Genomic DNA, 144,179 nt, shown 5'->3' with positions numbered 1-144,179 from the left:
GCTAGTAAAGAGGGGGAGGGGGATTATGTTACTTATAATGTCCAAATATGGTTGTCAGATTATGTAACTTATACCTTACAAATCTTATTGGACTCAACGTAGTGCATGATCAAGCCATCTCACAGATCGATCCACTAAGGTCCTGTTTCTATTGTCACTTTGTCAGAAACCCAATGCAGGCACTTTGCTAGTTGGAGTGGCCAATATTTTGGCCTCATGTAAAATATTATTTGCATGTATTCTACTAGTTTAATCTAAAAGTAAAGAAATAATTTCAAAATATTTACAAAGTTAATCAAAGTGTATGTTTGGATTGCACCGAAAACAGGGCACGTGTACGTTTGCTTTTTTTGTGTGGGTCCCATGCATTGTTCACAAGAATCGCAAGTACGGAATTAAGCAAATCTATATCGATATATTATTAAAAGCTGAAGCATAGCGTTTAATACTGCTGTGCTCACGTTGAGCCACATTAGCGTTCATGTCATTATCTTTTTTCTTTCCATTTTCTTATAATTATTTTTAATATTTTTTTTATTTCATATTTACACTTCTCCGACCTTTCTCCCTCCCTTACCTTTTCATCTCTCCACTACTTCTCCAACTTTTCTCCTTCCCTCACCTTCTCATCTCCTCACTACCCACTATATTAATATCGTTCTTCATCTTTCCCTTCATCTTCCTCTATTTTTGCTTCATTTTATTTACACCCTCTTACTATAAATTTGTCACTATATCTTTCATTTTATGCATAGTTTTCCCTTACAAAAAAAAAAGGTTCTCTCTATCTCTCTCTCTCTCTCTCTCTCTCTCAATTTTTGGTTGGATTTTTATTTTTTATTTTTCTTGCATCTTCGCTTTAGGTTGATAATTTTTTTATATTCTTTAACCTACTTTAGGTTAATGCGATTTAGTTTTTTTTTTAATTGTTATGCTTTTTTTTCTCTCTCTCTTTGATTGTTAAATGTTATCCTATTGCGTTATAAATAATTAAATATAGCATATAAAAATATAATATTATTCTACTACATAGCATGATTTGGATAATTTAATTTGGTAGTTATTGTAATTTGATAGCATGATTTTTATATAGCTCAATTTAGATGTTAAAATATGAGACTTTAATCATTTGTGGTGGCAAAGTACTCTTAATAATTGTATTAGAAGTACTCTATAATAACCTTAGTAGGTTATAAACAACAAATTGTTTTCCTAATTGGTCTAATTAATCATAGTTAAGTTTTATTAATTTTTTTAGTAACTTTTTTTTGGATTGTAGGCAGAAAAAATAAGTTTGAGAAAATTTGTTTAAAACTAAAAGAATAATTTTCAAATTTTATATTCTTTTTAATGATTCACAAAATGTTATAAATAAATTTTATTAAAAAATAAATATTTTCGTTAACTTGCCTTTTGAATTTATGAGAAAAATTGTATTTTTTTTTTCATTTTAGTACAACAAAAATTATTAAATTTATGATTTATGATTGTTCCAATTTACATTTATGATTATTCTTATAATAAATAAAAATATAATTACAAAATACATTACTCTTTATTAAATTAGTTTAAATTGTATAAAAAAAATTAATAAAACCACCATAAAAATAATTATCATGCGCAACGTGCAGGTTCGTAGCTAGTTTTACTTAAAAACTAGGTCTTACGGTACTATTCACACATTTAAAAATTATTTTACTACAGTGTTTTTAGTTTTCAGCTTTTAGTAATAAATGGTATTCAAACAGATTCTAAGATCACTAAAATATTATCAATTGATTTTAACTGACCAAGACGTTATACGAGCTAATTACCGAAAGATAACCACAAGCATTGAATAGAATCGCTTGCTATAGGCATGCGGTCCTCTAATATTTATATTGTTTTTGGTGAAAGGCCTTCCAAGCTACCGAATTTAATTATGTCGCACGGCTATCTCAATGAATAATCAAATTTTGCACTATACAACTGTCATTCTCTCTTGGAATTGTTTCTATTGCTATTACTCCCAAAAAAAAAAAAAAAAAGGAAGAAGAAGAAGACATATCAGGCTACTGTCTCAACAGGGTTACAATCTTCCACTCAAGAAAACTCTTTTTCAACTTTATAAACCATTTTTAAGCTAAATAAGTACCACATGACTACAAAGGTAATGACCCTATCACTCAAAATATGAAAGCATACACAACATAACAAAAGCCTCCATAACACACGCTAAAACAATCCCCATTCACAAGACCTAAAAGCAGTTCCTTTAGGTATATAATGTCCAAGAAACAAAGCAGTCACTCAATATCACTAAAAACAACACCATTCAAATACCCAAAAAAAAAAAAATAGAGAAGGGTTTGGAGTTGTAATACTTACAAGTGAAGGGTGCTAAATTGAAATTGGAGAGATGGAGTTATCCTCATATTCTTCGACAGTGGACACATTGAAATCAGAGTCATCATTTACAAAGTCAGGGGCCATAGAAGACAAACCCAAATGCAACACAGGCACCACTAACAGTTGAGCCTAATGCCAAATCTGGCTGGCCCAAGTGATAATCAGATCCATTAGTTGTATCAGGGACCAGAGGAGGCTGACGTTCTACTGCATTATGAATCATTTGGTGATAAACTCAAATCATTATGAAGTTCCTTCAAAAGCCTCAAAACCTGCAACCAAAAGCTGAGCCACTAGAAGTGGGAGAATGGTGTAGTAAAAGTGGGAGCTCAGAGCCATCAGGGACCAAAGAAGACCCACCAGCATTCACTAAAATACACCCCGGAGACTTATATATGGTTTTTTGACACCAGCAGGGGTCATCATATTGTATTTGTGGGGAGAAAATCGCTTTTGGTGGTAAAGTCAATTTAAACTCATCAGGATCAAAATCCCTCCTCCAAGCAGTATCAAACGCAATATTTGTTGTTTCTATTGAAATCCCCAAATCTCCTTCATTGTTGAAATTCCTCCTATCCATATCTGAGGCAGAAGAAGAGGGGAAAAGAGCTAGTAAAGGCAGGGGCTTGGAGTCATCATGGACCGAGGAAGACTCTGCACTTTGAAATGGTAAGTAAGAAATACCAGATTTGTGAGAACAACAAATGCATTCTACATGAACTCCCCACCTTTTTATGACCGTAGGATTTTGTGGTCTTGGCTTATAAGAAGGACAATGTCTACGATGATACCTTTTGGGTTTGATTTCATATACAAACTCAACATGATTCTGTTCGGATGGATATGAGTCGTCCAAATGCCTTTGTAAAAACGAATGACACGAAAGAACTAACCATAGATGATTAGAATTTTCCTCAGAAGTTCTACTCAAATAGACATAATTTCCACAACCATTGATTTTAAAGTAAACTGTAACACGCTGATGTCGCTCATTCTGTCCAAGAGCAATACAGAGAGCGATTTTTGGAAATTTGCGACCAACCCAGAATGATATGTAATTTCCAACACTTTGATGATTACACCACTTGGGAATCTCAGCTCCTGGTGCTATAATAAAACAAGTAGTGCCCTCATCTTCTAATTCAGTTTTAGATGCAAAGTCGTCAGATAACTGTGTATTTATTGATAGGTTGGTTCCTGCACCTTCACATGATGTATTTGGTAAAATCCCCATAATTACTTCAACCTGCTTGCAATTAGAAAATTTAAGAAAATTCAGTTTAGAAAGTATATTATATTTTTTTAGGGAAGTAACAAAATTGCTTATAAGTTGAGAGACAGACCTGACTCAATAATGATTGTAGATCCAATTTGAAGCAATCTGTTGCATGTACACCTTTTATCGATTTTGGAAGGCCTAGAATTTCACGAAGTTCCTTGCAATTTTGAATAGAAAGTGACTCTAATCTAGGAAATCTACATATGCTTTCAGGGATGGTAATAATATTGGTTCTAGATAGAGATATACTTTTCAATGCAGGGAAGTAATCAGGCTGCATCAAAAAGTCTAATTTATTTAGATTGAGACAGTGTCTGAGATCTAGATGTTCCATCATCAAAAACCCATATCCAGAAATGCTATCAAAAGAATTGCATGTCAATCTCAGACGGGTAGTAGGAATTGATAAATCCTGAAGTTGTTGCAATTTATAAATGGTGTCCGGAAGATCCCTAAGATTTGGGCAATCACGTAGGCATAATTTTGTAAGCCCACATAGATATCCAATTGAAGAAGGCAACTCTCTAATACCACTCCCTTGCAAATCTAAATCTCTTAAACATTTCATTTCAGGATGAATATTAGGGAACTTCTTAAGTCTTGAACATCTAACAAGATCAAAAGAAATAAGAGATTTCAACATGAGGTTGCTTGGAAGAATTTTAAGCCTTTGGCAATAAGAGAGTCTCCATGTTTTAAGCTTATCAAGAAATCCAACTGATTCATGAATCTCAACTAAATTTACACAACCAAAAAGGTCCAATATCTCCAAGTTTGGGCTGCATAATTCTGGTAATTTCTTAATAAATTCACATGATTCAAGATTGATACGTTTCAAATTTTCAAACTGGAAATCCTGGAAAAAAAATCAAAATTTATTTTAAATAAAAGTTAAAAATATAAATTTAATGAATTATAAATATCATAATAATCATACCTGCTTGAATAGCTTTTCCAATTTGATGTGACTAACTGGCATCTCGAGAGCAACAAGTTTTTGAGGACAATATTTGGATGGCAAGCGAAAAGGATAATTACCCCAATGAAGAAACCTTAACCCATTTGGAAGATATTTAAGTGGTTCACAAATATTTATATTATAAACTATAAGAAATTTGAGATTTTCCATCCTTTGGAAAGCTTCATTGTGTAATCGTACTGTTACTGGTTTAGGCGAATACAACATTATGCCTCGAATTTTGTTTGACCCCTAATTTGATAAAGAATAGAGTGAAATAAGTATACAATGATTTTGAAATTTTATTCAAAAGAATGATACTAATAAACATGAGTTTTATGCAATATTAAAAAAAATGGTGACAAAAAAAGAGGCAAATTTGAAGAAAAAATAATTTATACCTTATTTTCAGTTACTATTTCATGAGCATCCTTGTAGTGCCATAACCTGCTACGTTTTCCGAGGATTTGTGGTGATTCGCGTCGAACAATTTCCTTACCCATTTGTTATATCAAGTCATGCATCGAAAATGTGTCATGTTGATCAATAGTTATAAGAGACTTATTAACAAGTCTTGAAATACCAGAATTAGGATATGATTCACAGGCATCTAATATATTTACAACAAGATCCTTGTGCCATCCTTTGAAGAAACATGCAATGTCGAGAAAAATATCTTGTTCGGTTCCTTCCAATCCATCATAACTAATTTTGAGTATTTCTTGAATATCTTCATTGGGAATTTTTTCATACTTATCTAATGCACTTTTCCATTCAAGTTTGGATCTTCCACACAAATCAGAACCTATTATGACAAGAGCTAGGGGAAGGCCTTTGGCATAATTTATAACTTGGTTTGCAAGTTCATAATAATCTTTCTCGAGGTTGTTTCCCAGGAAAGCATGCTTTTCAAAAAGTTGAAGAGCTTCATATTTGTCTAATTCCTTGACCTTATAAGTTGTACAAACTTTTCCAAGAATGGTTAACAAGTGTTCATCTCTTGTTGTTATAATGACTCTACTTCCTGAAGCAAACCAATTACATTTTCCAAGCAAGTTTTCTATTTGTTTCAATTTATCCACATCATCAAGAATTAAAAGAATCCTTTTACTACAAAGTCTTTCCTTTATCACATTGATCCCTTTGGAAATGTTGTCCACCTTCAAATCTTTATCTTCCAAGATCTCATAAAGAAGTGTCTTCTGTAGTTGTATTATGCCATCGATTGTCCTAGATTTTTCTTTAACATTCTCTAAAAAGCTACTTCTTTCAAAACGATCGACAATCCTGTTATAAACAGCCTTTGCAATTGTAGTCTTACCTATTCCCCCAAGGCCATGAATCCCTACTATTTGAAAATCAATTGACTCAATATCTACCAACATTTCTATGGCCTTTGCGTGAGTATCTACTCCAATAGGGTATTTAGCAACAAATAACCTGTTGCATTTTAACTTAGTACTCGATATCTTTTCCATAATTCCTTGGATAAATTTCGATTCAAGGTTCCTGAGAATCACAAAGCATAAGAAGCATGTAATGAGTTAGACTAGTTGTTTTTTGTTTTGATATAATGTGCAACTTAAATTTTTTTTTAATAAAATAACATCTTTGATAGTCAAATTGGGTTTTTTATTTGAAATTTTTGAGGATATACTTATAGATAATTCATTGAAAAAGCTTAGTGGAGACCCATTTCCTATACTTAGTGGATATACAACTATTATAGGAGAATATGTGTATAGAGTGGTATTTTTTGTAGAGATTTTTTTTTGGACAAAGAATTGTGTTTTTTTGGAGGAGCTTTTGCTCTATGGTGTATAGCAAACTAAAGTATCTTACAGCGAATGTGGATAGGTTGTTGTATCTGAGGGTTTTGGGGTAGTGAACGGTTCTAGCGGTTGAGATGTATATTCAAGAGGGCAAGACTTAGGTAGGTACAATACTTAGGTGATGTTTCTTAGATTTCTCGGTGTTTCTTAGGTTCATCCCTTAAGATTTTGCCATATGGATTTTTTCTTATAGAATTGAAGTGTATTTTTTTAGTTAAGTAGTTACTTGACTGAGTTTTAAAAGATAAACTTAAGAAACAATACTTAAAGTACTGTACCTAAATTTTGTCATATTCAGGATCTCTTGTAGTGGCACAAAATGTCTTAAAGATAGCCAAGCCACTATACCAGTGATATATATATATATATATATATATATATATATATATATATATATATCTTATTATTATAATTTTTTTTTATGTTAGTTCTTTTGAGTGATTAAAATGATAAAGTGAAAATTATATGATTTTTTGTGAGCTAGCTAAATTTTTGTAAATTGTTCAAAGATTTTATTATTATTTTTTAACTGCGGGACCAACAATTTTCTTTGGCATTTGTGTAACTCTCTTATTTATGTTACAAAATGTCTTGATTGAGATATTTGAAAACATTAACTATGATAAATGAGCTTTAAGAATAATTTACGCTTCATAATCTTTTAATTTGGCTATATAATTAGTTCATAAAATTTAATATTTATATTTAAAAAATATTTGATTCTCAAAAAAAAAAAAGTTTCAAAAATATTTACGTTTTAAGATATAAGTAAATTATGTGGAAACCATCCACCACTAGAATAAAACTTAAGAGAAAAAAGTTTTCAATAATAATTACCCCTAGAATGACTCAAAGATATAAAAATAAGAAAATAGATATTGCCTCCTTCTAACACAATACTAGCTAGCTCAATTATGGAATGGAAAATAAAGTTTTTGAGAGAGATTGAGTTATTGCCAACAACATTATAGTTCAACTAGTATGTAACTTGTGTTTATGTACGGAGATGATAAACTTTATGGTTCTATTAATGTTAGTTTGAGTTATTAAACATATAGAATATTAGTTTGACTAGGACATTTGGAGATGTTAAAATAGTTTTTCCTTGAAATTTTTATGATATTAGTTATCCAAAGTTTCTCGTAAATTATTATTATGTATGTAATTTCGAAAATTACTATTAAATACTACATATACAATATTAATTCACAATCATTGTACTTGAAATTATACTAAATACAACACAAAATATAAAGAATGGATTGGTCCAATAGTATCTCATAAATTGAATGAGAATAGGTGCATGAGACCATTCAGCTCAATTACAGTTTTTTAGGTTCAAGATCTTCGCATACAAAATATTTGAATAGAAACAATATAAAAAATATATGCTCATTAGTTTAGAGAAAAAATAATAACAAAAATCTAAACAATTTAATTTTTATGAAAAGTTAGCACAAGCAAAATCTAATTTTGATTCTATTTGAATTTTCTCTAAGTTTTGGTTTAATATATTACTTAGTTAATAATGGACTGTACATAGTCATAGTTATTACATAAATAACTTATAGATTTGAATTAATTTTAGTTATACAAAAAAATGGCACATAAATATAAAATCATTCAAACTCTCTTTTTTTTCTAATTTTATATATAAAGTTATATATATGATTATGATTTTTTTATGGTTTACATATATTGGATTCCTCATTTTTATACTGAATTAATTCATTTGATACGAAAATTAAAAATTTAGATTCGATGAGACATGTGGTGCAAAATTAAACTCTAATTGAAATTTAATTTTTACACTGAATTAACTCACTTGGCACAAAAATTTAAAATTTTAGATTAGATGGGACATGGACATAAAATTAGACTTTAATTGAAATCCAACTTGAAATCTAATTGAATTTTCTCTCAGTTTTGGCTATATATATATATATATATATATATAGTTCAATTGACATCTCCTAATGGTTTTAACGGAGATACCCAAGGTTTGAAACTTCTCCCTTCAACTATCAAAGTATAAAAACCAAAAAAATACAAAAGAGAAATTGAATGGAAATTTTATACAAAATCAATTATATATAATTTTAGTACTACCAAGGAATCATGTTAAAATTATTTCTTTCTCACAACAAGTGGGAAAGGAAGATTCACACACAAACACATGCATCACAATGTGCACACACACTAATATATATGTACCTATGCAAAATAAAATACTTTCATTATTTGCATGTAGTGGTTATGAATAATGAGAAGCCATTTACAGTATTAAACTCATGAAGCTTGAGAGGACTCATGAGATACATACCCATCTCTGTAATGCAATCCAGACAAAGAACCAGCTTCATTCAGCGCTACCCTCCACCTTTGCACCTTACCCATGTTACTGTTGAATTTTTCTTCATGTTTAGCTAACGCTATCCCAAACTTTCCCTCTTGTTTGCGTACTTCTGATGGATCTACTTTGTAAAAAATTGGTAAGACCAACTTGCAGTTATTTTTACACTCAAGAATCTTGACTAATTCATCCAAACACCAAGTAGATGATGCATAGTTTTCAGAGAATACGATAATCAAAATCATTGACGATTCAATAGTTTTGAGAAGTTCTGCTGAAATTTCTTCACCCTTTTGAGGATTATCATTGATGAAGGTATTAAAGCCCTTATCACACAAAACTTGATATAAATGGCTCATAAATCCATAGCGGGTATCTTCACCTCTAAAGCTTAAGAAGACATCATAATTCCATTGGTGAGTGGAAGAAATCAAGGAGGATCCTTCGTGGATCAACAAAGCCATCGTGAGCTATGAAGAGAAGGTAACGTTCGAAGATTTAAAATAGACGAGGACCGATGGGTTCTGATATAAGGCAGAGAAGAATTGCAAGTGATGATAGGAAATCGACTGGGAAAGAAAAAATTAGGGGCGAGAGTGAACGTGTATGGAATATTGATGCCTTTAAAGTAAGATATATTGATTGACTCATTGTCCAAAGTAGAAATCCCACCACAACTTTTGGATAATGATTTTTAACAAATAGTCCACAATCTTTCTCTTTTACCTTTCAATATTCCAAGGTAAAAAGACAACGAGGGTCTGATAAAAAAAAAAAAAAAAAAAAAGACAGAGGGAAAATGCGAAATGTAGGACCTATGTCGTTATTGAAGAAGTCCGGTCACACCGAAAGTGCCAATAATTATTTCACTCAATTAGATTCTTTCTGGGAATAATTCTTGTAATACTTTCCTATACTTTTTGTCATTGCGGTAAGTCTTGGTTTTGTATTTATTGTGACTTCGTGAGCAAATAACTCATTTACTAATGACCACTTTGAAAATTAGTTTCCTTGCCAACTCAATGGAAAAGACACTCTCTCACCCTCCCTCTGTTTGTGGATGATGGGGCCAAATGAGGAAAAAGACCATAGAAAAATGAAGCTACTTTGACATTTGTTTCCTATCAATTTTTGAAAATCCGTTACATCTGATAAATTAGTGATTTGACATTTGTTTCCTATAAATTTTGAAAAATCATTGCATTTTTTTTTTGATAAAAAAATCATTGCATTTGATAACTAGTGATATGTGTGGTTCGAGTGAAAAAATAGCTCTCAGCCTCCCTCCATTTGTAGGATGATGGGGCCAACGGATAGGAAAAACCGAAAAAGCCCATAGAAAAATGTTGCTGCCTTGACATTTGTTTCCTATCAATTTTTGAAAATCGTAGTTTCTAATAAACTAACGATATGTTTGGTTTGGGTGAAAAGTGAGAGTAATGGTAAAGGTAAAAAATTCCCATCCCGCTCAAGCCATCCTATCCCATTTTATCTCGTGTGAATTTTCTCCACCACAAAGAGGTGATGGGCCAAAAATAAGTTTTGCCCACCCTATTCCCATTTCACCCTTTAGTGTGTATGTCTATGTTTTTATCTAATATAAATATAAATTATATATATGTAATACTAAAGGGGTTAAGTGTTACGTTATAATCAAAACTTCACGGTTTTTTGCACTATAAAGTATAAAGGGTTTAGTATATATTTTTTTCCTTTGTTTTATTAAAATAAACTTGGAGAGAAAAATATTGAGAGTATGCATAAAGAAATTTTATCTTGTATAAAAAAAAAAAAATTATTGGTTAGACGGTGCTACACAACCTAAGAAGTGTGTGTGTGTGTATATATATATATATATCTCATGGGTTATGCGTGATTGGATTCAGCGGTTCTCGTTGGCATGGACGTCATTTTAAGTTCTCTAATTTTTGTTTAGTTGGCATGGACGTCATTTTAAGTTCTCTAATTTTTGTTTAGTTTCAGTAAGTTTCGAGTTGGCACGGGTTCCGACAAATTCGTGTTGCATCTTTTGTTTTATTAACCATTATTGAAATTTGGAAAAGAGTGATGATGAAGGAATTATTCGTGAGGATAATGATGAAAGTAATTTGAGCAATATTGAACAGGTAATTGTATTTCTTTTGGGTTCTGTCACGACTTGATTCTAATTTTTTTTACTGATATATTTATAAGTGATATTAATTGTTAATTGTTAATATTATGAAAATTTACAGGGTTTTATTAACCAGTGTGATTTATGAATATTGAATACCATATCCAACCTCATTTCAAATTGATTAGAGTGAAATATTTCAATAATAGTTACTCACTAATATATATATATATATATATATATATATATATATATATATTTTGTAAGAATCTTGGCCAATAATATATTGGCCAATTAAAAAAAAAAATGTGGCCCTTATCAATCAGCGTATCCAACACTTACAAGTAAAATTAACGTGGACGTGAAGGGAGGGAGAAGGAAATTGAAAGATCTTACAATGATACATTTACATACCAATCAACTATTTGACATAGAACACAGAGGAGAAAAAGTGAATTTCATGTGCGAGGAAAGTGGGACGGTGAAGGGGAAAACGTGATTGACGGAGTAAAGAAAATGAAAAACAAAGGAAAAGAACAGAAAATAGAAGGGTTGATTTTTGTGCTAGTCCTAACACGCGGAAATTACGGGGACAATTAGCTGAATGGCTGCAATTATATCTGACGTGTTACAGGGGAATTAATCGTACCAGTCTCATGACTAGCATGAAAATTTGCGTATCCATGTAGGTAAGAAATTAACAATTTTTATAATGATTGTATGTTTAATGTTTATTAGCGGATCTCAATTAGGTTAATATGTAAAGTTTTTGGTCATTAAATAAAGGGATTTGAATTTGAAATTTGGCTATATGTCAAAAACCAATTAGGATCTAGGATTCGAATCCTAGCTACATGCCAAAAACCAATTAATATTTTAACTTGTTAATAAAGAAGAATCATAATGGCGAGGATATCAAAGGTTAAAATTTTATACTACAGCGCACTCTTGGCGTGATGTTCACTCTACGAGTACAAAGTTCTTGTAGGGTGTAGAAGGTAAGGGCCGGGATTTAAGTTTTTAGGAAGAAGTTTCACACATATATATACTTAAATTAGGCTAAAATAGAATTTCTATATTGTATTAAAAAAAAAGTTAAAATTTGACAGTATTTATAATTTTTTTTAAATAATTCCCTAAATATTTATTTTAACATGTATAAAATGTCTATTATTAATTTTTTGGGGCCTAATCTATCATATAATAATAGATTTTAAATTTAATCTGTGTTTCTTTATATATACTAGTATGTAACCCATGCTTACCTAAAGAAATGATGAATTGTAGTGGTGCTATTGGTGTTAGTTTGGGTTAAAATATAAAGGACATTAGATCGATTGGGACATTTGAAGGTACTAAAATGATTTTTTCTTGAAATTTTAATGATATTGGTTGTCAAGTTTTGCATTATACTACTGTTATGTATATAATTTTGAAAATCATCATTGGACACTACATATACGATATCAATTCACTATCACTATTTGTAAAATTCTACTAAATACAACACAAAATAAAATATTAAATTGGCTCAATAGTATCTCTTAAATTGAATGGAGATAGATGCATGGAATTATTTAGCTTAATTATAGTTCGTTACGTTCAAGATCTTCACATACAATTATACAAACTATCGAAATAGAAACAGGATAAAAAAAAATACTCATTAGCATATATATATATATATATATATATATATATATATATGTAATGGTGTCAAAACTTTCCTAAAATGGATTGTTAACCATTATCCTAAGGGCACCCGTTAGCATGACCTTAACAAAAATTTAAACAATTTAATTTGTATAAAAAGCTAACAAAGGCAAAATCTAAATTTGATTATAATCAAATTTTCTCTAAGTTTTGGTTATTTTATACACACACACACACACACACACACACACACATATAACTTATGTTTATTTATTGGACTTCCTTCATTTCTATACTGAATTAACTCACTTAGCACAAAAATTAAAAAAAAGTTAGATTAGATGGGATACGTGACGCAAAATTAAACTCTAATTGAAATCTAATTTTTACACTAAATTAACTTATTTGGCACAAAAATTTAGAAACTTAAATTAGATGAGACACATAATGCAAAATTAGACTCTAATTAAATTCCAATTTGAAATCTAATTGAATTTTCACTTAGTTTTGGCTATATATATATAGATTAGTAATTTCAAAACAATACCTTGGAATCGAATTTTGTTAGCCAATCAAATAATAACATTCATTGGAATAATTGAAATGATTGGAACTTTGATATTGAAGTATGAGTTTGATTTACCTCTAATACTTGAATTGGATATCTCATTTTGTTTTAAATATACAACAGTAAATGATGGTGGATTTTAATCTCCATCTTTTATTTAATTAATGAGTGATGTGACAATTTTTCATTAAAACAAAATAAGATTCCAGTTAAAAGTACTGAAGTTAAGGGAGGACCCTTGAAATATTGTAGGGGCATCAATCATACCAATTTAATGACTTATTTAAATGAAAATTTGTGTATTGATTGAGGTAGGAAATTAATAATTTTGATAATGATTGTGTGTGTGTGTGATAATAATATATATTTTTATTATGAGAATCTTGGCCAATAATTTGTTGGCCAACAAATGTGGCCCTAATCAATCAGCGTATCTAACACTAGTTAAAAAGTTCATTAAAAAAAAAAAACACTTGTTAAAAGAAAAATTCACGTGGACATGAAGGGAGGGAGGAGAAAATTGAAAGATCGTACAATGATACATTTACATACCAACCTGGATGATAGAACACAATGGAGAAAAAGTGAAGTTCATGTGCGTGGACAGTGAGACGAAGAAGACGAAGGGGAAATGTGATTGATGGAGAAAAGAAAAAGAAAAAGAAACGAAAAGAACAGAAATAGAAGAGTTGATTTTGTGCTAGTCCAAAGACGCGGAAATGACTCATGACTAGTACAATGATACAGGTATAAACTTCATTCAACGAAAAACAAACTTACAAAGCATCATGGACAACTAGGGGAGCTATATCTTCAGGAGCGGTATCAAACCAAACCTGCAGCTCACAGCCGGACTTAGAACGTCTAGCTAAATGGTGGGCAACTTGATTGCCTGATCTTTTAACATGGGTGAAAGAAATAAAATGAAAGTCCCTAGCTAATACAATAATATCCTCAATGACATGACCATACTCAGGATTACTAACATCTTCATTACAAATGGCTTTAATAAGGACCTCAGCATCACCTTCGAAAATACAGTAAAAAACAGTAACTTCTTTTGCAAACTCCATAGCCCTTCGACAAGCCAACGCTTCAGCCGTGGCTGCAGAGAGAGGGAGAGGGACTCGTTGAGATAAAGCCCCACTGACTACACCAGAAGAGTTACGGACCACAATTCCAAAACCTGCAGAACCCAAATCTTTGAAGAGAGCGGCATCAAAATTGATTTTGGCATGATGCATAACAGGAGGAGACCAACGCATTGGTCTAATATTGGGCATAGCAGCCCGGGTTTGATAGATTTTGGCATCTAGGAAGTCTGACAGCAGGTCCTTTGCTTTTTCCCTGATTCGATGCAGCCCAACTCTTTGCTCTTTAAGCCTACCAGTGTTTCTATCACACCAAATCAACCAGAAAATCAGTGCTAATAGCTTAATATTAATTCGGTCCCTCATGGTGAACACCATACCCATCAAACCATTAAAGCCACAAAATTTATACCAGAACAACTTCATCAACATGGTATCTTCCTTCCAAATACCCAACAAAGAAGTACAGTACCACAGGGCATGAATTGTTTCCTCACTTGCACATTGACAACTAGAGCAGGTAGGAAAAGAAACCACCTTGCGTCTCAACAGATTACACATGGTAGGTAAAGCATTAAGGGATGCATGCTAGAGAATTTAACCTGGTGAGGGACTTGAAGCTTCCAAATACCAGTCCACAAAACATGATTATTAGTTTGTGAGGAGCTGTTGGGTTGCAAGCTTCTAGTCACCCCAACAACAAGTCTGTAAGCACTTCAAGTAGTATAAGAGCCATTTGTGGACGGTCACTTAGAGGAGTTCCCAAAATCAGATTTGCCTTGTGAGGAAGAAATTCATGCCTTATTAAATCTGCTTTCCAGGAATTGGAGCCAGAATCAATGAGATCGCTCATCGTTGATGTAGGAGGAGCAGAATAGGAGGAGAAATAGACCTTGCTGCAGGCAGAGAGGGGAACAATTTATCCTTTCTAATCTGGACAGATTGTCCATCGCCAATTCTCCAAACTGCTCCCACGTCGACAACATGTCGAGATTGAAGGATGCTTTTCCAAGCGTATGAGCCCTTATTTGAGGAGGCACAGTCCATGATGGAACAGCTCGGGAAGAACTTAGCTTTGAACACTTTATAAAATAGGGAATTTTCACAAGTTTGGAGCTGCCAAATCTGCTTCGCTAAGAGAGAATCATTGAAGATGGATAGATCACAAAAACCCAATTCTCCTTTGTTCTTGGGACAACACATCTTCTCCCAGCACACCTAATGGATTTTCCGCTGCTCCCCTCTATAACCCCACCAGAATTTTCTAACTAAAGTCTCAATTTCTTTGATCAATCCTTTAGGGAGCTTGAAGCAAGACATGGCATAGGTGGGAATTGCTTGAATCACCGCCTTAATAAGGATCTCCCGGTCAGCTTGGGAGAGGAGTTTCTCCTCCCAACCCTTTAGCTTTTTCCAAATTCTCTTTTTGATGAGACTAAAAGCTCTTTTTTCCCCCTTCAACTAGTACAATTAGCTGAATAGCTCTAATTTTATCTGACATGTTGCAGGGGCATTAATCGTACCAGTCTGTGGACTTATATGAAAATTTACGTATATATCCATGAAGGCAAGAAATTAACAATTTTGATAATAATAGTATGATTAATGTTTCCTAGAGGATTTCAATTAGCTTAATGCATAAAGTTTTTTGTCGTTGAATAAAGAGATCTAGAATTCGAATATGGGCTACATGCCAAAATTCAATTGGGATCTAGAGTTCGAATCTTGGCTACATGCCAAAAACTAATTAATATCTTGATTTGATAATAAAAAAGAATCATAATGGAGTGGATGCCAAAAATTAAAATTCTATACCACCGCATACCCTTGGCACAATGGTCACTTCATAAGTACAAAGTTCTTGTAGGGTGTAGGGGCAAGGGACAGTGAATCAAGTCTCTAGGAGGGAGTTTTGCACACATATACACTTAAATTAGGGTAAAGTAGAATTTCTATCTTGTATAAAAAAAAAAAAAGGAGTTAAAATTTTATTGTATTTAAAAGGGTTCCCTAAGTATTTATTTTAACATGTTTAAAATTTCTATTATTAATTTGTGGAACCTAATCTATTTTATAATAATAGATTTTAAATTTATTCTATGTTTCTTTATATATATTGGTAATTTCAAAAGATACCTTGGAATCGAAATTGAATTTTGTTAGCCAATCAAATACAAATATTCATTGGAATAACTAAGTGAGTGTAATTTTGATTGATATTGTAGAGGCATAATCATACCAATTTAATGACTTATATAAATGAAAATTTGTGTATCAATTGAGGTAGAAAATAAACAATTTTGATAATGATTGTGTTGTTTTTTTATTTATTTATTTTATGGATTTCAATTAATTCAACTGATAAAGTTTTTTATTATTGAATAAGAGATATATGATCCGAACTCTAATTACATTGAAAACCTATTAGTTTCTTGGCTTGATGATAAAAAAACAAGCATAATGGATCAGACGCCAAAGATTAAAATCCTTTCACATCTATAAATATAAAAAATATTTCCCTAAATATTGATTTTAACATTTGAAAAAAACAGATCTATTATTAGATTTTGGGACCTAATCTATCATACAATTAAAGATTATATAAATTTATTCTTCTTTAAATTATCGAAAATTTTCAAAATAATACCTTCAAATTGAATTTTGTTAGCCAATCAAATTAGATCATTCATTGGAATAAAAAAGAAAGAAAGATAAATTTGCAATCCCGCATATTGACTAATTAGTTTAATTGATATATGAGTAAATTACTAAATTTAGAAACATTTAAGATATACTATTAATAATTATATTAAATAAAATATTTTTGTATGGGACTTGGATTTTATTGTCAAACAGTATAAAATAGAAAATCTTTTTATTTTTTTGAGAAAAATAAAATAAAAAATATTAACTCAAAGAGAAGTTTCTATCAATTTTATTATAAAAATATTGGCAATAAAAATGTCTTAAATATAAGCTTAAAATCAACAAAGATGAGGTATGAATCTAGATGTTTTCTCCCATCAATAATGTCCTGCCACATCAAATTTTTTGACAGAAAATAATAGACAATAACAAATATTGTCACAATCCTTTTTAATAAATATATCCAAATATTAAAAAAAAACATAAAAAAAAAAAATCCAAAATTGTTAAGAAAAAGACTTAACGTGTGGCTGAATTGAAAAAGGGTAAAGCAGAGATGAAGGATAGATGCAAGTTTGGATTGAAGAAGAGTATTGCACAAACAAAGCAGGGTAATCAAAGTATGAACCAAAGGAAGCTTAACGTGTGGCTGAACAAGTTACTTGCTGCCCTATTGAGAGTTGAATAGAAGCATGTGTGTTGCACATGAGAATAAGTGATCAGTCAGCTAGAAGTAGAGGGACACGTGTCATAATCTTATCGTAGGAGGAAAATTAGGAAATTCTGTTAGAGTTTTGTTGGAGTTTTTCCACTTTTTTTTTTTTTTTTGGTAGAAAAGGAATTAAAACAAAGAAACTACACAGCAAAAGAAGGGGCAGGCAAAGTCTAGTACAGGACAGACCACGTGCATCTGCCTCCCACAAGGCTAAAAGGTCCACAGGCAGACTTGAAAAAACATTAAAATCAACATCAAGTGAGGCACCTAATTTAGCAAGAAAGTCTACACACTTATTTGCTTCTCTATAGACATGGTTGAACCTAACTTGAGGGATTTGAGTAACCAGCTGCTTGTAATCTGCCATGATAGTAGAAACAGTAGTGCTAGCTTCAGCATGGATAGAGAGCATATCAATAATAACTTTGGAATCCATCTCGACTATGACTGCTTGGGCATGGCTTTGAAGGCATAGAAGGAGTCCATCTTGAAGAGCCCATTACTCAGCCATAAAGCTGCTAGCAGTCCTAATTTTCCTAGCAAAACCAGCAACTTAATCACCATTTTCTTCTCTAATCAGGCCCCCTCCACCAGCTAAGCCTAGATTTCCTAGAGATGAACCATCCATATTTAGTTTCAACCATCCACTACACGGTTTCTCCCAACGAATGCTCATTATAATCCTTCTATTTTTTGCCAGAGTGGTACAAGCACAGTGAGTGAATTCAAAGGCACGATCTAAAATCTCTTTGGCAATATTAGGATTTGGGTTTTTATTATTGAAAAAACATTGATTTCTACTTTTCCAAATCAACCAGATTGCAAAAAGGAAAACTTGATACCACAGACACTGACCTGGGCCTTGGTGGTGCACAGCTTGAGATTTGGCATTTTGCTATGAGCCAATCTTGAAGGTTAGCAGAAAAGAAAGACGAGTCTGTACTCTGCTTCCCCAGCTGGATCCAGGCACTCTTACTTATCGGGCAATCTCACTTATCGGGCAATCTTGGAGAGCATGTAAAATAGTCTCAGGTTCACCATGGTAGCAGGGGCACTTAGGATTAATTGAAATTCCTCTTGCCAAAAGGCACTGTTTGACCCCAATACTTTGATGCATACATCTCCACACAAAAGCTTGGATTCTAGGCAATGTTTTCAAATTCCAAACCCACTTCTCCTTGAAGGGCACCTCCACCGTGGGCTCTAAGGTAAGAAGATATGCACTTTTAAGATCAAATTCTCCTTGGCTAGAGAATTTTCAGGCCAGTCTATCCTCTATCCTGGCAGTAATGGGAATTGGAGTGACTTAAAGCTCCCTTATGATTTCAATAGGAAGGTCCATTTGGATGATTGGCCAATTCCAGCTTCCTGAGTCTCTCACATCCTTAACTCTCAACTTGGATGAACTACTGGTTAGGGGGCCTTGAATGACATTCCTCAATGGACCAAAATTGGACCAAATATCATTCCAGAAATCAAGGTTGCTTTGATAACCTAGGGTCCATTTAGCCCCCTTCTTAAAGATGACTTCTCCCTTTTTTAGACTTTTCCAAGTTCTAGTGCTAGGCAGCTTGTTCTCATTCCTCGCATTTTGATGTTGTCGGTTGCAATATTTCAGTTTCAAGACTTTTGCCCAAGGAGCATTGCTTTTCGTGTGGAATCTCTAGTTTAATTTAGCAAGAAGAGTTGTGCTCCTCCCTTTTGCTGTTTGGAGCCCCAATCCACCATCCTCTTTTGGTCTGGTTACCTTCTTCCATCCTACCCAGTGCATCTTTTTGCTATTCTCTGTAGATCCCCATAAAAAGTTTCTGCTAACTTTGTCAATTCCTTCCAGAACCTTCTCAGGCAGTAAATTGCTTTGCATGACGTAAGCGGGTATGGATGAGGATGATGCTTGAATAAGGACTGCTCTACCAGCCATGGATAACAAATTTACCTTCCAACTCGCAAGCTTCCTCTTCAGCCTATCCAAGATAAAATTGAAATCCTGATTCTCCCTTCCTTGGCGTTTAATGGGAAACCCCAAGTACCTCCCTAAACAAGATGTCTGTTGGAATTCGAGCATGTTGCTCAAGACCTCTCTGTTTTCTTGGCTAAAATTTGGGGAGAAGAACACTCTAGATTTAGTTACACTCAAAGATTGTCCTGAAAGGTTGCAGAACGTATCTAGGACCTCCCTGATGGCTAAACAGTTGTCGGAGTTTGCCTTGGCAAAAAGAACAAGGTCGTCGGCGAAGAAGAGGTGAGAGAAAGAAGGACCACTCCTTGAAGCTTTCACTGGACACCATTTCTTAGCCTCACATTTCTCTTGGATAAGCTATCCAAGGAAGTCCATACAGAGGATAAAGATATAAGGGGAAATAGGATCGCCTTGTCTTATACCTCTAGAAGGGCAGAAGGAGTCTAAATTACCCCCATTAAATAGAAGAGAAGTTGAGACTGTTGAAATACAACTCATAATTAGCTCAATAAGATTATCTAGCAGATTGTATCTTCTCAACATTTCCCTTATAAAACTCCATTCGAGCCTATTGTAGGCCTTTTCCAAATCAATCTTCACAGCCATGTAACCCACTCGCCCTTTTGTTTTGCCAATAGTGTGAATAATCTCCTGAACGATAATTGCATTGTCCACTCCCCTTCTACCTGGGACAAAAGCACATTGGCATGGAGAGATAAGCTTATCCAAGAAAGGTCTAATTCTATTGACAATGGCTTTAGTAATGATCTTGTAGATTGAATTGCAAAGGCTTATGGGGCATTAGTTATTAATGGACTCTGGCCCCTGTACCTTCGGAATAAGCATGATGTTAGTTCTATTGAGATACTCCAGGATTTTCCTACTCTCAAAAATTTGCTTTATCTCTTCCTTAACTGAATCCCCTACAATGAGCCAAAACCTGTGGAAAAAGCTGCATGAAGGCCATCTGGTCCAGTGGCTTTATATGCCTTCATGGACCAAAGAACTGCAGAAATTTCCTTATCTGTCACCATATGATTAATGCTATCCCTCTCTTTGTCCATGAGCTTTGGTTGCCATTGTGAATGATAATCAATTTCCCAAACAGCCGCCTCTTGAGAAGTGCAGTACAAACTCATAAACCCCTCCCTAAAATGATTCATGACCTCTCTTTCCTCTAGCAGCTAATCTCCTACCTCATTTTTAACTGCCGAAATGAGATTTCTCTTCCTTCTGGCAAGTGCAGAGACATGGTAGAAGGAGGTATTTCTATCCCCCAACCCATCTAGTTAAATCTTGGATTTAAGTGCCCATAATTCAGCTTCTTAATCAAGAACAACATCCAACTCTCTCAATAAGTGATTTTCAAGATCAAAAAGGGAGGAGGAGGGATCATAAGCCATTGCTGATTGGACACCCCTTAATCGAGCCATAATTCTTCTCTTTTTGCCAAAAATATTTCCAAAGTGATTTTTGTTCCATGAGCTAGCTTCTTTAGAGAATTTTTCCATAGCCTCAGGGAGCTTTCTCGGCTGTCTCCATGCCTGACTTACCACACTTGGGAAAGAAAGGTCAGAGAGCCAGAAACTTTGGAGCCTAAAGGGTCTGCTCAAGTGAACGGCTTTCCTGGGGCTGGTTTCCAAGAGCACGGGACAATGGTCTGAATGAAATCTAGTTAGGTGAGACACTTTGGCATTAGGATACAACAAACACCAGCTAGGGTTCGTAAAGAACCTATCTATTCTTTCTTGAATCAGATTATTGACATCTCTTCTGTTAGACCAGGTAAATCTCGGCCCATTGAACCCCATATCCACCATGTTACATTTGTCCAGGCACTCTTTAAATAGAAGGGGTTGAGAAAAATTCACTGGCCTGCCCCCAAATTTATCACCCTCTAAGAGAGGCTCATTAAAGTCCCTTACTATCACCCAAGGTTTATTGTGCAACTCTGCAACCTTAGCTAAATTTTTCCAAAGGATACATCTCCTTGCACTCCTAAGGCTAGCATATATAGCAGAGAAAATCCAAGATAAACTAGAGGACAGTACCTTTACTTCCACATGAATTTCTTGCTTTATGCTAGCAAGATGCACCACCTCAACCATATTTAAGTTCCATAGTAACCAGATACCTCCGGAGTGGCCAATCGTCTTAGAGTGGATGGCTCCCTCAAACGGAAGACGATTAGTTATCTTTTTAGCTCTGTCACCCCCTAGTCGGGTTTTCGTAATCACAAGCAAAGCAGGATTGTGGATTTGAGTAACCTCCCTGACATGAGTTTGAAAATTGGGTTTCAGAACACCCCTACTATTCCAAATAAAAATATTCATGATAAAAGGTAAATAGAGGGTAAGAAGACTCATCATGCAGAGGTGGTGGGGCTGCTTTCTTCTTCCACATCCATTCGTTCTTCCCCATTACTTCCTTTTCCTGCACTCTCCCCGACCATAGGGCCGGGTTTGCTCCATTTCTCTGGCAATCATCCCCCTCGCCATGGAGAATATGTTGATCTCGCTCAAAATCAAGTTCAATAAGAGTTGAAGTACCTTCTTCCAAAAAACCCCCATCTCGATTGACGCAATCATCCTTCTTTTCCTTCCAAAGCAACCCATGACGGCTGTAGTCTCTGCATCAATTACCTCGCACCTCTCCATTTGGTACACCTTGAGTATTTCTTTGAACTTGGTGTCCCACAGCAGGCTGATTGAGGCAGTAAATTGGAAAGACCCATCGAAGCCAACTCTAGTACTATTATTACTCAACAGGAACCCAGTTGAAGAGGATTGTGGGTGTTGTTTTCCAGCTCTCCTTGTGCCTGTATTAATGATTATCTTGGAAGCCCTGTTCCTGGCAATTTCCTTTTTGCCCTTGGCTGATGGGCTTGATCGAATAAGGGGGTCCACTTGGGTTTTCTCATCAGAGTTGATGTTGAGCGCAAGCCCCAATTCCATTGGCCCATTATATAAGAAATTTTCTTTTGGATCAGTGCCCAACTCCTTACTTCGGCCCAACTTAGTTAAGTTATTGGTAAGACAGTGTCTATTATTTTTGGACTCCATGCTCGACACCTGTCTTGTGGGAGCCTCAGAACTAACGAAATTCTTGTACCTCCTTTGTCCTGGCCTTCTCCGAGTCACAGTCATCCAAGGACCATACCTATCATCCTCCAGATCTGCTCTATTGTCCTTATTTGTACCATTGTCAGGCATGGTACTGGCTGTGTCATGCGACCTGCGTGGGCTTGTAGTCTGCTTCCTACTAGCGCCTTCCTCTTCACCTGCCTAAGGGTTTACCAATGGTGGTTCGGGATTCTTAACGGTGTACAGACATGAGACTCTTTTATGGCCTATTCTACCACAGGAAAAAGAATAGCTCATGTATTCCTTCATACGTAACGGATTGCTCAAACTTACCGATGAGAATAGTGTTGATAAGTGGTTCATTGATATCAACTTGAATACATAATCTAGCATATCTTCCTCTGGCTTCCATGGCAGTGTGAGAGTCAATCCAGAGAACCTTTCCTATGGATGCACCAATTTGTTTGAGGATCTTAGCTTCATACAACTCCATGGGAAGTTCATGGAGTCTGACCCAAACCGCTATCAAAGACACATTTGCTGTGGAAGGTTTAAAGAATGGCTCCCATGGCCTAATGGACAGAAAATGCCCACCAATGAACCATGACCCCTTCTCTAAAACTGCATCCATATCTTCTTTAAGAGCAAAACGGACTGAGTAGAGCCCATTCCCCCAAATCCATGCAATCTATACTCCTAGAAGGCTTCCAAAGAAAGTTTAGCTTGCTATGAAGGTATTGAAGACCCATGGATTTCCCGTGAAGCTTAATAATTAGCGCTTTAGACTAGGGACCCCTAATACGACGTTTGGTTTCCCTGGTCAGCGTCACGGCAGCAAGGCCTTCGCGAAGGTCCTCCACCTCTTCATCTGAATCCGCTTCATCCTCTGCTTCCATAAAGTCAGTAAAGTCAAAAGCTTTGGCGTAAACACCTGGTATTACTCCCACCAGCTTGTCTCTGAATGATCTCCTTGGGGCATCCCACAGTCTGTTGGTCCTGAGAGTGGCCACTCTCGCTGGATCCATTGTTAAAGCCAGCGTGATGACCATCCTTAACCTTCTTGCTTCTGGCGAGTTCTTCTTCCTCTTCCCTAGATAGTCCATGAGGCTTAAAGTGAGAGGCCATTCTTCCTTGAGAGAGACTTTTCTAATTAGTTCTGTATTCACATATCAATCTAGATGTTTTTCCACGTTTTGATTTGTGACTTCTAGTATAAATAGAGATTGATATGTGTAACTTAATTAATTCTGTATTTTTTCTTACATAAGAGCAATAAGAATTTTCTTTCTTCACTTAGAATTTTCTCTCTCTGTTTCTCAAACTTTCTTGAACTTTCTTGAATGTTCTATACCTGTTTCTTCCTTGATCTGTGATTGCTTGTTGTAGCTTGAGTTTTAACAAAAACAAAGTGCCTGAAGGAGAACTACTTGAACTACCGAAGACGATGCTAGAGCTAGAAGCCGCCACCTTCAATGAAGTCATTTCATCATTGTTCAGCCTTGGGCTCATAATTTTTTCATCTCCAACTTCTTCTTTGATAACACGTATATGACAAGGACTGGTCTTGCCTATTCGTCTTCCACGACATATCTGTAAACAATGGTTGTTAATGATGGCTCCACTAATTCCTGACAATACTTTGCTCCGATTTTTTTTTTAATACTTTGATACATTTAAGGACATTATATGATAATGTAAAATAATGTCAATTCTTTTTTGTGAAATATTTTGATTTAGCAAGACATTATTGGCTGGTGCAAATATATGTGATTACAACAAATCTCTATTGAATTTAAATTTAAACTCTATGAGTTCAAATTTGATAAGGGCGTGGTATAAAACCCTTATTTTCCCCCCTCCAATACTAGTTTGCCACATTGGACCTTTAAAAATAAAAATCTAAATACAACCACACACGATCAAATTTCCAAACACTCTGATTTAATTAAATAACCAATAAATAAAAAACTAAAACCCAATATATATCCTTCTCGTAGCCAAAAGCTGTTGGTGTCACCATGACAATGCTGAGCCCAAAAGCATCCGGCGACGTCGCTAGAAGCTGGAATTTTCGCCGGATCCACCACGGATGTGGTGGTTGAGACTTTCAAATTAGGAGATAGTGAGTGGTGATTACCAAATCTACTAAGTAAATCAATAGAAATACTGCACGCCCACTAATTCACCATAAAGAAAAGAAGTCCATGAAATTTACGTTCTTATTTGACAAAATTGAAGAATGAGATATAGTCCCAGATTCTAGATGTGTCACCGACTCCAAGACTTTCCTTTAGAAGTGATAGTGTAAGCTGCTTAGATTCAAATTCTGGAGAAGAAGCAGTCACTACTCCAACGGTTAATTCTCAGTCCAAAACGATGTCGTATGCTAAATCACTGAAGTATAAAACACGCCTAAAATGCAACGGTGTCGTTTCTCATTAAAACCCAACAGTGTCGTTTTGTCTTGAATTAGTTTTTGAAGAATCAATTATCCCACGCACGTGTAAGAGTTTGTTATGTATCGTGTCAGGCAGTTACCAGTTTGTTAGACCTCTTTGGGCTTTTCTTTTCTTCCTTTCTAGTGTATAAATATCTATTCACTTGTATTGTATATTGTATTGTATTACATTCTTCAATAGCAATAATAACAGAGTTCTTGCAGTTCATCTTTTTCTTTTTCTCTGTTTTCATTTCTGAATCGATTGCAGTGAGATTGAGAGAGTTTTGTTTGAGAGATTAAGAGTGATTTTACATGGTATCAGAGCTTTGATCCATATCAATGGCTTCTGTTCAATCTAATTCATCTTCTTCAAGTGCTGTGCCTGTTATGGCTGCTTCAAGTTTTCTAGTGAATTCCTCATTGCTGTTGCTATCAAACATGTCATCTATGATGACTATGAAGCTTGACTATGGAAATTATGTTGTTTAGAAACACCAAATTGAGGCAATTCTTGATAACTATTCAATGATTGATGTTCTTGATGATTCAATCACTACTCCAGATAGATTTCTTAAAGATTCCTCTAGTAGTTTTACTAATGAAATCAATCCAGCATTTATAGCTTGGAAGAATTGTGAACAAGCCATGTTTACTTTCTTGAATTCAACTCTTTCTCCTGCGATTCTTGCTCTCACAATTGGGCAAAAATTTGCTAGAAGAGTTTGGAGAGTGTTAGAGAAGAGATTTGCATCAGTTTCAAGGTCTCATGTCATGAGCCTTCGTAATAAATTGAATGCAATCAAGAAAGGGGTTGATTCTATTGATAGTTATTTTCAGAAGATTAAGCAAGCTTGTGATAGGTTAGCTACTGTGTCTGTGTTTGTGGATGATGAGGAGATTCTCCACATTATTCTTGATGGTTTGCCATCTGATTATGATTCTTTTAGCTCAGCTATTAGAACTAGGAGTGATGTATTTTCAGTGGAGGAATTGAATGCTTTACTTAATGATGAAGAGAGAGTGATTAAGAAGAGATCCAATAGTGTTCATCAAGCTTCTATGGCTATGGCTGCAAATTTTCATTCACAAGGTTTTCCTCGAGGAAGAGGAGGCAGAAACTATAACCAGAGTTGGAGAGGTGCCCGTGGACATGGTTTTAACTCTGGTGGAATGAATTCTCACTTTGGTGGAGGAAACTATTCCAACTTTGGTGGTTCTCAATTTCAGAATTTGAACTCTGGTAGACACAATTTTCAATCACAAGTTTAGCCTTTTAATCATCCTAAATCTTCCAATAATCAAGGTCAATATCAAGGTCAATCCAGTAGGCCTATTTGTCAAATTTGTGGAAAGAGTGGTCATTCAGCTCTTGACTGTTATCGTTGCATGGATTTTGCATATCAAGGAAGGCATGCACCTACCAAATTGGCTTCTATGGTTGCCAATGCTACTCAAGTTCAAGCTTCCAACTCTTGGCTTACTAACACAGGCTGCTCAGATCATGTAACTCCCAACTTATCACAACTATCTCTTCATCAACAACATGTCCAAGGCAATGAAACTGTCACTGTGGGAAATGGTCAAGAATTGCCAGTCACTCACATTGGTAATGGTAAGCTTCAAACCCTCACTCATAATTTTAGGCTTGATAATATTCTAAGGGTGCCTGACCTTGCTTCTAATCTTCTGTCAGTTCATAAACTTTGTCTCCAACATAATGTTTTTTTTTTTTTTTTACTTGGATGCCAACAAGTTCTTAATTCAGGATTTGCCCACGGGGAAGATCCTTTATGCAGGGTTGAGTAGAGATGGAGTCTATCCTATTCCATCCACCTCTTACCTATCTTCATCATTGAATCATTTCAAGTCTTCTACTTTTGTGTCTGTCAAACCACACCAAATTCTGCTTTGGCATCACAGGCTTGATCACCCTAATTCTAGGATTTTGTATTCTACTCTCAAGAATGTATTTTCATCTCTTTCTTTGTCCATGATTGATGAGGTGTGTTCATTTTGTGAATACTGTATAAGTGCTAAGATGCACAGACTTCATTTGAATAAATCTCCAATTGCTTCCACCTCTTTTCTTAAAATTGTGCATAGTGATGTTTGGGGTCCCTTTCCCATTACCTCTTTACTTGGCTTTAATTACTATGTACTCTTTGTTGATGATTACACTCGTTTTTCTTGGCTATTTCTTCTTAAATCTAAGAGTGAAGTTCTATCTATCTTTAAGCATTTCAAGTCTTTGGTTGAAACTCAACATAATTCCAAACTTAGAATTTTAAGGACTGACAGTGGTTCTGAATATACTAATACTGAGTTTCAATCTTATTGTTCTGCTCATGGGATTCTTCATCAAACTTCCTGTCCTCATACCCCTGAGCAGAATGGTGTCTCAGAAAGGAAGCACAGACATGTTGTTGAAACTGGTCTTGCTCTCCTTTATCAAGCCTACCTTCCTCTTAATTTCTAGTCATATGCTTTCATAGTTGCAATTTACCTTATAAACAGGCTTCCTTCTTCTGTGTTAGGTTTTCAATCTCCTTGGGAGAAATTGTTTTCTAAAACTCCCTCTGTTCAAGCTCTCAAGTCTTTTAGGTGTGCTTGCTATCCTTTCCTAAGGCCCTATAATAAATACAAATTACAACCTAGGTCTATCCTATGTGCCTTTCTTGGGTATCCTATTCTATCTAAAGGTTGTATTTGCCTTGATCCTACCACTAACAGAATCTACATTACTTGTCATGTTGTGATTAATGAGACTCTTTTTCCTTTTGCCACTGATCCTCATCTTACTAATCCTCATGGTCCTTTTTCTTCATCCTTGGTTGATTGGTTGTCTCATTCTGTGTCCTGTCATGCTCCTTCTGTTCCTTCTCCATCTGTTGATACTTCTACCTCTTCTTCCTTTGCCTCAAATTCTGATTTGGTTTCTTCCTTACTACCCTCCTGTCTTTCTTCTTCTAGTCCCAATCCTGTTGTTCCTGATCCTATTGACACTCCTTCTTCAGTGTCTACTACACCTATTTCTCCCTTATCTTCTGTCTTATTTCCCAATCCTATTTCTACTAATCCTATTCCTTCCTCCACTAATGCCCATCCTATGATTACAAGGTCTAAGCACGGAATATATAAGCCTAGAGTTATGCAGGATCTTGGGTTGCTGCACTATTTTCTTGGTCTCCAAATGGATTATACCTCTACTAGTCTATTTGTGCATTAGTCCAAATATGCTTCTGATCTTCTTCAGAAATTTGGCATGAAAAATTGCAAGCCTTGTAAGACACCATGCTCCCCTAATCAACATCTCCTTCCTAATGACAGTCCTCTCTTATCTAACCCTAAGTCCTATAGGAGTCTTGTTAGGGCTTTACAATACTTCACCTTCACTAGGCCTAACCTTTCTTTTGCTGTCCAATAGGCTTGTCAATGTATGAGCACTCCTACTCAAAATCATCTTCAAGCTGCCAAACAGATTTTGAGATATCTTCAAGGTTCTCTTCATTTTGGGATTGCTTTTACTCCAGGCCCTAGTTCCTTATTTGCTTATAGTGATGCAGATTATGCTGGGGATCCTGTGGACAGATGTTCTATCATTGGGATGGTTGTTTTTCTTGGTAATTCCCCTATTACATGGTCTGCTAAGAAACAATGCACTGTCTCTCGCTCTTCCACAAAGGCTGAGTATCAAGCTTTAGCCTCCACTACTGAGTTGTATTGGCTTCAAATGCTTCTTAGGGATTTTGGTATTTTTCTTCCTCAGCCTCCTCTTCTTTGGTGTGACAATGCTAGTGCTTTGGCCATTGCCTCCAATCCAATTTTTCATGCTCGGTCTAAGGACATAGAGGTTAACTACCATTTTGTTCATGAAAAGGTCTTCAGGCGTGATTTGATGATTAAATTCATTTCCACCCATGATCAACTTGTTGATCTGTTTACCAAGGGTCTTCCTTCCCCCAGGTTTAATTAGCTCACTTCCAAACTCATGTGGAAGTTCCCCATTCATTTGAGGGGAGATGATAGTGTAAGCAGATCAGATTCAAATCTTGGAGAAGATGCAGTCACTACTCCAACGGTTAATTCTCAGTCCAAAACGATGTCATATGCTAAATCACTTAAGTATAAAACATGCCTAAAATGCAACGGTGTCGTTTCTCATTAAAATCCAACGGCGTCGTTTTGTCTTGAATCAATTATTGAAGAATCAGTTATCCCACGCACGTGTAAGAGTTGTTATATATTGTGTGAGGCAGTTACCAGTCTGTTAGACCTCTTTGGGCTTTTCTCTTCTTCCTTTCTGGTGTATAAATATCTATTCACTTGTATTGTATACTGTATCGTATTACATTCTTCTACAACAATAATAACAAAGTTCTTGCAGTTCTTTTTTCTTTGTCTCTGTTTTCATTTTTGAATCGATTGCAGTGAAATTAAGAGAGTTTTGTTTGAGAGATTAAGAGTGATTTTACAAGAAGCTCATATTCTTAAATACCCAAGTTGGGTATTGACATTTTTGATGCCGGAGTTCAACTGTGTAAATTCCATTTCTTTATGTGTATGTGTGAGAATTTATTTATGTTTTTTTTTTTTTGGTTTTGAGATTTGATTCAACTTTGCTACCATCAACAATGATGACCCCACTTGTCTTTTAGTCTTGCACAACCGATTGCTGATTTATGCACGGAGTTATTTTTTATAGTTTGTTTGTTTGTTTTGATTTGTTTTGTATGTTTTTTTTTCCCATTTTTGATTTATTAATATTTGAATACATTCAAGGGGATTGTGATCATGTGTGTTAGTCAATACTCTTTTATGTGAAATCATTTTTAAAAAATGTGACGTGGCATCATTTTATTGGAGGGTGTAAACACCTATGTTTATACCACGTCCTTATTGAATTCATTCTCTTAGTTTATTTATGTATGTTTCAATAGAAAATATATGTATTAAAAAAAAACCTATCTCAAAAACCAAAAAAAAAAAAAAAATCCCTTGTTTTCTTGTGTTTGGATGGCAAATCTTAAAATAAGCTAGAAAATATTTTTGTTGTTGTTTAGTTTGCACGGAAAATCATTTACTTTTCTTGTAATTCGAAACTTGTTCACCTAAGTATGACTTTATTAGAAGGTAGATTAAATAGTGTAATGTATCCAATAGTTTAGAATTTTTTTAAAAAAAATGAATTTTTTTAATGAAAAAATTTAGGGGCAAAAAACGAATTTCTTACAAACTTTTGGAATGGAAAACAATATTTGTTTTAAAAGTAAAAAATAAAATGGGATGGAGTAAATCATTCAAAACGTTGGCTGATTCAAATATAAATGTGCATTATGGGAATGGAGTTGCAAAACCCACTATAAAGACCCCAACCTAATCCTAGTTATACCCAAAAAATCCATGGAAACTAAAATCAACCAAGAAAAGGTCATGACTTTAAGAAACCAAGAACTGGGTTTGGCTTTTTGATCCAAGAAAAGCAGACTTTAAGAAACCAAGAACTGGGTATGGTTTTTCGATAAGAAAAACTAAAGACTTTTAAGAAACCAAGAACTTGGTCTGGGTTAGACTTTTTGAGCCATGAAAAGCTTAAAATTGTAAGAAACGAAGAACTAGGTTTGGCTTTCAAAGACCTTGCTTTTCTTTGGGTTTGAATTTTTTTAAGCTCAAGTGAGAGACATGTGACCCTTCCATTAGTTTTTTAACAGTAGACTAACTTTTTATTTTTGATTTTGAGAATAACAGTAGACTAACTGAGATACTTATTTGATAGGTATATAAAGTTTATGGAGTAAATTGACCAATAAAAAAGTTCAGGAGGTATTTTGGTCATTACTTCAAAGTTCAGGGGTGTGTGGGCATTTTTCCCAAACATTTTTATTCTTTCAATCATTTGTGCTCCCAAATGAAAAAAAATATATATCCAAATTTGAAATTTATGAAAAAAAAAAAAACTATAAGGCAAACAAAAAAAGTCATTTGAAAAATGGTATTAATTAGTCGATCAATATCAACAAAAATCTTAAAATTTTCTCCAGTGCCTACCCACTAGAGTAGAATGCCCCGACATCCTCGAACCAAGACCACCTCTACCTTCATTACCAAAAGCAACAACACAGTTTCTTTTTTGGTTAAGTTAAATAAGAACAAGAACATTGTTTACATTCTCTACTTTAGGGCAAAGAAAAATGAAAATACATTTTTTTATCTTCTTCCTTAAAAACCTTTAATGATATATAAACAAATGTTTTATCTTGCACAGTACAACACATAAGTTTCATAACTACAGTTAGTATAGTAGTCATCTATGTAATTGAATAAAAAAATAGACATTGTTTAAGTGATGCGACATCATGCTGCATCAGGAGTTTAAAGCCACGAGCAAAGCTTCAAGAGATTAAAGCCACACGCACAAAACGACATCGTTTTCTCACAAATAGTTCTCATGCTAGGTTCAAAAGTCTATTATGGTCGTTAATCACTACAAAAAACGAGGGCTATAGCCGCATTTTTAAAACATGGCTATAGACCCTAAAAACGTGGCTATAGCCTCATTTGGTCTATAGTCGTGTTTGTATGCATGGCCTATACACTGTGACCATAGACCATGTTTTGGCTGTGTTTTTAAAACGCAGCTATAGGAGACTTTGGCCGGGTTTCTAAAATGCAGCTGTAGACCATGTTTTGGCCGCGTTTTTAAAACACAGCTAAAGCCTCGTGGGTTTTTTCTATCTATAACTGCATTTATGAAACACAACTATAGTTTTTTTTTTCTTTTTTTCCCTAGCTAAATCACAAATTCTTGCCCAAATACAAAATGCTCCAAATACTGGTTTCAACAAGAAGACAAGAAGACATTTCAACAAAATGTTCCAAATACTAATAACCAAGATTTTAAATTCAAAGAAAGTGAAAAATTCAACAAAATGTTCCTTCCCATAGATTTAGGGAGCATAAGAGTACCAATTACCAATTCCAATCCCATAGAAGAAAGAGTTTTGACATTTACATTACACATATTGAAACATGATAAGTTGTGAAAGTTCACTTGGTGTGTAAACACTAATGAATTTTTAGACTCCTAATTTCAAATTAACCAACACAAGCTTATATTCAAATAATGTATGTCTAGAATATGAAATATAAGCAATACCTAATTTAGCAAACTACTTTAACACATAATTAATCACAAATGCAACAGCAATCAATGATTAAAGAGTAAGGGAAGAGAGATGCATACATAAGGATAACAATGGCACATGTTATCGAAGAGGAAACCGAAGAACTTGGCAAAAACCCTCTCCTTTGCCCTCCAAGTGGTAAAATGATCCACTAGAAAATTAATTGGGATACATGAATAGCAATAGACCCTCCAAGCCTAATCTACCAGATGCACCTAAGCCCTCCAAGCTTCTTGCTTTAACAGGGTAATGCCTAACCTTGTCTTCTCTAGCTTTCCGCATCCTGCAATAAGCTCCATATTGCATCCACCATCCTTGACATCTTCCAAAGCTTCCCAAGCTCCAAAAACACTCTCAACACTCTAAATGGGTGTGGGTTATGTTTGGGTACAAATCTCCTCTCAATGGGTAGAACAATGAGAAAGGCAAGGAGAATAGACTACAAAGATTTCTTTCTAATAATGAGTAGCTCTCTCTCTAATAAGGTGGGTGTGATGTAGAAAATTTTCTTAAGGTTTTTCTCTCAATAGGCTCCTCACCATTTCTGTGGATAATGAGGGTGTTTATAGCAGGGTACGTGAGGAATGTGAAAAGTCATTTTTCTGCAACACAGTGCATTCTGGCAACTCACTCTCGCGACTGGAACGAGTTGCGAGTTTGAGTTGCAAGTTAACTGCCAGGCCAGATTGTACTTTTTGTCCTGTAGTGCTTCAGCTGTCATGACCCTTCAGCTTCCTGTATGCTTCACATGTATAGCATTTTGGCAAGTCGCCAGTTTCGAGTCACTCACGAAATCTAGTCGCGAGAAACCTCCAAATGCACACATTATAGAGTTTCTTCACATTCTTTCACACACAACCCTTACATAATTCCCACCTAAATACAAGGTATCTAATTGCTAAATTACAAGAAAATTTGGCACGGAATAAAGTCAACACATGATTGAATGAATTCAATCTTGTAATCTCCCCCTTTGGCTATTCCGTGTCAAAACCTTAAAACAAACTCTAAACTTAAAATGTGTGTTGGGAACAGTTGCCAAAACTCACTCACACTTAACTCTAGATTCTGTGATGCTCTTGAACTATACAGACAAGTTTTTCTGAAAACAATAACACAAGACGATCATTGTAAGCAGAAATCTTGAAAAGCATATAGAGCAAGCACAATGCGATCAAGCAATAAAGAATATAACAATAAAGCATGGCTTGACCAAACATGAACAATCACTATAAATAGTGATCACAATGTTCATTCACATAAGGAATGAACATCTGGACATGCAAGATAATAAGCTTAATGCAAAGTATCATTTGCATGTCCAACACTCAATCGATACAAAAACACTAAGGTAGTTGTATCAAGGATACAAGATCCAACAAGGGTACAAGTGTAGAGTACTAAAGATAACGCATACATAATCTAAAAGTACTAATAAGATACAAAGCAAAGGTACATATTAAGGCATAGTTTAAATAGCTAAAACATTCAAGCATTCATAACACACCATGTCCAAATATTTTAAAAACCAAGTACTAAAGTTATAAAGTACTTAAAAACCAAACCAAAGTACTAATATAAGTGCTATGAAAACCCATAATAGAAACTAAGACCTAACTTAAACCATAAAAGCTATAAAAACTTATAAAAGTTCTCCCCCTCAAGGTAAGGCTCCCCCTCAAGAGCCACTTCATCTTCTCCCCCTTTTTGACCGGAATGGCCAAAGGGCTAAGGCTAGTCGGTGAAGTTATCAAACTTGGTTGCAATCAAGTTGATTTGTTCTAGAATGGTAGTCAGCCTGTCAGAGTGCTCATTTTGAACTTCTCTCAAGCCGTTAATCCTCTCAAGAATGATATGAAATACATCTGGAGGCACTACTGGAGATGATGAGGCTCTGCTCCTTCCTCTAGCACCACTTCTTCGTGGAGATGATGGTTGTCCTTCTGCTTCAATCTCGGTGTCCATAGGCTGTTCTTGTGCAGGATCAACCTTTCCTCATCACTCGGAAGATGAACCTTGCTCCTTATGATTGTTAGAGCATTGATAGCAGGAGGTGTAGGCATGAGGCTGATGTCTTGGGGAGTCTCCTGTCTTGGGGAGTCTCCACACCTTTATTATAAAGGATCCTCATGATTAGACTAAGGAGGATAAGCTTAGGCCTTGAAGTTGCCATAGGCCTTGAAGTTGCCATTGTTTCATCGGCAATGATGAAGAATGCATGAGCACTGATGTCAATGTAGATATTCTTCCGAAGCTCCATGAGGAAGATGGCTCTTGCATTGTTGATGGTGGTCATCTTCCTTACTGGATATAGGTTGAAGACCATGATATAGGTAACTCAACCAATATGGGATTGAATAGTTTCTATGGAGAGCATTTTGTCCTTGAAGTGAGTGAAGTCATGTTCTACATCTCCAAATCCAAAAACCTCATCAATGTCCTCCACTTCAATGGCGAATTCATGGCCTCTAACCCAACAATCTATGACATCCTCTCGTAGGATGGCATTGGCGTATAATTCCTAAATTAGTGGTTCACAAACCCCAACAAGATCACTAAGTAGCCTTTCCCAACCTCTTTCCGCAAAACAGCTTGGGATGAAGTAGTCCTTGAGATCAACAAGATTCACAAACCACTCTTGAATGATTGGAGCTTTCACAAAGTGTTGGTTGTATCGCTCAAAGTGTTGGGTGGAGCGAAACAGAGTTGCATCCATGCGTTTCCTCTTTTCAGCACACTGAGCAAAGGTTTTCCTTGGAGCCATCTGTAAAATAGAGCAACAAGGACCACAAAATAGAGCACAAAATATGGTAACAAACTTAATTAGTAACAAGTTAGTACCAACATAATAGACTTTGAATTAAAACCCTAAAAATGAATTTAAAGCATAATTCAAAAAAAAAATTTACATGTGACGACATATAGCATCAAAAACATGATAGAATCATGGCATTAGGCACTCAAATATGTCAAAGTGTGTGTGTGTGTGTGTGTGTGCATCAAATGCAAAAGTGTGCAAACTAGGGGCCAAAGTGTAAAAGCACATAACCATATAATGTTTCAAAATCAAAGAAACATGATTATCCCTACAAACTTTGTATTCCATAGAATCCAAAGAGACACACAAAAACATCTAAGAGACAGTTTATCATGAACATGATATGCACAACACAACACAAAACATAATACAATGCATAAAAATGAAGCATAAACATGTAAAACATGTAGAATAGGCATTATACTAACAAAAGTAACAAAACCCATTAATCAAACTCAACAAAACATCAACAAAACCATATTCAACCATCATATTTTCATATTATCATAAACATAAAATCCAAGAAAACTAGGGCTAGAAACTTGAAATGCTTTGAGAATAAGAGAAAAACCCATACCTTTTCTTGAAGATTGATGAAGAAAATGGACGTTTTGTGAATGACAATGGAGGTTTTGGAAGAGGGAGAGGTGGACAAGACGAAGTATGTGCACGTGATGCAAGGGAAACTGAAATTTTTTTGAAAACTATCTTAGATTTAACCCTATTTGTGCAAAATACGTGATTTTCGCAACTTGAATGAGTCTTGAGCAAGTTGCCAAAATTCCTTGACAAAATTTTTTAGAAATTTGTTTAAGTGTTTTTCGCAACTGGGAAGTCCACTTGCAAGCAAGTCACGAATCATTCTAAGTAAGCTCGCGACTAAAGCTTCCACTCGCTAACAAGTCGCCAAGTTGAGTCGCGAAAACGCCAAAAACTAAAAAAATTTGGAATTTTTCTAAGTATTTTTTGCAACTGGGGGATTGACTCGCCAAGGAGTTGCAAGAGCTTCTAAGTAAGCTCCCAACTGGGGTCTCACAACTGGCTTGACTCGCAAGAGTGAGTCGCCAAAATTGAGTTGCACAGATTTTGGATTTCTAAAAATTTTCAAAACAAAAGAACTTTAAAAAACAACTAAAAATACTCAAAAATCTTTTTGTTTTTAATCAACATATGATTAAGTATGTACAATACATTTAATCAAGTACAATCACACAAATGAATAAGGCATTCATTGAACATAGACATGTGTGATGTGTGTGGGTACCAAAAGTGAGACAGTCTTTAGTCTAATGTGAAGCTTCAATGATCAATTCAACCAAGACAAACACAATTAGCATTAGGAAGAGTGACCAATCTCAATTATAGAAGTATGCATATATGACCTCCCACAAAACTTGATTACAAACTTTGAAGCTTTTTATTTGGCTTCTTACATTTCATAATATTTAACCATTATAGAATAATACATCTCATTTTGAGATCGATGCCTGAAATTTTTGATATTTTAATTTGATTATTAAGCCTTTGGCTTTTGGGTACCATAAATTTTCAATACAAATCGTTTTCTTTTTTTCCTAGTCAAATACTAGTATGTGTGACGGCTTTTGCAGCTCATAATCTCTTTTCGAGATTTAACATTGGTTGAGCTCTTTAAGCAAAAACATAAAAGAGTGGGAAGATACATAGACATAAGTCTATGCATGTCTCAAGATCAACAAAACCATTGGCTAATTATTCATGACAAGTTTGAAGATCTATTTACAACAATTGTATAGATGTCAAGATTTTTCCCACAATGATATGAGTGCATAGAGAACAAGCTACGCTCGTAAATGCACAAAGCTATTTGTACGAAGGTACAAGGCAAAACATGTGTGTGACAAAACACAATAATGCCAATCAAACTTTTTTAATTTTCTACTTTTTATGTGTTTTTGGATTTTTGACACAAAAACAAGTAAAGATTGATAAAAAAGAAAAACATTCAAAGCTATTAAAAACAAACAAAAGCAGTAAAAACATGCTAGAATGAAAAATAAGCAAAAAACCAAATAAAGTTATAACATATAGAAAGAATTGATGCATGGACATGTTCTAATGCTTATACATGTGTATCCTTCTTCACCCACACGGCACGTGCGTTTGGGGTGATATTCTTAGAGGATTGAGTACTTGAGTTACGATTCTCAAACCTTAGGGTGAAGTTTTCTAAACAAGAAGTGATGGTGTCTATCATCTTCATCACATCACCAATATCAGAATAACTTCTCACCCTTTTGATTGCTTAAGTTTCCCCTTGCCATTTCTTTGTCCTCTTGGCCTTTGAAAGTTGGTATTCGTCAATGCTTAAAGCTTGTGGCAATTAGGTCTAATGTGTCCTCGAATTCCACAATGGTGGCAAAAATTTTGAGTTTGTGGTCCTCTTTGTGACTTCAGAAGAGATTTTCCTTTAGCTTTAGGTTTAGCCACTAATGGGTTTGGATGCTTTTTCAAAACCCTTTGAGCAATCACATTTGGCTTCTTCTCAACCTTCACTTTCTCAATAGTTGGAGTTGCTACCACTGGTTCCTTTGCTTTAACAAACTTCATCTCTTTGGACACATTGGCATTTGAGCTACTTTCTCCGATGTATCCTAAGCCACTTTTGTCAGAAAAGGGCTTTTGATGTGCAAACACTTCGTCAAGTTTCTTGGAGGCAACATGCTCCACTTTGGCATTTGCTTGAATCACTTCAAGCTTAAGAAACTTGATCTTAGAATAGGCATCGATTAGTTGTTCATTCAGCTTTTCAACTTCACATTTTGTTTCTTTGTACCATACTAGAATACTTTTATAATCCTCTTCAGCTCTCTTCATTTTTCTTATGGCTGCCTTTGTCACTCTTGCATACTCTCTGGTCTTCTTAAGAAGAGAATTATAGGTTTCTTGCAATCCCTTTGTTCCTTCATAGACACATTCTTCATCTTCATCATCGGATTCCTCCCTAACTCCCATTGACTCCACTTCGGTGTGCTCACTGAGCTCTTCCACTAAAGCATTCAAATCTTCTGAAGAGTCCACGGGTGCAATGGTCATAAATGTGGAGTAGTTTCCTTCTCCGTCACAAATTTCTTCCGAGTCTGAATTGGAGCTGTCCGAATCATTAAGGGTAGTGGCAAAGACTTTATCCTTTGCCTTTAAATAAGTGGGGGCATTCCCTCTTCACATGCACATGGCCTTTGCACACATAACACGTGACTGCTTGAGATAGAGAAGAATCTTTAGAATCCTTCTTCTTGAAGTCCTTTTTATACTTCTTAAAATTTGAGAATTTTCCCTTCTCAAAAGACTTTCCATCCTTCTTGAATTTTAAGAATTTACGAAAATTCTTAGCAAGGTACACCACTTCCTTTTCAACCTCATTCTCATCCGAGGAGCCTTGAGCTTCCACTCTCTCATTAATTGTCTGTAGAGCAAATGATTTGCTTTTCCTTTGTGATGGTAGAGGTAACTCATAGGTTTAAAGAGAACCAACGAGTTCTTGAATTTTAATATAATCAAGGTCTTTGCTCTTTTCAATGGTAGTAACCTTAGCACTGAAACTCTCCGGCAATGATTGTAGGATCTTCCTCACAATCTTGGAGTCCTCTATCTTTTCACCCAAGTTGAATTTGCCAATCACCACTTCATTTAGCTTCCCACAGAAAGATTTGAACGACTCATATTTAGTTCCTCAAAGCGAGTGGTGAGCATTTGTAACTTGGTGTCCTTCACCTTTTTTGTGCCTTCATATGTGGTGTCCAAGATTTGCCACGCCTCCGTGGCAATTGAAACATGAGAGATCCTGTGAAATTCATCGGGTGAGACACCACAAAAAATAGCATTTAAAGCCTTGCTATTAGCATTGGCCGCCACAAGGTCTGCCTTATCCCAAGTGGATTTAGTGGCCTCCGGCGTAGTCCATTCAACCTTAATTGCATCCCATACACTATCATCAATAGATCATAAAATTGCACGCATACGCACTTTCCAAAAGACGTAATTGCTCCCACCAAAGAAGGGAGGTGTATCGAGGGATTGAGACCTATCCATTGAAGGGTCAAGGATCACACTTAGCATGTAGAAATCCGACAAAGTGCACCCGCTTTGATACCAATTGAAAGTTTAATTGGTGTGTAAACACTAATGAATATTTAGACCCCAATTTCAAATTAACCAACATAAGCATATGTTCAAACAATATATGTGTGGAATATTAAATATAAGCAATACCCAATTTGGCAAACTACTTTAACCCATAATTAATCACAAACGCCGTAGCAATTAATGGTTAAAGAGTAAGGGAAGAGAGATGCAAACACAATGATAACACTGGCACGTGTTATTAAAGATGAAACTGAAGAACTCGGCGAAAAACCTCTCCATCACCCTCCAAGCGATGAAATGATCCACTAGAAAATTAGTTGGGATATATGAATAGCAATAGACCCTCCAAGCCTAATCTACCCATTGCACCTATGCCCTCCAAGCTTCTTGCTGTGACAATGTTACGTCTAACCTTGTCTTCTCTAGCTTTCTATATCCCGCAATAAGCTCCATATTGCATCCGTCATCATTGGCATCTTCCAATGCTTCCTAAGCTCTAAAAACACTCTTAACACTCTAAATGGGTGTGGGTTGTGTTTGGGTAAAAATCTCCTCTCAATGGGTATAACAATGGGAAAGGGAAAGAGAAGAGACTATAAAGATTTCTCTCTAAGAATGAGTAGCTCTCTCTCTAATAAGGTGGGTGTGTTGTAGAAACCTTTCTTAGGGTTTTTCTCTCATTAGGCTCCTCACCATTTTTGTGGATAATGAGGGTATTTATAGTAGGGTACGTGAGGAATGTGAAAAGTTATTTTTCTACAACACAGGGCATTTTAGCGACTTACTCTTGCAATTGGAACAAGTCGTGAGTTTGAGTCGCGAATTAACTGTCAGGCCAGATTGTACTTTTTTTCATGTAGTGCTCCAACTATCATGACCCTTCAACTTTCTGCATTCTTCACACATGTGGCATTTGGTGAGTCGCAAGTCTCGAGTCACTCATGAAATATAGTTGCGAGAAACCTCCAAATGCACACATTCTTGAATTTCTTCACACTTTCTCTCACACAACCCTTACATAATTCTCACCTAAATAGAAGGTATTTAATTGCTAAATTACAAGCAAATTTGGCACGGAATAAAGCTAACATATGATTGAATAAATTCAACCTTACAAGTTGATTAAGCATCTAACCACATACAGACACAATAACTTGTACATTAATTGTTAGGACATATGTGATTCATGTTAGGAATATATGTCGTTATGTATTGGCTAAATCATTTGACAAAACACTTTACTTGTAATTGGGTAGATCTAAGATGTGTTTAATGCTTCAATGAACAAGGTTTCAAATTCAAGTGTTAAAGTCATACAAGTATATCCAAGAATTAAGTAATGAAGTGCTGGATTATAAATCTCAACAGCTAGCTCGACAGCTAGTATCTATGGAGGTTTAAAAAGCTGTTCTAGTCCGAATCTCAATAGCTGCTCGACAGATAGGGTATCTATCAAGAATTATGAAAATCAAATTTTCAGCTCTGATTCCATTCCAATCCATTAGTATTTGTTTGGGCTTTCTTTTCTCACAGGCCTAAACATGTATAAGGATTATTTTAAGGGTCGTCATAGGTTGCACAGTTGCATAAGTGTGAAGTAAAGAGTTGTTCATGCAAATTGTGACCGAAAACTTAGTTTGCCCTAGTTCTTCTTTCTCTTAAAGAAGCTACTGAGTTTGTACACTATAGGGTTTTGTGACCAAGCAACTTCATGATCTTCATCGTGTGATGAACTGAAGAACTTTGCAACCAACATGCTACTCAAGTTGGTGATTAAGTCACGTATTGAGATTCGCGCATCTATTGGTTAGTCGTACACTGGGGTAAGGGTTCTTCAATTGTGTATTGGAATAAGGGTTCTTCAATGATGTATTGTAATAAGGGTTCAACTGTAGGTTGGTATAAGTTTGAGATTCTTTTATTTGTAACTGCTTGTTGTGATAATAGTGAATTCTCTGGAATGATGACCTTAAAATCACTCAGTAGGGTTTTTGCCTTGGAAGTTTTTCCCATTCGAAAACAAATCACCTTGTCAATTTTATTTTCCGCTGCATTTTATTTTAGTTAGTGATTTGTTTGTGCTGCTACGTATATTGCATGTTAATTTAATTAATTAATAAACTTAGCTAATTAATCAATTAATTCACTACAAGAGGTCAATACATTCTTGGCCTATCATTAATTTCTTATGCTGACCATTGGGAAGATGGTGATGGAGACAATGATGTAGGAGACGGCCAAAGTTGTGCATTTTTCACTTTGGAAACACTTGCAAGTACACCTAAAGGTGTCACGTCCCCAATGACTATCACTTTCTTGTTTCTAAATCAATACTAAATGATGTCACTCCTACAGAGAATTAGCCAAAAACATTACCTTAAAAAATGGGGAACTGCAATTTGATAATTGATGAACGACACAAAACTAGGGTGTAAACTCTATAAAGAAGTATAAATTAAAGGTGCTTAGGTTGAATATATGTTTTGCTTACAAGTAGTACTATCATATATTCAATTTTGGTTGTGAATATTTAAAAATTTTAAAGAACAAACAATCTAGTATGTCTACTACAAACTAACCTTCCAATTTTGAAATATGTTTTCTCTCTTTTCCTTCACAGCCCTTGCAATGCAGTGACACTCTCAAAACCATGACCTACATATTGAATATCAATAATAAAAGTGACAACAACAACAAAGTACAAACACTCTAACTACATATTTTTCTCCATAAATTTTCTAGGAATATGTTTTCAAAGACTACTAAAGTTTTGGCACTAATAAAGCTTGTTGCTATATGTTTTTCACAAAATATATTACGAAGTTCATAATTTTTTTTTTTTTTTTTTTTTTTTTAAGTACAAAGACACAGAAAGGTACCTAATCAAGGGAGCGAGCTGAGGAAGACAAGGCAGGAGAGTGATTTGAGCTGAGGCGCTTAAGCTTTGGCAATTCAACAAGAACCAATGCAGTGATAGGCTCAAACTCTTACAACCAATTGATAAAGTGTGTCACTGTCACTTAAAGAGAAATCTAGAGGAACCAGGAGGATTATTATTACTTGGATAATTTGTAAAACAAATTCATAATAATGTTCAAGTTTCTAAAAAGCGAGAAGCACATTAAGATTTACTAACAGCTGAAAAAGTGGTCAACAAACCTTGGTGGACTTCTCAATAGCTAGTCCCATTGTAGAGGCAACACTACCAATAGTCGTTAAGGTCGCCATGACTAAATTTTTGTTGCTGTCCAATAGACGCCCTTTAATGGCCCCAAATCACTCAACTGGCAGTCAAATAGCAAAAAAGATTGAAGCAGATTAACCATCTTTGCAAAGAAAAAAGTAAATACGCAAGCTTATTGTAAAAGGACAGAGCAACATCAACAGCCACTAACCCATGAGACACTCTAACTGAGAGGCGGAATAATAGAGACAGAGACACAGATAGAGCAGTGGCTTTGATTATTTTGAAAGAATTTGAACAAATGACAGTAGTATCCATCCTATTCCAGTTGGTTGAATTCGTTTAATTGCCTCTTCCAAAATCTTATTCACAGCTTCAATTGACTCCAAAGGAACCTGGAATATGGAAAAATGGGCAGTCACATCTTCCCTGGAACGCAGTGGTTTTACTCAACTTCTAAAGCTAGTTGTCTTCAATATGAATGGTAATATGAATGTGTAGACCCTCGAATGCACAATTGCAGTACAAATTTGATAAGATCAACACTATAAATGCTACTTACAAAGGATCAGTTTGCCTCGTCTACCTGATCAAATCCACTCAGAGCCTCCACATTATCTAAATTACAACTCGGACAAATACAACTCCTCTCTGAGTGAAGCAAACTTATATTCCAATTCATCACTTTGCGTGTTTACAGTCAAAGAAACATTCTTGGCTAGTTGGGCTCATTAACTATGTTAGTTAAAGCACAAGCAAAATAGCTCAGATGAAAGAAAACAAGCATATTTTCCCAATTCTATACTATAGTAAACATTATTGCTCTTCTGGTTGCTGGGTGACCCAGAAAATAAAAATAAAAATAAAAATAAAAACGGGATGAGAGTAAGGAAAATGAAAAAAAAAAAATGGTGTCAAGATTTTTTAATGAAGCCCTTTTACTGTCAGTTAGTTGAAAGCTAAATATCTCTTTCCTACCAGTTCTAATGTTGTTTGTACATATGAGCTTGACTGTTTTCTTTATGATACAATTTTATCTTTGGTTCCCATAAATTATTAAACAGTTCCTATAAAAAATATATATATTGAACAGTTAGTGACCTTTCAAAAGGTAGTACCCAATGTATAGTTTTGATAAGGAATGAAAGTTCAAATTAGTGTGAAAACACTCAAGCTTGAAACAAAAAGTGTGCGCGTATGAGCAAATTGATCAACATATGAGCAACTTGATCAAATACACGATAGTCATATGGAAATGACCACAATGATCACATAGCAAAGCAAATGAATATCCGAACATGCAACCAATAAAGCACAATAGCATAAGGATGTATGCATGTCCAATACATAAACACGATGAGAACAACTAAGCATAGATACTAAACATAGCTCAAAGCACTATAAAGCAAACAAGAAAACAAACATAAAGTAAAACAAACAAAACAAGGTTATCTCATAAAAAATGTCCTCTCTCCCTTGGTATATGCATCTCCCCTTTGGTATATGCATCTCCCCTATGGCTTTCTCCTCCTACGAATGTGCACAAGATAGAATTTCTCCCCTTGAGAATGTACACATGAGTCATATAGAAATGATGATACACTTCGGTATACTCTCCTCTTTTTTGTCATGAATAGACAAATGAATCAAGAGGAAGGAATGAAAGAAAAGAAGATATGAACAAGGGTATTAATGCATAAGGGGTGCAAGATGAATGAGAAAATGAAGCTCAAACAAAAGACAAAATACCTTAAAAACACAATACTACAAAGCATAAATAAAAAAAATCATGACATGGTAGGATGAGGAAATAAAAGATAGACCAAGGCATGACAAGGGTAGCAAAGGTGTGTGCATGAGGTGACTATGTGCAATGCATAAACCAAGCATGAGAGATGCACATGTGGGGCAAGGTGTGTAAAATACACAACCAATGATCAAGACATGATAAACATGAGTAATCATGATGATCCTCAAAATTTGGTACTCATTGGAATCCAAAAGAATGAAAAAAATATCATATAGGCATTTTATCAAACACTTAGAGCGCACACACTACACATATATGTCAAACAATGCATGAACACATGAAAATATACTCTTAATACAAGTTATTTTTGCCACAAGGAGCCAACATTCAAAGCAAATCATCATTTAAAACAAAACCCAATAAGAAAAGATTGACAAAAATTAAGTTTTCCACCCCCATTTAAGAAAATCCCAACTATGAACATAAAACCCCCCAAAAACATAATCTAAGGATTAAAATCAATTAAAAGTGTTAAAGATTGCTTTAGAGATGTTTATGGAATGTAAAACACTTGAACTTAGTTGAGTTTTGATGTAGAAGCTTTGAAAAAGAGGGTTTGGAGAAGATGGAGTCATAAGAGAGTCATATGTTGAGTTTTGGACCAAAAACTCACGAAATACCCATAAAATAGCTAATCTGTGAATTTTATGAGTAGCGAACTAGCGAGTTACTCACAAAAGTCTTTGTCTGATGACCAAAACTGCTAATAATGCATTTTTCAGCTTTGTGACTATGGGGCAGATGAGCTGGCGAAGCAGTCATCGTTAGAAGCAAGGCCAATAGACACAAATTTGAAGATTGAAGTCTAGAAGCACCCCAGCATTGAAGAAGTGTCTATTTTCGCAATCTAGAGCACAACCAGCTGGATGACCCCGATCATATCCTTCCTTCAAGATGGACACCTTCTGCAGGACGTCAAGGAGGCAAGTAAGGTCAGGAAGAGAGTAGTCAAATTCACGATCCTGAACGACACCCTGTACAAGAGAGGCTTCTCTATGTCGTACTTGAAGTGTGTCGACGAAGAAGAGGCCAAATACATCCTGAAGAAATTCCATGAAGGGCTTTGTGGAGACCATGTAGGCCCTAGATCCTTAGTACACAAAGTTATTAGAATAGGTTACTTCTAACCTACTTTGCAGGTGGACATGAGGGAGTTCATCAAGAAATGTGACAAATGCCAGAGGTTTGGGAATGTCCAACACCTTCCAGCAAAGAAGCTAATGACGATAGCCTCCCCATGGCCATTTGCACAATGGGGAATTGACATTATCAGCCCACGGCCCTGAGGTAAGAGGCAGGTAAAGTTTCTACTAGTTGCTATTGACTACTTCACAAAATGGGTTGAAGTAGAGGCATTATCAACCATCACTGAAGCAAAAATCTAAAGCTTCATATGGAAGAACATAATTTGCAGATTCGGGGTTCCACGGACGATCGTATCAGACAACAGATGATCGTATCAATCAAGGCTTTAGGGATTTTTGTTCAAGCCTAAGGATCAAGAATTAGTACTCATCCTAGGACACCCACAAGCAAATGGACAGACAGAGGTGACTAATCAAACACTACTTAAGATCATCAAAGTCAGGCTGGACGACACTAAGAGAGACTGGTTGGAGGAATTGCCCAATGTCTTATGGGCTTATAGGATTACAGCAAGAACCCCGAGAGGAGAAACCCTCTTTAGACTCATTTATGGCACTGAGGCAGTAATCTCAGTAGAGGTGGGAATAACCAGTATCAAACGAGAAACGTTCCATGAAGAAAGCAACAATGATCAACTAAAGGTCGACCTGGATTGCTTGGACGTGATTAGAGACGGAGACTCCAACAGAATGACGAAGTATCAGCAGAAGATGGCCAAGTACTACAACAAGAGAGTGAAGCTCAGACGACTTGACATAGGGGACCTTGTCCTACGCAAAGTCACCCCGGCAACCAAAGACCCAGCACAAGGGAAACTTAGCCCAACCTGGAAGGGACCCTACCGGGTCGTCCATTACTCTAGACAAGGCAGTTATTACTTCGAGACCTTAGACGGACAGACTGCCTCGACCATGGAACATTGAGCACTTGAAGAAATACCATCAATAGATGTAACAGATAATTGTATTCATTTTTTAAAGCAATAAAAGAACTATTCAGCCAGTGTGATGCATGCAAAAAAAACATGGCTAAGTAACAAGATTCCACACAGACGGATGTAAGTTACAAACAAAGCCAAGGAATGACAAAATCCCTTCACTAGGTGTAAGTCAAAGAAAATTGGCTAAGTAACAAGATTTCGCATAGACGAATATAAGGAATGACAAAATTCTTCTAATGGATATGGGTCACAAAAATTAGTAACAAGATTCCTCATAGACGGATGTAAGTTATTGTCGGATCGAGACCCCCTCAACGAGTATGAGTCAACAAAAATTTTAATTAAGTAACAGCAATGTAAGTTACTGACGCATAAGGAAGAGGTAGACAGAGACCACATGCATTCACTAAGTACTATGCAAGGAAGAAGCAAAAACAAGTAAGTACTAAATTATGATTGAAGGCCCAAAAACAATGGGCAACCAACATTGTTTCAATATTATAATTAAAAGACCACAAACACTGGGCAAAAACCTCGTGCTTAAATTAAAATGAAAATATTGTTCTGAAAGTAGAATAAAAAATCCCAAAACGTACTAGGCACCCAAAAAAAAAAGTCACAGAGAAAAAATATAAAAAGCAGGTTCAAGCATCAGTAGTAGCAGGAGGCGAAAGAGTACTCTCAGGAGCATCATCCTCAGGAGCCGTGGACCAAGAGGCTTCGTTAGCTACCATTTCCTTGTCCACCTTTTCTAGATCCAGATTCTCTAGATCCACTCCGGTAGGGTGCTTGATGAGGAATCGCCTCAGGAGCTCGAAACCCTTATAATACCAACTAAAGAGCACTGTGTTGTACTCCTCAGTCTGCTGGAAAGCCTCAATAGCCTTAGCAACAATGGTTTTAAGTTTCTCCTTTGCGACCAAAATTTGCTCGTCTTTTTCTAGAGTTAGTTGCCACTCAGCTCTAAGGTCGTCCCACAAGGTTTTGGCCTTTTCCTTGATAATGTTGGCCTCATCCATGGCAATGATCAGGTCCTTCTTCAGTTTGGAGTTCTCTGCATCCAAAGCCTCTATCCTGGACATTGCAGACGTGACCTTAGCCTCCTAAGTAAAGTACTTCGAGGTGATATGAAGACTCTCATCCAACACCTGGAAAGAAGATTGAAGTCTTCTGGATGATGCAAAAAAGTTGAAATTACGCGAGCATATTACCTAGACAAGTTTGTGGATATGACAACCCACAAACTCGTTGGAAGGCATACTAGAGAAGACCTTCAATTCCTCAGCAGTGACAACCTTATGTGCCCTCTCCATCGCAAGTCCAGCATCGTCCTAAACACTGGATGAGCAGGAGTCAACCTTCTCCTTCCCTTTGTCGGCCACGCGTGGTTTCTTTGGAATAGGAGTGACCTCTTCGATCGAGGTGGCTAGAGAAGTTGTTCTCGGGGTCTCAGTGCCTAGGGCAGCTGGAATGACGGAGACTCCCTTCTCTACCAAGCGCACTACCTTCTTCTTGAGATTGGACAGTGGCTCGTTTTTCTTCGACCTCATCTTTGAATACATATCCTTGTTAAATTTAGCTGTCATTCTTGTAAAGAGGAAACACTTGTTAAAAAAAAGGGAAAGACAGAATTAATGATGAACTAAATAACGTGCTTACTCTTCCTCTCTTCTCTTTCAATAGTGCGTAGGACAAAAGCGGAAGGTTCCGGGCCAAGGCAGTACAAAGCCAAAGTGCAAGGATCGACTAAGTCGTCTAAATCATCAATTGACTTCGCGTACTTGATGGCAACCTCAACACGCTTATACCTATTCTTGAGTTTGAGCCGTCTCTTAACTTCACGAGACAATGAACAGAAGAATTAGTGACAATAGAATGTACAAAAAACAATGAAGGACAAAATACCAGTAGAAATAATGACACACCTAGACTCGAGGTTCACCAACGGAGGAACCTAGGGAGATCACCCCACACCTCGCTAAAGGGAGTCTCCCATTCATCCCCGGACACAAAAAAGAAGCGAGACTTCCAGTATCTGAATGACGAGGGCAAGTCCCTAACGATCCTAGTCCTCCTCTCCCAAGGCACCAATTCGTAGTACCCATGCTCCTTGGACTCCGTTAGATGATACAAATAAACAAGCTCGTCTACTTTAATTATATCCCCTTCGGTAGCCAACCATATCTCCATACAACTGACCACTATCCTCCACGAATTGGGCATAAGTTGCCCAGGAGTAATGCTAAAATAGCCTAGGAGCTCCATGATAAAAGGGTGGACGGGGAATCTGAGCCTACTCAAGAAAGCAGCCTTGTAGAAGCATACTTCCCCGAGCGAGAAATGGCAAGCTCGTTCCTCCCCGTAAGGACAACGAATCCTAACCCTCTTAGGGAATTGAAATCTCTCTCTTAACCTAGACAATGTCTCATCGTCCAGATTGCACACCTCCCCAAGGGCGTGGAAAGCCCTAACTTCCCAAGGGATGGAGACCGCTGTATCTTCCTCCACCGCCACAAGATCGTCGCTAGACGACAATCCAGTCTCAAGCTCGCTCGATCTTACCTCAAACATTGCCCCTCGATCACTCACTAAAGCCTCGAACCAATCAATTAACTGATAAAGCAAGGGGACCAAGTCAGCCAAAGCGACACTTAAGCTACTACCCTCAAAGACAACATTTTCAACTAAAGGGAGAAAGGTGCGTGAAATGCCTAAAGTTGCCCCTAAATGCGTAAAAGGGAAAGAAATTGAGGGGCAAGCTATCCTAACTTCAATGCTACTAACCATGAAAAACTGAAAAACAGAGGGGGAGCGATGATAATCCTAAAAGCCCTATAACAAAAACAAAAAAAAAGGTATATCAAATCAAAAACCCAGCACAATCTTTCTATGCCATAGAAAAATGAATAAAAAGAGAAAAGAAAGGCGTACCTCAAAGGGAGCAACCATAAAATGCAAAAGCTCAAACCACAAAACGCGAGAAGCTTGAGGAAAATCACAAGAACAGAATGGAGAAGAAGAAGCACAGAGCAATGATTGGGAGTTGGAAAAAGTGAAGGGGAAAGAAGAAAGGGAGAAAAGTTAAAATCTAGGCACAAAAAACTAAAATTTAATGGGAAACCCAAGAGTCACACAATTGGGGCATTAACTCTACTAGTCAGAACACGCCACGTGGCCACAATGTGTGTGGTGCCGCCACTACGCATTAAATGCGGAATGAAACCCCAAAAGCCATGACTGGTCAAAAAATCTTTCATCTTCCAATGATCGTCCTAACACACCACGACGACCACGGAAGCTAGGGGGCAGCTGATGGGACTAACAAGACTTGGATGACCTCACGAAATACTTTCACCCACCGCGACACGGCATGGACGAAGGCAGGCATCATTAATAAGAAGATTCAATACCTTGGACAGTTACCAGCTAGTTGTCAGACCGTTGGAGCTTCATCAAGACCTGCACTAATAAGCCCTAAGGCGTTACAAGAAGAGCATTAAAACCACAACTAAAGCCCCAATGGTTAGAAACCACAAAGCTATATATACACACTCGTCAAAGGCAAAGCAAGACAGAATTTGCACCCCAAAAAAATACTCTTACACAGGTATCTCTGATATTTAGAGCTTTCTTATTTTTCTCAACAAGCTTCAATACACTATACACTGACTTTGGCATCAGAGATGTTGTGGCAGACACCATACCAGTGACCACCTTAGGAGAGCCTTTGTTCAACGTTTGCAGGAATAGTAACGAGGATTCAGCACCATCTGGACAAACCAACTTGACTGGCGATTTATACATCATCAGTACTGAACAGAAAGTAATTTATGAATAGAATTAGCATATATAGAAAAAGAAAAAGAAAAAAAGAAAAAAATATATACATACATACATATATATATATAAACTAAGATATAAGGTTAGCACGTTGGTTGCCTACATCGAAGAATTGTTGTAAGGTAAAGTTTGATGCAGCTTTATTTGATCGTTTGGGTTGTGTAAGCATCGGGGTGGTAGTCCACGATCGCAAAGGAGATATTATGGTAGTGCTGAGCCAAAAAAGTGCTCTCCTTCAGCCAGTGGCTTTGGCAGAGGCACGGGCTACCCATAGAGCAGTCACTTTCGCTTAGGAGATGTGCTTTTTCTGGACACAGGTAGAAGGGGATTGTCTTATGATTATTCAAGCTTTGCAATCTCAGGCACAGTGTAACAACTTGTACAAGCATGTGGTTGATGATACTTGGAGATTAGGGTCTGCATTACAATCATGCCAGTTCCACCATATTCGAAGAGAAGGAAATAAGTTAGCTCATGAACTAGCTAGAAGAGTAGTTTTATCTGTAGATATTGATGTATGGGTAGAAGATCTACCTAATGATTTGGATGTTGTATTCCGATCATATTTTCATTAATGACATTTTTTCTTACCGTTTTCTAAAATTAAAAAAAAAAAAAAGATATAAAAAAGGTCATTTACAAGGTCACTCGTGTGGGATATATAGTTTACATTTTTACCCATTTGCACCAAATATATATAGTTTATCAATTCAAAGTAATAAACAGAGGATCTCAAAGCATACAAAGATAAATCATAGGGACAAAAAAACAAAAGCTTTAGGGATAAAGGAATTTCATCAGTTGCTATAGTTGTTATCTGGATTTTTTTTGCCATTTAACACCATTTTACTAACAATTTTGATAGTTAACACATTTTGCAAAGTAGCATCTCGAATTTTAGAGCCTCGAGTTTCATGAGGAACTCGAGTTTTCAAGACTTGAGTTCTAAGTGGTGGCAAAGCTGAGGTGGATATAAAATCCACATGGAACTCAATTTTCTAAGACTCGAGTTCCTGCTTTCTTCTTTCCTCTTTCTTGCTCATTCTCCTATTCTTCCTTCTTTCTTCTTCTTTCTCTAGACCTAAATCAATCTTCCTTCTTTCTCCAGACCCAAATCAAAACACAACCCCATGGATTCATAAATTTTCATATCCAAAAATCTCATTTCTCAAACACCCAAACCCAAGAATCAGAAAATACTCCTACTTAGATCAGATTCAGGGAATCCTAGATCTTCTTCTTTCTCCAGCATCTTCTTCTTTTTGAGAACAGAGGTCTTCTTCTTCTCTGAGACAGAGGTTTGGTTCGCTTTCTAGGTTTTGCTCTATGGAAGTTGAGTCTGAGAGACTCTAGTTCTACGTGGATTATTTTTCCACATCATCTGTGAATTTGAGTCTCTAAGACTCGAGTTTTATCACTGAACTCGAGCCACTAAGGCTCGAGATACTAGTTTGCTAATAAGTTTTGAAAATGTGCTTATTTATGAATATGTTTCACAAATCATGTTACATAGCAAATTTTCCCATTGTTATCCTAACAAAGATGAAGTTGTGGCCCTGCAATCCTCGTTAATTCAAGTACCAATTAACAGAGAAACAAACAAACAAACAACTAAAAACTTGTGCTTTTATATCATTTAAGAAAAAAATCTAGCAATCAATCGAAAATGTATTATATTCTTCTAGAGATCCCAATCAAAGGTATTTTAGGAAGCCAATCAACTCAATTTTTGGTGAACGTGTTCTAACTGACTAGCTAACCTAGTAAAATATCACACACCAAAACATCCCAAAATCACTGCAATAGCAACATTGGATTGATAGACATTTCCCAATTGAACATTTCAAACACTAGTATTGCTTGTGCCATGTACATCAATATGATATCCATCCCCAAAACAATTACCCAACTACTAAATAGGTAGAAATCGGGTAAGTGCAATGAAGGTTGTACACATCTTCATTTTGTTTTTTTTTGTTTTTAAATTATTATTATTATTATTATTATTATTATTATTATTATTATTATTATTATTATTATTATTATTATTATCTCAAATTACTTTGTTTTCTCTATTTACACAAATATTAAGGGACTCTGTTTATCTCTCCCCTTTTTGGTGTATTGTACATGTTGTTAGCACCAAAATTGCATATGGCAGTTAGTGTCACAGAGCAAGTGATAAACCCCTTGTCAATATCTCACCTTACCGATGTGGGATGACTTGACAACACTGAGTATTTTTATTTTTTATTTTGATAAACACACACACACACACATATATATATAGGGGAAGGTGATGAGATAAGGGAATACACTCACACACCAACACCAAAACTGCATGCAGCAGTTAGTGTCGTAAAGTAAGTGATGAACCCTTTCTCAATATCATACCTTATTGATGTAAATGACTCGACAACACTGAGTATCTTTTTTTATTTGATAAACACACACACACACACATAGGAGAAAGGGATGAGATAAGAGAATATACTTACAAACCAGCATCAAAATTGCATACGGCAGTTAGTGTCGCAGAGCTGTTATTAGCTTCTAAGTTGGAAGATATGATCAATAAAAATAAATAAATAAACTGTGGGCTAACCTTGCCTGTATAAACATATAAAATAATTAAATAGAAAACAAACAGATGATAACAGTTGACATACACAATAAATTAAACATGACTTAGTTTATCAAAAAAAAAAAAAAAAACACGACTTACAACAAAACGAAACTACCCTAAGGAGTTCCCTAATGCTGCAGCAAAAGAATGATTGACCAGGCCATTCTTGAATTGGGACCTCAACTCAACAAACTGATTAATCATCAAAAAGGGAAAATCTTTTGGCAAATTCTTGCTGTAATATGTATTGGTTAGGCATAGCATGTCTGATGAATATATGCATAATCAAATTCTTCACTTCTTAATATCGTAGAACTATTTAAGGCATAGGATCCAGCGTAGCCTTTTTAGGTTTCAATACTTATTAGCTGAGTTATTTTGTTTCTTATGCGCTTTATAAAATAAAAAAATAATAAAAAACCTTCCACGAAATTCTATGAACTTTAATAAACAAAATTATTGACTCCACTTCCAAAGACACCAAACATAATCCAATTTAATCATTACCTAATGAGTAGCAATAAAATACTCCACTGCTAGAGAGGCTGAAGCTTAACTCAAAGTATTACAATAAACCCAAGTTAGTTGAAGGATTTCAAATGGCAACTCAACTTGGTTCCACTCATTTAATTTTTATTATTTTCTTTTTGATAGGTAAGTTTCAAACACCATTTTAATCCAACAATAAATAACAAATAAACATTCTATTACCTATTAAAATTAGCATTCCCAAGTTATACATTATTGCGCCTTCCATGAAGTTCTTTCATTTGGATATATCGTCTCCTTCAATTCCATCAATAGTGGAGAGGAGATCATCCATAACAATAAGATCCTACGTATAACTGAAATCCACATATAATTCCATCCATTTTTATAGATTATGAAACTCAAGTATACTACCAGCAACTATTGGAAATACCAAATTCTTTCAGACCTCCACCTTTACTAAAGTAGGGATGGCATCAGCAAAAGGCCAGGCATGGTGAACCTCACATTTACTTTCACTACATATTTTTGTGTATTTCTGTGATTGATTCCTCCCAGTGAGCAGCCTAAATATCAGGTAAAATTTAAGTTTCACAATTGCACCTAAAAGTTCCATGTTCTATCTCCTTTTTTTTTTTAAGAGATTTGTTTAAATTGTTGAGCCTCGTTCACCAAAAAATATAATCGACATCCACAACAAACACTTATCATAAAGTTTTTTCAAATAATAATTCCAGGAGCCATTTGTTGCTAATGATGATAATTCCGCATCCTCATTGCCAGAGTAGATTTTCGAAACCTGAAACACCTAATTCTATTAAGTATCCTTAACATGTGAACCTAGTATCTAACCGTATTCAAACATAACTACTCTCGAAAAAAGTAGCGATATTGTGGCCAAGAAATGTGTAGACACGTGAAACGGTTTTTTTTTTCGTTCGCATTCAATAAATAGAGTATTTAAAACCTTCTACATAAACTGACTTAAAAAAAATAAAAATAAAAAGAAGAAGAAGAAGATGGGGAGGGGGAGGGGGATTATGTTACTTATAATGTCCAAATATGGTTGTCAGATTATGTAACTTATACCTTACAACTCTTACTGGACTCAACGTAGTACATGATCAAGCCGTCTCACAGATCAATCCACGGAGGTCCTGTTTCTATTGTCACTTTGTCAGAAACCAATGTAGGCACTTCGCTAGTTGGAGTGACCAATATTTTGGCCTCATGTAAAATGTCATTTGCATGTATTCTACTAGTTTAATCTAAAAGTGAAGTAATAATTTCAAAATATTTACAAAGTTAATCAAAGATCACTAAAATATTATTAGTTGACTTTTAACTGGCCAAGAAGTTGTACGAGCTAATTACCAAAAGACAACCACAAGCATTGAATAGAATCCCTTGCTATAGGCATGCAGTCCTCTAATATTTTATATTGTTTTTGGTGAAAGGCCTTCCAAGCTGCAGAATTTAATTATATCGCATGGCTATCTCAATGAATAATCAAATTTTGCACTATAAAACTGTCATTCTCCCTTGGAATTGTTTCTATAGCTATTACTCCCGAAAAAAAAATAAAAAGGAAGAAGAAGAAGAAGAAGAAGAAAAGGACATATCGGGATACTGTCTCAACAGGGTAACAATCTTCCACTCAAAAAAAAACTTTCTTTCAACTTTATAAACCATTTTTAAGCTAAATAAGTACCACATGACAACAAAGGTCATGATCCTATTACTCATAACTTTGCTCATAAAATATGAAAGCTTACACAACATAACAAAAACCTCCATAACACAAGCTAAAACAATCCCCATTCACGAGACCTAAAAGCACTTCCTTTAGGTATATAATGTCCAAGAAGCAAAGCAATCACTCAACATCACTAAAAACAACACCATTCAAATACCCAACAAAAAAAAAAAATTAGAGAAGGGTTTGGAGTTGTAATACTTACAAGTGAAAGGTGCTAAATTGGAATTGGAGAGATGGGAATCAAAGGAAAGAAGAAAGCCATATTTGTTTGAAGTTTGATCAAGTTATCCTCATATTCTTCGACAGTGGACACATTGAAATCAGAGTCATCATTTACAAAGTCAGGGGCCATAGAAGATAAACCCAAATGCAACACAAGCACCACTAACAGTTGAGCCTAATGCCAAATCTGGCTGGCCCAAGGGATAATCAGATCCATTAGTTGTATCAGGGACCAGAGGAGGCTGACGTTCTACTGTATTATGGATCATTTGGTGATAAACTCAAATCATTATGAAGTTCCTTCAAAAGCCTCAAAACCTGCAACCAAAAGCTGAGCCACTAGAAGTGGGAGAATGGTGTAGTAAAAGTGGGAGCTCAGAGCCATCAGGGACCACAGAAGACCCACCAGCATTCACTAAAATACACCCCGGAGACTCATATTTGGTTTTTTGACACCAGCAGGGGTCATCATATTGTATTTGTGGGGAGAAAATCGCTTTTGGTGGTAAAGTCAATTTAAACTCATCAGGATCAAAATCCCTCCTCCAAGCAGTATCAAACGCAATATTTGTTGTTTCTATTGAAATCCCCAAATCTCCTTCATTGTTGAAATTCCTCCTATCCATATCTGAGGCACAAGAAGAGGGGAAAAGAGCTAGTAAAGGCAGGGGCTTGGAGTTATCATGGACTGAGGAAGACTTAGCACTTTGAAATGGAAAGTAAGAAATACCAGATTTTTGAGGACAACAAATGCATTCTACATGAACTCCCCACCTTTTTATGACCGTAGGATTTTTTGGTCTTGGCTTATAAGAAGGATAATGTCTACGCTGATACCTTTTGGGTTTGATTTCATATACAAACTCAACATAATTCTGTTCGGATGGATATGAGTCGTCCAAATGCTTTTGTAAAAACAAATCACACGAAGGAAGTAACCATAGATGACTAGAATTTTCTTCAAATGTGCTGCTCAAATAGACATATTTTCTACCACCATTGATGTAAAAGTAAACTGTAACATGCTGATGTGGCTCATTCTGTCCAAGAGCAATACAGAGAGCGATTTTTGGAAATTTGCGACCAATCCAGAATGATATGTAATTTCCAACACTTTGATGATTACACCACTTTGATATCTCAGCTCCTGGTGCTATAATAAAAACAAGTAATGCCCTCATCTTCTGATTCAGTTTTAGATGCAAAGTCATCAGATAACTGTGTATTTATTAGTAGGTTGGTTCCTGCACCTTCACATGATGTATTTGGTAAAATCCCCATATTTACTTCAACCTGCTTGCAATTAGAAAATTTAAGAAACTTCAGTTTAGAAAGTATATTATATTTTTTTAGGGAAGTAACAAAATTGCTTATAAGTTGAGAGATAGACCAGACTCAATAATGATTGTAGATCCAATTTGAAGCAATCTGTTGCATTTACCCATTTTATCGATTTTGGAAGGCCTAGAATTTCACGAAGTTGCTTGCAATTTTGAATAGAAAGTACGCCTAATCTAGGAAATCTACTTATGCTTTCAGGGATCGTAATAATATTGGTTCCAGATAGAGATATACTTTTCAATGCAGGGAAGTAATCAGGCTGCATCAAAAAGTCTAATTTATTTAGATTGAGACAGTGTCTGAGATCTAGATGTTCCATCATCAAAAACACATATCCAGAAATGCTATCAAAGAATTGCACGTCAATCTCAGACGGGTAGTAGGAATTGATAAACCCTGAAGTTGTTGCAATTTATAAATGGTGTCCGGAAGATCCCTAAGATTTGGGCAATCACGTAGGCATAATTTTGTAAGCCCACATAGATATCCAATTGAAGAAGGCAACTCTCTAATACCACTCTCTTGCAAATCTAAATCTCTTAAACATTTCATTTCAGGATGAATATTAGGTAACTTCTCGAGTCTTGAACATCTAACAAGATCAAAAGAAATAAGAGATTTCAACATGAGGTTGCTTGGAAGAATTTTAAGCCTTTGGCAATAAGAGAGACTCCATGTTTTAAGCTTATCAAGAAATCCAACTGATTCATGAATCTCAACTAAATTTACACAACCAAAAAGGTCCAATATCTCCAAGTTTGGGCTGCATAATTCTGGTAATTTCTTAATAAATTCACATGATTCAAGATTGATACGTTTCAAATTTTCAAACTGGAAATCCTGGAAAAAAAAAAAATTTATTTTCAACAAAGTTAAAAATATAAATTTAATGAAATTATAATAATCATACCTGCTTGAATAGCTTTTCCAATCTGATGTGACTACCTGGCATCTCGAGAGCAACAAGTTTTTGAGGACAATATTTTGATGGCAAGGGAAAAGGATAATTGCCCCAATGATGAAACCTTAACCCATTTGGAAGATATTTAAGTGCTTCACAAATATTTATATTATAAACTATAAGAAATTTGAGATTTTCCATACTTGGGAAAACTTCATTGTGTAATCGTACTGTTACTGGTTTAGGCGAATACAACATTATGCCTCGAATTTTGTTTGACCCCTAATTGGATAAGTAATAGAGTGAAATAAGTATACAATGATTTTGAAATTTTATTCAAAAAAAATGATACTAATAAACATGAGTTTTATGCAATGTTAAAAAAATGATGACAAAAAAAGAGGAAAATTTGAAGAAAAAAAGTAATTTATACCTTATTTTTAGTTAGTATTTCATGAGCATCCTTGTAATGCCATAACCTGCTACGTTTTCCGAGGATTTGTGGTGATTCACGTTGAACAATTTCCTTACCCATTTGTTGTATCAAGTCATGCATCAAAAATGTGTCATGTTGATCAATAGTAATAAGAGACTTATTAACAAGTCTTGAAATACCAGAATTTGGATATGATTTGCAGGCATCTAATATATCTACAACAAGATCCTTGTGCCATCCTTTGAATAAACATGCAATATCAAGAAAAATATCTTGTTCAGATCCTTCCAATCCATCATAACTAATTTTGAGTATTTCTTGAATATCTTCATTGGGAATTTTTTCATACTTATCTAATGCACTTTTCCATTCAAGTCTAGATCTTCCACACAAATCAGAACCTATTATTACAAGAGCTAGGGGAAGGCCTTTGGCATAATTTATAACTTGGTTTGCAAGTTCATAATAATCTTTCTCAAGTTTGTTTTCAAAGAAAGCATGCTTTTCAAAAAGTTGAAGAGCGTTATGTTTGTTTAATTCCTTGACCTTATAAGTTGTACAAACTTTTCCAAGAATGGTTAACAAGTATTCATCTCTTGTTGTTATAATGACTCTACTTCCTGAAGCAAACCAATTACATTTTCCAATCAAGTTTTCTATTTGTTTCAATTTATCCACGTCATCAAAAATTAAAAGAATCTTTTTACTACAAAGTCTTTCCTTTATCACATTGATCCCTTTGGAAATGTTGTCCACCTTCAAATCTTTATCTTCCAAGATCTCATAAAGAAGTGTCTTCTGTAGTTGTATTATGCCATCGATTGTCCTAGATTTTTCTTTAACATTCTCTAAAAAGCTACTTCTTTCAAAATGATCAACAATCCTGTTATAAACAGCCTTTGCAATTGTAGTCTTACCTATTCCCCCAAGGCTATGAATCCCTACTATTCGAAAATCAGCTAACTTAATATCTACCAACATTTCTATGGCCTTTGTGTGAGAATCTACTCCAACAGGGTATTTAGCAACAAATGACCTTGTGCTTTTTAACTTAGTACTCGATATTTTTTCCATAATTCTTTGGATAAATTTTGATATCTTTTCCATAATTCTTTGGATAAATTTTGATTCAAGGTTGCTGCGAATCACAAAGCATAAGGAGCATTTAATGAGTTAGACTAGTTGTTTTTTGCTTTGATATAATGTGCAACTTAAATATTTTTTTTTTTAATAAAATAACATCTTTGATAGTCAAATTGGATTTTTATTTTTTGGGGTTATACTTTTAGATAATTCATTGAAAAAGCTTAGTGGAGACCCATTTCCTATACTAAGTGGATATACAACTATTATAGGAGAATGTGCATAGAGTGGTATTTTTTTGTAGAGATTATTTTTGGAAAAAGAATTGTGTTTCTTTGGTGGAGCTTTTGCTCTATGGTGTATAACAAACTAAAGAATGTTACAGCAAATGTGGATAGGTTGTTGTATCTGGGGGCTGTGGGGTAGTGAATGATTGCAGCAGTTGAGATGTATATTCAAGAGGGCAAAACTTACGTACAATATTTAGATAGTTTTTCTTAGATTCCTTGATGTTTCTTAGGTTCATCTTTTAAGATTTTGCTACGTGGATTTTTTTTTATAAGATGGAAATGTATTTTTTAGTTCTGTAGCCACATGACTGAATTTTAAAGAGAAACCTAAGGAATTACACTTAAGGTACTATATCTAGATTTTGCCATATTTAGAATCTCTTGTAGTGAATGTCTTAAAGACAGCCAAACCACTATACCAGTGAGATATATATATATATATATCTTATTATTATAATTTTTTTTCTTTATGTAAGGTTTTTTTTTTTTTTTTAGAATACTAAGTATTTTTAATACACACACACGGGGAGAGGGCAGAAAGTTTTTTAAAGAAATTTACAGTAGTGTATATCCAAAATGACCTTTATGTAAGTTCTTTTAAGTGATTAAAATGATAAAGTGAAAATTATTTGATTTTTTGTGGGCTAGCTAATTTTTTGTAAATTGTTCAAAGATTTTTTTTTTTTTTTTTAACTGCGGGACCAACAATGTTCTTTGGCAATTGTGTAACTCTAATATTTTATTTTACAAAATGTCTTGATTGAGATATTTGAAAACATTAACTATGATAAATGAGATTTAAGAATAGTTTATGCTTCATAATCTTTTAATTTGGCTATATAATTAGTTCATAAAATTTAATATTTATGTTTCAAAAAAATATTTACGTTTCAAGATATAAGTAAATTATGTGGAAACCATCCACCATTAGAGTAAAACTTAAGAGAAAAAAGTTTTCAATAATAATTACCTCTAGAATGACTCAAAGATTTAAAAATAAGAAAATAGATATTGTCTCCTTATAACACGGAAAATTATTGTGTACTCCTAGAGAACCATAAATACGTACTTCCTTCTCTCACATGAATGGTGAGTCCCAGTAATTAAATTCACAGTGGGACCCACCATTCATATGAGAGAGGGGAGTATGCATTTATAGTACTCCGGGAATACCTAATAATTTTCCTTATATAACAATACTAGCTCAATTATGGAATGGAAAATAAGTTTTTGAGAGAGAAAATGAGTTATTTCCAACAACATTATAATTCAACTAGTATGTAACTTGTGTTTATGCACAGAAATGATAAATTTCATGGTGCTATTAATGTTAGTATAGGTTATTAAATATATAAAAATATTAGTTTGACCAAGACATTTGGAGGTACTAAAATAATTTTTCCTTGCAATTTTTATGATGTTAGTTATCCAAAGTTTCTCATTACATTATTATTACGTATATAATTTTGAAAATTACTATTGGATACTACATATACAATATCAATTCACAATCATTGTACTTGAAATTATACTAAATACAACACAAAATAAAAAGAATAGATTGATCCAATAGAATCTCCTAAATTGAATGGGGATAGGTGCATGAGACCATTCAGCTCAATTATAGTTTTTTAGGTTTAAGATTTTCGTATACAAAATATCTTAATAGAAACTGTAAGTACACAATTGCACCTGGACCCAAAGAAGATTATGGGCTCAGGCCCAATGAGCCTTAAATAATGAAAACTTGTAGAGCGTGGGTTTGAAATCTAGATTCAAGGTACTGAGAACTTGATAACAGGATTTTATATGCAAACACCTGTAAATAATGAATGATAATTGCAAATGGGTTTCCTCGGACTTGAGCCGAGGACTATTTCTTTACTATTTCTCTTTCTTCCTTAAAGATTACAATTCTTACTTTCTTTCTTAATTACCGACCCCCCCCCCCACTCTTTGGCCTTCACCCCTCTTAAATACTTCCTTCGCTGATACTTTTTTGACAGTGACTAGAAGTTTCAGCCCTACTGTTCAAGGATCACTTCCCCATTAATGCGGCCAGGGAGGTAGGTGCAGAGTCTTTAATGCGAAGGTGGCAGCCTTTGCTCTTGATATTTTCTTTAACATTGGTGCATCTAGAAGGTTCAGGGTCTCCCCCTTTTAACCAACAGTCTTTCCAGAATTCTGCCTTGACCTTTGTAATGAATCTCCGAATTCTCTTGAAACGGTCCGAGGAGGAACTCACCCTTGGCTGTATCCTCGGACCTTCGGCATATGGGCCGATTCACAGTACTAACAAATTCCTAACTTATGAACAGATCGGCCCTCCTTGCTAGAGCCCAAAGGCCCACATGTCCACTTGGGTCCTTTTACTCCCCACAGAAACAATATAAAAAAATATATATACTCATTAGTTTAGAGGAAAAATAACAACAAAATTCTAAACAATTTAATTTTTATGAAAAGTTAACACAAGCAAAATTCAATTTTGATTCTATTTGAATTTTCTCTAAGTTTTGGTTTAATATATTACTTAGTTAATAATGGACCGTACATAGTCATGGTTATTACATAAATAACTTATAGATTTGAATTAACTTTAGTTACACAAAAAAATGTCTCATAAATATAAAATCATACAAACTTTGTTTTCTTCTAATTTTATATATAAAGTTATATATATGATTATGATTTTTTATGGTTTACATATATTGGACTCCTCGATTTCTATACTGAATTAATTCATTTGATACAAAAATTAAAAAAATTAGATTAGATGGGACATGTGGTGCACAATTAAACTCTAATTGAAATTTAATTTTTACACTGAATTAACTCACTTAACACAAAAATTTAAAATTTTAGATTAGATGGGACATGTGACACAAAATTAGACTTTAATTGCATTCCAATTTGAAATCTAATTGAATTTTTTCTCAGTTTTGGCTATTAATATATATATATATATAAATTGGTACCTCCTAGTGTTAGAGAAAGTTATTGCCATCAATATTATAGTTCAATTGATATCTCCTAATGGTTTTAACGGAGATATCCAAGGTTTGAAACCCTCTTCCTTCAACTATCAAAGTATAAAAACCAAAAAAATACAAAAGATGAATTGAATGGAAATTTTATACAAAATCAATTATATATAATTTTAGTACTACCAAGGAATCATGTTAAAATAATTTCTTTCTTAAAACAAGTGGGAAAGGAAGATTCACACACAAACACATGCATCACAATGCGCGCACACACTAATATATATGTACCTATGCAAAATAAAATACTTTCATTATTTGCATGTAGTGGTTATGAATAATGAGAAGCCATTTACAGTATTAACCTCATGAAACTTGAGAGGACTCATGAGATACATACCCATCTCTGTAATGCAATCCAGACAAAGAACCAGCTTCATTCAGAGCTACCCTCCACCTTTGCACTTTACCCATGTTACCATTGTATTTTTCTTCATGTTTAGCTAATGCTATCCTAAACTTTCCCTCTTGTTTGCGTACTTCTGATGGATTCACTTTGTAAAAAATTGGTAAGACCAACTTGCAATTATTTTTGCACTCAAGAATCATGACTAATTCATTCAAACACCAAGTAGATGATGCATAATTTTTGGAGAATATGATAATCAAAATCATTGATGATTCAATAGTTTTGAGAAGTTCTATTGAAATTACTTCACCCTTCTGAAGATTATCATCGATGAAGGTATTAAAGCCCTTATCACACAAAACTTGATATAAATGGCTCATAAATCCATGGCGGGTATCTTCACCTCTAAAGCTCAAGAAAACATCATAATTCCATTTTGAGTGGAAGAAATTAAGGAGGATCCTTCGTGGATCAGCAAAGCCATCGTGAGCTATGAAGAGAAGGTAAGGTTGCAAAGATTTAAAATAGACGGAGACCGATGGGTTCTGATATAAGGCAGAGAAGAATTGCAAGAGATAATAGGAAATCGACTGGGAAAGAAAAAAATAGGGAAGAGAGTGAACTTGTATGGACTATTGATGCCTTAAAAGTAAGATATATTGATTGACTCATTGTCCAAAGTAGAAATCCCACCACAACTTTTGGATAATGATTTCTAACAAATAGTCCACAATCTTACTCTTTTACCTTTCAATATTCCAAGGTAAAGACAAAGAGGGGAAATGCGAAACGTAGAACCTATGTCGTTATTGAAGAAGTCCGGTCTCAACAAAAAAAAAAAAAAAGATTCGTTTTGGGAATAATTCTTGTAATACTTTCCTGCACTTTTTGTTATAACTGTCCTATAGGGTAAATTGCAATTGGGTAATTATTAATTTTATATGGACCAATCTTTTTTTTGCCTAGCATTTCACATCAGTCATATAAGACAGTCTTTATAAGACAGTTGTGATAAAGGATGTGTAATCCTAAAATTATTCATGTTTTCGTGAGTCCAACTCAGATAAATTACTGAATTTGTAGTAGAGTATGTGAATTTCTTTATGTGAAAATTGGTTTCTATAGCAAAAGTCCACGTTATGCACTAAATAGTACATACTCCATAAATTCTGCAAAGTCTTGAGCAATTTTATGAAAGTTTCCCACACAATTCCCCCTCCCCCCCCCCCCCTCTCCTAACGAGGACTCTTCCCACCTATGTATTAGACATCATTTTTTTTATAAAAGGACCACCTTTTGACAATAATACTAATTTAAAGGAGGAAAATGACAAAATTAAAACTTGAATGATACAAATGACCGTCGATACCGTATTTTGTCCATCTTCGATTTACGTGTCGAACTCCAAAAATTCCAAAAATATTATTTTCTCACTGAAGGACCATGGGAATATTTATATCATCATATTTCAACCCATTTGGGCATCGGAGCACTCAAAATGCCATTTTAGGTCAAAATGACCAACATGCCCCTAGTCAACCTAAGGTCGACCAAAGGTCAAAATTAGTCAAAACCACACTGAAATAGCATTTTCCATATTTTTACATCAAACTCGAGGCTATTGGATTTTTTTACCAATTTTGACCAAATTTGGCATAAGGTTGACTACCGTCAGTGACCAAAAATCTAATTTTGATCCAACCATCAGAATAGGTTGGAACCAATGCCATTGCAAATAATATTGAATTCCCTTTAACAATCTGATCCTTGAAATCTTAGGTGTTCTAGAAATAAGATATCCATATATTTCCAATGCCACTGAAATAAGGTTGATTGGAGTTCGGAAAGGCCTTCAAATGAGCAACCGAAGTTAAAACTGAAAAAGATGGAGAAAAGAGGTAAAATTGCTGACCCCGGCATAATGCCTAGTGTGCACTTAGTGTACCCCATTGACAACATCACTCGGAAAGATTAATTTGGGGCCTAATCTAGTAAAACTTTTACTTGAACGATGATTTTGGTAAAGAACTACGCATGAAAAACCCTATGCAAGCGCATGCATGCCTTTAAGTATGCATACGCTTGGTTTAAGCTTACTAACCTTCTTGGTTTTGTTCTTTATTAGATTGACTAAAGGGAATAGTCAAATCAAAACTCTAAAGAGTTCTAGTGTTTGGGGTAAAGTTTCAAACTTTGTCACTCTCATTTTCTTGTTTATTTGTTTGTTTTCTTTTGCGTTTTACTGCTTTAATATCTTTGTCTTTAGTTTAGGTTGTTTAGTCTTTGTATTATGAGCATGATAGGTTGCTAAATTTCCCATTTTGTTTGTATGTTTAGTGTTTTTTGGGTTTGTGTTTCTGGGTGTGTATGTGTGCGCATTCTTCATGCATGCGTACGCATACTTGTAGCTTGCGTACGCATGAACATGGGATGTGCACGCATACCCCGTGCATGTGCACACATGCTCATGCCTAGAAACCCAAATTTAGGTTCTTTCAAGTTCTGTTTGTTTTATTCAATTTCCTCTCACTTGTTCTATTTCTGTTTGGTATATTTTTGCATGCTTAAATTGTTAGGTTAGTGGGATTACATGCTTAGCTTTGTTTACTTTTTAGATGGATGATTAGGGTTTACATCTTTGAGAATAACATGAACATGCATAGAACAAAAACATGAATTGATGCAGAGGGACTGTGATATAGTGAGGTAAGTCATGCATGATTGCATGAACATGTAGTTGATTTGATTGATGAATATGATCAATGAATATGATGAGTATGCTTGATTGATGCCATGATGTTATGCTTGAATGATTAAATATGTTTAATAACATAACTTTTGATGCTATCACCTTGTGATATGCTTGCTGCTCTTGGATATACATGTGCTAGATGAATGGTAGGATTTTATACCATGTGATGCAAAGGGATGATATGCCATGTTGATTATTTTAGATGCATGTTAGAGTGTGTATGGATGCTCAAAACTTTTGCACCATCTTTTCCAAGAATTTCTTTTTTAGGGTTGCATATCGAGTCTTTGGCGACATGACACTTTGTGTGCTTGTGATTCTAGGGTGGGGTGTGTAATTGTGAGTCCCTTTTTTCTTAATTTTATTTTAGGAGTCGCCATCAAGCATTGGTTTTGTATTAGGTGTGATTGGTCACTTAGGGGTCTAATTCATTTTAGGTTGTCTAATTAATTAAACCAAATTTTAAGGGTTCATTAATTAAGGCAAACAAAAAAAAAGTCTCAAACCAAAGATCTTGGACTCGGAAGTTTGGTTACATGTAGGGAAGGTGTTAGGCACCTGATAACGCTTATCCGAAGATAGTATCTCATTTTAATTTATCCCAAACATTATCTTTTTGTGAAGAAATTGAATACTCAGCATTTTTTTTAAAGATTTTAAAAACAATATATATATATATATATGTGTGTGTGTGTGTGTGTGTGTGTGTGTGTGAGTGTGTATAATTATTTACTTATAACTAGCATGTGAATATTAACTTCAAAGGATATTTACAAACAAAACATGTGAGCTATATATGTAAATAACATGTGAGTAGAATATTTAATATGCAAGTAGTATGTGAAAAGTATCTACTATATACAACAAACTTTAACACAAAAGTAAAGAAGGGAGTTGGAAGAGTAGCACCTTGTTTTTATCCACATTTCCTCATTTAATCATGCAAAAAAGATTACCAAAATCATAGGTTAGTGCCAAGGAATTTGAAAGGGACAATGTAAGCTTGATTGACATTCTATGAGTTCAAAGTGAATGAACCATAGGCACAAATTTTTAACAAATCTATTCTAAGGAAAATTTTTAAGTTTCAAACTATAAACAAAATTTACATCGTAGCCTTCTTATTATTATTATTATTATTTCAAAAGAAAGTTTAGAAAAAGCCAAATTTTTGAAAGAACTGATTTTATTGAGAAGTTTTAAGAAAACTTTTTCAACATTCTTTTTAAAAAAAAGTTCCTTTTTGAACAAGCAAAATTACAAAGGCAAAACAAGTTTTTATTCTTTAGAAAGAGTAATTCTTAGGTACTTTCAGAGCACGGAGAATGATGCTCTCTCCTCTCACATTCATGGTAGGACCCACTCATTAAATTCATGGTAGGGTCTACCATGAATGTGAGAGGAGGGAGCACCATTTCACTATACTCCGGGACTACCTAAGAATTTTCCATTTAGAGAAAGAGTTTTTTTGAAAAGTGACATGATTTTGATAGAAAAAAGATTTGATGAGAAAAGATTTCTAAAAAAGTTCACGGGTTTTTATTCTAAAAGAAAAAAAATTTGGGCTTCAAGAAAAAATCTCATGATTTTTATACAAAGGCAAGTTTAAAATACTTGTTCAAAAGATCATTTTTCTTATGAAAGAAATCCCAACGTGGTAAAAGAACATTTTTTGAAAACAATATCATTTTAGACACAATATTTTCGGAATTTTGCAAGAAAACAAATTTCTTTTAAAGCATTTCCTTAGAAAAGTTTGTAAAGAAATTGTTTTACCCAAGCAATTTTATTTTATGGCAATATCATCAATGAGGGAACAACAATAATAAAGTGCAGAAAAATAAATAATAAGGAAAGTAAAGTGCAGAAATTTAAATAGCATAAAAGTAAAGAGCAGAAAAATAAACGACTTTAATGTAAAGAGTTGAAATATAAATGACTTTAATGTAAAGAGCTGAAATTTAAAGTGCTGAAATATTGTAAAGGTTCATTGAAAAATGATATTTTTTTAAGTCTCTTTTAAAAAAACCTTAATCTCTTTTCAAGCCCTATGGATTCTTCACCAAAAAAAGATGAGAGTTCTAAGCCATCAACCATCCTTAAGGTGACATAACCATATTGTGCCCTACTTTGAGGTTTAAGAATCATTTAAGAGAGATGGGTAACAATTTTTTTTATTTAGGTGTGTGTGTGTGTATATATCTTTATATATATAAGTGCAAGAAAGTAAAAGGGGAAGGGATTGGTTGAAAATAAAATGGATGACATAGATTAAAAGGGAAATAAAACCCTAGATACCTAGGTGGGATGAGATTTCTTCCCCCTAAGAGTACTTCCCATACAAATCCTAGGAGATGGTCCAATACCCATCTAAATAAGCAACACATTATCATAAACAAACAATAGTAAAAAGAAACAAATCTAGGTTTCTGTGTTGACCATGCTTTGTATGCCTAAGTATGCATACATAGGGTCATGGAGATGCATATGCATCCCTGCCCAGAAACGCAGCAAACACACACCAATGAAAACCTAATATAAACAACCTAGCATGCTTTCTAATAAACCAAACAGTAAAGTTAACTACAAAGAAGAAATTAAAGCAGAAAAACAAATATAAAAACAACAAGAAAATGAGATAAAAGCAAGGACAAATACCTCACACAAAAGCTTCTAGAGATTGATTGTGACCATTCCCCTCGGTAAATTTAGAAAACAAAAGGCTTTGGACTGAAATAAGTCCTAGCCAAGAAACTTTAGTTTTAGGATGCTTTTCAAAGTAGAAAGCTTCTCTTGTATTAATAAAAATTACAAAGAATACTTAAGGGTCAATCACACATCAACACGTGTTAATTTAAAAGACATAAGTAGTCTAATTAAAAGCTGTCATGTGTTATTTTAAATTAGAACACTTTGGCTAATCAAATAATGTCATATGTCTCTTGGAGAACAAGAAATAAAGTCCCTCCTTTAAATTATGACACGTGTCACCAATGGGAGCCAATCGCGTGTCTTCAAATCCTCTATAAATAGAGACTCTCCTCAGTCTTATGGAGTACATTCAAAAACATTCAGAAGTCTTAAAGCTCAGCCGGAATCAAGCTCCAAAGCCTCCAAGAACATTAAGAACTTCAACTTTTGAATCTCAAGAACATTTGAAGCAAAGTCATTTAAGTTATCATTCTACATCTCAAAGTTCATTGGAATCAAGCTTAAAAGCTTCCATCAACACCAAGAGACTACAAATTAGTGAAGCTCTATGGATCCAAACCTCTAAAGCCCCAAAGAACTGCCACTACAAATCTTCGAAGACAAAGAACATTTCCAAATCATTTTTACAAGTCTTAAAGTTTTATTGGAATTAAGCTTCAAAGCCTCTAAAAACTTCAAAGACTTTGATCCATCGAAACTTCATCAGATTCAAGCTCTAAAGTCCTAAAAATTAGAGATGGCAATTTTTCCCTAACCCGCTTAACCCGCCCTTCCCTACTTTGCCCCGCGCGGGTTTTTCCAGTCCCGTAAAAGTGGTGAGGCGGGGATGAGGCAATATTTTAGCCCCGTACCACGGGGCAGGATGGGGATGGGTTTAGACTTTTTAGACCCGCCCTGCTCACCCCGCGTTGCTAAGGGTTATAATTGTAAATTTTTCATACTCTAAAACCATACTATTTAAACAAACATATTAATATTAGCTTATTTTATTCCACCCAATGTGGTTCTTTGCCTTTATTTTGTCATGTTTTATACTATGAGTTTTTTATTTTTTTTATTTTTATGATTGTCTTGTTAAACACTTAGATATATTATTCAATTTTTTTTCTAAAAATTGATTTGATTTAATGGGATAAATTTATTTATAATTTCAAGTATATTTTTATTAATAAAATAGGTTTCATTAACAAATTTGTACTAGTTGTAGGGTAAATTAACAAAAAAGTATAGTTTTACGGGGTGGGGCAAGGCTTCGCCGGGCCCTAGGGGGTGGGGATGGGGCAAGAAAATTTTTCCCGTCATGCAGGGTAGGGCGGGGATGGGGCAAGACAAATTCTTGTGAGGCAGGAGCAAAGACCCCATCCTTTGGACCCACCCCGCCCCGCCCCATCCCATTGCCATCCCTACTGGAAAATCTTTCACTACAAATTTTCGAAGATCAAGAACATTTGAAGAATCTAGAAAGAACATGAAGAACAAGAAATCTCTAACAAGCACATAATTAGAGATCCATCATAGCTTCATTCCAAAGATCTTTCAATCCACTTTCCAATCCAAGTGGAGGACATCTTGTGTTCAAGTGAAGACTACATCGACTCAAGACTTGAATTGAAGACTTTTTTAAAGAGATCGAATCAGATGATTATTCTATTGTATTAAAATCTAAATATGGAAAATTGTACCTACAAGTTCATCAATACAAATTTACATTTATGAAACATATTCAATTGTTTGATTTTCAAACTAGAGATTTTTTTTTTTTTAATAGTCTTATTTAATCACTTGATACAATCACAACTTCTAAGGATCCAAATGGAGGACATCTCGTGTTTGAGTCAAGACTACATCAACGCAATACTTGAATTGAAGACTTTTCTAAGAAGATCGAATCAAAGGATTATTCTATTGTATTAAAATCTAAATATAGAGAATGGTACCTACAAGTTTATCAATACAAATTACATTTGTGAAATATATTCAATTGTTTGATTTTCAAACTTAAGATTTTGTGTTTATAGTCTTATTTAATCACTTGATCCAATCACAACTTCTAAGGATCCAACTTTTATTATATGATGTACATGTGTGACATAGATTCTTTAATATAAGACCCAACTATCACAATCTACTACAATATCACAACAAAATAGAAATATTATAACATTTACTCAACAAAAATAAATAAATTAAAAAAAAGTAACACAAAATCAGGCTGCTAATTAACTCAATTAATAAAGTTTTTTTTTTTTCATTAAATAAGAAATTTGTCTCTTGATGAACGAAATTATCATAGAAGTCATAGGTTGAAATCCTATCCATTTATTTTTTTTTAAAACCGAAAATAACTTTGTATAGAAAGGATTGCCCAAGAAAACTAGTTGACGAAGGATTCCCTGCTGAATTTTCGCTTGAGAATGCTAAAATTCAATCTTAAATTGCTTTCCTCCCAAAAAAGTCCAATCTCATCACCTTCTTTTATGCCTCTCCTTAACACAAATTCATTGATCCAATCTTCCAAGATGACAGTGCTCCCATTTGTTCTCTGTTTAATGAGAAGTTGATGTTCGGATTTGGTATCAAAATCCCAAACAACTACTGGTATCTCTAGCCCATACCTAATTATTTTATATTCAATGCGTTTTTGCTCGCATGCTGTCAAAATCCTTTTCCCTGCATAGATTGTCTCCATAAAGAGACTAAGCCATTGCTCATTACTATAGTTTGCTTCAATCCTCTTCCTCATAACCCAAGGATCGTCAAAGCCAAGCTTCAACTTCAATGAAACACCTCCGTGCCTTTCTTCTTTTTCAGGATCACTCTTAAGTTTCATTCTTTTGATTCCAGAAGCTTGATACGAAAGAGAGACATTATTAGCAAAATTTTCTGGTGGTTTTCTCTTCTGGGTGATGCATGGACCGCAACCCAACTTCAAATCTGTTGAGACCTCTTCCAATTCAGGTTGGTTGTTGGTCTTAGATAGCTTTGCTTGTCTTGCTTGAGATTCACGATCTCTCTTTTCCATCGCAGAGAGAAAATCATAAAAGACGTGTTCTCTTTGTAAACTCATTTGACCATTAGTAGCGATATTCTCTGTCATGACCTTGGAAGAAACCGATGGAAGCATAGCACTCTTGCGCTTCAACATGGCTGCAATGATTGCGTTTCTCTCCTCTGGCGTAGAAGCAGCGAGTAGTTGCTTAGCCTTAGAAGACCATGCAGAAGAACTAGGCCTAGAGGACCTTTGAAACTCTTCCATCATGTTGAGAAATAGAATTAAGGTAAGAGAAAGAGAAGACAGTGTTGGACTTAAATAGTAGAAGGGAATAGGGATTGCTGTTCAATTCGAGCTTGCATAGAAGAACTAAAACACAGAATCTCAAGAATCCAATTCCTATTAGGAATCTGCTTAGTTGTGAGTTGTGCCGTTTTTGAATTTAATAATTAATTGCTAAGGAATAAGTTGAGTGTGATGTTGCTCTTAGGACAGGTTTGACAACTCAAAACTTTTTTCTTTTATATCCAGGATATGTTTGACAACACAATATTAGTTTAGGAGTTAAATTAGGTCAGTGTGTCCGTATTAAAGTTGTATTTTTTTAGTCGGTGGTTCTACAACGGGCTAGAAGACCAGGACCGACGGTTGTGTTAGATGGGCCATGATGATAGTATATTAGGGCCATAGTCAAGTCCAATTGGGTGGAGGCTATTGAAGATGTTATTAAAATTGGGCTGAAGGTTCTTATTAACATTTATTTCTGAAAATTATTTCGTATTAAATTTTTTTTTTTTTTTTTAAATAGTTTAGTTTATCTCGTCTATACTACTATTTAAGGAGTTTCTTCTGTTTAAATTCCTCAATTTTGATACTCAAAATACCCTCAAATTTACCGGTTTGTAAAACTTAAATTTGACATTCTATTTTTCTACCAGTATTTGGTTTCATTTCAATCTGTACCACAGGAAAACAAAGCCATCATTCATTTTTCTTAAAGACTCTTGCTAATTCATTAATGTACACTATATTGCCACACAACAAGACAGGATGTAACAAATTGCGTTATATTGTGCGTTTGGCCAACTTACTTGCTTAAAGATGAGGGAAGAAGTGACATACTTCAAACACATTCTAGGTCACTCGATTGTACAATGAGGACTGATAAGTGATGCCAAGCTACAGAGAGTAGTATTAACTGTGTGAATTGCATGAATAACTGGGGGATCTGCCATACAAACCCGAATTGGCTCGACTCTCAATTCTCAAAATGAAAAAGCTTTTACTAGGACAACAGAAGCACCTTTGCATCTGCTGGAACAAGATCAAGAAAATTAAAATCCAAAAGGCAGACCTCTAAATACAATGACTAAGCTTCCATGATCTGTCCAAATGACTTAAATTGATTGTTTGTTGTCATGTATTAGCACAATGTAAAAAGAGGTAAAGAGTGTAGTAATTAACAAAAATAACAATTGCAAACCTGGGCCTGAAACACTTGTAAGTACCTATATTAAGTGTTTTTTTGATAAATCTCCACATGCAGCTTGAAGTAGAAGTCTAGCAAGTGAAGGTAACTACCAGTTTACCACAGCAAATCCCAAACAATATGCTAAATTGCATCACAGGGTCCTCTCATTGTTTTCTCCTATGCTCATTCTTCAATAAACCACACCAGAATGCAAACTTGGGGGAATTTAACTGAAGATGCTAGTGTTATTTTAAAGGGAAAAAAAAAATCAAAATTCTTAAAAAGGAACTAGCCAGTTAATTGGTCCACCATTGCCAGTACAATAAGGAGCTAATTTGGATGGAAGTGATTGATTACAAAATAGACAATGAGACAAAGCCAAGAGGGCATAAATAACCAGTTATGCTAAAGTCTATCCATGAATCTTATTGTTAAGTGTTGGTTTCAATTTCAGAATCAACAAAGCACATTAAATAAAGATAATATAAGGAATGGGTTTAATAATGCAAAAGGATGGTGAAACACATCAAAACCACTCAACATAAATTCGATCACCATTGATTCTAAAAAGAAAAAAGAAAAAAGAAAAATTGAGGACCATTATGCTAAAAGCGAGGCAAATGCCACCTAGTGACTTTATGGGTCCTGCAGAATCTATACTGTTCATATCCTCTTTGTATAGACTGCCTCCGATTGTGCATAGTTAGTTACTTGCCACTTCATAAGAGAACTCATATTCTAAATATTTTAGGGCTATTATACAAGAACTAAGATCTCTAAAGGTTAATGTATTAATTTTGGGTGGCTAATTAATCTTCTTCATTATTAACAACCAACTATATATCACTTCAACAAGAGTATAGAAGTTAGGCATCTTAATGTTAATATGCATGTACACTTTTTCATGTTACAAGTCCAATAGATCATGAGTACTACCAGCTTGACCAAACAGACTCACCCACCTCTTTTGACCACTAGGTTAGTTTCATATTAAATTTTAAAATTCTGAGAAGTCATTTTTAATTTCAGCTACAAGACCATAACAAGGCAGGACTCTAGGTCATCATCCATCAAACAACAGTGCACCGCACGCAGCAGAAAAGCATCAAATACACTTGGGCATGAAAAAAAAAAGCTCCAAATAGCATAGGTTAAGAGTGACTCATTAAGAAATCAGTTGTAAGTCTTGACTTTCATTTGGCAGAAGTAATTCAATTGGCAATCAAGTACATATAAAATTCAAATTTTGAGTACCTTAATGGACAATGACTGTTATCATTACAACGTATAATAAGGACAAACAACTCCTATAACAAACTGACTTAGATTAGGAGAGCATGGGCTAATTGAGAGATGCTGCCTACAAGCATGCATTGAGACTCAAATAATATTTAACATAATGGCACTAACATGAAAGAAAAGTTACATTGCACAGTCAGTGAATTAAACGTTTGTTAGGGCTGTAGGGAGTACCCTGTTTAGGGCTAATTATTATAGTTTCATTGGTAGCAAAGTGCTGAGTAAAAATGTCAACAGAAAGGTTTGAGGGAGTTTTGGGGGGGGGGGGGGGAGGTTGAGATTAAAATGGTGTAGGAATAGGTGGCAATTCAGGGGCTTAGTTTATTTTGTGAACAATAGAATTTTTATTTTCCAAAATTTTATGTGAAGTGGCTGTATGTTTCATGAAACTATTGGAGTTATCAAAACCAGTTGTTTCAGCCAAAGAAGATTGCACAGGAACACAGAAATTTCCTACAATTTCTTATTTGGTTGCTAAGGATAGGATAAATGATAAGTTAAGAGCTTGGAATTGTAAGAGGAGTCAGAGCTTGTATTTTGAACATAATAGCAGGGTTTATAGGAAAGAAGTCTAACAAATTGTGCAGAAACAAGTCACAGCAATTTTCAGGAAAGCAGCAAAAGTTTTAAGATATGGTGGTTAAAGGGGTTAATTAGAAGTTAAGGCACAAATTATATGGGCTGCTTCAACAAATAAGACGTAGGCTTGTTTTAAATCTTAAAAGAGGCTTGATGAGGTAAATTTTTGAGAGCTTTTCAGAAGCTTTGAGCAATACCCATAAACCATATCCATCAACTGTGACAGTGCAAAAAGGAGAGAGTGAGGATGCATCAAAAAAATTTGTTCTTAGTTATGAAACATTGGGTAAAACTTTAGTTCCCTGGAGATATTGAGAAGAACCTTCAAGCAAAATAACAGCATCTGGAAGGTCGAAGACAGACATCCTATCATAGAGCCTTTGACCCCATAGAAAAAAAAGTTCAGCTATTCTCAACAGCCTTAACAGTGCAGTTTTTTCTTAAACAAAATACACCATTAAGGCAAAGTGATATAACCATTACAAATCCCATTATTGTTGTGCCTTCTGCACCTTCCTTCCTACCATCCTAATATCTCAAACCTGAAACAAGGAATCATTTGGAGCCATAACCAAATTATAGCTAAACAGCAACAACTTATCAACATTTTCTCTCCACTACATTTGGATATTCTTTACTGATTAAAATCTTCCCTAAAGCGGCAGTCTTGCACAAAGAAACATTAAAGGACACCATTGGATTCCACAGAAACATAGCTCCAATAGGTTCTCTGAAAGCCTACAATAAGAGTGGACATCAAACTTTCTATATTCCATTTAATTCCAAATCACGCCATCCTCTCCTCCAAGATGAACCTTCACTAAATCCAACAATTTAGTAAAGGAAGGCACCAAGCCTTGCTCCTCCAACGATACTCTGCTTCAAAAAATCTTTGGCTATGATAAAGATTCGCCAATGCAACCAAATAAGAAGCCAACTTTAGAATTAAAAGAAAATGTTTTGAAGACCTTGCTTGAGTGGATGGTAGCTTCAGGGAAATTTTCATTTCAATTATTATCTGATTTTATTGTTCATTGTAATTTTAGATCTCCTATATAACCTTCAGCTAGTATACAACCTGTGTACTTGATTCTTTTTGAGTAAATATTATTACTTATCAAAATAAGGAAAAAGAAGAAGCCAATTTAGCAATTTTACCAAAACCATCACAAAGAAATCTGGTTGTTATCTCTGGCATCGTACAATACAAATTACTTCAACATCGGACACTTAAAAAATAAATTAAAAAGAAAACAACTGAGACTAGCTATAGTTAAGATTTAATTGCTATGCTATATGTAAGTTAAAGGACTGGAATTCTAGGGTTACTAAAGGCTATATTAAATAGCCTCTTTTGAGTCATTGTAGATGGTCTTTTGTTACATACTTTATGTAATTTTATCTTTGAATATTTCTTAGCCCTTTGAGCCTAGAAAATCATATTTAATTGTTTCAACTTCAATCTTGTTAGAATAATAATTAAATAATTGAATTCACCATTTCCTAACAACTTAAGCTTTTGGAAGATGAATTTTATATATATATATATATATATATATATATATATATATATATATATATATATATATATAACTTTTATTCCACAAACAGACTGTATGTTGAGACTAGACTAGTTGATGTCAATGCAAGAAGTTAAATTTAATCCAGAATTTTTCTGAGAAGCCATTCTTTCTTAAAGGTACAAAAATGATTAGCTCCATGACAAGGCAGAACTCTAGGTCATCATCCATCAAAAAACCGTGCAACACATCCAACAGAAAAGCATCAATACACTTGGGGCAACCAAAAAAAAAAAAAAGCTCCAAAAAGACTAGGTTAAGAGTAACGAAAAAAGAAATCACTTGTATGTTTTGATTTTTGTTTCTATCATAACTAATTCTATTGGCAATCAAGCACTTACACGTTTCAAATGTAGTCTTGAGTAAAATATTGGACAGAATGACCATTTTGATTTCAAGATATACGGAGAAACAACTCCAATAACAAACTGACATAAGAGAGACTGGGCTTTTTGAGTGATACTGCCTACAAGTATGCAGTGGACATAAATTGTAACTTCATGGCTCAAACATGGAAGAAAACATACGTGCACAGCCATTGAATTAAAGGTTTGTTAGTTCTGATTATTATAGCTTCAATGGTAGCAAAGTGCCAAGCAAAAATGTCAACAAAAATGTTTGTAAAGGTTCAAGGAGGGGAAAGTGGCTTTAGATTAAACTGGAGCATCAACTGCCAGCTATTCAGGAGCTTAGTTTATTCTGTGAACAGTAGAGTTATCAACCTATTGGAGTGGAGTGCCTGTATCTTTGATGAAACTTTTGGAGTTATGAAAACCAGGTGTTTCAGTTTAGAAGATTGCATCCTGCAATTGGCAAACAAATTTAAGTGGAGTGACTGTGTCTTGGATGAAACTATTGGAGTTATTAAAGCCCGGTGTTTTCAGTTAAGAGGATTGCACAGGAACACGTGAAATTTCCTACAATTGGCAAACAAATTTGAGTGGCTAATTAAAGTTTTACATTATTGACAACCAGTATATAGCTTCAAGAAGAGTACAGAAATTTGGCATCATAATATTTGTATGCATATAACAAACCACTTTATCATGCTACAAGAGTAACAAGACCATATGATCATCAGAAATACCAGCTTTTTTCTCCCAAAAAAAAAAAATTCAGAAATACCAGCTTGACCATACAGACACACCCACCTCTTTTGACCACTAGGTTAGTTTCGTAATAAAATTTCAAATTTTAGGGGAAGCCATTTTTTTTCTCACAGCTACAAGCATGATTAGCACCATAACAAGGCAGAACTGTAGGTCATCATCCATCCAACAACAGTGCAACAAACTCAACAGAAAAGCTTCAAATACACTTAGGATGAAAAAAAAAAAAAAGGATCCAAGAAGTGTAGGCTAAGAGCAACGCGACATAATAAGAAACTACTTCTAAGTCTTGATTTTCATTTTTTTCATAAACTTAATCTATAGGAAAACAAGTACTTACACAATTCAAATTTAATTGAAGTGCCATGATAGACAAAATGACTGTTTTGATTCCAAGATATAAGGAAAAACAGCTCCAATAACAAAATGAGCATGGGCTAATTGAGTGATGCTGCCTACAAGGACGATGGACAATGTACAAGGGAGACTGCTATTTCTCTGATACAGGTTTAGGAATGAATTTATGCATTCTTTTCTTTGTTCAAAGAAAGTAATTTTATACCACGAACTTTAATAGAAATCAGGATGAGTTCCTCTAGCATCAACAAGAAGCGGATTTGTGCTATAGAAAGAGAGTTTGAGAATTAAAATATTTGTCAATATCAAGTTGTTGAAAGTAAAATGGAACCTCTTCCAAAGGGTTTTCAGATATGACTAGTTGATGTCCATGCAAGAAGACAATATGGTCCAAAAATATTCTTGGGATTACATACAACTAAAGTGGTATATGGATGTTTCTTCAACTGAATTTTCTCATAAACAAATTGGGTCACCAAAATCCCACCAATGCTCTGGAGAAAAACAAATGTATGTCACAAGACTCACAACCTAACAGCTCTACATGCCTTTTAAGTTCTACCTCATTTACCAAACAAGTTTAGTGAACAAATCCCTTAGTGGTATAAACCTTAGCATGTTACTTTAGCATAAAGAACAGAATAGTATTGAAAGAAATACAATATTTAAGCACCTAAACATGTGATTGGACCCAGCTAAGCATGAGAAAATAGCATTCCTTATCAAGATACAACTCTTAGAGGCAAGAGAGATTGGATTGCTTATCTTGGAACCAACTCTCTCTCATATAAAGTAGCTTCTTATTGTCAATATTAAGGTTAAATGTAGGACACAAATCAACAAAGACCATGTAGCTTGAACTAAGGAAGTAAGAACACCACCCTGGAATAGCATCGTGCTCACTTTTAGATATTCTTTTATTTTGTTATGTGTTTTTTAGTCAATTCTTCTTTAAATTGAAGTCAGGAGAGCTTTAATCTAGCTCTCCGTAACTCTAAAGGAATAACAATCATCCATACCACAACAACCATTCACGTACAAATATCAAATACTTATTTATAATAGCCACAAAAGGATAATGTAATGTAAACATGGAATAAAAGTCAAGCTTTAGCAATACTATCTAACTATCATGCCAAATACTTAAGGAAAAGGAATAAACAAGGGTTTCACTTCATCCATACCACCATGACTTCAATCTTATATGCTCACCACCAACCCATTAGTAAGATTCCACATTTGTTCCATCAAGTAAAACAAGACTCTCCATGAAAGCGGCTACATATGAAGGATGTTGGATATCGGGGTCCTTCTTCTCTTGTAAAGTTTCGATGTCAATTAAAGCATGCTTATATCCCTGCCCCTCTGCTTGATCATTTCTGTACCAAACCATAAGTGAACCATAATCAGTCAAGGAAATCCAACAAGATACCCTTTCAAATGGTACAACAAAAAGCTTATTCCAAGACTCAACCACACCATAGTCTCCCATCACCCAAATGGAGTACTGGAAGCCAGATTCTTCAAAGAAAGCCAGTTTCCCTCTGAATGATGCGACACATCTTTGAAGGAGCGGTCCATCGATAGAACCATGAGGTAGTGCTAGCTTTTTGAATTTCTCACCATTGACATCAAACGCCATAATATCAGTTTCCATCATGCGATTCTCTTCTTTAACAGATGCCATCCAGTGTAAAGCCCCACTAACAAATGGGATTGGAGAAACCAAATTTTTACAGAAAATTACATCTGTTGTCACCGAAATTTCAACCCTTTTCCACGAATCCGAACTTAACGTGTACATCTCAATCTCAGACGTGGACAAAGAACTACCTGAAGTCCTTACAACCTTATAGTCATTATTCTCGGAACAATAAGCAAATCCGAGCGTAACATGTTTTAGCAATCCTAAGCAAGTAGGAGGCAGCTTCTTGAATCTTCTAATACTGGGGTTCCACAAATAGACAACATTACCGGGTGGATAATCAGCGAGACACAATAAGCCATTGCAGGAACCCACTATTTGGACACACCTAGTAGGAAAATCAAAAGGAATTCCAATCTCAGAAATCCTATCAAACGTGCGGGCCAAAGCCACCATACAGACTTGTCTGTTAATGACACGTGTACTCTCCGACTCTATGTGTATGACACGAGCATTATCGTGATTTATGTTGTTGTTGTTGTTGTTGTTGTTGTTGAGGTGGGTGGAGATGAAATCGGGACTAGCGATTGAGGAGTACAAGGATTTGGAAACACACCTTAATCTCATCACTGATTTCACCGCTAGCTGTCCCAGGATGTTCAGTACGACGTCGTAAGGAAGATGGCTGTTCCTGTGTCGGAGAGTCGGTGGTTCTCTCGTCTCGGACATTTTAGACTCAGAATCAGATTCAGATCGGCTGCTAAACCCACATTGTTGAGGTTCGAAGAACAAATCCAGATCGGTCAAAACAGACTGACTGAGACTACTGGTGTTTTCCATTCTTTGTTGATTAAAAAATAAAAAGTATTTGAGGATACAGGAGACAAGTTCTATAATCATACGAAACTCGTCGAGAAGGGGTGAGTTTCATACATTAAAACACGGGCAAAATGGGCAATTAGCCATAGATATAGAACAATATAGTTAGTAGGCACAGTTTGGAAACTAAATATAATACTAACATCTCGACTCTAAGAGAGTCGATTTTAAAGGCCAAAATCAAGTATCAAAGACTCGATTTTCATGGTCTATCATATCTGATGTGGCATTTTATCCACGTGGACTTTACCTGAAAATCGAGTCTTATAGACTCGATTTACAAACCAAAAAAATTTCAACTGTCACCTCAAAAAAAAAAAAAAAAAATTCAAAAATCCGAAACTCTGGGTTGCGCGGCCTGGTCGGGCGCCTGGGTCGCGCGGCCTGGATCGCGGCCTGGATCGCGACTTGGGTCGCGGCCAGGCGCGAGACCAGGAGCGCGACCCAGGTCGCGACCCAGGCGCGAGACCTGGGTCGCGTTGGGCGCGCGACCTGGATCGCGACCTGGGTCGCGGCCTGGGTCGCGACCTGGGTCTCGCGCCTGGGTCGCCTTGCTGGGTCGACGGCGATGGGCTGTGGTGGCTGAGCTTGTGCAGGAAGCTGATGAACAAATGCATCCATGAAAAAGGAAGGAGAAGGAAAATAAGAAAAAACAAAGGGAAACATATAAATCGAGTGTTAGATACTCGATTTCCAGGTGGAGTCTACGTGGATAAAATGCCACGCTAGATGTGATAGACCATAAAAATCGACTCTTAGAGACTCGATTTTGACCTCTAAAATCGACTCTCTAAGAGTCGAGATGGTAGTATTATATTTAGTTTCCAAACTGTGACTACTAACTATATTCTTCTGTAAATATGGCTAATTGCCCATTTTGGCCTTAAAACACATCACTCAATGTTAAAACTCGCCTTTCGAGGACAATATTTTTAACGTTGTGATATATTTTTAACCACTATAAACTTGTATTCATTCTTTAACGATTGAGTGCAACTACATGCACTCAATCAATAAAGCACTCAATCAATAAAGACTGACTATAAGCTTATAGTGGTTAGCCATTAATGAGCCCCATTCACTTTTAAATACCACCTCCTATAGTATGTGCTTACAATAGGAGGTGGTATTTAAAAGCAGATAGAGCTTGCATGAATGAGATTCATATATTGTAAGTTAAGTGTCACATGCATCCGAAATATTATATACTTTTTTTTATTATAAAAATCATAAATGATCTCAATAGATCACAAATACATTCAATAGCTAAAAGTTCTCATTAAAAAATAAAAAATAAAAAATAAAAAAAAAAGCTAAAAGTTGTGCGAGCATGCTCACTAAGGTGTAAGACAATAACCAACCAAAAAGGGAATCTTATACAATTGTATTGTTGTTTTAAAAAAAAAAAAAACTTTTAATGAGGTTTTTTTTAAAAAAATTATTATAATTTGATAATTACAAGAGGAAAATAAGGATTTGAACTTTAACTTTACGTTAGAAACATTAGAAAGTGTCAACTAGTTAAGTTACAAGGCTCTTGTCTTTACAAAAATATTATAGGCCTAGCCTACCTTAAAAAAAAGAAATATATATAATTTAGGGCCAAGCATGGAACCCATCCAGCTCAAAAACCCGCTAGACATGACCCAAATCGAAGAGCTTTAGGAGAGCTAGGTGGAAGTTTGGGTTGGGTTTGGGTATTTCTCTAATATCTTTTGCGGTTTTTGGGTTGGATTTGGGTTTAACCTGACCCCATCCTTTTTTCTTTTTTTTAACATTGTTGGCAAGCTTGATGTTATATATTTTTATTTCCAATTAAAAAAATTAGTTCCTATTATAAATTTCCCTCTTATTTCCTTTTTCAATTTAAAACCTAACCTAATCACCTCATCTAAGATTTTATCATCTATACTATATATAAAAGGATTCCTCTCTTTCAGTTGGACTTTTATGTGGTTCAAAAATACCCTCATTAATAAATGATAATTTCTTTTAAAAATAAGGTCATAAATATCAAATAACAAATTTCATTTTGAATTATAAAAAAAATCCTAAAATTTAGGATTTTTTCCTTTACGTTTAAAAAAGAAATTACAGTTACAGCTTATCTCTAAATTTTATCATTTTTATTTGTTTGAAAAAAAAATTATTTTTTTAAATTATAATAGATGCAAATTATTAACCTTTACCCAAAAAATAGAAAAGCCTATGAGCACGCGTTCACGCACATGCTCAAAGGCTAGTCTTTTATACTTTCCATATTTTATTTTCAATTCAAATTAATGTTATAGTCACAAACTATTTTACAAAATTTTTACAAACTATTGATGTATCCAACTTCTTATTGGTTTTCATTTAGGCCCACCATTAACATCACTTTTTCATTTACTAATAACCACTCACCACATCAGCCGTTTATAAAAAATTTCATAAAAAAGCTTGTATATTTAGTATTACTCTAAAAGGAAATCTCTTGACATTAATGACCCAACTTATTTGAGAAAATATTTAATAACTTATTAAAAATTTTCCAAATAGAAATGTAAATTTAAATTTAAATTTGAATTTATTTTGCAAATTAAAAAAAAACAACTTAAATTTGAATTTAGATTCTTAATTCCAATGGAAAGATTTAATCTATAGTCACCTCATTAAAGCCTTTGCAATTTTAAGATTCAAATTTAAAATTCAACATTGACTAACCCAATTATATTTGGAAAAACACTGACTTTACCAATTGAACTGAAAATGACTAATTAATTTCCCAACAAAAATCATAGCAAATCCCAGATAATATGTACACACAAAAAAAATACTAATTAACCAAAAAAATCACAGAGGCATGGAGAATGAAAACTTACATGAGCTTAATTTCATAGTGTACTTTCTCAATTAAGGGATTCCACTCACGTGGATTTCCAAATTCAAAAAGTTAAGTATTTACTGAAATGTGCTAGATTAGGAAGTTTACAAAATGATCTAATTAACATACTTCCTATTAAGGGTCTCTGAATTTGAAATTTGATTGCTTACTAGGAGGTACTTAAATTAAGGAGATTATAAAATTTCCTAATGCAAATTCAATATCATTTTCAAACAACTCATTAAAATCCTATATTTTCCATATAGGATTCAAATTCCTAAAATGGATGTCTAAGGAAAGAAACATGCTTTGTCAACTACATTCAACGAATTTCTCAAAAAAAAAAAAAAAACTACATTAGGAAATATAATGAATTATACCCTAAATTATTAAAAAAAGAAAAAGAAAAAAAAGGAGAGACCTGCCTGAGACCTGACCCGAACAACGCTTAGCCTATTTACACACACACACACAATGTGATATGACACAAAGATTTTTCGCAATTACTACTATTATTAAAGCATAAGAAAAAGTGGTATTAATGGATTAGTGGTGTTAGTGATGTTACTCCGAGATCACAAAAATTTATCACCTTGCACTCGGTCCTCGCATATTTCCCACCTTAAAGAGGTGATAAAACCCAAATTTAGAGTCAATTATTATTTTTTAATTTAGTCACAAAAATGAACATTATGCAAACTTTTAAGACAAAAATGATAGTTTTGACAAAAAAAAATTAAGAGTGCAAATTGTAAGGCAAAATTTGCCAAACAGTATAATTCTGAAAAAAATTTAGGCGGATGGCATGCGTTCAAACTTTATTAGTTAATTGGACTCTTTTTTGAAAATCGAGTACAGTAAAATCGACTTTCAGCCAAAATCGCCAAAATCGAGGTTAATATACTCGACTTCCTATCGAAAATTAGCTCTAAGATGGATAAAAAAGGAAGTCGAGTATAGTAAACTCGATTTTGGCTGGAATTTTGGCTGGAAGTCGATTTTGCTGTACTCGATTTCCAAAAAACAGTCTAACTAACTAATAAACTTTGAACGCATGCCATCCGCCTAAAATTTTCCCAATATTATACTATTTGGCAAATTTTGCCCAAATTGTAATCATGGGTATAAGTTAGAGAGGTAAAGTGTAATTTTCCTAAAAAATTTCACCATAAGAGCTAAGAAGTTCATGGCTCGTATTTTCACACACTCATTTTTCAACCCCAAAAGGCTCCAAAATAACACTTTTACCATTTCTGCTATCTTGGCAACCATGAGAACAGCCACTAGAATGCATAAATTAGGATGGTATCCAGGATCCTGCTCTTCTAGGACTAAAACACTAGGTATTGCCTTTTTATTTTTATTTTTATTATTTTTTTTTTAAATGTTAAATGTTTGGGTTAGAAGGTGGGGTTTGATTGAGTTGTCTAAGCTGTTTTTACTCAGGAAGGAAATGATGGACCTACTATTATAATGCATTTGTAGCTCTCTTGAAATCCAGTGGCTATTTTTTCAATTGCATATAGTATTAATGTTAGCATCCTACCCTGATAATATTTATAGCCGTTAACCAAGCAAAAATACTAGAGTATTAACTGGCAATTGATAATTTTTTTTGCAGATATTGGTGTTTGAAAGAAGCATATGTTAGAGCCGTATGAAGCAGACTGGCGTATGGGTTGAACAGAGTGGAGTTTTTGACTTTTTGAGCTGGGAAAAAAGACATTGGGTTAGTTCCTGACATAATATCATGTTTTAAGTCTTGGATCTTGAAGTGTGTCAATCCTGTATAGCATAGGATTGAAATGAGGCATATTTGGAACTTCAACAAGAGTATCTTAATATTAGTATGCACATAACAAACAACATTTTCATGCTGCAAGACCATAAGAACATATAAATACCAGCTTGACCAAGGAGACCCACCCATTTCTTTTAACCACTAGATTAGTTTCACAATAAAATTTTCAAAATTATGAGAAGCCATTCTTTCTTAAAGGTACAAACATGATTAGCTCCATAACAAGGCAGAACTCCAGGTCATCATCCATCAAACAACAATGCAACATATTCAACAGAAAAGCATCAAATACGCTCGGGGCAACAACAAAAAAAAAAAAAAAGCTCCAAGAAGCCTAGGTTAGGAGCAACCAAATAAGCAATCACTTGTATGTCTTGATTTTTGTTTCTATCATAACTTATTCTATTGGCAATCAAGCACTTACACAGTTCAAATGTATTCTGAGTAAAATATTGGGCAAAATGACTATTTTGATTTCAAGATATAAGGACAAACAACTCCAATAACAAACTGACGTAAGAGGGTCTGGGTTAATTGAATGATACTGCTTACAAGTACAGAGTGGACATAACTTGTAAGTTCATGGCTCAAACATGGAAAAGAAAACGTAGGTGCACAGCCATTGAATTAAAGGTTTGTTAGGTCTGATTATTATAGCTTCAATGGCAGCAAAATGCCAAGCAAAAATGTCAACAGAAATGCTTGTAAAGGTGCAAGGAGGGGGAGTGGCTTGAGATTAAATCGGAGCATCAACTGCCAGCTATTCTGGAGCTTAGTTTATTCTGTGAACAGTAGATTTATCAAAATATTGGAGTGGACTGGAGTGGTTGTATCTTTGAAGAAACTTTTGGAGTTATCAAAACCAGGTGTTTCAGTTAAAATGATTGCATCCTGCAATTGGCAAACAAATAAAAGTGGAGTGGCTGTATCTTTGATGAAACTACTGGAGTTACTAAAGCCAGGTGTTTTCAGTTAAGAAGATTGCACAGGAATACATGAAATTTCTTACAATTGAGTGGCTAATTAAAGTTCTACATTATTGACAACCAGAATATAGCTTCAAGGAGAGTACAGAAATTTGGCATCATAATATATGTATGAATATAACAAACCACTTTTTCATGCTACAAGAGTAACAAGACCATAAGATCATTAAAAAAAAAAACAGCTTTTTTCTCCAACAAAAAAAAAAAAAAACAAAAAAAATCAGAAATACCAGCTTGACCAAACAGACTCACCCACTTCTATTGAGTTTTGACCTCTAGGTTAGTTTCATAATAAAATTTTGAGTTTCAGAGAAGCCTTTTTTTCTCACAGCTATAAGCATTATGATTAGCTCCATAACAAGGCAGTACACTAGTATGTCATTGCTGCCTACAAGTATGCAGTGGGACATGAACATTTAATGTCATTGCTCCAACATGAAAGAAATGATACATTGTACAGTTAGTGGATTAAAGGGTTTTTATGGCTGTTACTAAGTAGCCTGCTTAGGGTTGATTGTTACAAGCTTCTTAAGTAGATGCGAGTCAAAATGTCAATAAAAAGGTCTGTAAAGGTGCAAGGAGGGGGAGTGATTTGAACAGTAATTTAAGTAGAGTGGCTATATCTTTGATGAAACTATTAAAGTTATCAAAACCAGATGTTTCAGTTAAGAAATTTCACAGGAACACAGGAAATTTCCTACAATTTCTTAATCGGTTGCTGACAATAGGATAGATGGTAATTTAAGGGCTGGAACTGTAAAAGGGTTTTGAGATTTTATATGAACACAATAGCAGGGTTTGTAGGACAGAAGTCTGTCAAATTGTGCAGAAACAAGTCATAACAAATTTCTGGACAGCAGCAGAGGCTTTAAAATAGAGTGGTTTAAGGAGCTAATCAAAAGCTAAGGCACACATCATAAGGAAAGTTCGAACAAATAAGACCTAAGTTTGTTTTAAATCTTAAAAGAGGCTTGACAAGGTAAAACTTTGAGTTTTTCAATAAGTTTGGGCAATACTTGTAAATGATATTAGTCAACTGTAACAGTATAGAAAGAACAGCATGAGTAAGGATACATCAAACCATTTGTTCTTTAAGAAAAATTTACAGCATCAGTAAAGTCGTAGAAAGAAAGGGATAGGAGAAAAGGAGGGTGGGGGGAAGCAGACTATAGCAGACATCCTATTGAGGAGCCATTGACCAAAAAAGGAACTTCAGCTATTCTCAACAGCTGCAAAAGTGCAGTTATTTCTTTTTCACCAAATACACCATTTTAGGCAGTGCGGTATAAGTATAACCATTCCAAATCCCATTATTGTTGTGCCTTCTGCACCTTCCTTCCTATCATCCTAATATCCCAACAACCTACTTAGTCAGTAGATGAACCTGAAACAAGGAAACAGTTGCAGCCATAACCAAATTATAACCAAACACTGCAGCAACAGCTATCAACATTTTCTCTCCATTGCCCTTGGACATACAACAGCAGTCTATACCAACAACTAAGAAAAGGAAGACACTAACTCTACATGCCTTTTAAGTTCTACCTCATTTGCCAAACAAGTTTAATGAACAAATCCCTTAGTAGTATAAACCTTAGCATATTATTTAGTATAAAGAACACAATAGCATTGAAAGAAACACAATATTTAAGCACTTAAACAAGTTGATGCACATCCGCTGACGATAAACTTGTGATTGGACCCAGCTAAGCATGAGAAAATAGCATTCCATATCAAGATACAACTAGGCAAGAGAGATAGGATTGCTTATCTTGGAATCAACTCTCTCTCATATAAAGTAGCTTCTTATTATCTATATTAAGGTTAAATGCAGTACACAAACCAACAAAGACCATGTAGCTTGAACTAAGGAAGTAAGAACATGACCTTGGAATGGCATTGTGCTCGCTAGACAAGCACTTGCCTACTCCTTTTAAACATTCTCACTTTTAGATATTCTTTTATTTAGTTATGCTTTTTCAGTCAATTCTTCTTTAAATTGAAGTTAGAAGAGCTATAATCTAGCTCTTCGTAACTCTAAAGGAATAACAATCATCCATACCACAACAACCATTCACATACAAATATCAAATACTTATTTATAATAGCCACAAAAGGATAATGTAATGTAAACATGGAATAAAAGTCAAGCTTTAGCAATACTATCTAACTATCATGCCAACTACTAAAGAAAAAGGAATAAACAAGGGTTTCACTTCATCCATACCACCATGACTTCAATCTTATATGCTCACCACCAACCCGTTAGTAAGATTCCACATTTGTTCCATCAAGTAAAACAAGGCTCTCCATGAAAGTAGTTATATATGAAGGATGTTGGATATCAGGATCCTTCTTCTCTTGTAGAGTTTCAATGTCAATTAAAGCATGCTTAAATCCTTGCCTCTCTCCTGGATCATTTCTGTAGCAAACCATAAGTGAACCATAATCGATCAAGGAAATCCAACAAGCCACCCTTTCAGATGGTACAACAAAAAGTTTCTTCCAAGACTCAACCACACCATACTCCCTCAATGCCCATATTGAGAATTGAAAGCCAGGCCGTTGTTCACTATGTTCACTTGTAATAAAAGCCAGTTTCCCCTTGAATGATGAAAGACATCTTTGAAGGGTCTTGGTAGAACCATTAGGCAGTTCTAGCTTTCTGAATTTCTCACTATTGACATCAAATGACATAATCATATTTTTACCCTTGCGATTTTCTTCTCCTTCTACTACAAATGCCAACCAGTGTAAAGCACCACTAACCAATGGAGCTGGCGAAAGATCATTTGGACAATTCACTACACTGGTTGTGAACTCGATTCCAACCCTTCTCCATGAATCCGAACTTAATGTGTACACCTCAACCTCAGGCAGAGGCAGAGGCAGAGCTAGAGGTAGAGGCAGAGCTAGAGCTAGAAAGAAACTAAAAAATGAAATCCTCACAACCTTGTAGTCATTGTTCTGGGAATGATAAGCAAATCCGAGTTTAACAAACCTTAACTGTGGTAAGCAAGTATGAGGCAATTTCTTGAATTTTCTAATACTGGGGTTCCACAAATATATATCATTAGCGCAAGTGAAGCTGCCATAATTAGCGAGACACAATAAGCCATTGCAAGAACCCACTATTTGGAAACAAGCACTAGGAAAATCAAAAGGAACTCCAATCTCAGAAATCCTATCAAACGTGCGGTCCAAAGCCACCGTACAGACAGGTCTGTTAGTGTTGGAAGAAGAGTTAGTGTCTCTTACTGATGGCATGTGTATGACACAACCATTACCGTGATTTTTGTTGTGATTAAGGTGGGTGGAGATGAAATAAGGGGTGGTGATTGAGGAGTCCCAGGATTTGCAAACGCACCTGAATCTTGTCACTGATTTCCCCGGCAGTCTAGCCAGGATGTTCAGTACGATGTCAAACGGTAGTTGGTTCTTCCTGTGTCGGAGTTTTGTCATTTGGGACATTTAGAAACGAGATACGCTCAGAGAGAGAGAGAGGAACTAAACAGAATGAGAGAGACTGGTGTTCTCTGTTTCCTATGAGAAGAGACATAGAGTTTCATTTAAAACTCGCCTCTCGCAAAAAAAAGAAAACAAAAAACAAAAAAACAAGAGTACTTATGTGGTGTACGGAGTAAAAACTTGGGTTAAAGTCTTCACGATAGAATTTTATACACTTATACCATTAGATTATAAGAACAATTGTATCAGTTGGTGTATAAGTATGTATAATAAAAGAAATGCTTAAATTTACACATTTTTTATCAAAAACAGCCCACATCAGCTTGTGTATAACTGTTTATATTTTACATTCTCCTTCAAATTGCTACAGTACCGTGTAAATTTACACGAGTACTGTAGCATGTATATTTGATTTTTTAATTATTTTTTCTCTCTCTTCCTACTGACTCTCACCTCCCTCTCTCTCTCTCTCTCTCGTAGACACAGCATAGTTCTCTCTCTCTCATCTCATCCTTTTTTCTTCCTCTAGCCGTCGGAGAAGAATGGGTTTAGGTGTTGGTGAGGCTCGACGGAGAAGATGCTCGCCGGAGAAAACACAGTGAGGCTCGACGGAGAAGACGCTCACCGAAGAAGACGCAGCGACGCTCGACGGAGAAGACGCAGGCTGACGGAGAAGAAGCTCGCCGGAGAAGACGCTCGCCGGAGAAGATGCTCGCTGGAGAAGACCCAGTGGGGAGGAAAATAAATAATAAAAAATATAAAAGAAAGAATATTTTATTAAATAAATGTGTAAAATAGATAAACTGATGTGGGTGTTTTGTAAAAGTAGAGGTGTAAAATAGAAAAAGTAGGTTTTTTCGTGTAAAATAGACAAAAATTATAAGCGAGTTGATGTGGTTGCTCTTAATAGACTAACAATTTTATATTGTGAAAAAGAAAAAAAAAAGTTTCAAGAAGCATATGAAACTCGAGAAGGGATAGAGTTTCATTAAAACACGTAAAAGACAATTAAAATCAAACAAAAATTCCTAACAAAATTAAAATCTCAGTTAATAGCAGAAAAATTATTTAATAAAATCTAATGTTCATCTGCCAAGAGAGACTATATATCTCTTGTAACCGAAAAAAAGAAAAAAAAGAAAAAGAAAAAACAATTTCACTCTATCTTTCCTTATTAATTCTCGAATAAATTAAATCCCAATTTTTTTCTCTCACTTCTCACTTTTTATTATTATTATGGTGAAAATACACTTTTGATCCTTATATTCTAGGTTAATTATTATTTTGGTCTCTAAATTGATTTTGCTACTAATATAGTCCCTAAAAAAGTAAATCAATTCTATTTTGGTCCCTACCTTTAACCCACTAACATAAAAGTTCTACGTGACAGACGAAATACACAGATAACATGTTAAATGCTAATATGACTAATAAAATAATAAAAAAAATACCACGTCTGCATCCATGTAGCATCTATTTTAAAAAAAATAATTTCTCAATTTTAAAAAAATTAAAAAACATAAAAATACATAGATTCAGATTTGAAAAGAAAAAATCAAAAGAAGATGATCCCAAATCTCACAAGAAGCTAAGAACACAAACCCATATCACAAAGAACACAAAAATGTAAACTATAAAACAATAATAATTTTTTTTTTAAAAAGTAAATAATTTCTTGTAAAAAGCCAATAGGAATCTCACACTTCACTCCTTTATCTTTTTAATTCAAACCCATCAAATCCCAAAAAACTCTCTGATCTCAAATTCTCTTTCTCTTCACCGTTAGGGTTGGAGCTTACTGCTCGGCCTTCTTCTCCACCACGCACCACCGTAGCTCCAAGACTGAAGGTAAAAACTCTCTTCCCTCTTTAATTCTCTCGGTCTGAACCACTCTCTCTCTTCGAAATGCACGAGGTGGTGGGAACTTGGTGAAGCTACATCTAATGTCTTATGAAGCTACACCGAATGTTTTAGTTTCTTGATTTGGGAACTCGGTGGTGGTGGATGGGTTGATCAGTGGGTGAGGTTGAGATCAGCGGTGGTGGTGATAGATGGGTTGGTTGGTTTGATGGGTTTGATTTGGTTTGGTTTCATATGGATTTGATGAGTTTGATATGGTTTTGGTTTCATGTGGGTATGATTGGTTGATCAGTTTTGATTTTTTTTTTTTTCATATGGGTTTGATTGGTTTAATCTTAGATTGATGGCTTCCGTATTGGTTTTGGTTGATCGGTTTGCTGGGTTTCAAGAACATGAACAGTCATGTTTTGGGAAGAATGGTAAGAACATATTCTGGGTTTCCATGGGGTTGGGTTTTTCTGGCAATGGTGGTATGGGTTTGATCGGTGATGGTGGTGGGGTCTGCTGATTTATATGTTTTTCTGGGCTTCTTCTGTGTTTGTTTCTTGGATTTATGGGTTTGATTTACTAGAGGTTTCAATGTTGATTGTGTTAGGATTTTCTGTGTTGAGATTGATTATGAGTGTTGGCCAGTTGGGTTTGTCTTGATTCGCTGAAGAACACAAAGTACATGTTCTGGGGAAGAAGAAGAAATGTTTTTCCAAAGAAATAATGAAAAGCAAAAAAAAAAAATCAATTAAGGTTTTAAAAAATAATTTATTTCATTATTTTGTTTTTTAATTTTCTGAGATGGCTTTTTTTACTTTAAAAATGCTGACGTGGATGCTGATGTGGGGAGAAAATGGCCCATTAGCCCTAACGGTTGAAGAATATAGTTAGTAAGCACTTGTTTGGAAGAATATGTAATAGTAACATCTCGACTCTTATAGAGTCGATTTTCAGCCTATAAATCGACTCTTACATACTCGATTTACATGTTGTGATTAGATCTGATGTGGCGCATTTCCACGTGGCGGCCACCTGGAAATCGACTCTCTAAGAGTCGATTTATATGCGAAGAATTAAATACTATTATATGCTGCCAGCTGGATGAACGGGAACTCCAAGTAGAAATCGAGTCTCATAGACTCGGTTTTTATAAAGGAAAATCGAGTCTTAGAGACTCGATTTTCAATGGTTGGTCCCCTTTCTGCCACGTGGTTAGGGCAGCTTCTTTTTATCATACCATACTTATTTTTTGGGTTCTGCCGTTTGCCACACCTAAAAACCCAGCAACTCTCTCTTCCTCTCTCACTCTCTCTCTCTCACTCTCATAGAAAACTTCAAATCAAACTCACCCTCCATTTACACATTCTCATGTCAAGTAAGGTTTTTATACACTCTCTCTAGTTGTTAGTTTTTTTTTTTTTTGAATAGTTGTTAGTTACATAAATGTAATGTTAGGGTTTTTTTATGGGTAATTGTTAGTTACATATATGTAATGTTAGGTTTTTTATGGGTATGTATCATTAGTTTTTTTTGTTTGGTTGGTAATTTTTCTTTATATTTTTTATAGAATGATTTGAATATTTGTGCATTTAGTTTTTTTTTTTTTTTTTAAATTTGAGTATGATTAATGAATTTTTTTTTTTGTTTAGGAACAAATGGTAATGATTAAGTATATATGTTAATGTGGGGTTTGTAGATGCATATGATGTAACAAGTTAGTGTATATATGCTAGGCTTTTTTTATTTTTTTTATAAGAAGTAAAAAATATTTAAGATATAAATCGAGTGTTAGGCTTTTATCATGGCTATTTTGTTGTTGTTTGGTTTAATATTTGTTATTATCTTTTTGTTAGAATGATTTGAAATTTTGTAGTGGGGGTAAGTGTTGTCTTTAGTTTTTTTATTTGTTTGAGTATGAAATAATAATGATTGAGTGTGTTTGTATGTGATGTGGAGTGAGTATATGCAAATGTGGGGTGTGTTGGATGTAAGAAGTTGTAATTTTCCTACTTTGAGTACATAAAAATGTTTTGTAATTGTGTTAAAATATGTCACTAACATATTACCCTTGACTAATAGGTTCACAATCTCTGAAGAATATTGACATAAATGTATACTACGGTGGTCCCCTTTTCAATCCTGAACAGATTGATGGATTCCCATTTCAAGGGCCGAGTATCGAATGCTATTACATGTTGATACGTCGTAAGTTGAAGACATTAAATGATTTGAAGATGAAGATAATGAAAGAATTGAGTTTGAGCCCTACTTGTTATGACATAAATATTATTTATCGTTACCCACAAGAAGTCCTTCATGAGCGGATAAATTACAAGTACATGGTGATCAAAGAAGATAAACATGTAAAGGTCATGTTTAATAGAATCCATAAAATGCCCCAAGTAAATGCTGCTGAGTTGTACGTAAGTTCCGAGCCGCTTGCAGAAGTTGATGTCGAGGAGTTGCAGCAACAAACAACTACATCTTTGCAATTAGACGATGGATGCACTACAATGGGAGGTTACACATTCCCATCTCAAGATTATGTTGCCAATACTAGTGAAACACTTCAACCTCAAGAGACATATTTAGGGGTGGAGGACGAAGATCATTTTGTGAATAATGATGAAAATCTCGATGATATGGATGAGTATGAAGAGAGGATTGAGCGAGGCGACTTTGAGAAGGATGTGGATGACCATGAACTTGCTTCCAATTTTGAAGAGGAAAATATGGAGTGCCATGATGAAGGTGATGCAGACGATGATATTGGTGTCCAGCATGTTACAAATACAACCACTGCCTACACACCTCCTGCCCAGTCATTCTCCGCAAATACTTGGGAAAATATGGTTGATCCTTCTGTTGGTATACCAGTGAGAATTTACTATTTTCTTTAACCAAGCTTACATACGCGATTGATGCTGCTTCATGACTCTCGTAATGATGATGGAATCAAGAGCTTTTTCCAAGAGGTTCATGAGCTTTATATAAAGGTAAATTATAACTTTTAACTTTTCTAGTAAATTATTTTTCTTGCATACTAGTTCTTTAGCATATGACATGTTCTTTTTGGTAGATTGAATCTCCTTGACAATGATGATCATCAGGCTGAGCAGTTATTCTTGTCCTTTCCCATGTTATGAGTTTATTCTGTTAAGATTCTATGACTTTCATGAGGCTACTTATCAAAAAAAAAAACTTTATCCTGAGGCTTTAGGATGTTAGAGATGTACTGCCAAATGGGATGTAGTCACTTCCTGGTGTACATTCTGTATTTACTGAATGTAGAATCAATAGTGAAATTTTGATCAGTAGCCACTTTCTACACTTTCATGAAAGAGCCACATCTACTAGGAAAATATGTGCTTATTATGGTATTTGTCAATAAGGTGCCAATGTTGGTCCTAATATCAGAGTCATTGGTTTTGTGAAGATTATGAAGCCTAAAATTGCTCAGAACCAAAAAGAGCATCTTAAGACATAAAAAATCGTGGACTCACTTAAGTGAAATTAACAAGTGCAGCTTCTATCGAAAAATTGCAAATGCGATGATTTGGTTGTTGTCTCTCTTGCAAAGACCTTAACCTGCATTCCTTATCTTTCCTCTTTTCCAACTTGTGCACATAGTATGCTTGCATTTTGTTTCTTTTATCTACTGCTATTGATAATTTTTAATTCAACTCCTTATTCGAACAGGCAAACAGGTGGTACCTTGGCTGAATGCTGTTCAAACCATTAGAAAACCTACCGCAAATACCTATGATTATGTTGATTGCTATCATTTTGATGGTCAATTCCCTTCTTTGAAGTATATAGCAGGCGCCAAATTAAATAATGTTGGGCCTTATGCATGCTTCATGACTATAGACCGATCAATGCCAATCAGAGTTTTTCTAATAGATTCTGACATTTCATCATTCTCTTATAGTATTTATGTGATGAAGGGTGTACAAAGATAGTTTTATTTAAGTTTAAAAGTCTAGTAAGGTAATTAGGTTTTAGTATTTTATTTAATTTCATAGGGTTAAGGGTATTTGCCTAATTCAATAATTGGGCTTTGGCCCAAGTGAATTAGAGTTAGGGTTTAGTCTTAGTAGTCTCTCTATATATTATTAGTATTTTATTTGATTTCCTAGAGTCTTAGTAGTCTATATTTTATTTATGAACATTAATAAGTTGTTTCTAAAATCAATTTATAACCACACTTTTTTTTTTGACAAGTCAGTAATTCCATTAAGAAGATATTAAGTACAAATCAGCAAAGCATCAGCTTTGATGTACTAAACACAAACACTTAATTAACCCCTCAAACTAAGTTCTAAAAGAGAACTACACAATTAGCCAGTACACCTATCCATGCCAAACTTATGCTTTCTACCAAGCTAGAGCCCTAGACTTCCTTCACCTGGCCTCCATAAGTGACCTCTTCTCAGTCAGCCGCCTCAAGATATCAGAACCCAGCAACATATCCTCCCCTTCCTCCGCTCTTGTTGCTGGCCAACCCCTCTTTGTTCCTATTTCATGCTCTTGTAACTCCATTAACACCACCACTAACTTATCCTATGCCAATCTCTTATATGTAATCAAACCAAATGACACATTCTACATTGTTTCCACCTTTAAGTTTATGAACCTCACAACCTACTTTTCTGTTGAGCTTGTCAACCCCACTCTAGTCCCTACCAACCTTTCTATTGGTGTTACTGTCCTTTTTCCTATCTTTTGCAAGTGTCCTAACACGACCCAGGTGCAAAACAGAGTCAAATATCTGATATCCTATGTGTTCCAACCTTTTGATAACTTATCATCAGTTGCTTCAAGGTTTAATGTTTCACAACAATCTATAATTGATGTTAATGGAAACAACTTTTAGCCTTTCAATACCATATTCATTCCATTGCTAAGGTTTTCGTAAGTATTATGTTAAAAGTTATGTCATCATGATCCATTTCTTTAGGGTCTAATCTACTCATCATACCAAAGCTATGAAGTATAAACCATAAGATGCCCATAGAAAGGACATCATTCTATTATTATGTACCATATTGATTGCAGAATAATACATCCTGTTAAAAATGCTAATGAAGATATTATGAGAGAGTTTCAAATCTTGAACCATAACCAAAAACTGATGTAAGTTCCATAAATAAAAAAATAAAAAAAATTGGAGTGGCCTTTGTAAGTTCTTAACCCAGGAATGTGCAAACCATCATTCCGTGATGATCCATGAATGCATTTTTCCATCAACCTTTTTATTGTATCATATTTGAAGGTGCACATGTTCCACATTAACTAGTCTTCCAATGACAATGTCAATCATGCAATAATTGTAAACAGAAATTTGTGAACAACATATTACTCTCAAAGACAATCAGTTCAATCATGATTTTCAAACAAAAACCACTAACCCACATAAAAAAATCACACACTTAAGAAGAAAAACATACCTGCTTACTGAGTGAGAGTGGAGAGAGTGCTTGAGAGTGGAGACTATGGCAGGCCGAGTGACAGCTCAAGGGGCGAGTCAAAGGGTGGAGAGCCGTGACAGCTGCGAGTGAGAAGGTGGACAGAGGCGCGAGAGGGAGAGTGAAGAGGCGCGAGAGGGAGAGTGAGTGACAGAGAGTGGCTCTGGTCTGCGATAGTGAGAGGGTGAGTGACAGAGAGTGGAGAGAGGCGCGAGAGAGAGAGTCTGTGCGAGAGGCTGGACTTGGGTTAATCTGAAAAACCCCTATTATAAATCGATCCTCAAACACTCGATTTCCAGGTGGTTCAAGTGACATGTACACGTCACCTGGAAACCGAGTATTTAAGAGTCGATATATAAATCGACTCTTAAAAACTCGATTTCCAGGTGGCCGCCACGTGGAAAATCGCCACATCAGATCTGATCAACCCACAAAAATCGACTATCTAAGAGACGATTTGTAGCCTCAAAATCGACTCTCTAAGAGTCGAGATGCTAGTATTCTATAAACTTCTGAAACAGTGCCTACTAACTATATTCTTCAGCCGTTAGGGCTATTTGCCCATTTTGGCCCTGATGTGGTATTTTTATTATTATTTTATTAGCAGCGTAAGCATCTAACATGCCATCTGTGTACTCCATCTGTCACGTAGGGCTTTTCTGTTAGTGGGTTAACGGCAAGGACTAAAATAAAATTGATTTTTTTTTTTTAGGGACTACATTAGTAGCAAAATTAATTTAGGGACCAAAATGATAATCAACCTAAAATATAAGGACCAAAAGTGTATTTTTGCCTATTATTATTTATAATTCAATAAAACTCATAGGGAAGAAAATAGATTTATGAATGGAATCAAATATGTAGTATTTAGAGATAGAAGTATTTGGTTATTGGGTAAAAATCAATATACTTCTAATGTCGAATTGGGATAAATTAGGACAGAAATAAAGCATTGGGTTGAACATTTCTTTAGCGACAAACTAATAGCAATAAGTTCTTGATGGAAAAAAAAATGTGAATGAAAGATCCCACTGAATTGAATTGGGTCCATGAATCTAAGAAATAGTGAGAATTCTTAATCTCTCTCAATATCTCTCTAAATTTGAAAATCTAGGATTTGAATTGATGCCCTTTCATTGAGTCCTCCTAAATTGCATTGAATTTATTTTAAGGATTTCATTTCAATTTAAATTTGGTTATTCACCATGTACGAGGATCCCTGCTAAACACTATGGTTGAATGGCTAAAGCGGCCAACTCATAATTAGTAAATTCGTAGTAGTTACACTAATGTCGATGAGGGATTTGAATCTTGGTCATTTTTTATTCTATGGAGATATAATGTATGTGAGCCAACCCTGCTTTGATCTTCATGTTAGCTTCTATTTACTATCCTTTTCTTTTATTTATTTAATTTTTTTGTTCTTCTTAGCTCTTATACTCTTGTTTTAGTCCCACTTAAAGTTTTTGGGCCCAAAATTTGTTGAGCCATTCCTCGTAGTATTAATGGTGCTATAAGTGATGCCCAGGTGAAAGTGATGTTACTCCGAGATGACATAAATTTCTTACCCTGCACTCCTCACGAATTATTCCCACCCTAAAGAGGTCACTAAACCAAAATTTAGAGCCAAAAAAAAAAAAGTTTCAAAAATGAACTTAATGCAAACTTTAGAGACAAAACGGATATTTTTGCCGAAAAATAAAAGTACAATAGAAATAAAATAAGATATTGAACCTTACAACATTTTCATGAAAGTTTATATAATTAAATAATATTATCAATTTAGGTCCAACTTCTCCATTTTTACTAGCATATGAGGACTTAACTCATGGTAGCCCCATCATGGGTTTTTAAGGTTTTGAAAGGAAACATGGAAGTATGATGGAAGAAAAGTTAGAGAATTTTTTTTCTTACAATTCTAGATAGACCTCTTTTCTCATATATATATATATATATATATATATATATATATATATATATATTTCCTAACCTACACAGATCTTGTATCAAGGAGAGGATTTTGAAAATTACTTGGGAAAATTTTAATTCAAACAAACATACTTTATCAATGGATTTAACAGCTCTTTTAGTTATATTTTTTAATATATAAACATATTTTATATTTAAGTTGTACAAAACATTAATGACACTCAAACTTAAATTCTTACCAATAAAAAAAAATAAAAAAAAGGTGCTGCACATGGTGCCAATAAGTCTAGTTTATATTATCTATATCTATATAATAACTAATAGCCAAAACGTTTGATTTTTTGTTGACCGTTTCTCAATGCGCCTCATGGCTGCATAAATTTATGCCACGTATACATTTAAAAATACTGAACAACTGTGCCTTTTTCTTTTAACCTTTAAGTTTTAGTATCTACTCACCTTTTCACATAAAATGTATATATTAAAAAAAAAAACTGTCATTAAGAAGAAAAGCTTTTGATAAGGCATAGAGAAGAGAATGTGAAATAGCATTCGTAAGGTGTATAAAAAGGGAGCGTTTGCACACCCATTTGCCAATGAATATGAAAATGGCGGAGGGGAAGGACCAAGATATGATTGGTTTCCTCTTCAATGAGGATCTCCACCAAGAATGAAACAGTGAGGTCATGTAGTTTTTCCAAGGAATAATGGCCTTAGGAATGAAGGTGGAGGTAGACACCCACGTAGAAGACAAGGAATGAAAACAGTAGGTTTGGCTATGATAGGAATGGCCAAGATAGTGAAAGAGTAGGGTTCAAACCATATGGAGAAAGGCAACATTACAACGATCCAATTAGGCCACTAGAAGGTGTCAATGCTAATGATAGATATAGAGATAGGGTCGATCAAATACTAGATTATCTTGATTAAAAAAAAATAAATTTCCCTACATTTCGCAGATGTAATAGGCCCGTGTGTAGAGTTTCCTAGGGGATATAAAGTTGCAGAATTCTCTATTTCTTTTAGAGATGACGGAAAAACATCAATTTACATATTTTAATTCTTTAACAAAAGAAAAAAAAAATGACTTAGAAATAGCAATTTTGGACAAGACTCACATATTTCTTGTGTTTCTAAGAAAGTTGAAAGAGAAGAAGTTGAGAAGAAGTTACCAAATAAATATGAAATACTATTTATATACTCAAAGGATTATGACTCTTTTACAAATACATTCATTCAATATGCACATTTTCGGTCAATAGGTACATTTTCGGTCAATAAACACATTTTCATTCAATAGGTATATTTTTTGTCAATATGTACATGTTCATTCAATAGCATAGTTATTAAACCCGGACCGAAGGTTGACCCAGTCTATGAGTCGGGTCACTGGGTCACTGATTCAACCAGTGGGTCAACGGTCGAACTACATGGTCAAATAAAAAGATTCTAAAAATTATATATATATATATATATATATATATATAAGTTTGAGAAATCATAACATGAATATGTAAATTAACACAAAAAAGGCATATGCCTAAATTAATAGCATTATAAATTCTATAAAATTCACAAGCAAAATAAATGAATGTCATAAGATTGCAATAAAGTTTTTGCTAAATAAAATTTTATTACATGTCTTTAAATTCAGCATATTAAAAAAAAAAAGACAAATCTCAAAATACATAAAAAAAGAAGAGCAAAAAAAATGTCAAAGACTTAAACTTAAAGCATTAAACAAATAAAATACAAAAAACGTAAACAAAAGAAGAAGAAATATGGTTTAAGCAATAAACTATATAACATATATTGATATACTCATACCTATATGCTAACTAACTATGTGAAACTAAAAAGTGATAAGTTCATAGTAGAAAATGATGCACAATTGCAAGTTTGGGGAACTGAAAATTGAAAATTGATGCTATGGTGAAAAGTGATTGGTAAAGTAGTGTAAATCGGTAGAGAAGTGAGAGAACGGTGCATTTTTTATATTTCTTTAGGTTTTTTCTTATTTAAATCACCATATTATCCCACTAAATAATTAAAAAGTCAATGGGATGGACCTATTAATATAATTTTGCACAATTTACGAACCCAATCGGGTCATTAAAACCTAGCTAGGTTACATGGTTTGCTTAAAACCCGTCAGGTTTTATTGGTTTTGACCGGGTCTTGTACACATTCGATCTAATTGATGACCCAGACAGATCTCTGTGCCGGGTCAATAAGTTATCGGTCCAATTGGCTGGACCGGGTTTAATAACACTATTTAATAGGCATCTTTTCGTTCAACAGGCACCTTTTGCTCAAAAGGCACATTTTTGTTCAATAAACACATTTTGGTATATTAATTTGAATGGTTATGACCTTTCAATAAACATTTTTTTGGTATTTATATTACAACCTATCTTGTATATACCTATATATATAATACAAATTAAACTAAAGATGCAACATTATGTCTTTTATTCTTTACCACAAAAAACTAATAAATAAAATAACATTGCTTTTCCCATAAAAAATAACATTGCTTTTTTTTTTTTTCTTCCTGAAACTCATCCAATGGCTATTCCGTGCATAGCTCGGGTTAGTGACTAGCATATATATAAAACCGAAACTTTTGACTTTTGGTTTACATCTCCACAATTTTACACATCATCATTTTTTAGTCATAATTTTTAAACCTAATTTATTTCTTTCAATTAAATATAGGGTAAATTACAAAGTTGGTCCCTATCATTGTGGAAATGATAGGGACCAACTTTGTAATTTAAGTTAAATTATAAAGACGCATGTTTTGCCTTGTACCTTTGTATAAATGGCTTTGTGCATTTACGAGCGTAGCTTGTTCTTTATGCAGTCATATCATTGTGGAAAAAATCTTGACATCTATATGATTGTTGTAAATAGATCTTTAAACTTGTTGTGGGGGTAAAATGGTCAAAACACGCATTTGGGTCTTGGACCTGATTTGGTGGTGTGAGCCTATCCGAGCAGAACCTTTAAGGCCCACAAGCTAGCTCTTGCTAGAAGGGTTGATGAGGTTCTCCGGGGAGAGGCATCTTCTCAACTAAGTCAAGTGAAGATCGTATGACACGTCATGATGTTTGGGGAGAGAATTCTAGAAGGCTTGGTGGGTAAAGATGTGTTCCACACAGTTGTAGAGAGGAAGAACGTATGAGAAATATCAAGGAAAAAGGCTGATACCACCGCATTAAAGACACTACATCTACCTCTCTGACTACATTAATGGAGAAATGACCTCTGAACAGTAATGTTCAGCCTTCCAGCTATTGTTTAAAGACTTCTAGAGGGTGGTGGATGGAATAAGTATGTAATTTGAGATTTATGCTATATGTGGAAGACAGAGGGAAGAAGGGAGGAGATATAAAAGGAAGAGAAAGGCATTATAGAAAGAGGATTGGGAAAAAAGAGAAGGAGGAAGAAAGCACTGTACACATCAACTCCAATTGTAATCTTTTTTTTTAGGAAAGAAAAGCAATACAAGTGATCCTTGGCTTACGTCCGAGGAGAATTTCGATTATTTTCATCGATTAATTGCGTAGATAGTGGCTATCTAGCCCAACTATTTGTTGTCCAATATCCATAAAACCTAGGTTTCAAGTCCACACTCTACAAATTTTATTGTATAAGGCTTTTTGGGCTTGAGCCCATCACTTGGTTGGGTCCGGGTACAAATTGTGAACTTACAATTGGCGCCGTCTGTGGGAATCTTGTGTTTAAGGAATTGGAACACTATGGCAGGCTCAGATCTGCATCATGCAGAGTCTCGGGGGTCCCAGCGTGAGGATAATTTCCAGCATCTTGAGCGTGAAAGGGATCGAGAGGGCAGTGTACATACGGTGCACACCAGTGTGAGTCATTCGCGGGATGGAAGTAGAATCCCCCATGAGGACGACACGAAGGCCATGCAAAGGGAGATTGATCACCTTAAGAAGAAGTTGCGTCATGCTAGACGGGGACGAACACCATCTCTTTCTAATCCTTCATCTAAGGGCTCTTAAGACAGTAGTTACAGGCCAAGGTCCAGAACTCCTCCTAGTGATACTTTCTCGTAAGGGAAAGAAGATCTTCCTGGTCATAGAGATAAGAAGTCTTCCTCCAGGGGCTTGGGAAACAATACTATGAGCAGGGCGTTGCACTAGATCTCCAAGTCATCTTTCTCACGCAGGATCGAAAAAGGACAGCTCCACAATGGTTCACTCAGCCTATGTTCACCATCTATAATGGCAGAACAGACCCAGTGGAGCACGTGAGTCACTTCAATCAGAGGATGGCAGTACATTCTAAGAATGAAACTTTAATGTGCAAAATCTTCCCTTCTAGCTTGGGACTTGTTGCTATGAGATGGTTTAACGGCCTGAAGACGGGTTCTATTGATTCCTTCATGGAGCTCACTAAGGCATTTGGGTCTCGATTCATTACCTATAGTAAAGTTTCTCGGCCTTTAGACTCGTTGTTGTCCATGGCCATAAGGGAGGGAGAGATCTTGAAAACGAATTCTGATAGATACTGGGAGATGTTTAATGAAACCAACGGCGATTTTGATGAGGTGGCAATTAACACTTTTAAGGTGGGCCTTCCAACTGATCACAACTTAAGGAAATCTTTGACCAAAAATCCTGTATAGAGTGTACGTAGGCTCATGGACCGTATTGAAGAGTACAAACGGGTTGATGAAGATCAACAGCAAGGTAAGGGAAAGGCGAAGGTTATCCCTCAGGAGAGGAGGGATTTCAGGTCGGATAGATACAATAACAATAGGCCGAGGAGAGATTTCCCTGGGCAATCGGGTTCAGCTACTCTTCAGGTAGTCAACACCGTATTCCGAGAACCGATGCATCAGTTGTTGGAGAAGATTAGGAAGGAACCATACTTCAATTGGCCCAATAAGATGGCTGGGGATCCTATAAAGCGGAATCAGAATCTCATTTTTCGAAATCATCAGGACGTAAGTCATACTACCGAGAATTGCCAGACACTGTGGAACCATTTGGAGCAGTTGGTTAGTGAAGGAAAGTTGAAGCAATTTTTGTATCATCCCAATGGACAAGGAAGCCATTCAAGTCCGATTAATCAAAGGAACAACTCATCTCGGCCTCCCTTGGGAACGATTAATGTCATTCTCACTACTCTAGGCAGGACCAACTCCTGTCCTACTAGGGTGATGTCCGTGTCACATATTCTCGCCGAGGAGTCTGGCTCGAGGCCGAAGAGAATTAAAAGGGCTACTCCACCTATTTTGGGCTTCTCGGATGAGGATAAGGTTGGGACCATCCAGCCACATGACGATGCCCTAGTGGTTATGTTGAGGATAGGGGCTATGATGTGAAGAGGGTGATAGTTGATCAGGGTAGTGGTGCGGATATTATATACCCTGATTTGTTTAAAGGGCTTAATTTAAAGCTCGAAGGTCTTACAGCTTATGATTCACTACTAATAAGTTTTGAAGGAAAAGCTGTCATACCAAAGGGACAAATTCGCTTGCCTGTGCAGTCAGGTCCGGAAACAGTTGATGTGGATTTCATTGTGGTTGACGCTTATTCCCCATACACGGCCATCGTCGCAAGGCCTTGGCTGCACGCTCTAGGGGCTGTTTCCTCAACTCTACATGTCAAGGTGAAGTTCCCATCGGAGGAACTGATTGAAGAAATTCTTGGGAGCCAATCAATAGCAAGACAATATATATCGGCTGTAATACTGCATCAGGCTGAACCAGAGTCCTCAGTCTCAGCTACGGAGGACTTATAGCAATTAACGTCTCTGGATACGCCCAGTGCGGTGGCAGCAGAGGAGGCAACATATGAAGAGTTAGAAAGATTTCTTATAGATGATGATCCTGAAAAGTTCTTTCAGATTGGTGTTCGGCTACCACATTAAGAGAAGATGGAATTGGTTGTGTTTTTGAAAAACAATATCGATGTATTTGCTTGGGATTCCTATGAGGCCCCTAGGGTTGATCCGAGCTTCATTTGCCATCATTTGAACATCAATCCTACCGTTGTCCCGAGGAGGCAACCACCTCGGCGTTCTTCTAAAGAACATGCCGAGGCTGTCAAGGAAGAGGTGCTGAAGCTTAAAAGGGCAGGGGAAATTAAAGAAGTTTTTTATCCGGAATGGGTGGCGCACACAGTAGTGGTGAAGAAGAAGAACGAAAAATGGAGAGTGTATGTGAACTCCACGAACTTGAACAAGGCTTGTCCTAAGGATTTGTTTCCAATGCCTCGCATAGATCAATTGGTGGATGCTACAGTTGGACATCCTCGGATGAGTTTTTTGGACGCTTTCCAAGGCTATCACCAACACTTTCTAGATCTTCTAAGAAATATTTGTGGAGATAAATGCTATTTTTTTTCCTTTTTGAATTAGAAGAAAATACGTCATTCATTCATTCTAGGTAGGGGTGGCAAATGGGTGGGTTGGGTCATAAATAGGTTAGGTGAGTAATTATCCATTTATTTATTTATGATCCATTTATATATAAATTAAGGAGAAATTACACTTTACCATCCTAAACTATGTGTTATATTACACTTTGCACCCTAAACTATCACACTTATCATACTTTGCACCCCGGTGTTATTTTTGCTATTATATTTAACATAATCATGTTGCATGTGACAAGCACATGCTTCTTGCTTAGGTGAAACAAAGCTAAAAGACTAAAACACCCTTCATCCTCTCTTCCTCACTCTTTCTCAATTTTTTGTTTGTGGTCTGAGAAAATGACTTAGAAAATCAAAGAAAATTAGACTTATTTTATGTTTGAATTCTCATCTTTTGAAACAAGGACCTTAAGGTTTCAAATCATAAACGAACCACATGGTTTTAATTGAGGTGGGTTTTTCCTAAGTAATCAAGATGAGGGCATACGTGATCCATTCCCGGAGGGATGGCCGACACTTAGGTTGCTAATACGTATATGTTGGAATGAGAGGTTAAGTCAAAGTTTTTTTCGTTTATCTTTGCCTTAAAAAAGAATTCCTTTTCTGAATAACAAACTGTCATGGATATGGCGGCTTGAATTATAGGACAAGATGGCCCAAGATCCTTTGAAGGAGGAGGAGTTACACTCTACTACTAATGATATTATAGTATCCTTCAAATCATTCATAAATAGTAAATTAATTGTTTTATTTATTTTTTATGATCTATAAATAAGTATTAGTAGGATGTTAGGTTGTTTGCTTGCAAACAGAAGACTTATTTGGAAATATGTAGTCAAAGTCGGAATCTTCTTTGATTAAACCGATATTATATTTGGAATGAGTGTTTCCTAACAAGATTTGTACCCTGGCTCATTTGAGATAAGTTCTGCTTATTGTACTATTTTTTAATTGTTTGTTAGTTATAATGTATTTTGTTGAATCTTGAATGCAGAGTGTGGAAAATTTTGGGTTTTGTTTTAATTTATTTTGAGAAATAGTGTTTTAGTATTTTAACTTTATTCCACCTAATTAAGAAGTATGTGCTTATCACATGTAGTAAAATTTTGTTAAATAAAACAATAAAAATAACATCGGGGTGTAAAATGTGATAAGTGTAATAGTTTATGGTGCAAAGTGTGCAATCAAATAGTTTATGGTGTATAGTGCAATCTAGTGCATAGTTTAGGGCGATAAAGTGTAATTTCTCCATAAATTAATTATCTATTACCAACTTAACCCATTTAATTAGTAACCCACCCATTTAACCAATATGACCCGAATACCTCTAAAACTACTTGAATACCCTCTTGACCTCCAAAATACCCTTAAATACCTAAAATGATGCAAATTCACCTACACTTCCAAAATTACCAATATACCCTTGGACATCTAAAACTATCCCCAAAATCTCTAAAATGAGCAAAATACCCATGAAACCTCTAAAATAACCAAAATATCCCCGATATCTCTAAAATTACCAAATATGCTCAAGCACCACTAAAATGATCAAAATATCCCCAAAATCTCTAAAATGAACAATATACCCATGAAACATCTAAAATGACCAAAATACTCCTGATATCACTAAAATCACCAAATATGCTTAAAACCCACTAAAATGACCAAAATACCTCCAAAATCTCTAAAATGTCCAAAATATCCCCAAAACCTAAAAAATTACCAAAATACTTCCAAAACCTAAAAATGACCAAAATACCTCCAAAACCTAAAATATGACCAAAATACCTCCGAATCCTAGAAAATGACTAAAATAATCCCAAAATCTGAAAAAATTACCAAATTACCCCATAATTTAAAAAATACCAAAATGCCCCTAAAACCTATAAAATTACCAAAATACCCCCAAAATTTAAAAAATGACTGAAATATCTTGAAACTTTAAAAATGACTAAAATACCCCCCAAAACCTAAAAAATGACCAAAATACCCCCAAAACCTATAAAATGACCAAAATACCCCCAAAACCTATAAAATGACCAAAATACTCCCAAAACCTATAAAGCAAATGGCCGAAATACCCTCAAAACCTAAAAATTACTAAAATACACCATAAACCTAAAAAATTACCAAAATATCCCCCAAACCTAAAAAATAACCAAAATACCTCCAAAACCTAAAAAATGACTGAAATGCCCCTGTGTAATGAACAAGAAAGTTTTTAGTTACTAAAAAATTTCATTTCTATTTGTCTTAACATATAATTATAATAACTAATCGCTAACCCGTGCGATGCATGAGAAAGTTTTTAGTAACTATAAGATTTTAGAAAATCAAATGCTTTAAAATTTGAAAATCTTAAAGAACTTACATTAGCACTCATCAATTTTTCTACAAAGCCAATGCTAAATAGATCTACAAATTACATTCTCATATCCTCTGTAATTTGCAAGGTGACAAGATTCTTTTCATTACAGTTTTCATCCTTCTATCCTTCAAAAGCTTCAAGAAGTGCTATGTGGTCACTGCATAAGAATGTGTATAAGGTTATACAAAATTATGTCATTATAATCAACATCCGAAAACTAATATCCAATCCAAAAATGTGTAACCAATGTTACATATTAGAGTGTAGTAGAGGGCAGAGAGTAGAGCAAACATTTTCTTACAACCACAACCATATGGCTTAGAGTTCTAACCATTATTCTAAGGAACCCAACAATATCAATAATCCAAAAAGTATTGTTGTGATACATTTACTTTAGGATAAATAAATTCGAGCAATCAAAATCAAGCAAATCCATCTTAAAATTACAATTTTAGACACAATCACACAAAGCCACTATGAAATTCCACTTAAATTTTCTATCACTTTCATCGAACTATTTGATTAACAAGCATACAAACATCACTTAATGTAAGTAAAGCCAATAAAAACCACCAAAAAAGGAAAACCATCTTGCTGGAAACATCACAGAGACCAATAAATTAGACAGAAATATAAAATTAAACAAACTCATATACAAATAAGTATCTATGACAAACTAAAAAATATATAACAAATTTTCTTCTATCTTCATTTAATAAAGAAAAATGATAACAAATTGTTATTCTAACTTTCATAAATTGCACTTATATCTATCGCTTTCATCGAACTATTTGATTAACAAGCATACAAATAACACTTAGTGTAACTAAAGCCAATAAAAATCACCCTAAAAGGAAAACCATCTTGCTGGAAACATCATAGAGACCAATAAATTAGACAGAAATATAAAATTAAACAAACTCATATACAAACAAGTATCTATGACAAACTAAAAAATATATAACAAATTTTCTTCTATCTTCATTTAATAAAGAAAAATGATAACAAACTGTTATTCTAACTTTCATAAATTGCACTTATATCTATCACTTTCATCGAACTATTTGATTAACAAGCATACAAATAGCACTTAGTGTAAGTAAAGCCAATAAAAATCACCCTAAAAGGAAAACCATCTTGCTGGAAACATCATAGAGACCAATAAATTAGATAGAAATATAAAATTAAACAAACTCATATACAAACATGTATCTATAAAAAACTAAAAAATATATAACAAATTTTCTTCTATCTTCATTTAATAAAGAAAAATGATAACAAATTGTCATTCTAACTTTCATAAATTGCACTTATATCCCTTCTTATAAGCAAAAAAAAAATGCATAGCTCAAGTTGAAATAACAAAATTGGAAAATTCTTAATGGAAGAAGGTAAGCTATCTATGAATTCAGTCATAGATATAAGAGGCATATGAAAGCAATAATAGCTCCAATCAATCAATTATCCAACATAGCACACATTATCCTTAAGTTGATCCTAGGCACCTATTTCGGAAACCATGTTATACCCTACCATTCAAGAACTTATGTGTAATTTGTAGAATGAGCTTGGAACTTTCTATTACATGAAAATGATGAAACTACCAATTTTAAGCTCTTTCTCCTAAAATAAAACTTTTGCTCCACTGATACCTTGATTTCCCTTCTCAATTGGTTTGCAATTCGAAGAAACAAAAGCCTCTAGCTAAATGTAACACAAAAAATAAAGCTAAAAATAATTGGTAACGTGCCAAAAACAGTTAATCAACCTCATGCAGTTCATTTATAAGTAATGTAAGTTAAAACAAATAAGTAACTGTACTGAAGACTACATTTGTGTGTGTGTATATATATATATACACACACACATTGCACATATATTTTCTTTCACGTTTTCACACATATTTTATAAGAGCTTGGTAAGGCACCTTAACTAATGGTTCATAAGCACTATTTACCATGTTATAAGCTCATGAATGTTAAACACAATTTAATGATTTATACATTATAAAATAAATGGAAACTAAAGGAAACTCACCAGCATTTAATTTTTCACACTGAAAATCACATCTGCATCAGCAACTGCAGTTGGCTTTAATCGCTCAAATAGCCTTCATAGCCACCTGGACATCATTCCAAAATTTACTACAAATGGCTAATTACTTACAAACGGGCAGAACAATCTAATTAATTGATATAGGTACTACTTTAAATAGATCATAACACTATAACTCTAAATTCAGAAATATTTTTTGAGAGAAAAACCTTAGAAACCAAAAGTACACATCCTACTAATATTAAATTATGCACAATAAGCATGCATATTGTGGTAAACTTATATAATCTTTCAAATTAGACCCTCCAAAATATAGACATCTTGCTATTCCACAATTAAACTGCTCTCCAAATACCTAACAAACACCTACTGCTTGACAAAAGTAGCCACTCTTTGCATTCAAGATTCAATCTTTCACTTCACTTACATTTAGCCAGATCCTAGATTAATGTTCTTCTCAAAACTTGAATCTGATTGGTGGCAGAGTTTATGGTTGCTTTAGCATAGAGAAGAAAGATCGTGCCTTTTTCAAACATGAATTTATTTATTTATTATTTAATCAAAAAAGGAAGAAGAAACATATCATCATGATGCTATTCGGTGCAATGTCAAACAGTAAATCTGAACAAAACAATCACATTATGAATCAATCATTAATGGCCATATGTCTCCAATTTGTGTCACCAACGATAGAGCAGAAAAATATACAGAACAAGTTGACAAATAAGTTGTGCTAATTTGTTCCCTTTGCAATCACTTATCACATATCTCTTTAATTAATATTTTTATGTGTTTCATCTGCTAGAATAGCTTAAAAAGAATAATTGTTGGAGTTTCACTACAATTCTACTATAAAACAAAACAACAGCTACAGCCCAACTGAGAACATAAAATTTCTTCCTACATTTTACAATCAGAGACAGACCAAAATGAAAAAGACATGAACTTGTATAGAAGGGGTAGAAGGTTTGAAAAAAAGGGGGGGCGACTGAGTGGAGACAAAGAAGGCTAACATTTTAGATGCCCAAATAATTATTCAATCAAACAAACGATTAAGCTAAGCTAAATCAAATGTACTAAAAAACCTAGATAGCAAAATAAAGCAAAACTTGTAGGATTGGTGCTTTTAAGTTTTTCTAGTGTTTCCCTGACTTCAACAAAAAAGAATAGAGAGAAAAAAGGGTTAGGAATTGAAATCCCTAAATTGACAGAAAAACCTAATTTAAGACAATAGGAAAAGAGATTATTCATAGATTAATTGAGAGATACTGAGAGAGAATGCTCTGATATGGAGGCTAGGTCGGAAATTGAAAACATTGGCTTCCATGGTCGTGCCCTTGCAAGCTTTCTGTGAAATAGCTTGGATCTGTGTTTGAGAGAGTGTAGAGGTTCCGCATTTGGTGAGTAATGTCGAAAGGAGAGTTGCTGGGTTTGATTTTCTCGAAAGGAGAGGTTCTGCCATTGCACTATTACTTTAGAACTGAGGGTGAGAGAGAGCGGAAAGAGTATTGGGTTTAAGAAAGGGGAGTGTACATATTTAATAAAAGGAAATAAATTAGATTTAAAAATTGAAAAACAAATGCAGATGTTGAAAATTGTGGAGGGGATATAGACTTCGGTTTTATATAATAATAATAATAATAAGCTTTTCTTTTGTTTACAGATGACAAAAAAGAACATCTCCTAAACCTTTAGTCATAAAATCATCTTGTATCTTTTCGTTTAATGGAAAAAGAAAAATAGTTTGATTTGGAAAAGAAAAAATATATTTACTAAAGAGATTTACATGTATATTTTTAGAAACACATTCTTTTTAAATTCTCTTAAAACTAATGAGTTTTATATAATATGGCAAGACAGTTAAATAGTAAAAGAAAATTTAAACCTTAATTTTTTTAATTAGTAAAAGGGGTCAATTAAGTAAAATGTATTCACAATTGAAAATTTTTGTTATTAAAGTGAAGGCAGAGTGGGGAGTTTAATACACCCCCCCCCCCCCCCCCGGCCCAAAAAAAAAAAAAAAACACTGCATGAAATTCAAAACTGCATGGAGTTCGTAATAAGTTACACTTTAAAAAACAAATAGCGTCATTCTAGTTTATATGAAAATAAATAAGGTTGTTTTAATATTTTAAATTTTTAATTAATTGGTTGAAGATTTAAATTAATAAATTTAATTTATCTAAATTATGCGAATTACTTCATTAAAATGGATTAATTTCATGATTCACATGAAATATTGCAAATCTAAAAGTTTATTCAATGTTTTGTTGTTTAAAATTTTTGTTAATGTGGCATACTGGCAATTGAAATATTTTTAGTTTAGAATTAAAACCTTACCTTATAGAAGACTCTCTATTTAATTATGATGAAATTGAAAGGATTCTCTTCCTAAGTTTTAACAGCAACGTGTAATTTGTAAGATTTATTCTAAACCAAACAAACAAATGAACATCTAACAAAACAATGAAGAAGATGGTGGCGGTGGGAACAATTTTGGCCGAAATTCCATTGTGGCAGCATCACCTTCTTCTTCCAATTCTTTGGTGTGGGATAAGATAGTTGCTCATGACTCATGAGTCATGACCCCTTGTCATCCTAGCTAAAACGTGACCTAAAGGCTCTAATGGTGGCTTTGGTCCTCAACACAAAATCGCGTTCTACCATAAGGCCCTCCCACTGCCACCACCGGTTTTGCATGCTTAGATACTGCTAGCTTATTGACTATTGAGGTTGCTTGGGTGGTGGTGGTGGTGGTGGTGGTGGCGGTGAGAGGTGAAACAGCAGAGGAAGAGCACAATGATCATTGATCGCCTATTCCTTTTTTTTTTTTTTTTGCCTACATTTTAAGAAGGCTTGCAGACTTAATTTTGATAAGTTTGTCATTGTCTTGCTAGATTTATAGTCTACTTTACAGAGAGAGAGAGAGGTACCTGAGCTAGGTTTGTGCTTCTCTGCCAAGGTATCCCAAGCAATTCTGGCCGAGCTAATCTCCCTGATATCAGAAAATGTGTTTGGCTGGCATGACATCTGGATCACATGTAAAGCCATGGCATTCGTCTTGCTCCAAGCCTTTAAAGCAGCTTCATTTTCCGGTGCAGGAGGTTCGTTCGTTGATTCCACGATCTCCCAAAGATCTTGAGCCATCAAATACGTCTTCAACTGAACACTCCAATCCAAATAATTGACCCAGTTAAGAGCTTCAAGAACAGCGGCACTCTTGGTAGGCTTTTTCTCCATGTTTGATCTGTCAAATATGACCAAATTGTGTCCAAAAAAGACGATAAAATGAAGATTTGGTTATATCATATATGACCAAATTGATGGGTTTTCTTATATATGCTACTCACTGACTATTAAGTGATTGAAATGGTTCTAAACTTAAAGTTTAATTAGATGTACCCTTTCAATTCTTTTGTTCATACCCAGTTAAAGAATCTAACATAGCGACAAAGACAATGGTGTGTCATATCCATTTGAAAGTAATTCTAACCTTTTTCTTTTTCTTCTTCTTTTTTTTTTTTTTTTTTTTTTTTGTGTGCAGGCGCGCACTTTAAGGAAAAATGAACTATTAGCTTAGCTAGCTGTACCTTTCCAATTCTTTTCTTGTTACTCAGTTAAAGAATTTAAGAACCTTACAAAGAAACAACGTGACCACTACTGTAGTTTGATTTGCGATTTTCATAATATCAAGAAACACTATGTTGGAGCATTTTAATATTAGTTAATTAAGATAAATAAATATTACAACATAAATGTAAAGACGTGAGAATGAATATGGAAGATGAGGAGTTAGTAAATATATTTAATTCCACATTAAAAATATTTAATCCTAGTTAAAGAATCTAACATAGGGACAAAGACAATGGTGTGTCATATCCATTTGAAAGCATATTTGAAAGTAATTCTAACCTTTTTCTTTTTCTTCTTCTTCTTTTTTTTTTTTTTTTTTGGTTGTGTGCGGGCGCGCACTTTAAGGAAGAATGAACTATTAGCTTAGCTAGCTGTACCTTTCCAATTCTTTTCTTGTTACTCAGTTAAAGAATTTAAGAACCTTACAAAGAAACAACGTGACCACTACTGTAGTTTGATTTGCGATTTTCATAATATCAAGAAACACTATGTTGGAGCATTTTAATATTAGTTAATTAAAATGAATAAATATTACAACATAAATGTAAAGATGTGAGAATGAATATGGAAGATGAGGAGTTAGTGAAAATATTTAATACCACATTGAAAATATTTAATCCCAGTTCAAGAATCTAACATAGTGACAAAGACAATGGTGTGTCATATCCATTTGAAAGCATATTTGAAAGTAATTCTAACATTTTTCTTTTTCTTCTTCTTCTTCTTCTTTTTTTTTTTTTTTTTTTTGTTGTTGTGTGCGGGCGCGCACTTTAAGGAAGAAGGAACTATTAGCTTAGCTAGCTGTAACTTTCCAATTCTTTTCTTGTTACTCAGTTAAAGAATTTAAGAACCTTACAAAGAAACAACGTGACCACTACTGTAGTTTGATTTGCGATTTTCATAATATCAAGAAACACTATGTTGGAGCATTTTAATATTAGTTAATTAAAATGAATAAATATTACAAAATAAATGTAAAGATGTGGGAATGAATATGGAAGATGAGGAGTTAGTGAAAATATTTAATTCCACATTGAAAATATTTAATCCCAGTTAAAGAATCTAACATAGCGACAAAGACAATGGTGTGTCATATCCATTTGAAAGCATATTGGAAAGTAATTCTAACCTTTTTCTTTTTCTTCTTCATCTTCTTTTTTTTTTTTTTTCCTTTTTTTTTTGTGTGCGGGCACGCACTTTAAGGAAGAATGAACTATTAGCTTAGCTAGCTGTACCTTTCCAATTCTTTTCTTGTTACTCAGTTAAAGAATTTAAGAACCTTACAAAGAAATAACGTGACCACTACTGTAGTTTGATTTGCGATTTTCATATCAAGAAACACTATGTTGGAGCATTTTAATATTAGTTAATTAAAATGAATAAATATTACAACATAAATGTAAAGATGTGAGAATGAATATGGAAGATAAGGAGTTAGTGAAAATATTTAATACCACATTGAAAATATTTAATCCCAGTTAAAGAATTTAACATAGCGACAAAGACAATGGTGTGTCATATCCATTTGAAAGCATATTTGAAAGTAATTCTAACCTTTTTCTTTTTCTTCTTCTTCTTCTTCTTTTTTTTTTTTTTTTGTTGTGTGCGGGCGTGCACTTTAAGGAAGAAGGAACTATTAGCTTAGCTAGCTGTAACTTTCCAATTCTTTTCTTGTTACTCAGTTAAAGAATTTAAGAACCTTACAAAGAAACAACATGACCACTACTGTAGTTTGATTTGCGATTTTCATAATATCAAGAAACACTATGTTGGAGCATTTTAATTTTAGTTAATTAAAATGAATAAATATTACAACATAAATGTAAAGATGTGGGAATGAATATGGAAGATGAAGAGTTAGTGAAAATATTTAATTCCACATTGAAAATATTTAATCCCAGTTAAAGAATCTAACATAGCGACAAGGACAATGGTGTGTCATATCCATTTGAAAGCATATTTGAAAGTAATTCTAACCTTTTTCTTTTTCTTCTTCTTCTTTTTTTTTTTTTTTTTGGTTGTGTGCGGGCGCGCACTTTAAGGAAGAAGGAACTATTAGCTTAGCTAGCTGTACCTTTCCAATTCTTTTTTTGTTACTCAGTTAAAGAATTTAAGAACCTTACAAAGAAACAACGTGACCACTACTGTAGTTTGATTTGCAATTTTCATAATATCAAGAAACACTATGTTGGAGCATTTTAATATTAGTTAATTAAAATGAATAAATATTACAACATAAATATAAAGATGTGAGAATGAATATGGAAGATGAGGAATTAGTAAATATATTTAATTCCACATTAAAAATGTTTAATCCCAGTTAAAGCATCTAACATAGGGACAAAGACAATGGTGTGTCATATCCATTTGAAAGTATATTTGAAAGTAATTCTAACCTTTTTCTTTTTCTTCTTCTCTTCTTTTTTTTTTTTTTTTTTTTTTGTTGTTGTTGTTGTGTGCGGGCGCGCACTTTAAGGAAGAAGGAACTAGTAGCTTAGCTAGCTGTACCTTTCCAATTCTTTTCTTGTTACTCAGTTAAAGAATTTAAGAAGCTTACAATGAAACAACGTGACCACTACTGTAGTTTGATTTGCGATTTTCATAATATCAAGAAACACTATGTTGGAGCATTTTAATATTAGTTAATTAAAATGAATAAATATTACAACATAAATGTAAAGATGTGAGAATGAATATGAAAGATGAGGAGTTAGTGAAAATATTTAATTCCACATTGAAAATGTGAGATACTATTTTGCTCTTTTTAATTGTGATAATTAATAAGCTAATATAAATTGACACAGATATTGAGCTAGATACATGTGCAAGGGGGAGGTGAAGAGTGGAGGTGTCAAGAATGGAAATGAATCAGCCTCTTGGATTCTCCTACTTGATAGCCCATTCAGAATAATTATCATATCCATTGGTAATTATTCAGAAGTATTATCCTTATTCAGAAGTATCTTTTGAATTGTCTTGCCGATCATTTCTATGATTATTAAGATACAACTTATAATTCTGCGAAGAAAATTTGGAAAGCTTTACAAAGCAAGTATGACATCGAGAAGGCTGGTGAAAAGAAGTATGCTAATAGTAGATTTTTCTCTTACCAAATGGTGGATGGAAAATCGGTGGTGGATCAAACACAAGACTTCCAAATGATTGTGGCAGAATTGAGATCCGAAGGCATAAAGATTGGAGACAATTTGGTGGTAGCTGGCATAATTGATAAACTACCACAATCAAAAGGAGACATTCTTGGAGACTTTGATCACACTCATCCGTGTGAAGGAGGAGGCTAGAGGACAAGATGCACTCATGACACAAGAGAGTAATGGTAATTCCACCACAAAGGTAAATCTTATTTCAGCTAATACTAATATGCCCAAAATCATTTTTCTAAAAATGGTCAATTGAAGCCTAAAAAAAGAGTTTTCAAAAATAATAATAGACCTCAAGGAAGGGGAAACCCGAATAAAAATTACAATAAGAACCAAGGACCCCCTTCACAAGATCAATTTAATAGATCATGTTTTGTCTGTGACAAGAGTGGGCATATTACTCGATTTTGCGAATTTCGAAAATATGAATCTGTCTCGCAGGCTAACGTAACCGAAGAGCCTTTAGTAGTTATGATTACAGACATCAATATGGTGCAATATGTTGAGGGGTGGTGGGCAAATTTTGGTGCTAATAAGCACGTCTGCTATGACAAAAATTGGTTCAAGTTGTACACTTCTTTTGAAGAAGAAAAAATTGTTATGCTTGGTGACTCTAGCAAAACCAAGATTCTTGGAAGTGGTGAGGTTAACTTGAAATTCACTTCTGGAAGTGTGCTAACATTGAAAGATGTATTTTACATTCCGTCCATGAGGAAGAATTTGATGTCAAGTTTTTTGCTTAACAAGGCTGGCTTTAAGCAAACTATGGAATCTAATAACTATGTAATCACTAAAAATGGATTATTTGTGGACAAGGGCTATGTTTGTGAAGGAATGTTTAAATTGAATGTTGAGAATAATAAAGCATCTACTAGTTCTATTTATATGCTTTCTTCTATTAATTTTTGACATGCTCATTTGTGTCATATAAATTATAGATATGTGGGAATCATGAGTAGTTTATGATTAATTCCAAGACTGTCAAAAAATTTTGAAAAAAAGTGAAACTTGTAGTCAAGCTAAGATTACAAAAAGGCTTCATAAAAGTGTTGTAAGAAATACCGAATTGCTTGAGTTAATTAACTCTGATTTATTTGAATTTGAGGAAATTTTAACTCATGGGGGAAATAGATATATTATCATTTTTATTGATGATTTTTCAAAATATACAACTATTTATTTATTGAAAAATAAAAGTGATGATTTTGAAAATTTTCAAGATTTTTTAAAAGAAGTTGAAAATCAATTCGATAGAAAAGTAAAGAATAAGAAGTGATAGAGACCATGAGTATGAATCAAGTGCATTCAACTCATTTGTTCAATCTTTGAGAATTATCCATGAAACTATTGCACCATATTCACCTGCTTCTAATGGTGTGGCTGAAAGAAAAAATAGATCTCTAATTGAGTTAACAAATGTCATGTTAATTGAATCTGGTGCATCTTTACATTTTTGGGGTAAAGCTATTTTAACTGCATATCATGTTTTGAATAGGGTGCTACATAAAAAGCCACATACCACACTTTTTGAGATGCGGAAAGGACATAAGCCAAATTTGGGATATTTGAGAGTATGGGCTGGTCTTGTTTATGTAAGGTTTACTGACCCTAAAATACCTAAATTAGGTATAAGAGCTACTACCTGTACTTTTCTTGGTTATGCGGTTAATAGTGTAGTCTATAGATTTTTTTATTTTGAAAACAAAATAATTTTTAAATCGGGTGATGCAATTTTTCATTGATGATGACGAAAATCGTCAGTTAACCACACGGTCCTCACGTACTCCCGATGAAGAACCTGCACAACACGAAAGCTGAAGAGCTTAAGAGGAGTGTCGGTGTGGTACCGGCCAAATACCCTCCGACGGTCAAATTAGAGAAAATCTCTTATTCGCAACTCTAAAGTACTAAAGCTGAGGTGAATTATGCGTACCTTGGTTTATGAGGGCCTTGGGGTATTTATAGTAGTGTAGGGCCGAAATCTGCGCCTTGGCCAAGAAGTATTTTCCTTCTAGGAGAGTAACTCGTGGATTTTGTGTATTTCTTAGAACTCTTTTCCTTATAAGAGTCTTTTTAGTTAAGGTTAAGCATGTGGCGCAAGAATTCTCCCTATACACGTATGCGTGAAGACTAAGCAAGGTTATGGACGGGTTTGCTTGTCTTCTTTAGCCTTTATTCCCGTCAGTCTGTTGAGTAGTCTTTTTCATAAGGTTGTCAGCGTATGTCATTGTTCCCAGTAAGGTCGTCGGCTTACAACCTTCAGCCTAATGTCGTCAATTTCTTCCCTTCAGCCTGACGTCGTCAACGTATGAGATGGGGCTGCAAACGTTTACAAGGAGGGGTTTAATATACCCATAAAACTGACGGGAGTGTTATATTCGTCCCTTTCATTTCGTCGCGAGCTAATTAAAAACTATCCTCATCATTCATGAAGAAAAATTTCCTTTTAAATTGAAAAATAGTGGGGATGAAGATAATATTTTGTCACAACCTAATTCTTCTACTTCTCATTTACAAAATCAAGAAAATTTTGAAATGGAACCTAGAAGGAGTAAAAGAGCTAGAGTTGAAAGGATTTTGGTCCTGATTATTATGTTTTTAACATTAAGGAAAATCCCCAAAATTTAAAAGAGGCTTTAACATCACATGATGCTATATTTTGGAAAGAGGCTGTAAATGATGAGATGAAATCTCTAATTTCTAATAGAACTTGGAAATTACTTCCACCGGGTTGTAAAACCATAGGTTGTAAATGGGTCATGGTCCTTAGAAAAAAGTTGAAACCCGATGGATTAATAGATAAGTTTAGAGCTAGACTTGTTGTAAAAGGCTTTAAACAAAAAGCCGATCTTGATTTCTTTGATAATGGGGACCTAGAGGAAGAGATTTATGAGGATCAACCCGAAGGCTTTATAGAGTCTGGACTAAAAAGCAAGGTATGTAAGCTAACTAAATCCCTATATGGCTTAAAACAAGCACCTAAGCAATGGCATGAAAATTTTGATTCCTGCATGATTGAGAATGGTTATAAATCAAATGAATGCAATAAATGTATTTATTCTAAATCATGGAATAATTTACATGTTATTATTAGCCTCTATGTGGATGATATGTTGATTTTCGGCTCAAATATGCATGTTATAAATGAGACAAAAAATATGCTTAAAAACCATTTTGATATGAAAGATCTTGGTGAGGCTAGTTTTATTTTGGGCATGAAAATTACAAAAACATGTGATGAAATATTTCTTGATCAATCACATTATGTTGAGAAAATATAATTTTCATGATCACAAAAATGTAGCTACTCCATTTTTATTCTAGTATGCATTTATTTCCTGTGAATAATGATGATGAGATTTTTAATCAAAAGGATTATGCTAGCATCAATGGTAATTTGCGTTATGCTACTAATTGTACTAGACCTAACATTGCATAAGCAATAAGAGTGCTTAGCAGATTTACTAGCAAGCCTAGTAAAGATCATTGGCTAGCTATCGGGCAAGTCATAAGATATTTAATTGGTACAAAAAATTATGGCTTATTTTATAAAAAGTATCCTGCTATGATTGAAGCTTTTAGTAATGCCGATTAGAATACTTTGTCAGGTGATTCTCTCTCTACCACTGGTTATATTTTTGCCTTAGGTAGTGGTGCTATTTGTTTGAAATCTAAAAAACAAACAATAATTGCTAATTCAATAATGGAAGCTGAATTAATAGCATTAGCTTCAGCAAGTGAAGAGGCAAATTTGCTTAGAGATTTGTTATATGAAATTCTACTTTGGGAAAAGCCAATTCCACCTATATTAATTCACTGTGATAGCATTGCCACAATTGGTAGAGTTAAAAACCAATACTGCAATGATAAATCTAGACCTATAAGAAGAAAACATAGTACCGTGCAATCTTATTTGAGTAGTGGCATCGTAACTGTGGATTATATTAAATCTAATGATAATTTTGCAGATTCATTTACCAAGGCCTTGGCAAAAGAAAAGGTCTGGAATACATCGAGGGGGATGGGACTAAAGTCTCTAGAATCATGAGCCATGTATGAGGATATCCAACCCAAGGACCAAAGATCCTGAGAATTGGGTTCAATGGGAAAAACGAACCATACGATGGTCGTAAGAAATGCACTATTCATTTCTTCAATTATTTATTTTGTAATTAATTTTTTAATTGTTCATCCCTATGATGTAAGTGAATTTATCCTGTAATGTGGAAAAGTTGAGTAAAAAACTCTTAATGAAATTTGTAGCTTGTATGAGTGGGGTGTTAGAATTACAGGAGTACCCTTGACAAAATTTCACCTATGTGAGTGTAGGGGTGGGGCCACTCCTTATGAGATTTGGACTTAATCTCAAATACACTCATGAAACTAGGATCAACACACGACCATAAAGTGATAGCTATAAAAGCTCATGTCAACACCTGGGTTGTTATGTGTAAGCAGTGACGCTTAATTTTCCTAAAGCAGTCCTAGTTCAAGTCGGAGACTACTATGACTTTGGAGTTGAGATTGCTGTTTTACTCAGTGAAGGTTTAATGCAGAGCACACTTTCATGATGCATAGTGACCCTTCTTTGCCTAGTAATCTCTCTTTAACTAAAAAAATTTAATATTAAAATGAGTGGGGGATTGTTGGAGCATTTTAACATTAGTTAATTAAAATGAATAAATATTACAACATAAATGTAAAATGTGGGAGTGAATATGAAAGATGAGGAGTTAGTGAAAATTTTCAATCCTACATTGAAAAGGAGAGAGACTATTTTGTTATTTTTGATTATGATAATTAATGGGCTAATATGAATTGACTCAAATATAGGGCTAGAGACATGCACAATTAGGAGGTGAAGAGTGGAGATGTAAAAAATATTCATCAATTATTCTTGTAACACCCACTACATCAGAACAATGGACTTAATTAATTAGATTAATTTGGGTAATAATTTTGTGAGGCTCATTAAGCCTATAAATAGACTCATTCAAACCCAATCAAAACTACTGCAATATACACTAAAAAAAAATTAGAGATGTTCTTGGCAAAGAAGGGTGTTCTTTCTGGTAGAGTTTTGGGCTTGAACACTTGGTGCAAAAGTTGTTCTAGCCATACGACACTTGTTGGGCGGTTGTATCCTGGGGGACACAAATCAGAGAAGGTCTGCACTAGTTACAAAATTTAGCCAACCAAGGGCTTGAATCTCTTTAAAGAGAGCGAGTGTCGCGCCTCAGTCCAAATAATATTGTGTAAGTTTTCTCTTAATATTGTGTAAGTTTTCTCTTTATATTAATAATATTCAGAAGTATTATTCAGTTTTTCATTGTGTTATTTCTATTATTATTGTATTTGCACCAACACACTCCAGTCAAAATATATGACTTGGTTAATTAAGACAGTTGCACTCAGGGCAGGTTTTTTTTTTCCATGTTTGATCAGTCAATATAACCAAATTGCGTCAGAAAGAAAATAAAAATGAAGATTTGGTCATCTCATGTATGCTACGAATTCCTTGATGGGCTTCCTTACATATGCTACTCACCGACTATAAAGTAATTGAAATAGTTTTGAATTTTTCTAAAAATTTATTGACTGAAGAACTATTAGATGTACCCTTTTCAATTCTTTTCTTCATACTCAGTTAAAGTAAACAATCTAGCAACAAAGAAAATAGCATCATACCCATTTGAAAGTAGTTCTAAACTTTTCCATACTTTAAGAAGGTAGGAATTATTAGCTTAGCTGTACCCTTACAATTTTTTTCTTCATACTCGGTTAAAGAATGTAACAACCTATCAAAATATTAACAACCTGAAAGACTTTTTTTATTTTTTTTCCTAAATACCTTACAAAGAAACTACATGTGCCATATCCATTCCCAAAGTATCTGACAACTATTGTAGTTTGATTAGAGATTTGCATAATGTCAATGAAAATAAATTTATTTTTATTAATAAAAAAATCATATTCAAATCTTTAGTAATTATCCAGTGTTGGCAATATTCGTACATACTTCATATTTTGGTAAAAATGCAAAATGTCGACCCTTGAATTTTGGTTGTTCTCGAACAAACATCTTGGTGTTTCAATTTAGCATTAGGTTAAATTGTAAAATGCACCCTCAAGTTCAGTGTATTTTGATTTTTTTTTCCTTTAAAATTTCAAAATCTTGTCCACTTTTTTAATGTTAGATATCATTGGGGGAAATTTTTTTTTTTTGTTTATGATTCCGTTTGGATAGGCTGTTATGAAATCATAAACGCGTGTTTTTATTAAAATCGTCAATTCGCGTGTGTTGGGTATAACGATTTTACTAGAAATTGCGTTATTTAAAACGTCAAATATTACGTTTTGAAACTGAGGTATAGAATAGCTTTTTGAAAAGCTTCATTGAAAACGCAAATCACATTATACATTTTAAAGTTTGAATACCTAAAACACCCTCAAGTTTTTGCTATATGACAACAACACCAGCTAGCAAATAACCTCACTGGTCACCCTCAAGCTTGCTCTCTGTCCAGTGGCAGAGCCACGTTGAGGCCAAGGGGGCCATGACCCCCCCCCCCCCCTCCCAAAAAAAACTTCAAGCTTAATGTAATTTTAGCAACTTACCTAATCTGCACTACCATATAGTTGCAGACAGCACTAGCTTTCGCTGGCAGATGCATCTGGGTAGGCACTTGCTAAATAAGCAGTCTTCACACTTTTCTTAGCTCATCTCCTTTAAATCTCCAGCATTCTAACTCTTCTACCTTTTTTCTTCCAGTTTTTCTTTATTTCTTCAGTTCTTCCGTCATTTTTAGAAAGCACAGAGAGTGACTTTTTGATTTTACAAAAGCAACATTTATCAATTACCCATCTACCTCCACAACGTGTATGGTTGAAACTAGAAGTCTCAAAACTTAGAGTCCCTAGGTGGTCAGGTAATGGTATGGGTCATAAACTCTTTTATGACTTTTCTTTTCTTTTGGCCACTTTTATGACTTTTCTTTTTCATCTTTATTTGTTAAATAAACATAACAAACCTCCTTTAAGGATTTCTCATTACACTCACCTCCCCTCTAGTTTGTAACAAAACACTTACCTCCCCTAAAATGCAAACTATTTACACTAATCTTTCTTGGATGACTGAAAAAGCTTTAAAAAATTCCAAAATAAAAAGGCCACAACAATCCCAAATTTCCTATTAAAATGGGTGTGGATGACCATTTAAGTTGAGGGTAAAACAAGAAATTCATGATATTTTAAATCTTTTTTTAAGTCAATCTTGGGAGGTTTTTGCAAACAATTTGCATTTTAAGGGAGGTATTTTATTCCAAACTAGATTTGAGATGAGTGTATTACAAACTAGAGGGAAAGTGAATGCAATAACGAAAACTGCAATTTTTTCTTTCAAAATCTCACTCTATGGTGACACAGTCCCCATAAATTCTGAATCAATCATCATCGACCATCCCCATGAGAAAAAGACAAGTATTAGTTGATGAGCACATAGAATCATAGTATTATTTTATGCACTTTCTACCCAAAGAAAATTTTGATGCACTCTGAAAAAAAAAAGTTCAACGAATTCAAGACAAATATATAAATATAAATTGAAATAAGGTTTTTGCAACGAAGTTAAAGGCTAAGATCTAATTTTAAATGGGGAAGAAACATCAGAATATTGTCAGGGAATATTTAAAATAAGGAAGAAAAAATTAATAGGGTTTGATAATTAAGCCGAGTCACAGGGGCTCCATGGTGACAGATGGGGAAGAAATTGAGGAATCTGTTTCAGTCATGGGGCTGAGCAGCTGTGTGTACAGAGATCGATTTGGAACAATTTTGGGGAATTGTTTTATTATTATTTTTTTTTGTAGTACGTAATGTAATGGAATGTGAAAAGTATTTTGGGGGAGAAGTTCGTTCATCCCAGAAAAATGTTGAAAGCAGAAAAATAAATAAATTATTTTATTTATTCAGCAAAACCAAATATTTTATTTGATTAGATTAAAGATTTATTTTTATTTTTAATTTTGGTTTAGATTATTTACTTACATGGAATTATTAAATTGAGGTGACATGATTTCGTTAGGCAAATAGCAAATGTAACACATACACTTAAGTGGCCCTTAATGCATATGCCAACATTGTACATAAACGAAAGTGTTTTTTTTTTTTTTTTTCCAAACATTATCTAACAATTGAGGGAGTAAACTAAAATTTAAAAATTTAGGGGAAAAATCAAAACTGCCCCACACTTTAAGGACGCAATTTGCAATATAGTCGTACCATTATTTATCCATAGGGTTTAAGAAAATAGTATTGCCTCAACTATTTGTATATTGGTATATACATATGTTGGTTGTAATATGTGTAAGTAATCTTACTTTGAAACGTAAACGGATGAATAGAATTTTTAAATAAAAATTAAATTTTGTAGTGGCTCACTTAAGCAAAGCCTATGTATTTGCAATTTAATCAACATTCTTTAGATGTTGATTGGAGACATAAAGTGTATTTTCGACACTCTATTTACTTTGCTCAAGCAAGGATTGAGCAGATACAAGCCTACTCTAGCAAAGTTGAGTGGACCCTAATAGGCGTCATGTGATACCTCAATTTGATTGATTGTGTGATATGTGTGGGCGTGTGATGAGTCCCACATCGGATATTTACTAGGTAGATCTGGGCTTTATTAATAACTACAAAGAGCCTCAATTGTGACTAATCCTTTTGAGGTATAGCGCAGATGTGGCTAGTGTTTTTCCTTAAGTCGTTACATATGGTATCAGAGTCGGCCCAGTAACCCCGTGTGGGCTCAGAAACACTACCCCACAAAATGGGCCCTAACGAGGACGTTAGAGATTTAAGTGGAGGAGATTGTGATACCCCAATTTGATTGATTGTGTGATGTGTGTGGGCGTGTGATGAGTCCTACATCGGATATTTACTGGGTAGATCTAGGCTTTATTAACAACTATAAGAAGCCTCAATTGTGACTAGTCCTTTTGAGGTATAGTGTATATGTGGCTAGCGCTTTTCCTTGAGTCGTTACACATACACCGAAAGCCTCTGCTAGATTACAAACTATATAGCTCCAGCTTGAACTCCTCAATGGACAACTTCGACTCAGCCCCTGTGTAGCCTCTGTGCAAGCTTTAGAATCACTTTCGATAATTTTTTTTTTTTTTTTTGAGAATCACTTTCGACAATTACTCTCTCTAAGTTCTGGGCTAGATCTCTGATCAAATCGACCCAAACCCAGATCACTCTCTCTTTCTCTTTCACTCTCATATCGACCCAAACCCAGATTGGTTCCCACCACCTTTCGAAAAGCTATTAGATCTTCCATGGCGGACTTGTCGGAGACCGACACATATGGAATGCTTGATTTCAGCTTGGACTATGATTGAGTTGTAACTTGTTTGTTTTGGATTTTTTTTTTTTTAAAGAATCTTAAGCTTCCTTGAAACTTGCTGGGTTTTGGGGTTTCAACCATCATATATGGTACACTGGTACTCCAATATGGGATGTAGTTGGCTTGAGGAGACTAGGTTGGCTATATGGATTTGATTGGGTTTCAATTACTTAAATTGGTGTTTTCATTTCAAATCAATCTAAGATCTTTGGTTTTTTTTTTTTTTTTTTTTTTTTTTTTTTTTTTTAGAGTTGTGGGTTTGATTATGAATGTGAATATTTGAATATGTTTTTCATTTCAGTATGTGAAGGTTACATTTACACCAACTTAATCGAAATTTGAAAGCGTTTATCTTTGTAGGATTTGATTTCAGAGTGTGTTTGGATGCCAAGAAATTGAAAGGAAAAAAATGCAAATTAAGAATTTATTTTAATTCTTTTTTTTTTCTTTTTCTTTAGAAATTGAGGAAGGAAGATTAATATTTAATTTAATTATGATGCTGATATGGCAATCCAAATTGAAGTCTATGTGGCAAAAAAATCATTTTTATTTTGGCGGTTAGCCATGTCAGTATTTTCCATCAATCATTTAAGGGCAAGGACTATTTTGACACAGTACCAAAAGGTTAGGGACCAAATTGACACAGTTGAAAGGTTAATGACTAAATTGAAATATGGTGTAAAAGATAAGGACCAACTTTGTAATTTAACCTTAAATATATACCTAACCTATTGGGACTCCTTTTTTATGGTTGCTTCTCTCTCTCAAACCCGATTCTTTGCCCCTCTTCACTATAAGTTCTCTCCACAAGCCAAACCCACCATCAATCCTTATCTCCCGCAACTCTAAAGAGAAGACCTCATGACGTATTGGATGGAAGAGAAGACCCTAACCACATCTCTGAAAAAAACCCAAAACTAAAAACCCTAAAACTAAAACCCACACTTTTTGTTCTTCCTTCTCTTTCCTTTCGATCAACTTGATGGAATTGGTTTTTCTTCAATTAAATACCGATTGGGACAGTGGAGTCAATCCCACCGACCAGTGAATCCTAATTTTTAGTTGTCATTGTTGGCCTCACCAGGTCTATCTCTATCCCTCTTGTTCTAATTTTTAGATTCTCTCTGTTTTTTAATTTTTTTTCCTTTACAAGATATATTTTTTATGGCAGAATCCTTGAAACCCTCAGGTGGTGTTTAGTACGGGGGAATCCACATTACTCCTAGCATCCAGATTCTTGAGAATGTGATGCCTTGCAATCTAGATGCTTAGGAATGTAACTATTTTTATGTTTGGTTTAATTGGGAATCTAATAAGATTCCTAAAAATGTGAGATTATAATGTTTGGTTTGTTCTTAAGAATCTTAACTAAATTATTTATTTTTCTCATTCTATCCTTAGATTTGTAAATCCAATATAAGTCTTTTTTTTTTAAATAATAATAATCTTCCTATTAATAAATAATGAAAAACAAAATATAAACTATAAATTATGACAAATTCATTAAATCTATAGTCTAAAAAAAGAAAGATGAATATATCAATAGAGTTGTCTATTCTATTTATTTTGTTTTGGCGGGAAGAGATAAAGACAAAGGAAAAGATATTGATGATTTGTTTTATATTTTATCTCAATTGCTTAAATAATAAGGAAAAAAGTTAAAATTGTCAATTTATAAAAAATACAATTTCCTTAAAACTTAGGTTTCTGGATACCTACCTGTTTTAAAGAGAATCTATATTCCTACTGAAAGAGAGTTAAAGGAGGAATCCAGATTCCTCTGGCATCTAATTCCCTAATGTGATTTGCAACCAAATATGAGAATCTTTAAACATTCCTAAAAATCCTAAAACATTACCCTATACCAAATGCCACATCAAAGTGTTCACCCATATGCTTGAGCCAAACTAAAAAAAGGGGCTAAGGAAAATTGATACTATGGCTTAAAGGAAAATTGGCTTTCTATGATATCAAAAGCGGAGCTATTGATGCTTGTGAAGAGGTGGGTGCTCTTGATCTGAGCACCCATGGTGTTCATCTCATGCTTATTGCTTTCGAAGAAAGCTTGACCCTTATATGTAGAAGCTAATCAGCAATGGGTATGAATCATATTCTCAACTTGAAATACTAAACTGTTTTGTCTATTTATTTATATCTAAACCAAGTAGAATGTTCAATTTCGAGAATTCAAATTCATTAATGGAGATGTGATAACATGTTTTGATTTTTTTTAAAAAAAATTAGACATGTTTCTGATTTTGATTCTCGAATATACAAGTTTCTTGCTTATTGCCTTACGTAATCATGCAATTCTATTAACCTTGTATGATGCATTGGATTGATTTTATTTGATATTAAAGCAATATTTAGTTTGTGGGCAAGGAGAAAGATTGAAATTTCATCAACACATTTTTAATTCCCTATTTCTCTATTACTGTTTTTTTTTAAAGCTCAATTTCTCTGTTACTTTTTCTTTGGGGCTTGATTTAATTTTTATTTTATTTAAAATTTGGTTGGGTGGGGATGTGGAGATTTGAGTTTCATTACAACATAATCCATACCAATTTAAACTCAACTCTTGCAATATGCCTTAATGGCTCTCGTCATGAATTTCATTCGAAGTAATTTGTTGACTGATTGACATTTAACAAGAATTGCAGATATGGTGTTTCAGTGAGGCCTTTGCTCTCAATCACAAGTTTCTGTTTGAGAGGTTCTTAGAAGTAGGTTTTCTCAAATCACTGTTCCCATCTGAAGTTCATTCTCCTGGGGTAAGTTTCTGGGTCTAATCCTTTTTTAAAGTGGTAGTATATTGTTCTATCCCCGTACACATCCTTGACTTAGATTTGATACCAGAATAAGAAAAATGTTTTAAGTGGATAAGCATAGGATGAGTGAAGAAAAAAATTATTTGTTAATGTTTAAGACACTAATAACTTGAAGAAGTCTATTTAGTATTTCTTTTTGCCAATACGATTTTCTTTTTTATTACATTAGTTGGTTTCTTAATTCTAAGAAACTCTTTTTTTTTTTCCCTTTGGCTTCCCAACTCCCCTGGAAGTGTTTGAAGAAATACTTGAACAGAACTTTCCATCACCATATTTGATTTGATTGGTGTTGATTGCTTGCTATCTATTTTTTTGGGGTGCATGTACTTTAAATTTGTAGAATTTTAGTGGTTTGACTGTTTTTAGTTTAGCTAAACTGAGGATGTTGTAATTAGATTATAATATATAATTTAGTAAATATTCATTAGGTTAGTTGTAATTAGATATAATATATAATTAAGCAACTAAGGGATAAGTTTTGTCTAGCATTTTAAAGCATAATGTTATAGTGGCAATATAACTCATGCATTACAAGGTTGTCAAATTTTACACTTAGAAAAAGTAATGAAGCAAATGGTTCAAATCATGATCAATACAGTCAGATTTCAAATTTATTAAGATATTATACTCTACAAATATTCACAAATTCAATGACCCACCACTACAACCAATGGATCAAATAGATAATTCAATTGCTAGGTATGATATTGATGCTACATCTTGTGCTGCACTATCTATAGAGGTTTGCTTTGGTATTTCAGGTTTTGCAATCGAATTGAGGCATTTACATTCATTCGTTTAGAGGTTTTCAAAAATAATGATTAGATGTGCAAGCATGGGTAAGGTCGAAGATATCAAGCTTTTTTTTTGTTGACATTTTTTTCCCTAATTCTTCTGTATAATTTTCTTAAATAAAAGGCAATAGAACAACTTATGTTTATATACACAATCTGTTTAAGAAAATTCCTAAGTAGTCTTTTTTATTTTTTTTATTTTTTTCTTGAATATTCCTTATACATGAAGATCTTTTAGGTGGAACGGAAATAAGGAGGGTGGTCATGGTAGTGGTAAAGTCTTGGTCCTTAGTTGCAATGGAGTTTGAGGCCTTTCTTGAATCTCAAGTAACAAGTATGGAGCTTTGGTTGGTTACAGAAGAAATATATTTCTTTTAGAAGCACACAAACTCTTTAGGTATTTTTTTTGAACAATTAATTGAGATTTGTTTATGTATTGATTTTATTATTTTTTGAGAATGCTTTAGATCTTCCTTATTTGGATTGGTTTCAAATTTTGAAAAAACAAGTTGCCTTAAGTAAAACTTTGACCAATCTCTCCATATTTTGATTGATTTATAGAAAATATGCGATCAGATAGAGCAATCTGCTATAGTGAATTTAATTATCTATATATATATATATATATATATATATATATATATATTGATAGGTAAGAAAGTAATATCATAAAAAAAGAAATAGAAGAAAGAATACATGATGTTCACAATAATGAACAAAGAACAACACAAATCATTAAGAGAAGATTGCTTGGTTATTATTTGGATGGACCACGGCTTGGTTATTATTTGGAGACTTTTCAACATCATTAGATATCCTTGTGAAAGGCTTGGTTGTGACTCTTTCAACCCAACCATGTTTGCCTTTTCGGATTTTATAGAGAATAATTTCCTAGTGGATTTAACATTAGATGGGGCTTCTTTCACCTGGTTTAGGGATTCTAAACTAAAGTTTATGTCCCGTATTGATAGGACCTTGGTCTCTATAGATTGGGAGGACCATTTTGGAAATGTTTTCTTAAATGGGTGCTTCCTCGTGTTATTTCTAATCATTGTTCGGCTTTGGTGGAAGCTGGTGGTGTTGGTAGGGGGCGCTGTGCTTTTAAGTTTGAGAATATGTGACTAAAAGTTGAGGGTTTTGTTGAGAAGGTTCAACAATGGTGGAATGGTTATTGCTTTATGGGCTCTCCAAGTTTTGTTCTGGCTCAGAAATTACAAGCTCTAAAAGAAGACCTAAAGAAGTGGAATAAGGAGGAATTTAGAGATTTGGCTTTTAAGACGAAGAGTTTGTTGTCTGAATTATTAAGTTTGGATGCTAAGGACGAAATGCTGGGCCTTCCGCATGAGGAACAATCTCACAGAACACAGGTTAAAGGTGATATTGAAGTTTTAGCTTCTTTGGAAAAGGCTTTCTGGAGACAAAAGTCTTGTGCTCTATATGTGAAGGAGGGAGAAAACAACACATGCTTCTTTCATAGATTAGCGAATTCTCATAGAAGAGCTAATCATATTAGCAGCATAGAGGTAGATGGTGTTTTATATGAGGATGAATTTGTTGTATGTTTTCAGGTGGTCTAATTTTATTAGGAGCTTTATACAGAGACTGATATGTGGCGTCCAACTGTGGATGGGTTGGATTTTTCTTGTATTGGGGAGGATGAAACTTGAGAGGGAATTCTCAAAAGAAGAAGTTACCCAAATTCTGACAGAGATGGTGGGGGATAAATCCCCTGGTCTGAATGATTTCACCATGGCATTTTTTTCACAAATGTTGAAGGGTTGTGGAGGATGATGTTATGGCTGTATTTAAGCATTTTCACTAGTACTCAATATTTGAACGGTCTCTAAATGCTTCTTTTCTCTCTTTAATTCCCAAGAAAACTAATGCTGTCAGTATAAAGGATTTTCGACCTATTAAATTGGTGGGTAGTGTTTACAAGTTGCTATCAAAGGTGTAAGACAATCTGATCTCGGAGTCTCAAAATTCCTTGGTTGGTGGGAGACAAATTTTGGACTCAGTGCTTATTGCAAATGAGTGCCTAGACAGCAGATTGAAGTGTCATTCACTGGGTGTAGTCTGTAAGTTGGACATAGAAAAATCCTATGATCATGTAAATTGGGATGCCTTACTCTATTTGTTGAATATGATGGTCTTTAGGTTGAAGTGGAGGGGGTGGATTAAGGCTTGCATATCTACTATTCACTTCTCTGTTCTTATGAATGGATCCCCAACAGTTTTTTTTGGAATTTCTCGTGGTTTGAGATAATGTGATCCTTTGTCCCTTCTTCTTTTCCTTTTGATTATGGAAGTATTAAGTTAGATTTTGAAGAAAATTGAGGATAGTGGTCTGCTTCATGGTTTTCATGTGGGACCAGTTAAGGTACGCATATCACATTTGCTGTTTGCAAATGATACCATTTTGTTTTGGTATTCTTCTAGAGAACAGTTGTTGTCCATTAGGTTGGCTGTCTTGCTTCCAAGCATTTACTGGTTTGAAAGTAAATGTGGGGAAGAGTGGGATTGTCCCAGTTGGGGAGGTTGGTAATATAGGTGTTTTGGCTAACATTCTTCGTTGTAGGGTGGGTAGCTTGCCTATGAAATATTTGGGAATGCCATTGGGTACTCCGTATAAGATTGCATCCATTTGGAATCCTATTTTGGAGAAAATGGAGACGAAACTATCTGGTTGAAAGCGTCTGTATTTGTCTAAGGGTGGTTGACTTACTCTTTTGAAGAGTACCCTATCTAGCCTTCCTACATACTACATATCCTTATTTACCATCCTTGTAGCTATGGCTGATAGATTGGAGCATATTCAAAGAAATTTTTTATGGGGTCTTCAAAGGAGTGTTTCAAACAATCTTTGGTGGCTTGGGAGAAGGTGTGTTCACCATTAGAGATGGGTGGTTTGGGATTAGGAAGTTAGTTCACTTCAATCAAGCCCTATTAGGAAAATGGTTATGGAGGTTTGGCCAAGAAGGAACTTATCTCTAGCGGAGGGTTATTGCCACCAAATATGGAGAGGGTCAAGGGGGGTGGAATAATAAAATTTGTAGAAGGGCCTATGGGTGTGGTCTTTAGTGTGACAATTGGGAGAGGTTCTCTAGACATTTGGCCATTCTCGCATACTTTTTTGGCATGATAGGTGGTTTAGGGGCACCTCACTTAAAATGCTCTATTCTCAGTTATATGCGTGTTCAAATGATAAGCAACTTGCATTTTTGATGTATTGTGTCATCAGAAGGGTGGAAGTGATAGATTTTGGAACTTGAGATTTTATAGGGGTTTTCATGAGAGGGAATTAGAAGCTGCCTTCTCTTTCCTTGATTTCATTCAGTCTCGGATTCCGAGAGGCATTGGGTGTGATAGTCCCCATTGGTGTCTTAATAGGAATGGTAAGTGCGATATTCGGTCCTTTTACAATAAGATTAGGCTACTTCTATCCCTAGCTTCCCTTGGAAGGGTATTTTAAAAGTCAAGGTTCCTAAAAGGGTGGCTTTCTTCATGAGAACTGCAGCTCATGGTCAGGTACTTACCTTGGATAATTTGATGCTCCGGGGTCTCCCTTTGGTAAATTGACGTTGTATGTGATGTTGTAATGAGGAATCTATGGATCATCTTATCCTACATTGTCTTGTAGCTCACTCTTTATGGGTGCAAATGTTACAAGTTTTTGGGATCCAATGGGTCATGCCAGGTTCAGTGAAGAGTTTGGTGTTTTGTTGGAGTAATTGGCTGGGGAAAGTTTCTTCGGACATATGGAATATGGTTCCTGGCTGTTTGATATGGGTTGTTTGGATGGAAAGAAATCGGCACTCTTTTGAGTCTAAAGAGAAATCACTTGTTTAGTTACAAGCTCTATGCCAGAGTACTCTTTTTTATTGGGCTAGGTGTTGGGGTTCTTCAAATTGTTCTTCTATTTTGGAGTTTCTTACTTTCCTTAGAATTGTCCCTTAAGTTGTTTTTTATATATTTGTTGTTTTTTGTTGCTGTTTCTTGTGTTCACCATCATGAACAACTTGTATTTGCTATTTTCAGTTTTTCTTCATGATTAATACGATTCTTATTACTTATAAAAAAAAGAAAAAGAAAATCATTATGAGAAGAATAGTCCGAGAGACCCCAATATTGAGACCAATCTAAGAGAGTCCGCTAGCACAAATCTATTAACTGAGCCAAAGATTTCTCAGTATCCTTGAAAGACCGCTGATTATGTTCTGTCCAAATAATCCACATCAAACAACCTGAAACCAAATTCCAAATATTTGAATGATCTATATACTCTCAGAGTGCCAAAGCTAAAACTTAGTGAACAATAAGAGGACTGTGGAATTCCAAGTTGTTTGTTATTATTACAATATTTATGAAAATTCATTAATTACTTGTCATTTTGTGTTTGTTGTTGAAGACTTGAAGCTATCAGATGAAATTATATATTTATGGTCAGGATAGTTTTTATTTCTAAGACATTACAATTCTTTGGCTAAAATACACCAAATTAGATTCCAAACTATGACTAATGCACATATGCAAAAATAGGTATGATGTACAAAAGTCTCCTTTTTATTATTAATTTATTACAACTCAAAGTTGGTTGCTAATATCGATTTCATTTTCCTTCTAACAAGTACTTGAAACAGTGTTAACTGTGTTGATGTCTTGGTAGTTGAGGACATTGAATACTCCGATATAGCTGATATTATTATTGAAAGGTCTTTTGATGGTTCACAAGGTAATAAATCTTCTAAGTGCTTAAATGCCTTGGAGAGAAGGTAATTCTTTCATTCCTTTGGCGTAGAGCAGTAGAACTTCTATAAGGACGAGGTTTTGTGTGTTTCTAGCAACTCAAATATGTAAATGATTTTAACACTTTCAACTCTATCAAATTTGCAACTCAGTGGTTCACTAAGTAATATTGCTACAATAATTTGATGCCTATTAAGATTTAAATTTTAAAAGATACAACTGAAAACATCTTCTAAAAATATCATAACTCTTTCATCTGTTGGTTCTCTTCTTTATTTTTAAGGACTGTGGAAGCCAAAACTGGTTCTGTATTTTAACTCTGTGCCTCTTTTAAGACCTTTGCAAATATAGTTTGAATGCTATTGCTTTATAATCAATCTTTTGGTATCTTTTGTGGTAAAACCATGATGTTTTCCTGGAATCAATTTCGTTAATTAGTAGATAATATTACTAGAGCTTAAATTACCACTTAAAGATCCAATTTTTTTAAATATACTTTTAGGTTATGAAATGATGGATGTATAATGGCTTGATGTCCATGCTTCCTACATGGAGTTAATGTAAAATTACTGTTAAAGCCTTAATTTGCAAATTGCTATGTTCCTGATATGTTAGCTACTGTTGGCTTGCTTGCTGCCAGTATACAAGTCTGTCATATTGGACTGTTGCATTAAGGATACATCAATTAAGTGCTGCTGTATTTAGTGATACAATACTCATTCAACTACTGTGATAGTTAGCTAGTAGTTGTTAGTAAATACTAAGGTAATTAGCATTGTAATAAGATTATTGTTTTTCCTGGACGAAAGTTTTTGTTTTAGCCGAGTGAATGTATTTTTGTAATGCTGATTTTTATTTTCCTTAAAATCATAATATTGCTACAATAATTTGATGATTTTATGGCTATTAACTCAAAGAACTGATGTGGTTTATATTTTTTTTTTTTGTTGAACTAAGGTTTGCACGGATTGGTAGATTGGTGGAGTAATGCATTCCATTTTTAAATAAAAAAAATTGAGATCTCAAAATTTCATCATGCCTTTCTTTTCACTTCTTTTAGATAATGGTATATTACTTGGCTCTTTTCTTTGTTTGGTTGATGGAAAATTGTAAGAAAAGAAAAATAAAATATTGGATTTTGGGGATTTTAATGTTATTCAAAATTTGAGTCAATTATTTTTGAAATTTGCACTTAACTTGGCTAGATGATTCATACTCCTAAATTTCAAGTGCCTCTCTCTCTCTCTCTCTCTCTCTCTCTCTCTCTCTCTCTCTCTTTTCCTTTGCTTGGTTAGTGTGGAAGTTTAAGAAGGTAAAGGAATTAAGGAATAGGATTTTGGCAATATTCTTTTGTTCAGCAATCAGTATTTGACAAATAGATGTTAAAGTTGAATTTGGTAAAATTATTTTTATTTTGGGTTAGCAATCATACTCATTTGATTGGAATAATCTTCGACTTATATCAACATCTTAAATGGAAAATGGAAAAGAAATTTGAAAAAAGAAGAAAAAGAAATCAAGATGATTGTGCATATATTATATATGTTTCACATTTATGAAAAGTATTTTTGCGATATTGTCAAATTTCCATCTTAAGAATTTTGAAATCTATGTGAACATGTAATTTTTTTGTTCTGCCCTCCTATCCATGGCTGTGGCTTGTTCTTTTAGATTTTAGGGTAAGGATTCTACATATTTCTTAGAGCAATGTATGTTGCACCATATTTGTCACAGATAAAAAGATATATGTTGCAACTAAGAATGGCAAAATAGCTGACTGATGTGCAAACATTAAAATGTTGAATTTTGGTTAAAAGGTTGATATCAACATAATTACTAGCATCTTTCACAATTTTAAGTGAATACATGTAAATGTTTTCAAATGTTAATTTTTTATGCTCTACAAGGCTTCAAGGAGTACATGAATTTGATTTTGGATGATGTTGAAGAAGTCAACATCAAGAAGAAGAGAAAGAAATCTTTAGGTGGTCTCATTTTCTCATTTTTCTTTACCTTTAATCTCCCAAATGTGCATACTCTGAAAAGTGGTACAGTTATTTTGTTTTGGGTCGATTACTTATCAAAAGGATAAATGTACAAGGCAAAATCATCTTAAGAGATGCAACACGACAGCCACCTCTCTCTCTCTCTCTCATTAAAGTGGAAAGTGATGATTACAACAATTATGTAAACTGGCATGTGTTGCCTTTTCAATCCCATTGTGGTGTAGCATATTTGTTTATTGGCAATGTTAGAATTTAGATACATCTTGGACATCAAGAATGATTAATGTAATGTATGAATTATATTTGAATGAGTATGGAATGATGGGGCTAAGGGAGGGACAGAGGGAGATTACATTGAAATTTTATTGTGTAGGTATATAATTTATACCTTGATATTGAATTTTTATTTTCATATTAGGGAAGTTATGAGACAATTGGTTGACCTAACAGCTTTCCCGTGCATTGCACTGGATAGCGACAACTTTTTCTAATATCCAAGCCTCTTGGCTTACTATAACTACGGACACTTTTCCAACCATATTAAAAAACATGAATTCAAATTTTTTGAATGTACAAAATCATGAATGTTCAATGGAAAATTGTGTACAATAGATGTATAGATAGTTTGGATTTGTGGAAAAATTTGAATTCATTGAATGTATGAAATCAAGAAAATTCAATGGAAAATGTGCATTTGATGAACAGATAGTCCGGATAAGTGGAAAAATTTGAATTCATTGAATGTACGAAATCATAAAAATTCAATGGAAAGTTATGCACATTATATGTACAATTCTTCTGGATTAGTGGAAAAATTCGAATTCACTGAATGTAGGTAATCGTGAATATTCAATGGAAAATTTTGTACATTAGCTATACAGAAACTCCAAATTTGCGGAAAAATTCAAATTTGTTGAATGTACAAAATAGGGAAAATTCAATGGAAAATTGTGTACAATAGATGTACTGAAAGACAGGACTCGTGGAAAATTCAAATTTGTAGAATGTATTAAATCGTGAAAATTCAATGAAAAATTGTGTACATTAGATGTACAGAGAGTCCAAATCTGTGGACAAATTGTGTACATTAGATGTACATATAGTCCGAATTTGTAAAAAAATTTGAATTCGTTGAATTTCCTAAATCGTGAAATTTCAATGGAAATTTATGCACAATAGATATACAAATAGTTTGATTCGTGGAAAAATTTGAATTTGTTGAATGTATAAAATAATGAAAATTCAATGGAAAATATAGTACATTAGGTGGATAGATAGTCTGAATACGTGGTAAAATTTGAATTCGTTGATTGTACAAAATTGTGAAAATTCATAGGAAAATTGTGTACATTCGATGTACAAATATACCCAATTTGTGGAAAAATTTGAATTCCTTTGACGTATGTAATTGTGAAAATTTTATGGAAAATTGTGTACATTAGATGTACAGAGAGTCTGAATTCTTGGAAAAATTCAAATTCGTTGAATGTACAAAACTGTGAAAATTTAATGGAAAATTGTGAACATTAGAATTATAGAAAGTCCCAATTTGTGGAAAAATTCGAATTCATTGAATGTACAACATTGTGAAATTTTGATAGGAAATTGTGTACATTAGATGTATAAGAAGTCCGGATTTAGGGAAAATTTTAAATTCGTTGAATGTACGAAACCGTGAAAATTCAATGGAAAATTGTGAACATTAGAATTATAGAAAGTCTCAATTTGTGGAAAAATTCGAATTCGTTGAATGTACAAAATTGTGAAATTTGGATGGGAAATTGTGTACATTAGATGTAGGGGAAGTCTGGATTTGGGGAAAATTTTGAATTCGTTGAATGCAAGAAATCATGAAAATTCAATGGAAAATTGTGTATATTAGATGTAAAGATGGTCTGAATTCATGGAAACATTCGAATTCATTGAATGTACGATATCGTGAAAATTCAATGGAAAGTTATGTACATTCAATGTATCGAAAGTCCGGATTCATGGAAAAATTCAAATTTTTTAAATGTAAAATATTATGAAGATTCAATGGAAAACTTTGTACATTAGATGTACCAAAAGTTCGAATTAGTGAAAAAATTTGAATTTGTTGCATATATGATATCGTGAAAATTCAGCGAAAAATTGTGCAGTAGATATGCAGAAAGTTCGAGTTTGAGGAAAAATTTGAATTTGTTAAATGTACGATATTGTGAAATTTCAATAGAAAACTTTTTACATTAGAAGTACCAAAAGTCCAGATTCGTGGAAAAAATCGAATTCATTCAATGTATGATATCAAGAAAATTTAGTAGAAAATTGTGTATATTGGACGGTCATATTGTTCAGATTTGTAGAAAAATTTAAATTCATTGAACATATGATATCGTGAAAAAATTTGAATTCGGTGAATGTATGATACCATTAAAATTAAATGGAAAATTGAGTACATCAAATGGACAGATAGTCTGACTACATGGAACAATTTGAATTTGTTAAATGTACAATATCGTGAAAAATTCAATGGAAAACAATGTACATTAGATATACAAAAAGTTCAGATTAATGGAAAAATTCGAATTCATTAAGTTTACGATATCATGAAAATTTAATAGAAAATTGTGTACATTAGATGGATAGAAAGTCTAGATTCAAAGAAAAATTTAAATTTGTTGAATGTACGATATTATGAAAATTCAATGGAAAACTATGTACATTAGATGGACAGAAAGTCCAGATTTGTAGAAAAATTCAAATTCATTGAATGTATGATATCTTCAAAATTCATTGGTAAACTATGTACATTAGATGTACAAAAAGTTTGTATTCGTTGAAAAATTCAAATTCGTTAAATGAATGATATCGTGAAAATTCAGAGGACAATTGTGTACATTATAGATTGTCTAAATTCATGGAAAAATTCGAATTCATTGAATGTACATTATCGTGAAATTGTGTTCATTAGATGTACAGAAAGTTTAGATTCGTAGAAAATTCAACTTTGTTGATGCACGATATCACGAAAATTCAATGGAAAAATCTATCCATTACATTTATAGAAAGTCCGTATTCGTGAAAAAAATAAAATTTGTCGAATGTACAATATCATTAAAATTCAATGGAAAATTGAGTACTTTAGATGGACAAATAGTCTGACAGAGTGGAAAAATTTGAATTCGAAAAATGTACGATATCATAAAAATTCCTTGGAAAACTATCTATATTAGATGTACAAAAAGTTCGGATTCATGGAACAATTTGATTTCATTGAATGTACGATAACGTGAAATTTAAATGGAAAATTGTGTACATTAGATGGACAGAAATCTGGATTCAAAGAAAAATTCTAATTCATTGAATGTATGATATCATAAAAATTCAATGGAAAATTGTGTACATTAGATGGACAGATAGTCCGAATATGTGGAAAAATTCGAATTCATTAAATGTACGATAGCATGAAAATTCAATGGAAAATTGTGTACATTAGATGTACAGAAAGTCCAAATTCATGGGAGAGTTCAAGTTTGTTGAATGTACGATATGGTGAAAATGCAATGGAAAATTGTGTACAATAGATGTACAAAAAGTTCAGATTTCTGGAAACTTTTAAATTCGTCGAAAGTACGAATTCATCAAAGTACAATGGAAAATTCTGTACATTAGATGTACAGAAAGTCCAAATTCGTTAAAAAAATATAATTTGTTGAATGTATGATATTGTTAAAATTCAATGGACAATTGAGTACATTAAATGGATAGATAGTCCGAATACATGGAAAAATTTGAATTCGTTAAATGTATGATATTGTGAAAATTAAATGGAATCCAATGTACATTAAATGTACAAAAAGTTTGGATTCACGAAAAAATTCAAATTCATTGTATATATGTTATTGTGAAAATTCAATCGAAAAATGTGTACATTAGATGGAAAGATGGTCTGGATTCATAGAAAAATTCAAATTCGCTCAATGTAGATATTGTCAAAATTAGAAGTACAGAGAGTCTGGATTCATAGAAAAATTCAAATTCGTTGATGTACAATATTGTGAAAATTCAAAGGAAAATTTAATACATTAGTTGTACAGAAAGACCGGATTTGAGGAAAAATTCAAATTTGTTAAATGTACAATATCAGGAAAATTCAATGGAAAATTGTGTGCATTAGATGTACAGAAAGTCCGAGTTTGAAGAAAAATTCGAATTTGTTGGATGTACAATATCGAGAAAATTCAGTGAAAATTTGTGTACATTAGATGCACAGATAGTCCGAATATGTGGAAAAATTCAAATTCGTTAAATCTACGATATTGTGAAAATTCAGTGGAAAATTGTGTACATTAGAAGTACAGAAAGTCTGGATTTAATGAAAATTTTGAATTCGTTTAATACACGATATTGTGAAAATTCAACGGAAAATTGTGTACATTGAATGGACAGATAGTCCAGATTTGTAGAAAAATTTAAATTTCTTGAAGGTACGATATCGAGAAAATGCAATGGAAAATTATGTAAATTAGATATACAGAAAGTCCGGATTTGTGAAAAAAATCAAACTCATTGAATGTACGATATCGGTAAAATTCAAAGGAAAATTAAGTACATTAAATGGATAGATATCATGAAAGTTCAATGGAATACGGTGTACATTAGATGTACAAAATGTTCAGATTCGTAGATAAATTTGAATTCGTTGAATGTCCAATATGCAGAAATTTTAATGGAAAATTGTGTTCATTAGATGGACAGAAAGTCCATATTCGTAGAAAAATTCAAATTCGTTGAATGTACGATATTGTGAAAATTCAATGGAAAACTCTGTAGATTAGATGTACAGAAAGTCCGAATTCGTGAAAAAAATTGAATTCATTAAATGTACAAAATCATCTAAATTCAAAGGAAAATTTCGTACATTAGATGGATCGATAGTCCGAATACGTGAAAAAATTCAAATTCGTTAAATGTACGATATCATGAAAATTTAATGGAAAATTATGTACATTAGATGTACAGATGGTTCGAATTTGTGGAAAATTTTGAATTCGTTGAATGTACGATATCATGAAAATTCAATGGAAAAGTATGTACATTGATGAACAAAACATCCGGATTCATGGAAAAAGTTGAATTCATTGCATGTACAAAATCGGGAAATTTAATGGAAAATTGTGTACATTAGATGTTAAGAAAGTCCGAATTTGAGGAAAAAATAGAATTCGTTGAATACACAAAATCGTCAAAATTCAATAGAAAATTGAGTACATTAGGTGGATAAATAGTTTGAATATGTGGAAAATTTGAATACGTTGAATGTATGATATGGTGAAAATTCAATTGAAATTTATGTACAGTAGATGTACAAAAAGTCCAGATTCATGGAAAAATTCAAATTTGTTGAATATATGATATCATGAAAATTCAATGGAAAATTCTGTAAATTTGATGCACAAAAAGTCCAAATTTGAGGAAGAATTCGAATGCATTGAATGTACGGTATAGTGAAAATTCAATAAAATTGTGTACATTAAACGTATAGAAAGTCCAAACTTGAGGAAAAATTCGAATTTGTTGAATATATGATATCGTGAAAATTCAATGGAAAATTGTGTGCTTTAAAGGACAGATAGTCTAAATTTGCAGAAAAATTCAAATTCATTGACTGTACTACATCGTGAAAATTCAATGAAAAACTATGTACATTAGATGTAGAAAAAGTCTAAATTCGTGAAAAAAAATTGAATTCCTTGAATGTATGATATAGTGAAAATTCGATGGAAAATTGTGTACACTACACGTATAGAAAGTCCAAAATTGAGGAAAAACTCGAATTCATTGTATGTAAGATATCGTGAAAATTCAATGAAAAATTGTGTACATTGGATGGACAGAAAGTCTGGATTCATTGAAAAATTCAAATTAGTTGAATGTACGATATCATGAAAATTCAATGAAAAACTTTGTACATTAGATATACAGAAAGTCCTAATTCGTGAAAAAAATTAAATTCGTTGAATGAATGATATCATTAAAAGTCAATGGAAAATTGAGAACATTAAATAGACAGATAGTCTGAAAACGTGGAAAAATTCAAATTCGTTAAATGTACGATATCATGAAAATTCAATGGAAAATTTTGTACATTGGACAAACAGATAGTTCGACTACGTGGAAAAATTTCAATTCGTTAAATGTACAATATTGTGAAAATTCAATCGAAAACTGTGTACATTAGATGTACAAAAAATCTAGATTCATTGAACGTTGAATATCTAAAGTCATCAAAATTCAATGGAAAATTTTGTACGTTAGATGTACAGATGGTTCAGATTTGTGGAGAAATTCAAATTCAGGGAATGTACAGAAAAACCCAAATTCGTGGAAAAAAACCCAAATTCGTGGAAAAATTGGAATTAGTTAAATTTATGATATCGTGAAAATTAAACGGGAAATTGTGTACATTAGATGTACAGATGATCTGAATACATAAAAAAATTTGAATTCGTTAAATGAACGATATCGTGAATTTTCAAAGGAAAATTGTGTACATTAGATGTACAAAAAGTCCAAATTCAAGGAAAAAATAAATTTTGTTGTACGAAATCATCAAGATTCAATGAAAAATTGTGTACATTAAATGGATAAATAGTTTGAATACATGAAAACTTAATGGAAATTTTTGTACATTAGATGTACAAAAAGTCCAGATTTGTTGAATATACGATATAGTGAAAATTCAATGGAAAATTTTGTACATTAAATGTACTAAAAGTCTAGATTTAAGGAAAATTCAATGGAAATTTGTGTACATTAGATGTAAAGGAAGTTCAAATTTGAGGAAAAATTTGAATTCGTTGATGGTAAGATATTATTTAAATTCATTGCAAAAGTTTGTAGATTGGATGGACAGAAAGTCTAGAATCATAGATAAATTAAAATTCGTTTAATGAACGACATCATGAAGAAAAGTCTGAATCGTTTAATTCCAACCCTGTACATTAGATGTACAGAAAGTCCGAATTCGTGAAAAAAATTGAATTTGTTGAATGTAAAAAATCGTCAAAATTCAAAGGAAAATTGAGTACATTAGATGGACAGATAGTCTGAATAGGTGGATAAATTCGAATTCGGTAAATGTACATGTTAGGTTCTAAGACCTTAGGGACTATTGTATTAGAACTTCAATATGTATTGTGTTTGCAAACCATGATCAAAACATAGAGTCTAGGTTTCGGCTTGCTCAAAGTGTGTTTAATTGTAAAATTAAAATCGAGTGATTGCAGAAATTATTGGACAAAATCTACAAAGCTCGATCGATCGAAAATTAGACTTGATCAATCAAACCACGTGCAGATTTATTTTTCTGCAGAATTTATAATTCAACCCAAGCCTGTTTAACGTGTAGGGCTTTATTTTTTACTCCAAGTATAAAAGGAAAACCCCAGCCACATTTTAAAAAGTCTTTTCGGAGTATTGTGTGTTGAATCTTTTGTGAGATCTAGAGGTGTTTACCTTCGTACACACACATAGAGTTATCAAGATCAAGATTCATTTCAAGAACTTGATGATCACTTCAGTTGTTGTTGAAAGAACTTAAAGAATATCTGAAACTTTTGAGTGGAGTCTCAAAGTCACAAGTAGGAAAACTTGTGGTTGCAGCAAATCAAGGAAAGAAGTAGTTTGTGAACTCGAAGCTGTCACATAGTCTTGGTAGTAAGTTTTCTACACAAGGTAGCAATAGGATGTTGGTGGTCTAAGTTCTATTGTAAAAACTTCAATTTTTTCATAGTGGATCTGTTTGCACCTTAAGGATGGCTAGGTTAAATCCTCCCCCGGTTTTTTACCAGTTAGGTTTTCCTAGGTTATCATATCGTTATGTTCTTTATATTTCTGCATTATTTACATGATATGATTTAAATGTGTTAACCTAGAACTTAATAATTTATCTAAGTATTCACTTGGCTAAATAACTAGGTTAAACAACTTATGTTTAAGGGATCTAAAAACGTACAATACGATATAGTGAAAAGTAAATGGAAAATTGTGTACGTTTGATGTACAGATAATTCGGATTTGTGGAAAAATTGGAAATCGTTGAATGTACGATATCGTTCAAATTCAATGGAAAATAATATAAATTTGTTGAACAGAACGATTGGATTCTTGGAAAAATTTGAATTCATTGAATATACAAAATTGTGAAAATTTAATAGAAACTTGTAAACATTAGACGTACAGAAAGTCCGTATTCGTTGAAAAATTCAAAGGAAAATTGTGTACATTAGAAGTATTGATAGTCCAAATACATGGAAAAATTCAAATTCGTTAAATGTACGACATCATGAAAATTTAATAAAAAGTTGTGTACATTAGATGT

General features: G+C 34.2%; 4 protein-coding genes and 3 pseudogenes across 6 annotated transcripts; all 7 read right to left on the bottom strand.

Annotated features, from left to right (window-relative positions):
* Positions 1 to 2,097: 2,097 nt before the first annotated feature.
* LOC142617520 (TMV resistance protein N-like) lies at positions 2,098 to 9,397 on the bottom strand (annotated as a pseudogene).
* An 11,484-nt stretch (positions 9,398 to 20,881) lies between these two features.
* Positions 20,882 to 23,270, bottom strand: LOC142616504 (uncharacterized). Its single transcript, XM_075789343.1, has 3 exons — positions 22,973 to 23,270; positions 21,981 to 22,836; positions 20,882 to 21,863 (listed from the first exon to the last, which is right to left on the bottom strand). Exons 1-3 carry the CDS (start codon positions 23,268 to 23,270, stop codon positions 20,882 to 20,884), a joined length of 2,136 nt encoding a protein of 711 aa, XP_075645458.1.
* Positions 23,271 to 41,389: 18,119 nt separating this feature from the next.
* Positions 41,390 to 45,273, bottom strand: LOC142616503 (uncharacterized; annotated as a pseudogene).
* A 10,257-nt stretch (positions 45,274 to 55,530) lies between these two features.
* On the bottom strand, positions 55,531 to 63,271 carry LOC142616501 (TMV resistance protein N-like; annotated as a pseudogene).
* Positions 63,272 to 78,548: 15,277 nt separating this feature from the next.
* On the bottom strand, positions 78,549 to 80,065 carry LOC142615267 (F-box protein CPR1-like). 2 transcript variants are annotated; one of them, XM_075788002.1, is made up of 2 exons: positions 78,994 to 80,065; positions 78,754 to 78,893 (listed from the first exon to the last, which is right to left on the bottom strand). In XM_075788002.1, exons 1-2 carry the CDS (start codon positions 80,057 to 80,059, stop codon positions 78,853 to 78,855), a joined length of 1,107 nt encoding a protein of 368 aa, XP_075644117.1. In that variant the 5' UTR covers positions 80,060 to 80,065; the 3' UTR covers positions 78,754 to 78,852. The 2 variants fall into 2 exon arrangements, with proteins under 2 accessions (XP_075644116.1, XP_075644117.1); XM_075788001.1 differs by having other exon boundaries at positions 78,549 to 80,062.
* A 6,802-nt stretch (positions 80,066 to 86,867) lies between these two features.
* LOC142617491 (F-box/kelch-repeat protein At3g23880-like) lies at positions 86,868 to 89,285 on the bottom strand. Its single transcript, XM_075790374.1, has 2 exons — positions 87,916 to 89,285; positions 86,868 to 87,072 (listed from the first exon to the last, which is right to left on the bottom strand). Exon 1 carries the CDS (start codon positions 89,157 to 89,159, stop codon positions 87,954 to 87,956), a length of 1,206 nt encoding a protein of 401 aa, XP_075646489.1. The 5' UTR covers positions 89,160 to 89,285; the 3' UTR covers positions 86,868 to 87,072; positions 87,916 to 87,953.
* A 17,852-nt stretch (positions 89,286 to 107,137) lies between these two features.
* On the bottom strand, positions 107,138 to 112,641 carry LOC142615150 (uncharacterized). 2 transcript variants are annotated; one of them, XR_012840672.1, is made up of 3 exons: positions 110,507 to 110,744; positions 109,220 to 109,304; positions 107,138 to 107,339 (listed from the first exon to the last, which is right to left on the bottom strand). XR_012840672.1 is itself a non-coding variant. In XM_075787856.1 (3 exons), exons 1-2 carry the CDS (start codon positions 112,475 to 112,477, stop codon positions 109,276 to 109,278), a joined length of 336 nt encoding a protein of 111 aa, XP_075643971.1. In that variant the 5' UTR covers positions 112,478 to 112,641; the 3' UTR covers positions 107,138 to 107,339; positions 109,220 to 109,275. The 2 variants fall into 2 exon arrangements, 1 of the variants encoding a protein (XP_075643971.1); XM_075787856.1 differs by lacking the exon at positions 110,507 to 110,744 and adding an exon at positions 112,171 to 112,641.
* Between the last annotated feature and the right edge of the window lie 31,538 nt (positions 112,642 to 144,179).

Source organism: Castanea sativa, chromosome 11 (genome assembly GCF_040712315.1).
Source record: "Castanea sativa cultivar Marrone di Chiusa Pesio chromosome 11, ASM4071231v1".
Taxonomy (NCBI): Eukaryota; Viridiplantae; Streptophyta; class Magnoliopsida; order Fagales; family Fagaceae; genus Castanea; species Castanea sativa.
This window is presented reverse-complemented; position numbering and strand designations above follow the sequence as displayed.

What these genes read in the sequence shown, in the direction of transcription:
- LOC142616504 (XM_075789343.1), bottom strand. Translation starts at nt 23,270, where the DNA reads ATGGATGCAGTTTTAGAGAAGGGGTCATGGTTCATTGGTGGGCATTTT. An exon ending in TATCAACACTATTCTCATCG is followed by an intron (nt 22,837 to 22,972) that starts GTAAGTTTGAGC and finishes ACCCTTAGGCAG; the next exon opens with GTGAAGAGGAAGGCGCTAGT. An exon ending in GGAGAGTGCAGGAAAAGGAA is followed by an intron (nt 21,864 to 21,980) that starts GTAATGGGGAAG and finishes TTGGAATAGTAG; the next exon opens with GGGTGTTCTGAAACCCAATT.
- LOC142617491 (XM_075790374.1), bottom strand. Translation starts at nt 89,159, where the DNA reads ATGTCCCAAATGACAAAACTCCGACACAGGAAGAACCAACTACCGTTT.
- LOC142615150 (XM_075787856.1), bottom strand. Translation starts at nt 112,477, where the DNA reads ATGGAGAAAAAGCCTACCAAGAGTGCCGCTGTTCTTGAAGCTCTTAAC. An exon ending in GAAGCACAAACCTAGCTCAG is followed by an intron (nt 109,305 to 112,170) that starts GTACCTCTCTCT and finishes AATGATGTCCAG; the next exon opens with GTGGCTATGAAGGCTATTTG.
- LOC142615267 (XM_075788001.1), bottom strand. Translation starts at nt 80,059, where the DNA reads ATGATTATAGAACTTGTCTCCTGTATCCTCAAATACTTTTTATTTTTT.